The sequence below is a fragment of the Meriones unguiculatus genome, chromosome 1, assembly GCF_030254825.1.
Source record: "Meriones unguiculatus strain TT.TT164.6M chromosome 1, Bangor_MerUng_6.1, whole genome shotgun sequence".
Classification (NCBI taxonomy): domain Eukaryota; kingdom Metazoa; phylum Chordata; class Mammalia; order Rodentia; family Muridae; genus Meriones; species Meriones unguiculatus.
This window is the reverse complement of record NC_083349.1, coordinates 8877285-9021463: the sequence shown is the minus strand read 5'-3', so window position 1 is coordinate 9021463 and position 144179 is coordinate 8877285. Positions and strand designations below refer to the sequence as shown.

Sequence of the window (144179 nt, the reverse complement as noted above, 5' to 3'; positions counted from 1 at the left end):
GACAAGAGATGGATGAGTGGGGCTGTCTACGGAGGGCTGTGAAGAGCCCTCCTGCCCGCTCATCCTGCCTTAGCTGCTGATGCTGTTTCCATGCCCTTGGCCCTGTCCTCATATCTCCAACTCTGCTTCTCAGAAACAGCTGCTGGCCAGTGAGCTGAAGGAGACAAAATTGTTACAGTGCAAACTGGCTACTTCTGGGGTCCCTGCTGTGGCTCTGCCCCACACCGGCCTCTATTACTCATGGGGCTGCAGGTGACAGGAGCCAAGAACAATGCTTGCATTCACACATCGCGATCCTCAGTTTCTGTGATGTGTAGGAGGCTGCTTCAGGCCTCCTCAACTTTCTTTTAATTTGTCCTCTACCAAACCTTCAGCCCAGTGCTTTGGGGGTAAAGTGTTGTAGCCTCTTTTCTTCTGTTCATGAGTTTTAAGATCCGGGTGTCCAATATATGGGAGGTATCCAAGATGAGAAAGCTTTCCCTAGCAGGACAGTGTGGATCTGACTGCCTGGTCCCACCCGAACGAAACCTGGGAATGGATTCCTCTCTCTCTCTCTCTCTCTCTGTGTGTGTGTGTGTGTGTGTGTATGTGTGTGTTTGTGTTCTGTTCACACTGTCTAGACGAATGGGCCTCTGTAGCATCTTCTATGAGAACATGTACATTGTCTCCCTAGGACCTTAGGGTACCCTAGATCCTTATCATCTTAGAAAGTTATTGCTGGGACTATCCCACTTTATGCAGATATGCTTAATCAGGGACTCTTTCCTAGTAAGTGTGAGAACATTAGAGGACCGACAGAGAATTCATCTCAAAACTTAGATTTCTCCTCGGTGGAAAACAGGTTTATCTCATTGTTGAGTAAAGGCTCCAGGTGTATCTAATGTTATAGGCTAAGCTAAGAACGAGGCAAATGTGGCTTGAGTGTACCGAATTTTCAGCACCAAATTGCAAGACAGCTTCCTCCGTAGGTCGGTCTTCACAGCGATTTTCACAGCATGGTCTTAGAAAGTGTCATTTTGATAAAATTATCCGGGCATCTCATCTCGCTCATTGTCACAAAGGCACAACTGAGTCCACAGCACTCAGATCACCCCAGCTTTGAGTGTCTTCTGTGTTACGCCCTTCCCGTTCTTGCCTCCTTTAGGCTGAAGAATGAGCATTTTCTCATCTGCTGAGGGCTTTCACAAAATTCATGTCATCTTCCCACATTATGATTATGACTGTATGAATCCTGCAGGAGTAGCACAGTTTGGAAACACATTTTATATTCAGATTGCATGGGCTTTGCAATTGCATCTGACAATTAGTGAGACAGAAAGTAACGGTGTGATATGAGATGAACTGAGCAAAAAGAGGCCAACAGAGTCTGGCGGGAGGAAAGGTTTGTGTGGATGAGACTTTAATGGGTTTTAATGGGTTTAGCATTGTGATAACTTTCACTGCTCTAAGGATGTGACCTGAAGGACACACTTAATGAGTTTTGTGATAGGAGGAAGAGCCCTGTGGAACTTCTTTTTCAGTATTTGTTCCTCTTCCTTCTGTTAGGAAGCAGGGGTAGGGGATTAAAGGGGTGGGAGGGTGGGGGGTAGGATAGTAGGAGGGGAGTAGGGTGGTGGGAGGAAGTGGGGGGTGGTGAGAGGAAGCTGCTTTCTTCTCCATGGTTGCTGCTGGGTCTTTCTGGGCTAGGTCCTAGAGACAACCTAAGACATGAGCCCAGAAAGAGAAGCAACCGCATGCCGCAAAGTGAACACTGCTGAGAAAATCTCTAGGCCCTCCAGACCTCCTCAAGTTGAGTTCCAGCTAATCTCTCTCCTTCTGGATAGAGGTAGGGAGAGAACATTGCCCCAGGCCCTGTCCCTAGGAATCAAGATGGTGATGAGCGTTACTTTGAAAATCCCCCCTCATTCAACATCAGCCATTTCCCCGGGCGTTAAGTACAAATTGGGGTAAGTTCTCACCTTGTGCCAGGCACCATGCACATTTCACAAATCTTATTTTTTTATTTTGTCTTTAGTACCTTGTTAATTTTATTCTTATTTTAAAGTTGAAGAAATAAGACATAAGAGGATTATTTATCCCAGGGCACACAGTTGTGATTGGAGATGTGGTCCCTGGCCATCTACCTCTAAACCTCCTGCTTACGACAAGTATTGTTAGACAGCGTCTTAGCTTTGTGTTAGTACAATGAATACTTGAGGGAAACATCTTAAAAGCAGGCAGGCTTCATTTTAGTGCATTGATTGGGAGAGTTTAGTCTGTAGTCACTTGGCTCCATGTTTCTGGGCCCAAGGTCAGGCAAGACGTCATCATGGTAGGAGGACACAGTGAAGGAGAGCCGCTTACAGGAAGCTAATCTGGCCTGCAAGCAGAGACACAGACAAAGAGGCCAGGGATAAAATGCCCTTGAAAGGCACACCCTCAGCAATCCACTTTCTCCAACCAGTGTTCTGCCCAGTTCGTGAACCCCGAAAGACCAGGAATAAACAGACTCCACTGTAAATATATGAGGTCCTTTTTATTGTAAATTACAAGCTGCAGCTTGGGCCCAACCCCCCACCGCTGAAGTGGTGGGAGCCAAGTGCCCAGTGCCCAGGTTAGTTGGGTGATTTAAAGATTCTGGTCCATCCCAGCATGCCCAAGGCAGGGGCGATTCCTGCTTGGCAAGCATCTATTGGTCAAAACGCTACATTTTGAATTGATTGGCTATAGGAAGGTCCCCAGACCATAATGACCTGGTGTCCCTCCCTAGGAGGATGGGCCAGTTTCCTAGCAACTGTATCTCTAGTGGGTGGGGAAAGAATGCAGTAAGGTGGTCCTTCCCCTCAGGGCATTACTGGACTTCTCCACCCACCTAGTTCAGGCCTTAATTAATAATAGCTGCTAATTTTTAATCTTTTGGTCTCTCACCAGCTCCCACATCCCTTGAATAACATCTGTCGCCTTGGTCAGAGCACTCAAGGTCCAGTTAGCACTCAGTGACTGGAGTCCCCATCTGGGGGCCACACCTTGACACTAGCCTTCTGAGGAAGACATTTCTTTTTTTTTCCATTTTTTTCTTTTATTATTATTATTATTATTATTATTTTACACTTTATTCACTTTGTATCCCCCATAAACCCCTCCCTCCTTCCCTCCTGATCCCACCCTCCCTCCGGCCTTCTTCATGCATGCCCCTCCCCAAGTCCACTGATAGGGGAGGTCCTCCTCTCCTTCCTTCTGATCTTAGTCTATCAGATCACATCAGGAGTGGCTGCATTGTCATCTTCCGAGGCCTGGTAGGACTGCTCTCCCCTCAGGGGGAGGTGATCAAAGAGCAGGCCTATCAGATTGTGTCAGAGGCAGTCCCTCTTCCCATTACTATGTAACCCACTTAGACACTAAACTGCCATGGATTACATCTGCGCAGGGGTTCTAGGTTATCCCTATACCTGGTACTTGGTTGGAGTATGGGTCTCTGGGAAGACCCCTGTGTTCAAATCTTCTAGTTCTATTGCTCTCCTTGTGGGGTTCCTGTCCTCTCCAGATCTCACTATTTCTCACTTCTTACATAAGATTCCATGCACTCTGCCTAACAGTTGGCCATAAAGTCTCAGCGTCTGCTTTGATAGTCTACAAGGCAGAGCCTTTCAGAGGCCCTCTGTGGCAGGTTCCTAGGTTGTTTCCTGCTTTCTTCTTCTTGTGATGAGGAAGACATTTCTTACCCAAGCCTAAACAGACACTGACTTTGCTCTTTCTCCTCCCATTCTCACAACCCATAAGGGTAGAAAAGAGGCCTGGAAGAACTTGTCCAATCTGCCCCATTGCTCACCCAGTGTTTAACGAAATTGTAAAGAGTCTCCCAAAACCTTAAGCATACTTTTGATTTAATCATCAGTCTATTTTTTTTCCCCTTTAAATTGTGTTCATGAGTCAAGAAGCTGTCTTTTATCAAAAGCTGCCTTGCAAAAGCTGCCATCACTCTGTCTCACCAGACACGGTGTATTTTTGTAAAGGTGTTTCATTTCTTAAAACTAATAAAATAATTGGGTTGAATATGTTCGATGTAGACCTTCCCCTACCAGTGAGCTCTTTTATGGCCACTGAAAAAGTCACTTTTGGGTGAGGGGGGGCTCATTATCCCTCAAGAGCTTGTGCTGTCATTTGCATATGAAAGAGGAAGTTCATAAAAGCCCTTTCTTATTTTCTAATGTGGGTTCAAATCTGGGGCCATTATCATCCTATAGAAAGACCCAAATGGCATATGGATCATTCTGGAGAGAGGGGGGTGAGCGCCTTTTAAGAGAATTGTTTTAGTTTTTGCAGGAAATTAATCAGAGGGATGGGCTTTGTGGAGCAGGGAGCAAATCTAATCTGTCCTTTGTTCAAATTCGCCTTGCTCCAATTCCTAGCAATTGTACACAACATGCTCTTTTGTTCAGGAGACACTTGTTACATGCATAATTAGAGACTGCAGTAGCTGTGTTTAAAGAAAAACTGTTTTCCAATGTAATGTGTGATCTTGATAATAGTATTTTCATCAAAGGTAGCAATTACATTCATTAAGCTGGGACTGGCGTGGAGGCGAGGAAATTAAGTGGGAAGTGAAGAAAGAGCTCCCCTCCCCCCCTTTTTATCTCCTTCCCTTTATAAGTTGAAATGCACCATGGTGAGCTGTAACTGGGAAATACATAGTGAATATAAAAAAATAAAGTCCCTCCTTAACCTTTCTGAATAATGACCCTGCAGATATCCTAGGGACAGCCAGTATGGATGCACTTTTCAAATTAAAGGGCTTTATTCCGCCTTAATTTCCAATGCAAGTTTTAAACGAGCCCAACATATGATTCGGATCTTTAAAGGCTGCTGGGATCTTCAGGATTAATTCCATGTCCTTTTCACACATAAATTAGTAGTTTTGTGTCCTTAAAAAAAAAAAAAATCACAACAAGACATAAATCAACCAGTTTAGGAGAGAAACAAGGCCAGGCACCTATTCTAATTACACCTTTAAGTATTCATTAGGCTTCCTTGTACCTTTATTGTGAAGGTGCTGTAAATGAGGTGAGTACATCTGAGATGGAGAAATAGTATTGGGGGAGGGGAGGAAACCCTGCAGATCATTGGATTGTTTGCTGAGAGACAGGCCTGAATCGCTGAGAGAAAAGACAAAAGTCTGTGTTTGCATGGGTGCACATGTCTGTCTGTCTGTCCGACTCCTCCACTCAGATGTTCCATGTCCTCACACCCCTAACAACATGATTAAAAGTCCTGCTTAGAACAGATCTTTCAAAGTCTCAGAGGGCACGGAGATTAGATTTTATTCCACGGAACAGAAACAGAGGGAGACACACTTGGGGAAGGAGACAGCCCACCCCCTAGCCCCATGTCCAACCCGAGAAGCTTTCTGAGAACACGAAAGCAGTCCCAGGAAATCAACTGGGGACTCCTCTTCTTTCCGCTGGGGTGTGCATGACTCTGTGGCAAGGATTGTCCTGCCTGGGTTGACTGACCCTCGTGTCATGCCTGTCACCTCAGCGTGGAAACAAACTGCTTAAACATCATCAACACTTTCCCTGTTGCCTGCACGGAGAAGACTTAACGGCCAACCTAGACTAGAGTTGAGGGAATTTTACTCCCAAAGGGAGTTCTATAGTTCAAAGAAAAGTGGGATTTTAAAAACGATTCAGATTTACTTTCTAACCCACTTACTAGCAGTTGGTTTAACTTTAGGAGACAAAAATATTGGATGAGTGCTGGGAGACCCACCTGGTGGTCCCAGCTGTTATTTACTGATGGCTAGGTGTGGGCCTGGTAACCTCTTACAGTGATCCTTTGAGGTGCCTGAGCATCAACATTATCATTACACCCACTTTGCATTTCAGGAAATCAAGCCTTACAGAGGTCAAGCAAGTAGCCGCTGCTGTGGTCACAATATTTTCATCCTTCAAAAATCCATAGGCTGAAGCCTAGATCCCACAGCATAATGAGACAGGATCTTTGGGAAGTGATAAATCATGAGGGTTCTACCTTAAGGAATGGAATTACCCTCAACCACACAGGTTTTCTCAGGTTCTGTTCATAGCTATTTGGGATGCTAGGATGGGCAGGGATTGGAGAAAGGGAGAATTCTTTCTTTTATACCCCAGAGCTTTCAGGATTCTAACTTTTTCTTTCACTTCTTGTTCCTAATTCTAATTTTTTTTTCAAGCAGGGGAGGAAAAGTGTAATCCTAACTTCAAAAGGCTCACAACCCTTTGGGCTGGGCAGTAGTGGCACACATCCTTAATCCCAGCACTCAGGAGGCAGAAGCAGGCAGATCTCTGTGAGTTCAAGGCCAGCCTTAGCTACAAGGTGAGTTTCAGGACAGCCCAGGCTATACAGAGAAACCCTGTCTCGAAAAACAAAACAAAAACAACATACAAACAAACAAAAGTCTCACAGCCCATCTGACCTTTCTTTTCCCAAGTGCGTTACATTGCATCTTTCTCCTCCTGAGCAACTCTGCCCTTCCTCCCAGCACCCAGTGAACCATGCTCGGCAGAGACAAAGTTCTCCATCACTATCAGGTGTGTCTTGTATTCTGTAGCCGCCATTCCCACATCCGCCATGCTTCTTCCGTGAGAGCAGCTATGGGATCTTGTCTTTGAATGTCTCTTTTGTTTTCCAAAGGTAGCTTGTTTTTTTGAGGTTATGTCTTTGATTTGTCTTAAGATTTTTGGGCTCCCTTTTATCCACACTTAGAAGCTCCTGGACTTACTTCATATACCCTTTGTAAGAAAAAAGAAGTTGGGGCTGGAGAGATGGCTCAGTGGTTAAGAGCAGCTGTTTGCTCTTCCTAAAGGACCTGGGTTCAATTCCCAGCAACCACATGGCAGCTCACAATTGTCTGTAATGCCAATTCCAAGGGATCTGACACCTTCATACTAATGCACATAAAATAAAATTTAAAAAGGAAAAAAAAAAAGAAAAAAGAAGTTGAATTATTTTTCTATGCTTACTTTCCTCCCACTCCAGAGACCATCAGATGCCTTTAAGAACAAGCTGGTAGGGAAGGACTAATGCCTCCACATCCTCTCTGGTCTTGAACCTAAACACTAGTCTTAGAGGCTGGAGTGCACTTCTGCCACACATATATATGTCTTGTTCAGACACCAGGACTCACCAAGGTGGGTGGTACCCAGTTCTGCAGCTTTCCTTATGTCAGGACCTTTCTCCTGCTCTTCTCCTGCAACCCTGGCTGGCCCAGAGCTCACTCACTAGATAGACAAGGAAGGCCTCCGTCTGCCTCCCGAGCATTGAGAGTAAAGGTGTGTACTACCTTGGCTGGCAGAAGCCAATTCTTAAGTCAGGAAATAGCAATGTATATGAAAATGCAGCAACAAAGACATTTGAGGAATATAGCTTTTAAGTTAATTAACTAGAAGCTTCGCGCATACTGACTAACATTTATGGTACTGAAACACTCATGGTAGCATCGTATGCTACTAGAAAAGAAAATAACCATCAGTTTCACCCAACTACAGATCCTACAACGTATAAGACAGACCCACCTGTATATACTGGTGTAATAAGAGCACAAATGTTATTGACGTAATCAACCACTATCTCTTTTTTTTTTTTTTTTTAATTTAAAGCACACACAATGATATGGAACCCCTGTCTTATGCTGCTAATATGGCCAAGACTGGAAAAAACCTACTATTATCAGTCTGCTAAAGGAACATAGTAACAAAGCGGCTCCTAACAACATTCTGCTGTACCCAAGATAGATCAGTACCTGCAGGGCTCAGCCGTCATCCGAGAAGCTTCCTCTTGCAGTACATGGGAACTAACACAGAGACCCAATGAGGCAAGAGAGAGGCTTTGCAGCATTCGGCCCGAAAAGGGATGCCTTTATCAAATCTTTCTCCTTGAGGCCAGGGATCTTTGGGGGAAAGAATTCTGAAAGACAGTAAGAGCTAGAGGCAGTGGGTGACTCCATGGAAACAGCATCTTTCAGACACAGCAGGGCTGATACGTATATGAACTTACAAAGATTATGACAACATGAACAAGGCCTGCATGGCTTCATGCCTGACAAATTTCCAGCTCTCAGGAGGCAAAGTGGTCCCACTACTAACCAAGACAAAGTCCCACCCCTAACCAAGAAGCTATTTGCAACTGATACCTGGTGGGAAAGAGAAAATTAGTTTTCCTCAGTGGAGAGCCACTGAGTATATCAACCACTCTCAGGGCAGGCTCCACAGGTCCAGGAGCCGTTGGCTAATGCAAAACAGGCTCATTTATTTTTGTGTGTGAGTTTGTTGATTTTTTTGTTGTTTTCTTTTTTTTTCTCTTTTTTGATAGAGAAAGAACATGAAGTTGGGAGGATCTGGGAAAAGCTGGGTGAGGGGAGAGAATATGATCAAAATATACTGTACGAAAAATATTTTTAGAAGCTAGAGAAATGGCTCAGTGGTTAGAGCACTTGCCTGCTGCTCTTCCAGAGGACCCAGGTTCGATTCCCAGCACCCACACGGTGTCTCACAACCTTCTGTAACTCCTGTCCCAGGGGAGTCTTATGCACTCTTCTGGCTTCTATGGGAATTGCACGCACATATTGCATAAATTCAGGCAGACACTCATACACATAAAATAAAACATACAGATAAGATAAAAAATACATATAATCTCAAAAATGCTATGATTTAATTATTTCATTACTAATAATAATTTCATTATTTACTAAGGAGGCACAGCATATGACCATACCAGACTCTGTGCCTAAATGGATTAAAAAAAAAAAAATACGTGTTAAATAAAAAATTTAAAACAGCAGCAACAAAGACACTTAAGAAATATAGCTTCTAAATAAGTGAGTTCATTTTTAATAGATTTAGTTATTTTATGATTATTTTGCTCGTATATATGTCTATGCATAGTGTGTACTTGGTACCTGAGGAGGTCAGAGGAGGGCATTGGCTTCACTGGAATTGGAGTCATAGAAAATTTTAAGCTGCCATTTGGGTGCTGGGAAAACTGAATCTAGGCCTTCTGCAAAAGCAATAAGGGCTTTTATACACTGAGCCATATCTCCAGCCCCTAATTAATAAATAAGTAAATTATTTAACTCTTTGGAAAAGCAAAAAGACTGTTCCCTGTAGTGGAAGTTTTGGTTTCTTAAAATACCTAGTGATGTTATGTTTTTGTTTTAATCCCAAGTGTTGGGTATGGGACCGATTTTAGTTTGTCCACAGCTGATAATTGCATTGTGTGGCTTGGAGAGAGATGGTCTTTGCCAGCTACAGATAGTTTAGTTCTGAGGACTTTGAGAAGGTATAAATACCAGAGCCCAGAGAGAGAAAGAGAATGCTCTGAGAAGGAAGAAGGCTGCTGCTGGTTCTTCCTGCTGTTGTGTTTGCTGGTTTGCTGGTTTGCTGGTTTGCTGGTTTGGTTTGCTGGTTTGCTGAACCACTAGATACCCTGGTGACTGAGATTGGTATTGCCGTAAAGAATCTGACGACCCCCACTAACCTTTCTCTCCTACCTAGCATTGGCGTGTTGGAAGGTATTCGGAAGGATAAGGGATTGGGGTAAAGGGAGAAAGAGATTTAATAAACCCCAATAAAGTAGATAAAAAGTAGCGCCAACAATCCCCAAAACAGCAGGAGGTGTATCAGTATTGGAAGAACCACCAGTCATTATTTAAACAAAAACAAAGAAACAAACAAACAAAACAAAGTTATAGGTTTACAGCGAACTTGAGAGGTAGGTATAAAAATCACCCCCCCACACCCACACACAAACCAAATGTGCAGGGTTTCCCATTGCAACTCCATCACCCATCAGGCTGGTGAGCCTCTGTGGCTACATCTATACTTCTGAAGTCCATAGGTCACATTACTGTCAACACTTGGTGGTCAATGTCCTGTGGGCTTGGACAACTAAATTATTCATTATTACAGCATTTCACTCTGACTAGGTTATCGCTTATTTACCGATAGACTTGCTGACGGGTTTCTTGGTTGCTCCTTCCAAATTGTGGCAATTATGAATAAAGCCACTGGAAACATCCACATGCAGGTGTTTGTGTGACCAGACTCATAGGTTTTTCCGTTCCTTTGGGTAAATACTAGAAAGTATGACTGCTGGATTGCTTGGTAATAGCATGTTTTATTTTTTTAAGAAATGACCAACCTGTCTTCCAATGTGTTTGAGCTTTACGTTTTGTTCTTTACGTTTCCACCAGCGAAGAACAAAAACTCCAGTTGCTCCCGACTACTCAGGCATGTTAGTGTTAGATTTTTGCCACGGTTGCAAGTGTATAGTAGTGTTTTGCATGTCCCTGTCAGCATCCAATGTACAGCCAATTTCCATATACTTATTTGCCACCTGTAATTCTCCTTTGGTGAGGTTCCTGTTATGGTTCAGGCCTACATTTTATTTTTGTTATTTAGGAATGTGTACATGTATGTGTATGTGAGTGTCCAGAGGCCAGAAGAGAATGTTAGAGCCTCTAGAGCTGAGGGTTGTGAGCTGCTCAGCTCAGTGGTGGGTGCTGGGACCTGAATCCAGCTCCTACATAAGAACAACAACCATTCTTAACCATCTAGGCCCACCTTTTAATTTGCTTCTTTTTCTATTGTTGGGTATTACTTTGTATATTATGGATAAAAATTCTTGGAAAATATCTTTTCCTAGCTTGTGGTTTGCCTGTTTATGCTTTCAAAAATGTCTTCTGCAGAGTAGAGGCTTAACTTCAGTGTATCAAGTCTTTTCATGGGTCACATGCTACTCAGCTTTCTATCGCTACGACAATACTCAAGATGGTCAGCTTTTAGAGACAGTTAATTCTGACTGTTTGTCTCAGAGATTTCAGCCCACTTTTGTTTACCCTGCTGCTTTTGGATTTGGAGAGAGGCAGCACATTATGATGGGATGGGTGGACAGCTGTTCACCTGATTCCTCGTGATGAGCCAGAGTCTAGGGAGGAAGAAAAAGGAACTAGAGTTTTCCTTTAAGGGGACATTGCCCTAGAATCCATCTTCATGGGTGGGTATTACAGGAACAAGATTTTAACACATGGACATTAGGGACTTTTAAGACTTAAAGCATAGCAGGTCATATCTTAAATGTATCACGTTGAGCAGGCTAGTGAGATGGCTTACTCAGTAACTTGCTTATTTACTTACTAACTTACTAACTAACTTACTCGGTGCTTGGCTTCAAGCCAAACAGCCTGGGTTCAAGCTTTGGGACCCACATGGCTGAAGGAGAGAACTGGCTCTTGAAAATTGTCGTTTGACCTTCATATGCATGGCACGGCATGTGTGCATGAGTCTGTGTGCATATGCATGCACACACACATACTTGGATAAATAATAAATACATGAAAAAGTCATTGGCAAACCCAAGGTCATCTAGATTTTCCTCTGGGCACTTCATTTTTGTGTCTTACATTTAGTTGTATAATTTATGTTTTGTGACAGGAATAGTTTCTCTTTTGCATGTGAACATTTGGTTGTTTTAGTCAGTTGTTGTTGGAAAGGCTATCATTGATCTATTTTATTGGTTTTGCTCCTTTGCTATTGATCAGTTTGAAACAGTTATTTGGGTCTATTTTGGGGCTCCGAATTTTTCTTTATTTGCCTGTTCTTTGACTAATACTGTACCATCCTGATCATTGTAGGTTTATGGTTGAGTCTTGAGGTTGAGCGATTCTTCAGCACTGTTCTATCTGTCAAGACTGTTTTGCTTAGTCTAATTATTTTACCTCTCTCACCTTAGCTGTAGAATTCACTTGTTAGTATCTTGAAATAGCTTTCTGTGGAATTGGATATGGCTTCTATTGAATTTATAGCTACAGTAATTTGGGAAGAACTAATATCTTGAAAATACCAACTCTTCTCATCCATGAACATACAATGTATCTGTTTAACTGGCTTCTTTTATTCATCAATGTTTTGTAGATTTTTTTTCTCATATAGATCTAGTACATGTTTTGTTAGATTTGCACCTATTTCATGTTGAGGAAGATTGTGTAAACAGTGTTACTTTTTCAAAATTTCTAAACCTACTTGTTCCTTGGTATAAGAGACTGACCCTTCAGATATTAACTGTTTGTCTTGCAACCTCATTAGCTTCATATATCTTCCCGGTTTGTTTTGTTGATTCCCTTAATCTACACAGATTGTATTATGTGAGGTTTCCTGGGAAGGCATGAAGTCTAGCTTGATGAACCAGTGAGTTTATTAGGGCTACTTAAAGGAACATGGCTGACTCTTGGGGTAGCTGCATACTCCACCAACTTCACCCACAGCATAGGTGATGACTCTTGGAAGCTGCATCTCTACAGTTCCCTGGACAACAGCTCCAACAAAGAATCTTATTTCTCTTTCATTGTTTCCAGCTTATAAAGCATTTGGAGAGGGTCCTTGTGAATCTTAAGACTTAAGACATTTTGGTCCTCCTGAATCTTAACCTCCTTCCTCCCAAGGAGCAAATGTTTCAATTAGGAAGAAATAGCTACACAGTTATATCATCAGTGAACAAAAGGGTCTGTTTCTTTTCAAGTATACCTTTCCTTTTTCTTATCTTAATGCATTAGCTAGGATTTCTAGCACAAGGTATAACAAAATCACTTAAAATTATTATTATGTATATGAATGTTCTGTTTGTACATCATATGGATAGTCAGTACCAGCCAAAATGGGAAGAGGGTGTCAGATCCTCTGGAACTGGAGTTACAGATGGCTGTGAGCCCCCATGTGGATACTGGGAACTGAGGCCCACTGGAAGAACAGCTAGTGCTCTTAACCTCCAAGCCATCTCTCTATCCCCATGTTTTCCTTTTTGAGATTGTAATTTAATTACTACATTTTCCTTTCCCTTTCCTCCCTCCAAACTCTCCCATATGCCCTTTCCCACCCCCCTTCAAATTCATGGCCTTTTTAAAAAAACGTTATTGCATGCATATATGTAGGCTTATATTCATATATATTCTTAAGTATAACCTGTTCATGGGCCATAGAATGCTGTGCGTTTTCAGGGCTGACTGGTACTGGACAACTAATTGGTGTGCTCTTCCTTAGGGAAGGCCACTTTCCCCATTCCTACCTTTTCTTAGTTGCCTACAGTTTTGTGAAGGATTGAGGCCTGTTCTCTGTCAGTTTGGAACCTTCATTGCTGTTATCCTTGTTTAGCTCACATTTGGGCAGTCATGTTGATGAGACTGTATAGCTGTAGCTTTTGGTATTACTAAGAGACAGCAAACTCCCTGATCATCTGGTTCTTAAAATCTTTCCAGCCCTTCTTCTGCCATGTTCCCTGGGCCTTAGGAGTAGAAGTATCTTGTAGATATATCAACGGGGACTATACTCCACAACTTTGCATTTTATTTCAACATAATATTTTTTATCAAACTTTTGAAATCTTCACATTTCACATTCGTTTTCCAGTACTTCATGTCTGACTCCTACCTTTGTGACCTCCTCCCCCAAAGAAAATAAAAAAAATAAATTAAAAATTTTGAAGTCCAATATTTGTTATCTATTTACCCACTAGAGCATTGTCAAACTCTTAGTGACCTGTTCCTTAAACAGAACTGAGTCCTTCCCCTCCCCCACCCACTCCAGAAGCCATCAATTTTGAATAGCTAACTGTAGCATCCTTATCACAGTTTTAAGAGTTCTCTGCAATGGTTTCCTGTTTAGGCTACTTTGGGGGAGTTGGGGTAGGGGTAGGGGTTGTTCTAGAAGACTTCCATGTCCCTCTTTCTCAATTATACATCTGCAATCATCAATATCACTGCAAAAAAAAAAAAAGAGTTTCCATACTCTTTAGTCAGCAGAAGCAGGGATCATGGGCTGCCACAGGATTCCTGATGACAGCACAGACTACAAACATGGCCACCAGCCCCACGGATTCAAACAAGGCCCACTGGAGGCAGTCCAGACCGCAGACATCACCAAGGCCTTGGGCAGCCCAGACCGCAGAGATCATCATGGCAGATAAATATGGCTTCTCAGATAAATATGGCTTCCAGCAGCAGCACCACCCATGGGCTGCTGGATATCAATCAACATGGCTTCAGGTTGTAACAAGAACAATAAACACTGTGTGGTCTTTTAGTGGTAACACAGGATACAGACATGAACACAGACCCTGGCTGTGGTGGCACCATGGACCCAGGCATAGCCATTGGCGGAAGCATGGATACAGACATCACCATGGCCTCAGGTAGCAGTACAGGCCACTCACATTAGCCTAGTCCTTATCGCCATTGTATCCTGTCCCATCTTCACATCTGCCTGTCTCCATAGTGCACATACTGTTTTGGTTTTCTATCTTTCCCATCTCTCCATCACATATTCGTTCATCGTAGTGGTGCCTGCAGCCCATGCCATAAAGGCTGGGGAGCCTAGATGGCTTCTGGTCTGCCCACAGCTCTGCATTTTGACAAGTTGTGGTTTTCTGCAGGTGTCTTCATCTGTTGCAAAGAGAAGTTTTACTGATGAGGGGTGAAGACTACTCTTATCTGCGGTATAAGGGCAAATGTTTATTGATTGTTCTTAGGGATAATTTAATAAATTAGTGGTTATAGATTATCCTCCAATAACCATGATTTCACTAGCACTGAGCAGTTAGCTAGGTTCCAGTACCAGGAATGGTAGGTATCCTTCTTGAGCGGATCTTAAGTCCAACTGGAGAGTTGTTGGTTACCTCCAAGGCATGTGTGCCACGAATGCACCCTTACTGTCATCATACCATGCTAGTTGATGTGATTCTTAGGTGCCTTTGGAAACTTTCATGATGCCTTCTTGTTCCATGAAAGTTAGTACTCAGGTGTTCTTTTTAAATAAAATCCCAAACATTCAATTTTACCAATCAAGACTCAGGAGCCAGATGCTAGGGTGAAAGCTTACTAGCTCAGAGAGGCAGAGAATGCACCCAGCGGATGCCAATGTCCCAGAAGGATGAAGCACCTTCTCCTCTTTCTCCATGCCGTCTTAAACTTCAAACTGAATGTCTCTCCTTTCTATTTCCTGTGCATCTCTCTGTCCATCCTCTGGACTTCCTCTCACTCTTTTTACCCCCTATGTTTAGTCTCTGTCAAATGGTTACTTGCTTTGTCTCTTGACCCATGGTTGACTTTTTAAAATCCTTTCTACAGAAAGCTCTTGGATTAAAGGTATGTGCTAGGGCTGAGCCCATCACAACTAGAAACAGTTTTTTCCAGTACACAATCTCAGGGTTCACAGTGTGGTCAAATATCCTACAACACTCAGGGGATGGAACATTGAGATCAGCTCCATCTCATGGGTCTCTGGGTTCTGTTTCTAAAGTATATGATGTCTTCAGCAATCGGGACTTTCTTTCCACCTCTAGGGGTTAGGTAACCAAGGGCCACAGCAATAGGCTATATGTTTTGGCAGTCTCTTGGACAGCCCTGGTCAACTACCAAATGAGGGCTTCTCATATTTATATTGGTGTCATTGTTAGGTGGCCTTTGGCTCTTGGAGGGACCATCACCAGCCCAGATGAGAAATGTTCATTAAAACTCTATGTATATTTATACAAAAAGTTACATGTATAATAGGTTTTTATTTTGTAAATGGTTAACAGTGTGATTACTTGTGGCTTTTCAGATATTCTTGTTACTTTATCCACTTCCCTCCTTCATGTACTTCCTCACCCTTTCCTAAAGAACGACTCTTTTCCCATTTGCCTCTTTCACATCTTGTATCCCGCTCTTCCCTTCTACCCTCCTCCCCCTTCTTCTATATTTATTTCTCTCCTCCTCCCTAAGGTGTCCCCTGTGTTTCTGTTTCCTTCTCAGATTTGTTGTTCCTTGCTATTCTGCTCGCTATTACTCCCCAAGCCCCCTATCCTGACAATAGTCCCATTTTACTTTTCTGATTTCTTAGTTACTACGGGCTATGTATTCACATCTGAAGATTTGGAACCAGGAGCCTTCAATAAGGGAGATGTAAAGTTTGTCTTTCTGGGTTACCTGTCTAGCCTCACTTAAAAAGAAAAAAATAATAATAATAAGACAAAATTTTAGCTTATTACTCCCAAGAATCTGACAATTAGTCAGAATAAATTCTACACATTTTCCTAGGTTTAACTCGAATATTCTCAATGTTAGACCTACAGAAGAGTTCAGTTCTTAGGCTGCCTCTGGCCTGCATTCCATAAACAAACACACAATAACTGTATTCACTGGGATTCATTGCTTCATGCCAGCATATCATGACCTAGAATCCAAGTATCATTCTGCAACTAACACCTTTCAAGTCACTAGAGCTCCCCCATCTGCCTTGTCCCCAAATAGTGACACAAAAGGAGGCCGCATCTAAACAAAACATCAGGAAAAGTCAGTATCAGAGAAAGAGGCTACTCTAGCAGGAAGGAAGATTTTTCTTAGCTGGAATACAAATTACAAGCCTGTCAAGCCCTTCCTCTCAGATGACAAGAGAGTAACTGATTCTTCTGTAACCACAGATTGTTCCCGTGTCACAGAGCTGATCTTACCTGGCTTCTCTTTGTGTTTTGATGGGCAGCTCCAGAGGCTTCCAGGAATAGGCATGGCTTTGGAGCAATTTCATATGGGGGCTGAGCAATAGCTTGAAGTATTAATAATTTCTTCCTCTTTCTTTTAAACCCGAATAGCTATAGAGTCCCAGTGGGAACACATAGGGAATATTGTGGTTCTCTTCCTTCCTGGGGGTGGGGGAGGCTGTTGGCCACCAGACCACCAAGGCAGGAAAAGCAAAAGGCAAGGCACAGAACTTGGAAGGCTGAGAGCACAATGGAGATCAAACACTCTGGGAACCACTTCAGGGAGCTAGTTCAACTTTAATTTGGGAGAACAGAGGCTTTATACTCCTTGGGGAGTGGGTAGGGGTCTCTCAGGATAGGTGTACATAATTGGTTGGAACTAGGCACTTCAAGGATGCTTGATTTGCATTAAACAGCATACTCCTATCATATGAACAGGAACACAGCACCTCATTATCCTATAGGCACAGGAAGGGGAGAGCTAGCAGGGAGCTGTGTCAAAGGCCATATATCAAATGTGGGTAGGGGCATCTCACACTCTCCAGATGAAGTCAGGCAGAGAGCAGGAGGCCCTGCCAGGGAGAGGGAGTCCTTCTCCTTAATGCCCAGCTGAGAATGGCTATCCAGACTGGGAGGATCGCAACTTCAAACAGCAGGGTCCTTCCAACAGACTATGACTTGAATTTTCTACATTCGCTTATGGATATTGGATCCCAAGTCTGTGAATGTTTTTTTTTTAATTTTTAATAAAAACTCATAACATTTAGTTAAAATTTCAAAAGTGACATCTAAATAGTGTTTCGTGTGAATGGTTTATAACTTTAAATGCTTTAGAAGAAAAATGCTTTTTTATTATTTATGTTTTACGTGTATCTATGTGTGTGAGTGTGCATAGAGTGCAGTGTGTAGGCAGGTGCCTACAGAGGCCAGAAGAGGGCATCCGATTTTCTGCAGCTGCAGTTAGAGAAGTTGAGCTGCCCAGATTCGTGTTAGAAACCAGACCCTGGTCTTCTGCAAGAGCAGCAGATGTTCTTACCTTAAATTATATCTCAAAATAACCCCTGGACCATGGGTACACAGAATGATTAGAAATAAGAAATGTGGTAGGAGAACTCTGAGCACAAAAGCTAGAAAGAATAAGCCCCTTGACGGAGCTGATAGTCATTTGCTAGCTCTGGATCAGGAATGCAAATCCTTGGAGGCTAACTGCAGAGAAAGTGGAGGCCTGTGTTGTCCTCTGCTGAAACGACCAGGTGGCCCTGGAGGGGAAACCACAAACTGAGGTCCTCAGATGGTACAGGAATTGGACACCAAAAATTTTAGAAGTCAAGTGAAGAGGATAATAGCTGAAAAATAAGAGGTGGATCTTGAGAGAAATGACATAAAAGCCTCAAACCAAGGAACCAATTAACCCCAAACACGAGTGTGCTGCCTGCTCTTGCTGAACCCCGCTGGACATGAACAAGGATGTATGAGGGCTGCCTTTCAAGAGCTATTCTAAATGCCAGCAGGATGTTCTTCCCTTTGCCCAGAATGGGCAGTGCTTTCCTGGAAGGGAGCAGCAGGCTGCTGCAGGGTTTTACTCAGACTGAGCTTCTTCATCCCCTATACCAGTAGCCAGAGATGCTGGGAGCAGCTTGTTCTGAAATGCTTGTTCTTCTGGAGACTGTCCTGGTTGCTGAGCTCCAGCAGAAACTTCAGAATAAAAAGAAAAAAAAGTCAACTGGAACAAGGTAAACATGTGTGAACTCAGAGTCACCTGAGTGAAGAAGAGAGCTAGCTCAGACAGCACCATGCCCACACTAGAGTGACTTCAGAGAACATAGACACTGCCAGTCCAAGTCCTTTAAAACATAATGTTCAAAATAAAACATAAAGCCCATGTCCTTTTAAAAACTTTTCCTTCTCCCACCAAACCCTTTCTTTCTTCTTTTTCTACGGGATCTATGAACCCAGACTGCCTTGGAACTTGCTTTGGTCCAGGCTGGCCCAAAACCTCCAATCTTCCCTCTTCTGCTTTCCCAACAGGATTTTGGCTGTGCAGCTATATACTCGGCTACATCTGGCAACCTTTCATACTAACACATTTCAAGCCAGGACTTAATACCCACTGGGTAAGTGAAGGCATTATAAAAGACACTTGAAAATGAACATAGCCTTCATCAATAATCACATTTTTAGACTCTGTGCAGTTAGGGAAAGCCAGAGTATGGAAAGGAATTGTACATCTATTGTACTTGGTCTGACCACTAGGCTGGATGAACATTCTGATTTCTAGCCCTGCTCCTCCCAACTCTTCTGTGCAACACCATACCATCTGGTGTTATTTTATTGTTAGTTTGCATCTCCAAATGGGAAAGTCTATAAGAGAAATGGCTGGATTTTAAAACATGAAGCTTCAGAGACACATCCTAGCAGCAGCTTTCTCACAGGCTCTCCTGTGAGGGGAAAGTCCACTGAAGCAAGTGCAATGGAGGCTCCCATTTTGGGGTGGGAGTCTGGTGAGTAGGTTGCCCCTGACAGCTTTGGTTGCAGACCTGTGAAAGCAGTAGGTATATGGCTTCCCAGAAATCCCTTGGGGCAGAAATGGGGCAGCTGTGACAAACCTTGAGAACATGCAGAGAGAGTACTGCCTGCTCCCCTTTCTCTTAGACAGGCAGGGTCTCAGGGAGCCCTGGAGTGCACTGAGTGAGTCTTGCTGGATAACACTGGGATAGAAACAGAGAAGGGGTCTTTGGGATTAGAGTTGTTCTGAGAACCCTTCTCAAGCTTTAGTGTGATAAAGTTCCCAGGGAGGCTTCTGACAGATTCTCAGGCCCTAGGCCCAACTAGAGAACTCATGGTTCTAGTAAAGAGTCTTTTGAGAAGAAGCATTCTAGCTCATCCCGCCTTTACTAAAGGCTTCATGTGAGTCTACACTGTAACCCTGACAGACAGCCATGTCTCCCACCTCAACTCCTCTGATGCTTAAACTCAAATTTCCAAAGCCTGCTGGCCTTCTTCAGGGTGTCTAGGAGAGACTGGAAGTGCTGTCGCCCAGCCTGGGCTTCTAAGACACTTGTCACTGCTCCAAAGCATAGTGCAGGCTGTTGTAGAGAAAAGTGCAGCGTAAGGATAGCATCAGGATAAAAGTGGTCACTTAAGTGAGGAGAAGCCAGTCGCTGGGAGGAGGTCTCAGGCACAGAGCAAGGAAGGCCATCTGAAATTACATTAGTCGGGACAGATAGAACAAATAACCAACTGAGGGTAAAATGAGGACTTCTGAGTTTAAATCCACGTATAAAAGTGAAAACAGACAAACAGGGATTAAGAAATAGGCTATAAGGATGAGGAGCTACTGGGGATAAGGCAGCCGTGGTCCACTTCCAGGACTGCAGAGCAGTGACTCATGGGAATTTATTTAGTGAGTTGGTTGGGGTTAGAATGGATTCAAATTCATGATGCTCCTGTCTCAGCCTCCCGAGTACTAGGATTACGGCCATGTGTCACCACACCAAGATGAGAAATTCAGTTTTTAAAAATGGGGATGAGAACGTATGTGTAAAGGGAGGGAGGAAGGGAGCCAGTACAATTACAAATAAAATCAAGAGTGAATATACCCAGCTTCCAAGGGGAGGTTTGTTTTGGCATACCCTACCAGTTTCACTGACTAACCTCTTCAGAGAAATCTGACATCAAGGTAGTAGTCATTCACTAAAACAGTTGTACAACTCTTCCCTAAATGGCCAAAAGGTAAATAGTTTAGGCTTTCTAGCAAGAGTCAATGTTAAGGACATTGTGTATATTTACATATTGTTTAGAACACAGAAAACCATTCTTCTTCGAGGATATGTCATATATCCAAATACCCATTCACAATGCAAAAACCTATTAACTTTTAGGCTGTGACAAAAACGCTCAGTATGACTAGAAGGTGCATGAGATGTGGTCCAAGCCGTATCTCAACTTAAGCCAGGCACCTGGGTTCTTGGGCTAAAGACTTGTGAGACATTTCTTTTCCTCTGTCCCTTCCCTTTCCTCTCCTATGTAGCCTTGGCAGGCCTCAATCCTGCTTTCAGCCTTTCCAGTGCATGCCAGCCCCTGGCCTTGACTTGCTCATTTCTAACTCTTCATGTTCATGATTACAGCTTTGTCAATTATTCTCATTTATTTCTATTTGCTTTGCTCTACGTAGCTCCCAGTTATGTTTTTAAGGATAATAAAGTTCATGGTTGTTGGATCTTGGTGAATTCTTCCTTTTTATGAGATATTCTTTAAAATTAGTTTTGTCATTAATTCAGTTTTGTTAGATATTAACAGTTGTTCCTATTTTTTGTTTTTATAGCATTTGCACAATCTTTCCCATATATTCCAACTTTCTTTTCTTGTTTTAGCTATTTCTAACTTCATGTAACTAGGATTTAAATTTTTCTTTCAATTCATTTGAATGCTGGCAGATGAGAAACTGGATCTCTTGGAGCTGGAGTGACCAAATGGTTGAGCCACCACGAAGGTGCTGGAAACCAATCTTGGGTCCTCTTTGAAAGCAACAGTGGTCTTAACTGCTGACCCATCTCTCTGGCCTTCTCATCCGAATCCACCCACCCACTCAAGACAGGGTCTTACTGTGTAGCTTTGATGTCTTGGAACTTACTCTATAGACCAGGATGGCCTGCCTCTACCTCCCAAGTGCTGGGATTAAAGGCTTGTGCAGAGGAGTATCTGAATATCTTTTAATAAGGAGGTTCAACCCTTATTAAAGGGTTGAAGCTATAAATTATTATTCCCATCTTACTATTTTTTCCCATTTATAAATTTTCCCTCCTCCTTCCTTTCTGCACAGTGCTGGAAACTGAATACAGAGCCTTGCACATAGCAAATGCCCTACCACTGAGCTACTTCTTAAGCCCTACCATGATTTTGTTTTTTAAAAAGTTGTAATATTAGAATTTTTTATTGTAAGCTATCTATACAAATAACCGCAATTCAAATACCCTGTTGTGAGCACTTGGATTTTTATCATGCCTCTGCACAGCCTAGGATAGCTCTTGGTGACTGCCTCCTTAAAAATGTCTTGAAGTTCAAGAGTCAAATGTTGCATACAGTCTATTTGTGCAAACCCCTAGGAGGGACACTGACATTTCCTCAGTGTCCTTTTTAGAACTTTGCTTTTCTAACTGCTGTCTTCCTGTCACCCCATTTATCATTCATTTTTTTTTGAGACCAAACCCAATGTCTTCTATATGCTAAGCAAGCGCTACCAATTAGCCATATATTCCCAGGTCTTTCTCATCATCTCCCAAAGCCCATGCTCCTAACCACACTTATTTACCTATCTTTGCAGACCTTGTTCTTAGCTTGAAAAGATTTGAACCTCTTCTCCGAAGAGTGATTAGGTGAGAAAGGGCCAGTTAGTGGTGGCTATTTTCTTGGGAAACCTCTGAAGGAACAACCTTAATGACTCCAAGGAATGAAAGGAAGAGAGCCTTCAGCAGCCAGGTTTCAAGGGTGTAGAATGGAGCTAGGCTTGGTAATGCACACCAGCTCTTGGGAGGCAGAGGCAAATGGAATCCGTGAGTTCTTGAGGCTAGCCTGGTACACATGGTGAGTTCTAGGATATGCAGGGCTACTTAGAGAGACCCTGTGTCAAAAAAGAAGAAGAAGGAAAAAAAAAAAAAAGCTCTAGAATGACAGGTGGGATGGAGTAAAGGCATTAAGTGTTTGCTATCATTTCAGTAGATCTAAAGATCTCCTCCAGCAGAGCACCGACACTGGCACTTTTCTGCTTTATATTTTCATGAATATACATTAATGAAAACAGAGAAGGGGCACAGAGATGGCCACACCTTTAGATTAGGGGCTATTTACCTTTGTCATGGTAGCTCAGAAACCACAATACTCTGAATGTAGCAACCACACAAAAACAAATTTCTGAGTGAAAAAAATTAGCAATGTCTAGATTTTTAAACTGATGTAGGAATAAGGTAAACACAAGCTGAAATCTCCTACAGCTCTGTACTGTAGACTATCCCTGTGTAAAAGGTGCAGTAATACAGGTTTACAAAGAGTAATTCTTAAACACACAGGCATACACATCTGCTAGATAATATCTATGCTAGGAGGGTGTATTCCAAGGCAGTGGCCTCTCTCCTTGAGAGCTGCTTACACTGCCATGAACAAACAGAGTCCTCCAGGGGGGAATATTTTTAGCATCATGAATTTAAACTTGGTCTGTACTATAAGACCTCTTCTCTGAAAACAAAGGAAACGGGCTTACCTGAGAAGAGAGCTATTGGAATGATGGACAAAGGCGTTGTGTCTGCCGTTCCAGAAGACTACATTTGTTTTTCATGTGTGTATGTGACAATTATATTTTATCCTAGCAGCAAGACTCTCTAGTTAATTTAGTGCTTTATCTTTTCATTCCCCATAGAATACTGATTTTGTATCAATGAACATAATCTCATACACACCATTAAAATGAAACTTTCACTTTATGACAGATCAGCACAAATACCCTTCAGAGTATTTCTTGAAAAACAGTCTAACAGTGATGCCAAATGATCTCATACAGCCATCTTCAGACCTGACTTCCTTTGATAGCCTAAGAGTCTTGGCAAGTGACTGATCAATTACAACACTACTGAAATGTTCGTTCTTTATCAGTTAAACTTGAAATAAATCAACAACAAAATAAAATAAGGGCAAAGACCAATATCTGTTGAACAACTGTTTGGTAACAGAAAAAATGCTGAATTGGAGCCAGCCCTACATTCTTGTCTTTGACCTTAGGTGGATGATCTGAAAAAGCAAACTTGGTTAAGAGTATTTCACCTTTAAATTGACAGAGTTGTCTTTTATGGTTTCCTATGTTCTTTCTAGGTTTAAATTTCCATGATCGTCAAGTCCATGGCATTGATTCCATAATTGATTTTCATGTGATAAATGAAATCTCTAAGAATACAAACTCAGCAAACAGTTCCATCTGTATATAACAGGTCAGTTCTTTATCTCCTGTGCCCTGTGTCATCTTAATCCCCAAATTAACAAACAGCTTTAGGCTTCTTACCGAACACAAACTAAGATACGTAGTTTCATGATGGATTACAAAGTCATGGAAATCAGAACCCATAACAGAAGAAATATGAGTAGACCCCAAACATCCTCTCTGGTTAAACGATATAAGATCTCAATGACAGAAGCAGGCAAGTTCATATGTTAATTATACTAAGAGCTAATACATATTCACTATTCTTTGTGAATAGGTGCAAAACATATACACAGAATCAGAACTCCACAGACACACTTAAAGTGCAAATACGTAAAGGACAGTCTCTGCTCGTGCTGTGAGTTAGAGCATGGCATTTGTCACACTTCCGTGTTTCTCACTCTAGAAGAGGAACGGTGAAGTCTGTTTACTCACACTGACTCCGACAGCATTGTCTGCAAGCCCACATCTTTCAGTCACAGAAGGGGAAGATGTCCGAGCCCCGTTGGGGCACCGCATCCATCCCTTACATTCTTATCACACCTATCTGTCCGTTCTGAAAGACTGGGACTTTCATCATTTCCCCATTTGAAAGTCAAGTAGATTTTGTCTCTTTGGATTTAAAGTCAAAATTTGTCCTATTTCTTCCTACTGTTTTAATGTAATTTCTATCTCAACCGTATTTACACAACCTTGCATATTTAACTATGATTTGCATTGTGGAAATTAATTTAGCTCAATAAACATGACTGTGCAAAGCAAAATTACCTAGAAAATGTCAGGTTTTCTTAATAAACATTATCATTTTGCAAAACTACTAAAATACTTTCTGTATAGAAGTAATGGTTATTTTCAGCAACTGCATGTACCTTAGGGCATTTTTCACAGCTAACGTGTGGTGTTTCCTCAGGAAATGTGAAACTCACTTGTCTGCTGTCTACTTCTCTTTCCAGAGGACTCAGGATCTGTAACTAGAGGGTCTTCTCCTCCCTGTTAAGTTCCCACCACTGATCAATGGCTTTGCCAGCTGTAGATCTGATTAGGCTTTGCCTGTTTTTCATTTTCATTGTAAAATATAGATCTTTGTCTTCATAAATATAAAATTACTTAATATACTCTATAAATGACTACATCTATTTATATTGAATGCGCCTTTTAAGACTATCTAATCTCCTGTTCCCCATTCCTTATGAGATTGTGAGAGTATTTCCTTATATGGGTTAGAAATTTCTTTTGAGAATCAATTTTAAAAACCAAAATTGAATTTCTCAATTAATTACTATTAGGATAAAGTCCAATAATCAAGAATGAGAGAAAAATATTCAATTAAAATACAGAAATAAATCATACTACTGAAAAATAGTTCATGATATAATGAATCATTTTCAGATGATTTAGGCCAAATTATTTAAACTGTATAGTTGAAGACTAATACAGGAACATGTTTTCTTTTCTTAATGACCTGCTAAAAGCCACCACATAATATATCTTTCATACAGGTCAATTATAGCAGCCAAACATACTGCTTTTGTTGGGTGAAATAATATTTTGGGCTTTTGGTTGTTGTCAGTTATATGGCCTACAAGTTATATCTTTATTTTCTACTATTTCTTTGACACTTAGAACTAGGAGTTCTAGATTTTTCCAAATAAATTTTATCAGTTTCTACCTTGTTTGGCAACTTCCCACTGAATCTATAAAATACTGAATAAAAATTGCCAACGGTAACCAATGTTCCCCAGCTCACACTGCAGTACAAAGATTGAGTAAACAGAAAGTGACCATCTCTGTCAGCAATACCAATACTTCACGTTTTCATCCTCCCAAATGCTAGGACAGTGAAACTTCTGTGTACTCTCAAACTAGGATGAGAAATATAAATGTGTACAAAAGCTTATAAGAAGCTTTAGGGTGAACTGGAAAGAGAAAGGAATAAAATCCAGGCCTGAGGGTGAGTACAAGGGGCTTCAAACAGAACGCTGCAATGCTCTGCAGCCTCTGCTCAATAAGGCACAGTAGCTGGACACAGTTTGCCAGTGACACCAGAGAGGACCCAGTCCCCCAGGCATCAGTATTCCGCATCGATGCTCTTTGCAATGGTGCTCAGCTGGATGTTGGATGTTCCTTCATATATTGTACCTTAAACAAAAGTGAGAGAAAGGACAATTAGGAGCACACCCACAGCTAAAGAGAGCCACACAAGAGATGAGTGCTAACGATATCACCCCAAGTTTGCTCTAAGTCACAGAGTTCACGGTTCACAGTGATTCTGACTAAGGTAACAATTTTCCACTTGATGTGTAGATCACTAAAATCAGCTTTGAGCAGTTGAGGATTTGGCTCTTAGAGCATTGGTGTATAAGCCCAGCTGCTTCTAAGGACCTGGCAACTTTTAGAACTCCTATTTACTCTCCTTACTGCTGGTGGAGCACTGGAGCAGTCAGGCATGATGAGGCAACTGCCTTCTGAAATTAGGACCATACTTCAAGAAATAGTATTATACTATAGGAATGGTAAATACTAACAATTTAGTAACAGAAAAATGAAGATAGTGGATTTTGTCGCAGTTCTCTTAAAATGTCTACTGGGGCATTTTAAGAGTCAATTTGGTGTTTTTTAGAAATATAAATTCATTTTTCTGATAGGAAGAAGAAAAAGCAAGAAATCCAGTCATGAAGAAAGTCAATAAACATACTGTTGAGATTAAAATGTTTTTACCTAAGTACTAGTGATATAAAATCAACAAATACAATAGCCCAAATACCCACAGTGGCAAATAAAATAAAGCAAAATAAACCATCAAAAGTCTGCTTACCAATCTTTGCATCTCGGAAGAATTTTTCCACAGGGTAATCTTTGGTGTAGCCGACTCCTCCCATCCATTCAATGCACTTACTTGTTGTTAGCCCAGCAATCTACCAAAGGCAAGTAGCAAGTTACAGAAAGGAAGCTCAAAAACTTGGGCATGTTGAGCCTGTCAGCGACAGCTTTAGGAGCACAGACTCACTGCTAGCTAGTGGAAGGGCTGCAGTTCTTTTGTAAGTCTATACACCATTTCTCTAAAATACCCCGTTAATTTACAGATTAAAAAAAATAGAAATCAGACTTGTTCATATGCACATGCTTCTCAACAGGCATCATTTATTAGCAAATATTTACTGAGAGTGGGACAAGACAGACACTGCCCCTCCTGTCCTTGGGGTCTTTTAGAGACAAACATTAAATCAATTGGTACAGATTTTATAAGCGGCAGAGAGCAGAGCTTGTCAGGGAAACTGTTGTGAGGAAACAGCTTGGATGAGTCCTATAATGCCAGTTAGGGGTACTACACACTGAGGAACAACATGTACAAGAGCTCCAAGGAGAATAGAGGCCCATTGCCTTAGGGTCCAGAGAGACTGGGGTCAGGATGAGAGGGAGAAACAGACTAAATGGGTAGGCTGGCCTTGGAGGAGGGCAAGCAGTTTGACTATTGTAATGGTTCTTCAAGGATGTCCAGGGAGCCTAATACCCAGAAATTAACTGTGCTATCTTACTCGGCAACACAAGGGGTTTGCAGCTGGGACTAAGGTAAGGACTTAACATAAGTTATCCTTGGGATGGAGCATGTAATCCCCACAGTGCTTATAAAGCAGGAAGGATGCTGGAGAGATAGTCAGTGAAGGCAAGCTGACTACAGCAACAAGGAGAGGGAGGAGGAGGGAGGAAGGGAGAGACAGAAAGAGAGAGCGCACTTTGGATGTACTACATTGCCGGCCATGAATATGGACAAAAGACCTGTGAGTCAAGGACGCAAGCAGCCCTTGGGAGCTGGAAGATTCTTCCCTAGAGCCTCCAGAAAGCCTGTTCTGCTAACATCTTCATTTGATATCTGTAAAGCCCCATTTCACACTTCTGACCTCTCAAAGTGGAGATGATAAAACTGCCTATTTCTGTTCACTACCTTTTGGGAAATTTGCTTGCTATACTATTGGGAGAAACTAACATGAATATTGTTTCATGTACCGTGAGACTTCAAGTTCAAAGTGACATCATGGACACTAAAAAGACAGCAAGATTGGACTGGACACAGCAATAGAAACCACGGGAGCAGCTGGGTGCTCCAGGAGTTTGGCTAAGAAATGATGCAGCCTGGACATAGGTGGCAGAGAAAGCGAGTGAGTAAGTGAGAGATACAGACAGAGGGTGTAGAAGTGAAGGAGCGGAGGGAAGGAAGGGGAGAAAGATGGAAGAAAAGAGAGAGAGGAAAGAGGAGAGAGAGTCTCTGGAGGTTAGGCTCTCTCTGGATATCCTTGAGACACCATTAAAATAGTTAAATTGCTCGTCCTCCTCCAAGGCAGCTTGCCCTTTCTGTTTCTTCTCTTTTACATTGATGCCAGCTCATGGCAGTCTCTCATTTTAGGAGTTGTTAGGATTAAATGAACATTTATTGGTGTATCCAACTTGTATCCCATGGGCTATATGTACCACAGAAAAGCTATGAAAGCAGCTCATCACATCTGGATATGAGAATGTCAGAAGTTTGGATACTCCTAAATAAAAATATCAGACAGTGTCAAGACTGGGAGACACCTGCTTCATGATGTGGGTCAACTCTCTTGCCATAGTTCCACGTGCACAGAGAGAATGGATATGTCTGAGTAAAATGTATTGCACAAAAATATCATCTTTTCTTGGTGCTTTAAATCTCATATGGTCCTGGCGTGAACATGTCTTCCTTGACACTCACTATACCCCAATTGAAACCATGGGCTTGAAGCCATAGCTCAGAGGAGGCCTCTATGTACTTGGGGTGGTGTATTGCAACCTGAGCGGGCCATTCTTGAAAACACGGAGACACCACAGAAACAACACATCTTCCCATGGCAGCTTTACCCTTACTCTTTACTTTTCTACTTCAGGAAATAGAAAGTGCGCCTTCTCTTCCTTGGAAGATAACCTAAGTTTATGCAGTATTCCTAAGTGAGAAGCTAATAATCTCGTGTATGAAAGAGGAGGCTGATCAACTCCTTCTATTTTACCTCTGACGCGTAATATTTGGCCATGGACGCTTCTTTTATGAATGGCCTTCCGGCTTCTACAAGCCTAGCAGCGTTGTACGTTAATAATCGTGCAGCTTCCAGCTGGGTGGCCACCTGAGCCACTTGGTGTTGGAGCCCCTGTATAACATTGAGACCCATGTTAGAAAATGACAGTTTGCAAAACTTAGCTTACCTCTAACTGCAAGCACAATATACAGTACCCAGACTCAAAATATTCCCCCAAAGAAATCCAAATTAACTCCTTCTAAATACCTTAAAACTGCAATCTAAAATTAATAACTAGAGGGATTATGGAATCTTTCAAAAAAAGTTTTAAAAAAAATTTTTCAAACTCATGGAATCTTTCACAGTTTGTTAATACTTTAAATAATGTCATCATAAAGTTCAGCTTTAAAACCTTGACTCTCTGCCATTTGATATTCTTCTATTGAGAATCTCTGTTTAGCTCTGAACCCCATTTTTCAATTGAGTTACTTAGTTTGTTGGTGTTTAACTTCTTGAGTTCTTTATATATTCTGTACATTAGCCCTCTGTCAGATAGAGGGTTGGTGAAGATCCTTTCCCAGTCTGTAGGCTATTGTTTTATTCCGATGACAGTGTCCTTTGCTTTACAGAAGCTTTTCAGTTTCATGAGGTTCCATTTATTGATTGTTGATCTTAGAGCCTGTGCTGTTGGTGTTCTGTTCAGAAAGTTGTCTCCTGTGCCAATGAGTTTAAGGCTCTTCACACTTTTTCTTCTAACAGGCTTAGTGCATCTGGTTTTATGTTGAGGTCTTTGATCCGCTTGGACTTTAGTTTTGTGCAGGGCGATAAATACGGATCTATTTTTATTTATACATGTAGATATCCAGTTAGACCAGAACTATTTCTTGAAGATGCTATCTTTTTTTTCCATTGTATGGTCTTGGCTTCTTTGTCAAAAATCAAGTATCTGTAGGTGTGTGGGCTTATTTCTATGTCTTCAATTAGATTCCATTGACCCACCAGTCTGTTTCTAGGCCAGTTCCATGACATTTGTATTACTGTTGCTCTATAGTACAGCTTGAGATCAGGGATGGAGACACCTCCAGAAGCTCTGTTATTATACAGGATTGTTTTAGCAATTCTGGGTTTTTGTTTTCCATATGAAATTGAGAATTGTTCTTTCAAGTTCTGTAAAGAATTGTGTTGGTATTTTGATGGGGATTGCACTGAATCTGTAGGTTGCTTTTGGTAGGAAGGCATTTTCACTGTATTAATCCTACCGATCCATGAGCATGGGAGATCTTTCCATCTTCTGATATCTTCTTAAACTTCTTTTTTCAAAGACTCGAAGTTCTTATCACACAAGTGTTTCACTTGCTTGGTTAGAGTTAGACCTACTAAGCTTTCATTTTGATATTGAGGGACAGACAAGTAATCCTAGTATTTGAGATTCAGAAACAAGATTTATTGCTGCAAGTTCATGTTCAGCCTGGGCTACACACTGAGACCCTGTATTAAAACAAAACAAAACAAAACAAAACAAAACAAAACAAAACAGAACAGAACAGAACAAAACAAAACAAAAATAAACCCAGAAAACCCAATTTGCTAAAAATACAGTCTCAATGTTTACTACAGACTAGAATGTTTCTCATGGCTAATCTATTCACCATTCGAGCATTTACTATATGCTAGCTCTGTGTTGAGCAATGGGAGGTACAACATTGAACATTATAGCCAGAATCCCTTGTTTTCATTATTCGAGTCTAACAAGAGTAATCAATTAAATAATTTCAGTAATATGTGATGAAGATTAAGACACTCAGAGCAATTACTTAATAATCCCATTAATAAAAAGCCTTTCCTAAATGAAAGAAGTAAATGGATATTTGTAAATATCTGGTAGATTATTTTCTTTCTGTGATATTTGATATTTACATTATTTTGATATGCACAAAGCCTATCATAGATATGTAAGTTATGAAGCATCATAATAAATGGAATGTCTGCAAGCCTATGCAAAGAGTAAATATCTCCCTGCTGTGACATGTCTTTTCACTTAAGCCATCTCTTTTTGTGTTACGGGCTTGAACTCTGAGTCATACTACATTCTAGGTCAGTTAAACTAGTCACCATGGTGTTGTTTATTCAATGACCACATGAAGTACAATGGGAAGCAAAAAGTTAACAGTGGTAGGCCTCCTGCCTTGAAAAAAAATTTCCCCCCTCAAAACAAAACAAAAAAAAAAAAGAATAACTGATGATAGCTAGATATAGGTTCCCTGAGAGCACTGTAAACACATGGAGGACATGCTCAAATCTATGCTGAATTATCAACCAAGAAATGTAAGGATGAACTGCCTAGACCTGTCCTTAAAGCTCTGAAGTCTAGAGTTACAAGGATGCCACTGACACACTCAGGTGAAAAACAAGTCATTTTGGTGAGAGGACAGTGAGCTATAACCCTACTGACTCTCACCAAAGGGGTTAAAGATCAAATTTCCTTTTCTCTCCACACCCCCTTTGTTGGTTTGTTTTAAGATAAGCTCTCTATATACCCCTGGCTGTCCTGGACACAGAGACCCCCTTGTCTCTGCCTCCTAAGGGCTGGGATTAAAAACATGTACCATTATGCCTGGCATGACCAAATTTCTTAATATTAAATTTCTGCCTTAAAAAAAATGGTACACCTCAAAAGTGTCTAAAAATGCCACCATCATTATACTCAGTAATTTACCTGACTCTGAGTACATATAAAGAAACACTGATTCCTAGCTTACAGGGAAAATCAAAAGCTCCCTTTAACTTGTCTCACTGTTTGCCTTTCTTGCTGCCATCTATCTAGAAACTACCTTTGAGAGAACACCCTAGTATACTGAAATTAGATAGAAGCTAAAAACAAAACCAAAAAAACTACATACCAGTTACAAGACTTTGGGAACCCACCTTCTGCGTGCCTGTTTCTCTTGTGTAGGGATGGAGATGATGGAAGAAGCTATGGCTAGTACAGGGTAAGCATTCCTAATCTGAAATCCAAAGTCTAAAACTTTTTGAGTATCAAGATGGTGCCACAAGTAGAAAGTTCAACCCATGACATTTTGCTTCATACTACAAATAGGGTGTATATGGAATATAAATGAATTTTGTTACATTTACTTCACATACCCAGGATATCTTACCACATCGACAAACATGTCCTAAACTCCAAAAACATCTAAAGCCTGAAACATTTCTTGTGCCAGGCATTTCAGATAAAGTCCTATGAACCTGCACCTGGAAGATCTAGAGTGTAAACCCAGGAGACACTGGACTTCTGAGGTGGTGAGAAGACCGCTCTCCAGTGCCCACCAAAGCATCCAGGCATACAACAGCTGGCCGCAAGGACTATAGTTGTGCCATTGTAAAAGATTAAGGTGGCCACAAGTGTATCCCATGAGACCTATTTATCCTCCCAGTAAAACATCGTTAGGTGACTTTTCCCATGGCTTTCAGCACAGGAAGAGGGAAAGCCCAGGACAACGGAGTTTAATTTATATATATACCTGAAAATCAAATATTCGTTTGCCAAACTGTATCCTTTCCTTAATGTACGGAATAGTGTAGTCAAAACAGCCTTGGGCTAGTCCTAGCATCTGTTTAAAAGAGAGAGAGAAAAACCAAAAGATCAAAATGTATTTTGTTACACGTTTATGCCTTTAGTTACACAAGTTGCAAATTCCTTTCACAGGGAGACTGAACCATGGGGAAAGGAGGGGGAATGCAGAGCTGAGAGGTGAGAAAGGGAGGGAGGAGGTGGGAGGTGCACTGGAGATTCACTACATACCTTTATCCACTGTATCTGCTCATCTGGGGACAACGTGGACTTATTTCATATACGGAGGGGTGAGTGTATTTAATTCTAACACAGGAGCAAATTCTGGCTACAGCTATCTTCACACAACCAGGACACTGCTCAGATAACCCCTTCATCAGGCTCTGATTCTCCAGGCCTGAAGTGAGCTGTGGGAGCTTCACCCAGAACTGACTCAAAACTGCAAACTGTTTCTATAGTCCTCAAAGTCAAATATGGAAAGTCACCACTTTGTTTTGCTTTGTTTGTTTTGCTCCTTGAAGAGGGGAAAATCCATGGTGTCAATCATGCTAGGCAAGCACTCTACCACAGAGTGGGATGAAAGGGGATGAGGCCTAAGCATCAGTGTTTTAAAAACTTCTTTGGATGACTTAACTGGGATTCAGACAAGTGAGAAGAGAATCTGGTGAAAACACTAATTTACACACTTGAAGGACAAGTCAAGATGTGGTAACAATTTTAGCTAAATTGTCTCATTGCTAACCAATTTCCATATCTATTGAACTATCTGAGCCTAAAAGTGGTTTCTAAACTTCAACATTAGGTAGCTGGTAAATCACTATCTAATTATGTCAAACTATGTAGGTTTTAAAAAAGAAAAAAAATCAATAGTTAAAGCTTTGGTGGGGGGAATGTTCACAAACATCACTATTTCATTAGTGTTCATTCACATTTTCTTTTAGCCATTGTTTAGTATTCTCTGGAGAACAGAAGATTGTATCCAAAATTAAGGGGACAATGCCCCACAAAGCACAAATTAGAATGAGGCAGCATGTTTTTGTGATTATAGATAATGTCATCCATAATGACATTAACAAAAGCATGTAAGCTTCTATTGACGTGAAGGTTGATTTTGGTTTTAAAATTTTTTATTTTCATTATTTTTTTAATGTGTTCGGGTGTTTTACTTGCAAGTATATCTGTGCAACATGTGCATGCAAGACCCTCAGAGGCCAGAAGAGGGTACTGGATGCCCTGGGACTGGAGTTACAGCTGGTTGTGGGCTGCCATGTGTGCTGGGAACCAATGCTGGGTTCTCCAGAAGAGCAGCCACTGCTCTTGACCACTGGTTTTCCCTCCAGCCCATTTATTTGTTTGTTTGTTTGTTTTCTGTAGGTTTTGTTATGTAGGCACATTGGGCCTGAACTTGCTATGTCTATCCTTAAACTCTCAACCCTTTTACTTCAAGCTTCTGGGATCACCAGGCTTAAACACTGAGATGATCAACTGTGAGTGAAAAAACATGCATTTCTATTTTGGTAAAAATGTTTCTATTTTATTTATTTATTTGTTTATTGTTTTTCAATACAGGGTTTCTCTGTGTAGCCTTGGCTGTCCTGGACTATGTTTCCATTTTAAATAGTAAAGAAATAAATTTTCTTTGCAACTGCAGAGTTTTAAGGAACAGTGACTCCACTTCACTGTTACATTTACCTTTTCCTCTGCAAGCACCCACCGAGACACAGTACATACCTGCTCTTAACATTTCACTGGGTTACAGGATAATATGGACTAACTGGAGTAAAGCCCATGTCATGGACTTCATGGCCAGAATATTTATATTGTGTATATGTCTAGGAACCTCAAGCCATCACATTGGAGCTTTAATGCTGTGAATTTACACAACAAGAAAACCTTTAAAAGCAATGGTAGGCTAGTACTCTTTCTAGCTTTGTTAGAAACTGAAGGCAAATTTTGGTCAAAGACTACTTTGCTAGGTTGAGGGTATAGCTCAGATGTAAAGCAGATGTTTAGCATGTTTGGGGTCCTGGATTAAATCCTCAGCAACCATTCCCCCAACCCCACATCAGAAAAAAAAAAAAACATCTTGTTAATGTCCTGAAGAACAGGGGGCTGGAGAGATGGCTCAGAGTTTAAGAGCACTGGCTGCTCTCCTAGAGGTCATGAGTTTAATTTCCAGCAACCACATGATGGCTCACAACCATCTATAATGAGATCTGGTGCCCTCTTCTGGCATGCAGCTCTACATGCAGACAGAACATTGTATACATAATAAATAAATAAATCTTTAAAAAATATATATTAAATAACAGCAGAAAAAAAAACACGGAGTAATAATTAAATATTTATCTCAACAGCTAGCAGATGTAATTTATATCAAAACTAAAAACTTTGAGTTAGTAAATCTTAGTAAATCTTGGATACTGATTAAAGACAAATATATATCTGACTATTGATAGGTCCAGGTAGGGCTTAGGGGTTCACTGCTGAACTAAGTGCTACTGACAATTTTAGGTGTGGGGTAAGTCATTGCCTTTAGTTGTGTACCCACTGATGACTCCACCAAGTTCCAATGCATAGTCCCAACCCAGTGCTCACATAGATGGCCCTGGAAATGATCACTAAACAAAACCAATAGTCATCAATCTGAATCAGGTGGGACGAAGGGGTTGTGGGGTTGTGTGCTAAGGATGGGAAGAAGATGAAAGATGCTGGGGAGAGAGTTATCAGAATAATACATACATACATATATAAAGAGGTATGATATATATCAAGGTAGGGATTAGGGTTATACATATATATATATGTGGATCCTTACATAATAGAACACAGTATATATACATGTATATACATACATATATATGTACATACATATATGTACATACACATATATATGTATGTATGTATACGTACATAATAGAATATATATCCTTATATAGTAGAGTGACTGTTCATAATTTTAAAATTTTCTAAGAGGATGTCAAGTTTTGAAAAATTAACTGAAAAACAGAAGCCATATTCAATATATACTATACTTAGAAGTTATTGGTCTAGGTACTAGATAATATTTAATGTTCTCAAAGCAGAAAACAGCTATTACTAAGCCACTGTTTGGCACTTACATAATTGACCAAAGTAGAACTTGAAAGAAAAAAATCTGATGCCATTCTTTTCCCTGTATAAGGAGAGGGTGCCACCTTGTGTTGAAAAGCTTCTGGATGCTCATCTTATTGCAACTTTTTTTTTTAATTGGCTCAAAGTGTGAAAGAGTTAAAACGTGACTTACCTGAGCAGCAATTCCTATTCTCCCTTCATTAAGACTTCCTATGGCATACTTATAGCCATGTCCAACATCTCCCAAAATACTGGTTTCTGGAACCTGAAAATACAAATGTTTACTTATCTCTAAATTTAGATTTATACAATTTATTTTGATTCTAAATACACACAGCATGTAATTACACATACATACTTGAACACACACACACACACACACACACACACACACACACATATATATCCCCAACTTGTGTGATATTAATGTATCATAGTATTGACTAAACTTCAATGAGGGAAGCTGCATAGATGGTTGAGTGGTTAAAAGCACTCATTTTTCCAAAGGTCCCAAGTTCAACTCCTAGCACTCAACATGATGTCTCACAGCCATCTGTATCTTCAATTTCAGGGAATCTGACATCTTCTTACTTCTTCAGGCACCATGCAGGTATGTGGTACACATACATGCAGTCAGGCAAAACACTCATACTCAGAAAATAAAATAAATCTAAAACAATTAAGGAAAAAAAAAACACCAAAACTCCAGTTTGTTTGCCTGCTGACATCCGTGTGCCTCCCTCCAAGTCCGTGTTTCTCACTCTGAGCCTAAGCATAATCTACTTAATAAATGAATGATTTTATAAAAAGGGAGTCTTATATAATTTGTCAGTAACGTAAGTGAATAATAATTTATCTCCAATTCTTATTTGTATGTTAATAGTGTTGATATAATTCATTAGAAACTACAGAAGCATGAAATATTTTCAAAAGCAAGAGTAATGAGCAGTTTTTCTGTTGAGATGCTTCATTTTCAGAAGCGTCTACTGAGGTGTGTGTACATGTGTGTTGTACACACGTGTGAGTGGGCACACTCTTCTGCCCGGCAGGAGTTAACACTAGAAGTGGCAGGTGGCTCAGTGGCTAAGAGCAATGGCTGCTCTCCCAGAGGATCCAGGTTCTCTTCCCAGATCCCACGTGGCGGCTCATAAATGTTTGTGATTCCAGTTCAAGGAGATTCTACACTCTTTTCTACCGTAGGCACACATGTGGTTCAAACACACACACACACACACACACACACAACAACAACAACAACAACAACCTTCATGTACATAAAAATAAATATCCCTAACAATCAATAGTAGGAACAATAGAAAATACTTCGCTTTAGTTGGGAGTGAGAGCAGGGAAGAATGGAAAGGATAAGGCAAAGCAGGAAGAAGGAGGGAGGGAGGGAGGCCCAGAGATGTGTATAAAGACATCTCAGTACCTCCAGACACATATGCCCACAAAGATCCAGGAGCAGTGGAACATGTGTGATGACCCAGCCTACCCACACCAGGCTCCTGCTCAGCCTCAGCAACCTGGAGGAAGATGCTGTCTTATGGAGTGCTGCCTGGCTGCTCTCCATGCTTTACTTTCCGTACTGTCTACTCACTGAGCAACATCCCCATCTTGTGGCCATTGGTGTACAGATCTCGGAATTCCTTCTCAAGCCTCAAGTTCACAATTTGGTTCACAAGTGCCAAATTTATAAAGTATATGTGTTTCAGACGTATGTAAGTTGTAGAAGTAAGAATAAAAATTAAGATTTTTAACATATAGCATTTGCTTCCCAGATCAGAGGCTGGACAGAAATGTTTCAACTGTGGGCCTCAACTCTTATGAAAAATGTCTTTGGTCAGGGCTTAATTGCTGACCAGTTCCACCAAGGACTTTTTTATGTACACTTACACCATTTGCTGTTTTTCATTTCTCTTGTATATTTCCTGTGGTCCTATGTAAGGTTCATTTCTCATCAGTCTACTAAGTATTCTAGAATACCTACCTTGACATTTTCAAATGTTAACTGACAGGTGGAAGAAGCTCTGATCCCCAATTTTTTTTCTGTTTTCCCAATATGAAAACCTTCTGTATCTCGGTCTACTATAAAGCAGGTGATGCCTTTGTATCCCTAAAGAAAAAAAAAAAAGGGTAAATGTGATGTTCATTTAGGCTTTAAAATCCCTATTTATACCTCTTTTTCAAAGTAAGAAAAGGGTTACAGAGATGGCAAAGCAGTTAAGAGTACTTGCTGCCCTTCCAGAGGACCCGAGTTTGGTTTCCAATACCTACATTGTGGTTCACACTTGTCTGTAACTCTAATTTTGTGGAATTTAGTTCCCTCTTCTGGCTTCAATGAGCATCAGACATGCATGTAGTTCTCAAATGCACATGCAGGCAAAACACTCACACGCATAAAAAATACAAAAATAAAAAACATAAAGAGTTCAAAGTAAAAAGAAAGTTACAGGGCTAGAGAGATGGCGCAGCTGGTAGGTGAAGTGCCACTATGCACATGAAGATGTGTGTTTGATTTGGAGTACCCAGGTGAAAAGCCGAGTGTCGTGGCATGTGCTTGTCATACCAGGGAGACAGACACAGGCAAGTCCCTGGAGCTTGCTGGCCAGTGAGCCAAGCTTTATCACTGAGGCCCAGGTCTCAAAGAGCTGGATGCTGGAGGGAGGATTCAGCAGTCAACAGCACACACTGCTTTTGTAGAGGACTCAAGTTTGGCTCCCCATACCAGAGCGGGTAGCTCACAACCACAAGCAACTCCAGCTGCAGCCAATGTGACCTCTTCTGGACATCATGGGCACCTGTACCCATGTGCATACATCCCTAACACACAGAAAAATACATATACACATAGATACAAATTCTTAAAAAAAAAATCAAACTTTAAAACAAAGGTGGCCAGCTCCCTAGAAACATTGCCTGGGGTTGACTTCTGGTTTCCTCATAGATACACCCACAACCACACAAACACACACATATGCACACATGTACAAAAATAAAAGAAAGCTAAAATGGACTTCAGTAATAAATACTGAAGGACTCTGAATCGCAACACGTACATTACAAAACCAGAACAATTGGGAAATATTAGGTACTAAACAAGAACCTCCTGCCAGGCATGGTGGTGCACCATTTAAGTGCACACCAGTTTTTGGGAAACTGAGGAAAGCAGATCTCAGTGAGACTGAGGCCAGCCTGTCTACATAGAACCTTCTAGCACAGCCAATGTTACCTAAAGAGGAACCTTACTACTCCTTGGACTTTTCCACAAACCACAATGGGTGTTAAAATTATTTTTATAATAAGTATGTGATCATGAGACCCTCATGCTTTAAATTCAATATTCTAAACAAATTAGAAAACAAAATAAAACATTCTTACCATTTTGCTATATGGTTTCTTTCCATCTGAATAAAATGCTCTTAAAGTAACATTCTTCAAATTCTTAAAAGAAATGTATTTTTCAAATACTTAAATCCTTCACTATTATACAGAAAAATTCTACCCAATTAAAGATTAGGATATTAGGAAAGAAGTAATAAATGGTTCTCTGTATAATTAATAATTATGTTAACAACAGTTATTTTAGATGAATAAGAATGAAAAAAGTAATCATTCAACTCTCACAGAACAAGGAGCTTAAGACTAATCCTAAAAAGGAAATGAAGGAAGAAAAAGAAAAAAGAGAAAAAGGTAGAGAGAGGAAAGAAGTTTTTTCTTTAAACTTACAGAGGTGGGGTCTACATTTGCGAAAACCAGGAAGAGCTCTGCATGTTCAGCATTGCTAATCCACATCTTCGACCCATTGATGATGTAGTAATTTCCTTTTTTTTCAGCTCTTGTTTTCAAAGCAAAACAGTCGCTACCAGCTCCAGCTTCAGAAAGGCAGAAGCTCCCTAACTATACATATGAGGGAAAAAATTAATTGTACTTATCTTTTGCATAACAAGTCATAAGGAAAAATTGACATTTGTGGGGTTTTGTTTGTTTGTCTTTTGACAGAGTTTCTCTGTGTAGAGCTGGCTGTCCTGGGAACTCAGAAATCCACTTGGCTCTGCCTCCCAAATGCTGGGACGAAAGGCGTGTGTTGCCACTGACCAGCTTTAAAACTGGACATTGGTAAATCAAACCTTTAGTTACTTTAAAAATATATCTATATTTTGGCTGGGCATGGTGGCTTATGCCTTTTAATCCAGCTTTCAGCTGTGAGTTGGAGGCCAGCCTATATAGCTGGCCAGGCAAGTGAGACCCGTTATTTAAAAAGTGCTTATATTTATCAAAACAGAATTGTGATTATTATTTTCTCAAAAGCACCCTTACTATTCACAATAAGCATTTAGGAACACATGCTTGCTGTATAGCATCTCCTAGACTACCTTCATTAAGAGCACAGTTAGATCCACCAGCCCTCTCAGAACTCAAGTAGACGACGAAGAAAGATTATTATAAGTTTGAAGCCAGAAAAAACAAAAAACACATGCTAAAATGTATTTAATTCTAGTAGAAAGTGATCTCAACAAAGATACTAGAAAAATGATTCATGGACGGGTCTGATGCTCTTTGGGTGGATGACACCTAAATGAACATCAGTACAAAGTCCCAATTTATTTCTAATATCAGAGATCAGACCTCTACTCTTGCCTGATGCGTCTAAAACAAAAAGGGGGAACTGTAGAGAGCTGCGGAATGCTATGTCTTAAAGATGGAGCTAGTTTCTGCCTTCCACCTTCCCGATGGTGAGTGCTCTCTGTCACGAACAATTCCACATTTGGCTAAGGTTGAGGATCTGGCTTGCTTCCATGTATGTGGACCTATCTGCATTGCCCACGTGGCACGCCTGGGTTGGCTACCCAGAGGCTATTTAAGCTGTGGGCTGGCTTTCCCCAGGGTCCGAGGATTGTTCAAGGTTCCTGAATAAACTGCATTGAAAAAAAAAAAAAAAAGACATCTCAAAAAAAAAAAAAAAGATACTAGAAAAAGAATTGAGATGAAAGTACTGTTATTTTGCCTAACGATGAGGGTGCATGCCTTTGATCCCAGCACTCATGAGGCAGAGGCAGGCAGGTAAGAGTTCCAGGACAGCCAGTGCTGGAAAAACCCTGTTTAAAAAACAAACAAACAAACAAACAAACAAACCAAAAAAAAACCCCTGCATATTCAATCCATAGTTAACTTGCTTTCAGTTACTTAGCTTAAGGTTAGACATGAAGTGTTGTTTTTAAATAACACATATCTAGACATTACACACAGAAACGATTCCACGTTGTTACTAACTATTGTTATTCTAAAAGCCACATGATGAATGATTCAAATAACAACACACCTCAAAATAAGGGGGGGAGCCTAGCCAAGAGGAAAAGACAATGCAATCAGAACATTAAACAGCTCTGCTTATATTTAACTGATATGCTAACTTTTCACCTGGCATGAACCTTCCTTCTACCATCTCGCTTTTCAGAAGAGGCAGTTCTAGCATGGAATAGAAATGGAATAGAAATCGGTACTCCATCCTTTCAACAACTGATGTTTAAAAAGATGGCATCTTTCTCTTCTGGTGTTTTATGGAGAATTCATGGACATCCATGAATGTTGTGCACTGGAGCATTGCTTGTTGTGTAGCATTAAAGAATTATTGTATGAAATGTAAAATTACTTTTCAACAAGGAAATAAAAGCATGATGCTTTTCAAAAGACAAAAAACAAAAAATAAAACAAAATGGACAAAACAAAAACCAAAAGATGCTGAGTTTGTTTTTTTTTCAAGACAGGGTCTCTCTATACATTCTAGGCTGGCCTAGAAGTTACTATACCCCTGCCTTAGCCCCTGAGTACTAGGATTACAAGCATACACTGCCAAGCCTGGCTAAAAATAATTGTCTCACAATTACTTCCTAAATTTCCACATGACAAATGAGAAGTAGAAGGTGTTTTTCTGGTAGCAGTAATTTATTGAGCACTGCTTAGTTGAGCTTAGTTGATTGATGGTGTGGCATTGTGGTCTTGGATAATTAAAGTCAATACTACAGTTTCCTTTCTCCCAAAAATATTGTAAACTTAGACACAATATATTTCAACAAGCCATTTCAACTCACCTTTTCTGTAACCAGCTTAGGAAAATAGGTGGCCTTCTGTTCTTCTGTCCCGTGCTTTTTAAACAGGTTGTTAACTATTGTGTTCTGGATGTCACACAGGAGAGCCACAGATGCATCCACCTTGGCCAGCTCCTCTACCACTAGCATAGAGCAGAAAAAGGAAGCTCCTGTTCCTCCATATTTTGTGTCAACTTCAATGCCCATCAGCTAAAGCAAAGATAGATAAGGAAAGAGGAGACAAGTGAGGAAAGCTATTTATATATACCAGGAGACTTCTTGCAAATAAAAGTTCAAAGATAAATTGTAAACACTATATGACCTGGGGCCCCATATGCACGGCAAGCACTTTACCGCCACCCACGCTATGGCCACAGCCCACTGTATATATTCTGAATTTTAAAATTTTATGTATATTTTAATTTGATACAGCTATTTTGCTATAAACAATAAATACTAGGGTTTGTTTATTTTTCCTTTTTTTTTCTTTTTTTGAGAAGAATGAACTTATGTTAGATGTATTTTTTTTTCCACCTCGGGCCTCAGATAACAAAGGCACAAAATGCTCTGAAATATAAGTGAATGGAATAAGGAAATCTAAGCATGGCCTTTCTTATTATGAACTGCATGAGATGTTTTGGTATTTCAATACAGGCCCCTCTATACTGATTTGATGTAAGAAGTGAATGCATGAGAACAATCAACCCCCAAGATACATGTCTATAGCTCTAGTTGGCATAGTGTCTTCTAATCAGGTCTTTCTACTTGACCTTTACAGCAGAGATCATGGCTGCATGACCATCCATTTTGGGACACTTTAGTCCAAGATGATTAGTACACAACATCTGGTAGTGCTTGAACAACATGCCCAACAAGTCACAGGTGCTGACACACAACATTAAATGTTGGCCAACATCTTTAGGTAGCCATCTGAGCTCAATGCCCACGTCTGAGGCATGAAATGTCCTTCGTGCTGCTCTAGGTTTAATTGTCGTTATTTTAGGAAAGGAACATGCCATATACAAGTGGCTCAAGACCCACATGAGGTAGCCAAAAAGATAATGCTTCTTTTCTTCCTAAGCTCTCCTAGAACAACACTGCTGCGTTAGGGCTATGACTATATGCTCCAGGCTGATAATGTAAGTGACATAAAGGTAGAATCACAAAGGATGAAATTGCACTGAGAGAGAACTGACAGTGACATCCCCTTGTGAGCGATTGTTGCAATACTGCTTCTCCATCCAGGTCACTAGTACTACTGCGCTCCTGGAAATGTGCAGCAGGTGATTAACACTGGGACTAAAGAGTTAGGAGGCAGCTGAGCAAGAGAAGTTTATATGGGTAGTGAGTGCTGATGGCCCTGAATGCAAGCATTACTTGCAACTGTAAGCAAGAGAAGTTTATATGGGTAGTGAGTGCTGATGGCCCTGAATGCAAGCATTACTTGCAACTGTAAGCAAGAGAAGTTTATATGGGTAGTGAGTGCTGATGGCCCTGAATGCAAGCATTACTTCCTCAGGAGAGCAATTTTCAAGCTGTGAGACCACCAAAGGACTCCCCCAGAAGCCTGGGGGGTGGGGACTGTCAGTGATGGCATCAATCAATGATAATAACAAAATTGGGCGGGAGATGAACCATCGGGTCTTTGTCTTACATACTAAGCTTCTGTATGGCCCAAATGTCTCCACATAGGATTGCATTTTCCTAAGTGTTTCATTGATAACAAAAAGTTAGAAAAACCATCAAAAGATGATCACATTAAAACCAGAAGAAATGACATTTATATGGCTAAGTGCCAAATGCAATAAGGTGACAAACAATATTTAGGAAAGTGGTGCTAACTAGAAGTAACTAGTTTTGGAACATCCTTAGCATTAAAGAAAACAAAAATCCTTTGCACCTAAAGAGAAGGGAGACACCAGGAATGAGTATGGTGATTTTTAAAAAAAGACATTCTCCTTGCAGTTCCTACAATGATAACATCCTACTCACAGCCAGATTAATTCTACTTTAATCTATTCTACAAGTCATACTTACACCAAAGGGCTATGTGAATTACAAAGCTGAAAATCTGGTTAATGTGGAAATCAGATATCAGCTCCGCTTTAACACTGCCACACACCCAAGAATCCACACACAGTGTCCATGATGTGTAATGTTTGATGGCGCTGGCCAGTTCTTTGTTGAGCGGTCCTGTGCACCGTAGGATGTTTAGATAGTAGTGTCCCACGTTTCTACCCACCAAATCCTAGTGGAGTTCTCCTTTAAAAACATTTCCAATTTAAAATGTCAATTCAGTTAAAAACCTTTAACTGTATAAAGTCAACTAAGACCCTAACTGAAAAGAAACAGATACTATTGACTAGGAATGAGAAATTCCCTATGATCCTTATAAACTCTCAATTGAAAAGTTTACATATATTTTAATAAACAAATATGCAAAGATGTATTTAAAAATAGTTGGCCAATACAAAATGGACTCCATGATTTTTTTTGGGGGGGGGGCTTTTTGTTTTGTTTGGGTATTTTTGTCTTATTTGTTTTGATTTTCTTTTTGAAAGACAGAAAGTACAAGAACTTGGGTGGGTAGGAATATAGGGGAAGACAGAGGAGTAGGGGAGAAAAAAGAATAGGATAAAATATATTGTATAACATTTTAAATAATAAAAAATTTGAAATGAGAATTATGAAGCATATACCCCTTGTTGAAATAATCCTTGTATCACAGATTTCTCCATTTTTGAATTTTCATCCATAATTGAAACCAAAGGAGCAATTTGTTCCTGTGCGAATTTTTTGACTGTGGGAAAAAGAATCGCTGGTAAGTCCATGTTTAAGTAGATAAAGTGAGTCTCTTTTTTGTTTTGTTTTATTGATTATAGTTTATTCACTTTGTATCCCAACTGTAGTCCCCTCTCTCTTCCCCTTCCAATCCCACCCTCCCTCTTCTCCTCCCATGCCCCTCCCCCAGTCCACTGATAGGGAAGGTCCTCCTCCTCTTCCATCTGACCCTAGTCTATCAGTTCTTATCAGGACTGGCTGCATTATCTTCCTCTGTGGCCTGGTAAGGCTGCACCCCCCTCAAGGGGAGGTGATCCAAAAGCAGGCCACTAAGTTCATGTCAGAGACAGTCCCTGTTCCCATTACTAGGGAACCTAAAGTGGATATCTTAAAGTTTAGAAAGAAACAGTTCATTAACAATTTGTTGATAAACTTCAACTTTTTAACCAATAAATTAAAATATACATGACTATATTCAGTCTTTCAAAATAGAAATTATAACTTCCTTCTCTAAATACAAAAAAAGCAACTCCCTAATCCCTTTAGAGGAAAAAAATATAATGTGAAAGGCATAAAATAAAAACTGAAAACTTTATTATCCTGGATTTTTAGTTTATCTCCCAAAGGAAACTAATTTTAAGCTTAGATACTCTTTCTGAAAGCTTCCCTTTCAAGTCTTCTGTATGTCTGCCCAGATGCTCTACCTGCCAGCTTACTTCTATTACACAAAGCAACCATAAGACACATATTCAACCTTTTCCCTACTTCCTCCTCCTCTTATTCTTTTTTGTTATTGACCTATCTACCTACCTATCTATCTATCTATCTATCTATCTATCTATCTATCTATCTATCTATCTGAGAGAGAACTTCACTGTATAGCCCTGGTTAGCTTGAAACTTACTATGAGACCACACTGGTCTTGAACTCTTAAACTCACCAAAGGTCTGCCTGCTTCTGGCTTTGGAGTATTGGAATTAAAGGCATATACCACCATGCCAGATACCTATTCTCTCCCTGCTTACACCTTGATTATTTTTAGACACCAGCACATCCCATCTAACATAGACCTTTTAATAGCTGCATAGCCACACACAGAAAGATTTCTCTACCTCAGTACTAAGAATGTTCTAGGGCAGGCAAGTCTTTGTTATGGAGATGCTTTTCCTGTGCATTGTAGGATTGTTAGCATCATGTCCTCACTCCTGAGCTAGATATGTGATGGGGTAATGAAGCAGCTTCTGGGAAGAACGGGAGAATCAGGGAACAGAGAGGGGAAGCCTTAACTTGGAACCTATCCTTTTATTCTGCTGTTGTTTTTATATTACTTTTTTTTCCAAAAAATTATATGAAAATTCCACTCACATGACTCTAAATCCCAGCTACTTTGGAGGTGGAGACAAAAAGGTTACTTGGGTCCAGGAGGTTGAGACCATTGTGAGAAACACAGCAAGATCCTCTCTCAGAAATAAACAAACTCCCTTCAAGCCCACAAACAGAACAACAATAACATAGATGAACATTTCTTCTAGCTGTTTTGTGTCCTTTCACATTAGAGGCTTAACTCACGCCCACAGAATGACGTTGGTAAGTTTACTGACCTACTTTCTTCATCATCGTTTCCTCATCAGTAAATGTTTGTAGAGGTGGAAAAGGTAGTGTGTTATTGAGCAGAGCTTCTGGTTGCGAGGATTTTAGGACTTGAGGAGGATTCTTCCAAGAAGACAAGCAAGTTAGGAACTTTCTTCTTAGCTTTAGGAACAGTCCCAGTTGAAGAAGAGAATACACACAGAAGGAAACAATTTGAACATTAGTTTCTTCGGGAATAACTTTATCACCCATTCTTAAGATTTGTTAGTATGTTTGTGTATGTCTGTGTAAGTTTATTTACACCACGTGTGTGCCAGTGGAACAGGGCGTCAGTGCCGGAAACCAAACCTGTTCTACAAGAACAGTCCCTATAACTTATTCTTATACCCCATACCCATATTTAAAATAAGAGAGCTTAATTTACTACATTTTAAAATTCACTATCTTTTAAGCACAGTGAAAATTCATTGAATATTATATAGTATCTTCTTTATCCAGCAATGAGCTACTCTAAATAAACAAACTCTCTAATTAATGGTTTATTTTTATTTTTTTAAAATTCCGTGTATGTGTGTGGTCTCTGTGTAGGTATGTGCACATGAGGGTCAATGTCTACATAGGCCAGAGGTGCCAGATCCCCCTGGAGTTGGAATTCCAGGCAGTTGTGAGCCAGCTGATGTGGCTGCTGACAACTGAATTTGGATCCTCTGATAAAGGATAATGGATGTCTCTCTCTCCTCTGTCTATATTCCCCCCTCTCTCCTTTTCTTCCTCCTTCATTTTCTTCCTTCCTCCCTCTCTCCCTCCCTCCAGTATTTCTATATATAGCTCAAGCTGTGCTAGAACTCTCTATGCAGAATAGGCTGGCTTCAAAACTCACAGAGACGCCCCTGCCTCTGCCTCCTGGGATTAAAGTTCTATACCACTACCCAACTTCTAGAGCATGCCCTAACATTGAGCTACCTCTCCAGTCATCTCCAGATAACTTTTAAACATCCACGAAACAAGTGTCTACACAGAACTCATTCTCTAGAGACATTTCTCATTTCACTAACTCCTTGATAGAAATACAATACTCCTGTTATTTATGACAATGCCTGTAATCATGGCAGGGAACATGGTGGCAGGCAGCCACACAAGCAAGCAGGCAGGCTGGTGTGATGCTAGAGAAGCAGCTGGGAGCTACGTCCTGATCTGCAAGAAAGAGAGAGGCTGTGCCTGACATGGGCTTTTGAAACTTCATCTCCAGTGGCACACTTCCTCTCACAAGGCCTCCTAATCCTTCCAATCACTTCCACTACCTGGTGACTAAGCATTCAAATATATGAGCCTATGGGGGAGATTCTTATTCAAACCACCACATCCTCCAAAAACAATTAAATCACTTGCCAAAATTTCATAGCTATTGTGCGTTCAATATTAGGATTTAAGCCTAGTTCCTTTAGACTCCAAAGCTTGTTTCTTTAACCCTTATACAGAATTGTCTCCCCATCTTGACAGTGGTTAGTCATAAATAACAAGAGTATTGTATTTCTATTAAAGAACTTAATGAAATGAGAAATGTCTTTAGAGACAACCCCTTAACAAATCACTATAATGACACATGTTCTCTCAATGTTTTGTTCATACATTGACTAGCCCAGGAAAAAGACACAGACCCACCATGTTTGAAACCATCTTCAGTCTTTGCTACATGTCACCAAATCTTTGCAATTGTGTGCTGAAGTGCAAACATATCTGCTTTGGTGTCACCTAGGCAACAGAACCATTGGCCAGGGAAGAAAAACATGTGTCACCATTTTTTTTTCTAGTTCATTATTTTTTTGTTTTCAGAATTAGAAGACAGAGAGTTTAGGGCAAAGTTGCCCAAATAGCCCCCTTTGTCATAAAATCAGAACTGTGACAAGAACTTTAGACTAGGAAGAAGGATTGGGGGGCACATTATTTCCTCTTGATGAGAGAGACAAGAAGTGAAAGAGAGAGAGAGAGGAAAGGAGAAGTGCAAAGGGACTACAGATGGAAGGAATGCCGCTAGTAGCTGATGAGAGGCAAGTGGTAGCTGCTGCTTCAAGGAATGAAGGAAGGATGGGGAGAAGTGGAAATTTGGAGCTGGAAGAGAAATGAATACAGGGGCAATTTTGTTCAGTGCTGGTGATGGAGTCTTGGATTGTGCTCTCAATATATAATCCAAAGAATGAAAGAATGAGCCAACTACCTCCATAAACTGCCCATGAAACTTGCCTATCCATTTCAAAACCTGCAATACACTAGCCTACATTTCTCATTTCTAGGAGAGCTTATTTACTTCACTAAGCCCACTACAGAATTCTTTCTGTCTCTTAGTCAATATATCACCGTTGTACCTAAGCTGATCTTTAAAAGAAAGCCCACTGCTGAGAAACTTAAGAAGCCAGTGGGTCTTACGATAATACCTATTTTTCCTGCTGACACAAGTATGAGCCCCTTAGTCTCAATATTGCTACTACAAAACACATGCCAGTTCAACCCACAACACTTAATTCAGATTCAGAAGAGGTAAGAGGCAAATGAACTTTTAGAAAGTTCAAAAATGGGACACAATCCTGAGGTAGATTATTGAAGATGCCCATCATAAAATAAGAAGACCAAATGCTGTAAATGAAAATGAAATCCATTTCTAGCCAAAGCATCAAGAGAGATTTCTTATGCCTCTTGGTATATGATAATAGAGGAAAGAAATTTGTCCTTCCCTTGATTTTAACTGCATAACCAGGATCTCACTGTTGATTTTTCTAATGCCCCTGTGCTTTGGCATTGACCACGGTCATAGCACTTTTGGTGTCCACTCCATCAAAATGATTTTCTGCAGTTATAAACCACTGTACCACATCATCACATTTTTTTGTACAGAGCAGCAATTGTTACTTGAATGGAATAATGGTTATTTATGCCTTGCCAAATCCTTTCCTTAGTTCCAGTATGATCTTTTCCTACAAGCTGATGCACTATGGCTAGGATGATCAAGTCCATGAACTTGAGTAGGGTTGAGGAATTACATATTTATTTCATTAACCTCTAGGAAAAAGGTACCATTAAAAAGTATGAATGTGGGCAACAGGTTTTGGTAATACCAGCAAGAAATGTGACTCTGCCAAAAGAAATCACAGCCATTTTTTTATATCACACTGATTTAGTGCCAATATCTTTAAATGTATTTTTGTTCATCACTATGGCAAAATTACAGTGGCTATTAGGATGACTGCCAAACTGTATTTAAAAAGCACACACTGCTCAATCACATTACGACTTTTTATAACTGTATCATTATAATTGATTTCCTTTATAATGCTGTATCTTTTATTTTATGCATTTAAAACATTTTGAGGAAAGGTCTATAAACTTTTACTACACTGCCACATATGCTGCACTCAAGGTGCTGAAAAGTTAAGAATGCTTGACTGCAAAATGTTCTGACAAGTCTGTTGCTATTCTCATTACATTTAGCCATTGCGTTATTTAGGACCCCCTTTCTACCATGCTGTAGCATAACGAAGTATTATTTTAAATGTTTCTAGAGTGTTTCATATCTAACTGCATTTATAGCCCAGGAAAGGCAAAGAACACATTACAGAAGTAATGCTGACCTGGAAAGACTCAGTCAGACTTGAAAAAGGAGAAATTTCAGTATACATAGTTACATTTCATCCTAAAGCCTTACAGCCACTGTTTTTCTGCCCTGCATGCCATCTTGGTTCCTTCTTCTCTGAGACAGATCCAGAAGTGTGGCTGTGTATACTACCTGCTGACACAGGGCAGGAGGAAAATCTGCTTTTCCTGCTGCTACGGAGAACACTCTTTTTCCCTTTCCTAGATTAAGGGTAGCTTTGCTTCCCTCCTGAAACTGTTCTCTCAGAGTCTCCCTTCTTAGGGTAAGGAGGAAGGGTCCCTGATCTTTATAATAAAACTTGAGAATGCTCCAGAGCCATCTTCTTGGGGAGGGGAAAGGGAGGACAAAGATAGGAGAAACTTTTTCTTAAGACTCAGGAAAGTTATCTGTCAAAGTCACCTTTTTCTACCCTTGATCCTTGTTATGCCATATTGGACAACTATCCTTATTCATTTGGTCCACCTTACAAATATTTTTTCTACCCAACACCTACAAGGACCTTAGGAGATTTCAGTCCAGAGGCCAGCTCAAGCGACATTTTGTTCATGATCTCTTCTCATCTCCAGGGAATCCCCCCACTTCTAATGCTTCCACAGTGCTATTGCGCATCTGCTGAGATACCAACTCAGTACTGCTGTCCCTTAAGGTTTCTGTAGCTAATCACACTCTCAGTTTCTGTCCCCCAGATTTTCTCATAAAATCTGGTGCTAAACTTGTTCTAGGATGTCACCAGATGTTCAAGCCTATCAACAATTCTATTTATATCTCAGATCTCTCCTGATATCACATCCCTCATTAACTACCTGAGATCCCATTGTTGATTTTTTCAAACATTTATTTCACGATACTGGACACATTCTTGCCCACACCTTCTTCTTCTTCTTCTTAAAAAACAAACAAACAAAACAAAACAAAAAACCAAAAACATTTTAGGCTGTTAAGAATATATCTTTCCTTTTCCTAAGATCAAGGGCAACTTTCCTTTCTTCACAAAGCTTTGTCTGGAATGCCTTATAAAAGAGTTGTGAAAGTTATTTCTTACTACCTCTCACCCAGTTTACTTGAGTGACCACTTTCCAAATACAAGGTACTGAAACTTATATGCTGATATCATGATGTGCAGCCAAAAGGCTCCCCTCTTTGAATGGAATTAAATCCATTTGATTTAGTTTCTCTTCCCATCATTGTTATCAAATATCTGTCAAGAAGCAACAGAAAAGATTAGTTTTTCTTGGCTCACTGTTTGAAGATACCTTCCATAATGCTGGCAAAGATGTGTGAGTGGGAGTGGATTGTGGTTTGGTGACAGAAACATGAAGCTGTTTGCTTATATTTTGATGGATCAGGAAGCAGAGATGGGACGGGATGCAGGCAACACGATACACTTCAAGATCACCACCAGAGACACTTCTTCCAGTCAGCCTCCAACTCACAAAGGATGGACAACCTCCCAAAACAGCTCACTGGGTGGAGACCAAGTGTCCAAACAAATGAACCTATGAGGCATTTTAAAAATAAACCATACTACCCTTATAAAAGAGGTTTTATACAGCATTCCACTCACTTCTTTTTTTAATTAGTCAGTCATGTGAGGTCAAAAGTGGTTCTCAGCAAGGAAGCCCATACAAGGCAATCTAATCTGTTAGTGTGTTGCTTTTGGACTAACCAGACCTCAGAACTATAAGAGAATAAATGTCTAATCTTTATAAATTGTCCACTCTCTGGTATTACGTTATAGCATTATGAAACAGAGTAAGATGTCATATTTGTCCCTGCCCACACAAAGCCCAGCAGCCGTGGGCTCCACCCTGTCCCTTATGTGCTCCATTTCCCAGCCCACAGCTCTGCCTACATTACCACAGGCCTGATGCCATCAGAAACTACCAGTTGAGATGCCCCTTCTGTAAGGCAAATGACACCATCAAAAAGACAAAACTTTAGAAAAAGATCTTTACCAACCTTGCATCTGACAGAGGGCTGATATCCAAAACATATAAAAACACAAGAAATTAGACAGCAACAAACCAAACAACCCCATTTAAAAAATTGGGTACAGAGCTAAGCAGAGAATTCTCATCAGAGGCATCTCTAATGACTGAGAAGCACTTAAAGAAATGTTCAAAATCATTAGTCGTCAGGGAAATGCAAATCAAAATGACTCTGAGATTCCATCTTACACCAGATAGAATGGCTAAGATAAAAAACTCAAGTGACAGCTCATGCTGGAGAGGATGTGGAGCAAGGGGAACCCTTCTCCATTGCTGGTGAGAATGCAAACATGTACTACCACTTGGAAATCAATTTGGTAGTTTCTTACAAAATTGGGAATAGTCCTACCTCAAGACTCAGGTATACCACTTCTGGGTATATAGCCAAAAGATACTCCACTATACCACAAGGACACTTGCTCAACTATGTTCATAGCAGCTTTATTTAGAATAGCCAAAAACTGGAAACAACCTATATATCCTCAACCAAAGAATGGATAAAGAAAATGTGGTACATTTACACAACGAGATATTACTCAGCTATTAAAAACAATGACATAATGAAATTTGCAGGCAAATGGATGGAACTAGAAAAGATCATCCTGAGTGAGGTAACCCAGATCCAGAAAGACAAACATGGCATGTACTCACTTATAAGTGGATATTAGCTATAAAGTACTGGATAACCATAGTACAATCCACAGACTCAAAGAAGCTAAGTAAGAAGTAGGGCCCAAGGGAGGATGCTTGAATCTCCTGAGAAAGGTAAATAGAATAGACAACAGGAGTGGATGAATGGATGGAAGTGGGTGTGAGAAGGGGTGGAGAGGGGAAGAGGAGGGATCAAGGTTGAGAAGGATGGTGGGCGAGACAACTGGGAGACAACTGGAATCACTGTGTGTTGGGGGGTGTTGTGGGGAAGGCATCTCTGAGACAAGCTAGAAATTTAGGACAATGGAAACTCCCAGGAATCTATGAGAGTGAGACTCCTAACACCTCTATAAACAGGCAAGACTTCCAAAGGAGAAATGGGGACACCAGCCCAGACACAAAACCTTTGACCCACAATTTTTCTTGCTTATAAGATGTGCAGGAATAAAGAGGGAACAGAAAATAAGGGAAAGGCCAACCAATGACTGGGCCGACTTGAGTCTCGTGCTATGAGAGACAGCCCATCCCTGACACTATCAGTAAGATAGACAGGAGGCTGCCAGAACTGTCATCCATCCGAGAGGCTTCACCTAGCAGCCGATGAAAACAGATGCAGAGACCCACAGATTAGGTGGAGCTCAGGGAAATCTTGTGGAAGATGAGGAGGAAGGATTAAAAGAGCCAGAAAGGTCAAGGACACCACAAGAAAATTTAAACAATCAATTAACCTGGGCTCATAGAAACTGAACCATCAACCAGAGAGCATGCATGCCTAGGCCCCCTACACAAATGTAACATATGTACAGCTTGGTTCTCATGTGGGACTCCTAATAGCAGGAGCTGTTAGGGGCTGTCTCTGACTTTGGATCCCTTTCCCCTAACTGGGTCTAGCCTCAATAGAAGATGCACCCAAGGCTTCTGCTTTTCTGAGCAGAAGAGAAGGGGAGATGAGAGGCAGTGACTGGGAGGAAAAGAGGAAGGGGGAGCTTTGATCGGGATGTAAAGTAAATAAATAATGAATGAAAAAATAAAGAAAACAATGCCGGTTGAGGTGGTGCACACCTGGCACATGGGGAGGCAGAGGCAGGCAGATCTCTGTGAGTTTGAGGCCAGCCTGGTCTACAAAGTGAGTCCAGGACAGCCAAGGCTACACAGAGAAACTATGTCTCGATTACAAAAAAAAAAAAAGCAAGAAAAAGAAAACCAAACCACCACCACCACCACCACCAAGAACAACAACAACAACAACAAAAACCCAATTAAATATTAATGAAGGAGTGGTTACATTTTTTTTAGTATATTGCTTTAATACAATTATTTCATAGCCATTAAGGCAAACCAGGGACCTACACATATCAAAATGGATAAAACGTAAAAATACTAAGGAAAAACAAAATTTGCAAAAGTATAAGTTCAGCATGACATCATTTACATACATATTAAAGCACAGATGTGCTAATGTTTAAAGACGTGGACTGAAGAACACATATCTGCTCTGGAGTTACTGTCGCTGAAGACGGGATAGAAGTATGTTTTGCTGTTGTTGCTGTACTGCTTATTTCTTTGAAAAGAAGTCTTACAAAAGTGGGTTTTGTGTCAGTTACATTAGTTTCTGCTCTTTTGTTAAGATTACTTGATAAAAATTTTAATATTAAAACTTCTTTTCTAAAATTGTGTTTATGTTTATGTGTGCGAGCCTGTATATTTTCTCTGTGTGCTTGCTCATAGGATCCCATGATCAGCCAGAAGAGGGAGTCAGATCCTTGAAGTTACAGGTGGCTAGGCCCTGGGAACAGAACTTTGGCCCTTTGCCAGGGCAGTAGGGGCTGAGCCATCTCTCCAGCACCTCTTGAAACTTCTTAGTGTGCATATGAAAGTCTGGAAATAGGTTTTAGGTAACAGTTCAAGATAACAGGGTAAGGATCTTTTGGATTTCTTAAAGCTACATATTAAGCTAAATAAACCAGTCTAATCTGGAAACATTTACCAATAACTAACTTTCCTGCTCTATCTGGCTCCTTTCTCCTGAAGGTCAGAGAGATGCCTTATCTAATCTTACTTAAAATAAATTCCTCTAGAAAGCAGGCAATGTCCTCCATGTCCCTTGGACTACATCACACAAGGATGACCAACTGCAGGATAAGACTAGTGTGACTCAGAGTTTAGCTGTATTTCCCCCTAGGCCATTGTCTGTCCTTGGGGCCATTCATCTCTCCTAAAAATCATTTTTAGTAACCTATCCCTCCCCCTTTATCTGCAGTTTTGCTTTTCACACTTTTGTGACCCATGGTCTGAAAATACTAAATGGAAAAGTTGCAAACCATGTGCAAAACATGTGCAGTTTTAAATTGCAAACCATTCATCACACGTAAGGAACCCTCCAGTGATCTTATTCTGTCCAGCTGCCCCTTCGATAACTGTGTGGACAGCCAGGTTATCAAACAGACTGTTGCCAGTATGGCAATTGTTTCATGCAGCTCAGAGAATGGTCTACAGCAGCTGTGTATTTGGTTTTGAATGAGTGAGTTTATTAAGTATATAGTGAGCAAAAGGTAAAAGAATCAAAGTGAGATGTAGGTAACAAGACAGATGGCAAAGCATTAACAAACTGGGCACTCATGATATCCCATAGAGACACTGGAGTAGCCCAATTGAGAAATCAAACAAAAAGTAATATCTTCAATCAGTTGGCTTACACCTGACAGAAACAACTGGGGAATCTCTTGAAACAATCAGCTCTAATCAGATTGAGAGTCTTGGGCAAAGCAGAATATCCTTTTGGTAAGGTTTCTAAGCCAAATAACAATCAGCAAGCAGCACATAGATAATAAATCAAGTGTTTCCAAGCATCCAGCTGATATCAACTGGGGAAGCTGGAGCAGTCAACTGGAGTCCTCCATAAAGAGAATGTTCCACCTTCTTTCCATGGATGAGCTTCTGCCTGCTGAACGTTTTCCTATTTCCACTGTAAATGTTTTTATAATATAGCATAAGCAACAGTGACCTGGGTTGGAAATGTTTTATCTTCTAGCCTTTCTCAAGGGTACAATGTGTTTACTTTTCGGCCATTCTTCCCTTTCCCTGTTACAGAGGTGGTGGTAGTGAGACGGGGACAACCTTGCTTCCAGAGCCAGCCTCTCAGTGAGCACAAACACCACGGCAGTTTACCAGTATAATTTGCAGCACAACAGTGCTTCTGTTCAAATAGCTTACTTTGTTTAATAATGACCCCAAAGTTTGAAAGAAGCCATTGGAAAGTTTGGGTATGCCAAAGAAACCAGTATTTCTTTTAAATGAAAATGTTATAGTTCTTAAAATAAGGAAAGAAAAACAAAACCAAACAAATGTTGAGGTTGCTAGGATCTACAATAAAAACAAATAATCCACGCAACTGTGAAGAAGTAAAAATAAATAAATAAATAAATAAAATAAAAATTCATCCTTGTTTTACTTTAGCACCTCAAGCTACAAAGACAAGTGTGGCAGGTACTTAAGATATAGGAAGGCATTATAGGCTTCGGTACCACTCACAGTTTTAGGAGTTCATTGGGCATTTTGGAAAATACACCTTGCAGATATGGTCTTCTAAAATTTCAAGAATCTTTCACTTCCTTCTCCCCTGGAAAGAAGGGATAACTGAGGGAAATCCAAATAAGCCTTCTAGCTTCAGTTGCTTTTAGTTGACTATTAAAAATATCACTAATTCTGGAGTCCAGAGAAGCCACAAATTCAGTTATAGCTGAACTAAAGAATTACAGTATCTAGTAAACATAGGTTCGTTGTTATGATAAAGACATTCTGACATGGAAGAAGGAAAACATCCTGGGAGACGGAGATAGCTGTCAAACCTGGAAACATCTGAGCACAGTCTTTCTGCTCACTGTGGTCTTTGCAGCTCTTTTCTTTTATAATAAAAGTCTTTTCACATACGTACCTGGTCTCCCTAAGATGGGGCTCTGAGATAATAGTTTGTCTTCTCAAATTATCAGCCCTTGAAACCTGAGCTCCTGACTTCTCACTGTCCTGACTCCCTCTTGCCTGTAATAAACTTGTATGCCTCTTCTGTTGTTAGTCTCTCTCCTGTCTGTTTCAGAAGGCTCAATTACCAAGCATTCAGAGGGTGAAAAGGGAGTCGCCTTTGCCCCCCAAACTACTTGAGTATACATCTGTATCACTTGGGGAAGCTAAAAGACAAAAGAAACACCTGAACCCTATAATGAGGTTTGGGCTTCCTTATACCCAAAAGTTCTTACAGATAATATGAATCCTGGTCTAAAACTTGTGGGGTTTTGTCTGTCTGACCAAATCTTACGTTAGGCTTTCACATTTTGTCTTAAAGTCACTTGTGTGATTCCTTGTTAAATCTAGTTTTAGCAAAAGCACTCTGCTAAGCAAGTTCAGTCAGAACCCCATTTGATATTTGATCACCGTTGATATCTGAACAAGATCTTCCTCCACTCTTTATCAGGGGATGCCAGATCATTCTGGCTTGTCATTAGCAAAAATCACGCTATATCAAATGAGCCATTATCCTTCCTTTGGCTACTGTTTCCTCTTTCATTTTCTACCCACAGACCACATTATCAGAATGTCTGAAATAAAATATTAGTGACATCAAATAGCCAAGGTAATGAGAAAATGAAGTGGGAATATAAACTTGTATATAGCAGCTGCCCTGAAAAACAGCTTAGCAATTCTTAGACGTGTGCTCATAACATATGAGCCAGCAACTGCACCTTTGAACACACATACACATGTGTGTGAGAGAGAGGGGTGCATATCAGGTATTCAATGCAAGTCTGAAAATCAATCCTTCTCCCTAGGATAAGGTGTGTGTGTCAGGGTTGGGGGTGGGGTCTGTGTGGGATAGACTCACAACAGTATTCATAACCAAAGTAAAAAGAAGGAAGTTGATATGATTTCCATAGAAAACACAAATATTGAGGAGAGATTTGCTAAAGGCATACAACACTAAGCCTGATGACCTGAGTTTGATCACTGGGACCCACACCATAGAAGGAGAAAACTGACTTCTAAAAACACAAATACAAATGGATTTTTAGGGAAATTCAAATGGATTTTTAGCGAAGAAATGACCACTTATAAAAAGGGTTTGGGCAGGGCAGGTCATGGTGGCACACGCCTCTAATCCCAGCATTTGGGGAGGCAGAGGCAGCTCTGTAAACTCAAGGCCAGCCTGGTCTACAAAGCTAGTCCAGGCCAGCCAAGGCTACACAGAGAAACCCTATCTCAAAAAATCAAAAACCAACCAACCAAACAAACAAGCAAACCCAGAAACAAAAAACCCCCAAAAAGGTTTTGAGCTGGCAAGATGGCTAAGTGGGTAAAGGTGCTTGCTGCACAAGTCCAGCAACCTGAGTTTGATTCCCAGAACGTACAAAAAGATGGAAGGACAGACTTCCACATGTATACTCAAACAAGCATCACACGTTCATACACAATAATTAATTTTAATAATAAAAAGCTAATTTTTAAAATTTTGAGACAGGATCTCACTATTTTGGGCTGGCCTGAAACTTACTGTGTAGACCAGACTACATTGTCTTGAACTTAAAGCAGCAATCCTCCTGCCTCTGTCTCTCAAGTACTGGAATTACAGCTATGTAACATCATGTCTGGCTATAAGTTTTTGATGATGTTTGCCTAAATATATGTCAGTTATCTTTCTGTGACCCGCGCGACCGTCTCGCCAGCAAGAGCGCACACGGACACCAGGATACTTCTGCAGCAAGCTTTATTGCAGTCAAGCGATGAGAGGAGGAAGACCCCAAGCCCTCAGAATGGTGCTGCTTAAATACACCCTATGGCGGCGTGTACTCCGCTGGTTGGCTGCTTGCCCATTGCCCTGTATGACACCGGGCTGGGCAGTGAGGACCCGGCTGGGCAGTGACTTGGCGCGCTTTCGCAACTTGCACATGCGCTCTATTACTTGTTCACTAGGGCCGAGGCCGGATGTCGGCGCCATCTCGTTATGCATTCTCTCGGCTCTCCACATCTTTCCATTTTCTTCAGGGCCATTAAATTCCCATAAGAGAGGGGATTAATGGCAGTCACATTTCTAAGAAGTTGCTAGTTTTTGCTGGGCATGGGTATCTCCTAGAAACCCTTGGTTTGCTGAATTTTAGATGTCTTCAACTTAAAATTAAAAAAAAAAAAAAAAAAAAAAAAGGCCAGATTAGTGGTACATTCACTTAATACCAGCACTTGAAAACAGAGGCAGGTGAGTTCAAGATAGCCTGGTCTACATGGCAAGCCTCAGGCCAGCCAGGGGTCTACAGTGAGCCTGTCTCAAAGAGGAGGCAAAATCATTCTATAAATGCTAGGGATCCAGACAGATCCTAACCACAGTGGGAGTGTACCGCAGGTGACTAACCCTTCACAACTAAGGGCATATGAATTGTTTCCACTTCTGGATGCTGTGAATATTTGTGGGCAGGTTTGGAATTCACATTTTTTTCATATTGTACACATGATATTTTTCTATATGCTCAGTAGTACTGTCCTACAGCACCAAGATCAATCTGTATTTTCATATTTTATGCCTACTTCTTTCTTCATATGACTACTCTTGTGCTTTAGGACTACTATTAAGTAAAACATGGGTTTATCCAAATGTAGGCACTATAGTGCAAAAGTCAGATCTAAACGATGGCTAACATTATACTCATGCATACAGCTAGCTGGACAAAGGAATATCTCATGTTCTGGATTTTCAGATTATTATGTTACTCAGAGTAACATGAAATTAAAACTGATGAGTAGTTTACTTCTGTAATTTTCTATTTATATTAACAGAACATAGTTAACATTATGGAAAGTAAAACTATAAAATTCTGGTTGGGAAAGCTATTATTTAAGCCTTTAAATTTATTCACTTAACCAGCCACCTACTTGCTATTCATACAAAATAAACTTCTCACTACTATTAATCATCAATCTGTCGTTTCTGTTTTGATTCTCAGGGCTGGCCAGTGAATCTAAAGGGTAGAAGAAAAATATTTTACCTTACCCATCTCTTACAATAGAAAACTATTTTGCCCCAAACTGACTCTGTTACTGATTTCAATCATCCCACATTGTTGAAATAAAATATAGTACAGCTAGAAAACAGATTAGTTGTTGGTAGGGATTAAGGACCATGAAAGGGAGTTAGAGTTATGTGCGATTAGACGAGAGCAACAAAGACCTTTGTGTTGCTGAATTATGTTTATCTTGACGGTAGCATTGCAAACACAAATACGGATGTGATGAAACTGCACAGAACTATACACACATACATAGTCAAACTGACCATCTAAATCAGATTGGTGGATCACATTAAGGTCAATTTCCTGACTGTGATATACTGTTCTAAAGTTAGTAAGTAATGTGGGGGAAGACTGGATAAAGAGTATGTAGGACTCTATGTTTCTCTCTTTTTTTTTAATTAAAAGTGTTATGTGTGTGTGCACATGTATATGTGTATCTGTGTTTGTGTATATACACATGCCACCTGTGTGCCAGTACCTGCGGAGGCCAAAAGATCCCTTGAAACTAGAGTTGTAGACAGTTGCAAATTGCCCAGTGCGAGAATGGAGAACCAAACTCAAAAGAGCAGCACACGCTTCTAACCACTGAGCCATCTCTCTAAGCCCACCTATATTTACCCTCCCCCCCTCTATCTCTTCCTCTTTATCAGGGAATCTCTATGTTGGCTGTCTTAGAACTGACTTTATAGACCAGGCTAGCTTTAAACTCGGAGATCTGACTGCTTCTGCCTCTTAAGTGTTGGGATTAAAGATGCGTGAAGCTGATGTGCATCCTCTTTGCCTTTTGGGATGGGGATTGAGCATTTTAGTCAGGGTCCTCCCTCTTGATTAGTTTCTTTAGATGTGCAGATTTTAGTAGGTGTATCCTATATTATATGTCTATATGAGTGAAGAAAACAGGAAACAAGTTATGAACCTGCCACAGAGGGCCTTGGAAAGGCTCTGCCCTGCAGACTATCAAAGCAGATGCTGAGACTTATGGCCAACTTTTGGGCAGAGTGCATGGAATCTTATGTAAGAAGTGGGAAATAGTAAGATCTGGAGAGGACAGGAACTCCACAAGGAGAGCAACAGAACCAGAAAATTTGAACACAGGGGTCTTTCCAGAGACTCATACTCTAACCAAGTACCATGCATAGAGTTAACCTAGAACCCCTGCACAGATGTAGCCCATGGCAGTTCAGTGTCCAAGTGGGTTACATAGTAATGGGAAGAGGGACTGCCTCTGACATAAACTGATTGGCCTGCTCTTTGATCACCTACCCCTGAGGGAGGAGCAGCTTTACCAGGCCACAGAAGATGACAATGCATCCACTCCTGAAGAGATCTGATAGACTAAGATCAGAAGGAAGGAAAAGGGGACCTCCCCTATCAGTGGACTTGGGGAGGGGCATGCGTGAAGAAGGGGGAGGGAAGGTGGGATTAGGAGGGTAGGAGAGAGAGGTTTATGGGGGGGATACAAAGTGAATAAAGTGTAATTAATAAAAGTTAAAAAAGAAAGATGTGTGAAGCTATGCCTGGCTCTGCTTCTTCTTAAAACTGCATGGAGATCTACACTTATCTGAAAAGCTACATATATATATATATATATATATATATATATATATATATATATATATAGTCTTCAAAAGAAATTAAACAAATTATGGCTCTAAAAATTACAGAAATTGATGTGCCTTATGAGAAGTCAACAATACAGAAGAACTCAATGGCAATTTACAATTGTATTTATGTCAAACAATTGGTGCCTGTTACATAAACAGGTATAAAAAGTATTCCAGGATGAAGTAGAAGTAGAGGGCGCTATGGTTTAGACGTTCAAGGCTTTATCCCCAGCACAGTGTTATTGAAAGGTGGTGGAATCTTTATGAGATGGGGACTGTGGGTCTCCAGCCCCTTCCTCCTCTCTCTTCCTCTTTCTGGTATGAGATTAACCCATCATGCCATTGTCACCTGGCACTCCCACATGACATTTAAAATCCATCATGCTATTGCAAATTGGCACTTTCACAAGACACCTAAAAGAAACAGGTCTGTCTGCTCATAGGCCTCTAAAACTCTGAGTCTCACTAAAACTCCCTTTAAAAAGATAAGTTGATTATCTGAGCATTTGTTAGAGTGACAAGAAGCTACTAATACAAAGGGGAGGTCCTTCAGGCTAATATTTTTATGCAACAAATATAAGGTTAAAGGCCAAATATAATGCACAATTATGCTCATTGTTGGCTACTGCCAAATGAGACCACTGATTTTATGACCTTTTCATGCTACTTAAGAATAAGGGTATGATAGCGAAGGCCTATAATCCAGGCACTCGGGAAGGCAGAGGTAGGCAAAGCGAGTCCAGGACATGTGGCTTCTACTCTTTCTGTTCTTCAAAGCTACTGAAACTGAACTTTCCTAGTCCACAGGTCTCTGGCTTGTGTTTTAGCCTCTAGGAGTTCTTAACAATGCCTTAATTTTCTAAGAGAATAACAGTGACCAGTATAAAAGATGATTAAACAAGCCAAACTTTTGGAGTGCACTGTTAAACTTACTGGACCATTAGCTTTGCCAAATGTAAAGGAAAGAATGTTGTAAGGTAGTTTTTGAAACCTAGAACAAAGACTTCCCTAGTCTGCTGCAACTCACTTACCTGGTCTCCACTGATGTGATGGGTAAATGCACTTATTTAAGACTTTCTTTTGTGACGGTAAGAGTTCATGCAACCTCTTCCACAGTGCAACAGAACATTCAGAACAACTTGAATCCATCTTCCAAAGGTATAGTCACTCATATTTGGGTCAGACAAAACTATCATCTTATTTTCTTTGGAGCAAGAGCTTGATTTTGTTTTAATACCTACAAGGTTGTTATTAGGAAAAAGATACCTTGTCCCAACTTTATAGCATTATACAGTTCTAAACCAGTGGTTCTCCAATGCATGAATTTGTTTCCAAGGGACACTGGCAATCTCTGGAGATACTCATAACTTTGGTAACTTATGATGGCACAGGCGACGCTAAGTATTTTATAACACAGAGGACAGTTCCCTACAATAGAGAATGAACTGGCCCTAAATGCCATCAGTGAGAAGCCTTGGTCTAGCCCTTAGGAAAGAAATGCAGGCAATGTAGGTCCAAGACAGCTAGTGTGCAAGGATGCTGAGAGAAGGTTTTTCTTGACAGAGATGATTTTTATGATTAATGGTTTTGGAATCAGAGAAAAAGAAAAGAGTAGAAAACAGAGGTACTTGCATCGGCAAAACAAACAAACAAAACCCTGTCATTTCTGCACTGAAGAAGATAATATTTTTTAAAACAAAAAGAATGTTAGTTGGGATTATGGGTAATCCTTTTGGCAACAGACACATAGAAAAGGGCCAAATAGATCTGTGAGTAATCTCTATAGTGGAGAAGTTGCCTAGATTTGAGAATCCAAAAGACTTTTACATGATACAGATATGCCATTAAAAAACATTCTATCTCTCTGTAGAATTACCACACTAGTTATCCTTATTCTATTTATTTACTTATTAATATATTTATTTATTTTTACATCCCTACCACAGTTTCCCTTCTCTCCTCCCAGTTCCTCTTCTAAATATTATTTCTAATCAAGCCGAGTATTTCTCTACCTATAGACTTTTATTGTCCTTTATTCTACCCCCATCTGCTGCTTTACTTAAACCTAAGCCATCCCTTCTTTGGATGGTCAGTTCAAGATCCATCTCCTATAAGCATATCTGCCCATACTATTTCTTCAACAGTAGCAATACTATTTTCTAATGTCCTAATAAATTCACTCAAAAAAAAAAAAAACACATATGCCCCATCTCCCCAATTAAAAACAATTCCACTGGTGTCAATGACCCTGTTGTAAACTTACACATCTCCAAGACTTGCCCACATGTTTTATAAAAAGACACCCTATCCTCTCAGTTTTACTGGTAAATGAGTTTTGCCTCTATCAATAGCTAGTATGTACTAAGTCTTTTTCACATGCAAGAATTCATTCTAAGTATATAATATACAATAGCTAACTTAAACTACTGTTCTCCCCCTTTGCAGAAAAGGAAATGGAAGGAGAGTGTGTAATTCATTTTTTAAAGTTATCGGGCTAAAAGATAATAGAGTTCAAACTCATCTTGATCTCAGGGCCTACAATATGCCAAGCAGTTCTAATCCACCTGCAAGAATGTAAAAGACCCAAGGTATAGGTGGGCAGCGCAGCCTCCTGGAACCTGAATGTTGTGAGAGTTGGAAGCATTGGGTATTGCTTTTGAATTCATTTGCGATTGAAACCGCTTACACTGACTTCAGAGGGTTCATAGAAAGAATGAAAATCACAGGCATAAAATACTGTCCCAGTCTATAATAAGCTCTTAACAGACTGTCTGCTTATATTTGAATAGGAACTACATTTAGCCATGGCTTATATTTCCCTACCTTGTTTTTCAACTTTTGTGGGTTTTTTTGTTCTTTGTCAACTTTTTATTGATTCTTTCTGAGTTTCACATCATGCACTCCAGCCCCACTCATCTCCCATCCTCTTGTATCTGCCCTCTGCAGTTGCACCCTCTCCCCAAAATTAAAAAAAAGAAAGAAAACAGACTAGAAAAAATCTTGTCCATGAAAGCTATAGTGTGTCACAGTGTGTACCTCCCACAGTGTACCTCTCTGTCCACACATCTTCACTTGCAAATGTTTATTGCAGTGAGTCATTGTTCTGGTTCTAGGCCTCTGTCTTCTGTTATACCATCAATCCTGGATCTTTACCATTGTTGCCCCGTGCCATGGATATCCTGCAGCTTTAGATCAGTAGGATAGGCCCTTTCACACACTGCAACAGTTCGCATATGATGCAGATGTTGGGGTGGAGCAACTCAAAGCCTTGGATTTGGGTCTGTGGTAGTTGAGCTAGTCAGCTTGGCTGCTTTCCTGTATCAGCACCATGAGGGTGAGCTCTCCAGCACTGCCTAGGCTAGCTTACCCAATGTTGCCATTGGCAGAGGCAGTGTCAGCTCATGCCCTTAGGCCAGCTCACCTGTACCCATACATCCAGAGTCAGCTTTGCTGCCCAGATGAGGAGCAGGGCTTACTTTTCTAAGTGTCACAGCCAGTGAGAGGCTGGGCCAGCTCTACCACCCTCAGACCCTCAGGGATGGCTCACCTGTGCCTTTACCAACAGGGTCAGGCCACATGGTATTGCCCAGGTGAGGTGCAGCCGGTGAGGGGCAGGGATAGTCCTCCCACCCTCATGATCTTGGGGCCAGCTTTACAGACTACAACAGTTGGCAAGGCACAAGGGGGTTAGGGCATTCCCTATCCCCACTGTACCTCATAGAAGGTGAGTGGTGGGACCAGCTCATGCCCTTAGGGCTAGCTCACCTCCTGCCCCCCCCACCCCCCGCTTCCACACCAGGGCCAGCTCTACTGTGCTGCCCATAGTGCAGGGCTTGCTCTCCTGAGTGCTGCAGCTGATGAGGGGCAGGCCAGCTCACCCATTCTCATGACCCCAGGACCACCTCTGGGGAGGTGCGGGATGAACCTTGCTGCTTCTTTCCGTAGAGTGAGGGATTACAGGTATATGTCACTTTCCTGGCTCATTTCTCTACTCTGTATGTCACTTTCATAGCAATCTATGTATTTTCACTGTGATTAAGTGCCTCTGAGGCTCTCAGCCTTCATAATCCTAAGGGCTAAGCTCCCAAATTCTTTAAAATAATATCCTTCACCAATTCCAACAGAATCAATAATTAAACCTAATTGTTATCAAACATCAAAAAAATTATCATTCCCTATTTGTTACAGCGCCCTTCTTTTCCTCCTAGATTCTAAAACTTGTATCCAAAGAGCCTCTCTGCCCTGTAATGATACCTGTCATTGCTCTCTCCTTTGTGCTCAGGGGAGTACTTTGAACCTGTTAGGATTTGTTCTACTGCTAAATAAATGACATGTGATTAGGCATATGTAGTTCTAAAATGGACTTATTGAACATACGTGTTTTAAAAGTATCTGTTATAGCACAGAGTGCCTCATGAACTGCAGTAAGGACATTTACTGAAAGCTGATGAGATGTTGGGCTCTTCTCAGTGTCTTACATGAACATTTAGTCCTCACAGCAACTCCATAGATAGGTATTGTTAGTTTTTCTTCCCATTTTACAAATCAGAAAACTGAGACTCAAAGAACTTAAACAGCTAGCTAAGTTTACGTCATAGAGCCTGGACTCTATATCTAAGCAGCTTGGCACCAGAACCCACTCTATTAACCATCACGCTACAACTGAAATTCAGTAAAATATACTAATTTGTGTAAAAGAGATCCAAAACCTCTGCAGGACTATAATGCGCAAATCCAAACAAAATACCTCTGTATTGTCTCCAGTGAAGGAGATGCAGCAGCAGTTTTGGTTAAAGTCACCTAATCCTTGTATAAAGTCTCTACACCTCAAGATTAAACTGCTACTTGTGAAGATGTTTATGAAAATTAAGTGAGATCAGAAGCTGGAAGGACACCAAGAACATATAAGCTACATAAACAGTGGATCAAACAGAAAAACCCGGACAACTTTCTTTCTTACATTATTATTAAGCAACGATTATAAAACAGTTATTATTATTAGATAATAATCATAAGAATCTTTCTCTAAACCTTTGTGACAATACACTACCATAACTTTACTAATTTTCTGAGCACCCCAGACTTGTAAAAACAAATAACCTTAATTATCTATAATGAAAGACAAAGAGGTGCAGAATACTGTCACCTCCAGGCATGAGAATAAAGAAACAGGAGAAGGGCCTTTGATTCATCGCAGTAAATGCAAAGGAAATATAAAAAGCAAACAATAAAGTCCCAATGAACTACGCATACTGACAACTTCAAGTGTGTCCAAATGTATTAAAGTTCTGGGGTGTGTGCTCTAAGAGGCCATTGATTATACAGAACAGAAAGATTTAATGTGGCAATGTTGATCCTGGCACAAGAACTTCGAATGAGCCAACAGCTTGTTCAATACACAGACAGTAAATCAACACAAATGTTACATAATTAGTTAGGTGTTGGTAAGCTTTAAGGTCTTTGAGATGGACCCTTCTCTTCTTCATCAGTGGCTTGTAAAACCAGAAAGGAATACTGCAGAATTTCGATTTCTGGGCAAAATAATAGGATATGAGTCTTATCTGGCTTGAGACTTGACATCTGCACAAGAAAATTTCAAGATTATTATCTAGCTGGAAGTTTTCCAGCTAACCAACACCACAACAAAGACACCTGGTTGTTCTTAATCCGAATGAACCTGTCAGTCACCTGAGCAGGAAAACGCCCTTCAGGAACACTGTCTATTTCAGGCACCTGAAGAAATAGCATAAAATCCAGCTAAAAATGTAAGTTGGCACAATGGTTCCTTTGGCCATTGCCCACTCCTTACTGGTGAGAATGTCTTCCGATATTCTGTCATACATTTTGTCTTCTGCACTGGGCTGTGTCTAATTCCAAGATCAGGGGGTCCAAGGGGGCAAAAGGAGGACAGAGAGATCCTAGTGACACAAAGGCTGGCCTGAGATCAAGTTTGAGGAAGGGTGCCAGAATGGGCTCTTGAGCCTCCCAGAGCCTAAGGTAGGTTCCCTCCAAGGGAGCCGCTCAGGTCCCAGTAGTGAGAGAAAGCCTAAGAAATGCTCTCCTAGAATGCTAAGTCCCAGGAATATGAAGTCCCTTCCAGCTGGACTGCTGAAGGGAAGAGGGTGACATTAGGCTCGACGACTAGGTTTAGATTTTAGCCATTAAAAAAAAAGTGTAACAATCATCAAAAAAAAATGTGGCATGAGCTGGGACCGATCCTCAAGGCTAGTCGGCGGTGTCCCGCCGGCCAAAGGTCTGAGGAGACCAGCTCCAGGCCCAAGGCTCGCTCCCCTAGCCCGTTAGGGGAAGATGACATCTCCAGGAATCAGGGTCGCTCTGGACCTCCCGAGACGGTCGCTTCGAACCCACTCACCTGCCCGCCAGCACGCCACAGCCGGAGCGCAGAGACCGCCATCCTTGCCTCAGGCAGGGTCGCTCCCTCAGCTTTCCACAAAACCCTGGTGCAAGACACCCTGGGCGGGGCGAGCCCGCGCCCTGCCCCTCCGCGCACCCACCCCTCACACACCCCCTCGAGTCCCCGCCCTCTTCCACCTACGGAACCCCAGGAGAGACATAAGGCCTCTCCACTTGCTCCCTACAGTTCGCTCACGCGAGACTTGGGCAAGGCGGGGGGGCGGGAGGGAACGGAGACACAACAAATATGGCGGCCGCGGCTGCGACGCTAATAAACGCCGAGGCGGTGGCAGCGGCCAACGAGGCTGCGGGGATTCTCCGGTGCAGCTGTCAGGAGGTGAGTAACGGGAAGCCAGCTCGTACGGCGGCGCCGCCGTTAAGCCGGGCGCGTTGACGGAACGGCGGGAGGTAGAAGTGCCGGGTTCCTCGCGGGCCGGCTGGCACAGCCGTAGCCTTTTCCACAGCCGAGGGTCGTGCGCGTCCCGTGGGCTGGCAGCGTGGTGACCCCGGACCTTCTTGGGTCGAGCGTGTAAGGGGTTGGGTCTGCCGCCCAGATGCTCGCGAGTGGGCGCCGTCGGGTGGGAGCTCGGAGGCGCAGGGTGGGGAGCTGCCTCCCGCTTTTGACAGGTGGCGAGCGGGGGAAAGCGCTCCCTCTGTGGCGAGTTCTGGGGGTGCCGGAGTCCGGGGTCCATCCCGGCCACCCCAGAGGGTGTTCCTCCGACGCCCGTCCTGGGCTGCTGTTGGGAAAGAGTTCCCAAGCCCTCGAGTTTTCCCTGGTGAACGCTCCAGGACTGGTTTCCACTGCCTGTACTTTTCCTGGGTTGGGAGCAGGTGAGGTCGGGGAGGATGTTGCGGCTCGGAGCTCTTCGGATTCATTCAGGATTTACGTCCCCGAGCGACTGTTGGGAGTGCTGTTGGATGCTCGGCGCAGCTCCTCAGCGGAGCATCGAAGGGCTCCATGTCTAACCGTGGATCCAAAGTATAGTGTGTTGCAGCTGCCAGTGACCACGTAGCCCATTTAGTGACTGACCCCTTTACGTGCTGGTCGGAACCCAACAGAGGAGTGACAAAGTGACAAGTGAGAGAGGCTATGTAGACTTCTTAAATTGCGAGATGCAGGGAAATTACATTAGAAGACACAAAATAAAAACAGCGGTTTAAAATAGCTGGACTACTTTAAAATGTTGTCTTGAGTTTATGTTGCCTTCAGCTCAGCTGAGGATGAGTGTTTTCTTGGAAGTTCTCTGCAGTGAATTGAGATGTTTGATGTTCTTTTCCTGTAATGGTCCCGTGTTTCCCAGGAAACCGTAACTATTGTACAATAAGATAATAACGATGGGAATCAGATATGCCCTTGTTGAGCTCTGGTGGCTGTTACAAGTTATTTCCCTAATATAGGGCTAGTGTACTTTTTAATGCAGCTGTACTTATTCAACAGTACTAAGCCTGACATTTCTGGATGTCTACTGCTAATCACTGAAATTAATATATTAAATGCGGAAAAGTAAAATCACCTTGGCAACATGATAGTAACACAAGTGCCTAGGATTTAATTGTGGGCCAACACCATACTTCACTATTGCGTTTTTTGTTTTGTTGGCTTAGGTTTTTTTTTTTTTTTTCCAGTTAATGCTAATGATACTCAAGGTATCTTATTAGTTTATTAAACCTGTAGTTGCTAGTAAAGTTTTGACTTGTGTGCCTTTCTTTGCAGACTTCTTTTGAATTTTAGTTGAAATTCCCTCCATGGTCTTTTGGAGTCCTTTGGTATGTCTCCAGAGTAAATTTCAATTATTCGACATTTCAGCAGTGTTGCAGTGGAAAGAAAAAGGTGAACTAATTTGGGGTAAAAAGGTTAGATTGTATGATTCATTTTTGGATTTCTTTTGATGTGGTTTCATTTCTGTTTACTTTTTAATATTATGTTTTCTGATTTCTCAGAAGATCCTAATCACAGTGTTTATACATTTAGAGTCTAGCTGAGCGACTCTGGAATGGTGTGCGAATTCTTTCTGAAGATCCATGTTATTTGTCTCAATTGTCAGGCTTCTTTACTAATAAATATTCTCTTGGAGAGTAAATATTTCAATGACCATAATCAATAGGTTATAGAAGTAAACACAGCTATTGAACTGTAAGCAACTTTATAGACCTGCCTAACCTCTGCGTTAAATTATCACATAAAAAGTTAGGCCTAAGTATTCTTCCTTACGATCAGTAACCCTTCAGTTTAAACATTTGTTTTTAAAAAATGCTAGATAAGTGAAGTATGCCGTACTGTTCCCTAATCAAGCTCTTTCAAATTTTCCATTAGTCTATGCAGAAGGCATATAAAAGAGCTTTGTGATTTAAATTTATTTTATTTCATTCATATGGATGTTTTGTCTACATAGATGTCTGTGCATCATGTGTATGCATGGTGCCCATGGAGGCCTGAAGAGGGCATTGGATTCCCTGGAAATCATGTTAGAGGTGGTGATAAGCCTCTGTGTGGGTGCTGGGAATCTAACCCAGGTCCTTTGCAGGAGCAGGCAGTGCTCTTAACTGGAGTCATCTCTCTAGAACCTTTGATATTTTTTTTGAAAGGTTCTACATATTTTATTTATCTACATATTTTTAGCTCATGTGGAACAGAAAAAAACAAACAAACAAATCAAATCCCCATTTAAATGCTGTACCAGGTTTTATTATCAGTTTTCATCCGAATCCCTTGTGGAATAGAACAATTCCTTTGTTTCTTGGCCTAGAATTGCTTGATTTTGGAATTGTCGTGAGAAAACATGATGAGAAGCATAGTTGCAGATGGCAGAGGAAAGAAGACCCTTTGATTTTTATATTACCTGTTTCATAGTTGTACTTATCTTCCAGCTTGAATCTTAACACCTCTTTTAAATAATTAATTCCTGATTAAAAGGTGTTTTATTGTATATGTGTGTACACACACATATATGGGACATATGGAATATTAATTCTTGGATTTTCCCCGCTATCTTGGGCAGTTTGTGTCTTATAAGTATTAGAAGTTGCTCTCCTCTTTTGTTGATGCAGTAGACATATGTCTTCATTCACACTATTATAACTAATTGCATGGACTGTGTCTTACAGGGTTTGTACTGCTGTGACAAAACAACAGGACTAGACGAGTTATGGTGATGCACACCTGTAATCCCAGCACTAGGGAGACAAGCAGGAGGCTCTCTGTGAGTTTGAGGCCAGCCTGCTCTGCAGAGTTCAGGACAGCCAGGGCTACGCAGAAAGACCCTAACTCAAACAAACAAACCAACAAACCATCACAACTAAAAGTAATTCAGGGAGAGTTCATTTTACCCTGTGTTTCTTTGTAACATTCCATCACTGAAGAATGTCAGGGCAGGAACTCAAGCAGGGCAGGAATTGTGGCACAGAAGCCATGGCTCTCCCTTAATGCTTACTGGCTTGCTTCTGATGGCTTGTTCAGCCTGCTTTTATACAACCCAGGACCACCTGCCAGGGATGGCACCTCCCACAGTGATGTGGCTCTGCCACATCAGTCAATAATCAAGACAGCCCACAGGCTTGTCTACTGGCTAATCTTACAGAAGCATTTTCTCAAACGATTCCTCTTCCTCCAGACATTGTGAATCTCAAGCTTTTAATTCTAGCACTCCTAGGGATCTCTGAGTTCAAGGTCAGCCTGGTCTACATAGTGAGTTCCAAACCAGCAAAAGCTACCCTAATGACACCCTGTTTGAAAACAAAGGTTCTTCTGGATTTGCCTGAATTTGTACCAGGCTGATAAAAGCCAACAGCAGGGACTAGGTGATTTAAACAAGCATTTGTTAAGCTTGGGAACTGGGAAGTTGAATTCGAGGTGCTAGCATATACGGGATATGGTTTCTGGTTGTATACATAGTGCAGAAAACAGAGAGCGAACTATTATTCTTAAGATCCTATTCTGATGCGGAAAACAGAGCAAACTATTATTCTGACGACTCTGCCTTCATAACGGATGTCATATTGTAGGTTAAAATCTCAACATAGAAATTTTCATTTGGAGCAGTATCAGTTAGCAAAGATATTAGGTTGGAATATAGCATCAGAATCTATAATAATATTAGGAATGCTTAAATATGTTTTTCTGATGACATTTTGCATTGAAAATTTGAGTAATTTCTTGGCTAACAAGTCCGAGGTTTTGAGTGCACAGACAGTTAAGAAGATAATGAAAAAAGAAATAAAAAGGAAAGGACGTGACTGCTTCTAGGTATGGTGGAGGGGAAAGTGTATTGTAGACATGTGGAAGAGCATAGCCAGAGTCAGACACATCTGAGAGTGGTCACTGCCCTAAGCCACAAGGAGAGAGGGGAGCGACGGGAGAAGGAAGAGAAGGAACCAGGTACAGCAGCCAGGAAGCCAAAGGTGCAAAAAGAGCAGGTGGCCAAAACTATTGGATTATATAGGGAAGGGCAGTCCAGCTGTCTAGGCTGGAGAGTTCAGGGTGTGTATGTTTTTGCTTTTTGGGGGATGGGGTAGGGGGGAGTATGCAAGCTAGGTAGACCTGTAACAGACAGGGACTGAGGGACACTGGGAGAACCTGGTGGCCAGATTCTTTTTGCTATATTAAGTTGTTACCTCAGCCATTTGTCCATGGTTTGAAACTTAGCAGATGCCATTCTGAAAGATGGTACATCCTGATTTTCTAACCTATATACAATAGATTGTCTCTCTGTATTCCCAGGGGATTTACTACAGGACCCCTTGTAGATACTAAAATCTGAGGATGTTCAATCTCTTAATAAAATGCAATAGTATTTGTATGTAATCTGTTACACATCCTTTTGTATACATTGTTTTGTTTTGTTTTTATGCATTGCTCAGATTCCTTGAATTCTCTTGCCTTAGCTACTGAGTGCTAGGTTTAAAGGCACAAACTGGCATTCCCTTTAAGTATTCTCCAGATTGCCTATACTTTATATTGCATAAGTCATTCCGATTCTGTATTCTTTAGGGGATGCCAAGTAAAGTGAGTCTAAATTGTTCAGGGTGCATTTTTAAAAATTTTAAATGTTTTTCCATTCACATTTGGTTGAATCCATGTGTATATATCATTTATATTATGTTTGTAGAGGTTTTAAAACTTGTCAGTTCTGAACAACATCCTCAGGTATCAGGTTATATATGGAGTTCTTTTTATTAACAGGATGGTTTAGACATGGATTTTTTTTTTTGAAAATCCATATTTTCTTTTTTATAGCAGGAAGTCATTTTTAGCTTCAGAGTTATTGTTTTTCCATATATTGTGCTTAGGGGTATTGACCTGAGATGTAGGAAGCTGGGGTTTGAGCCAAAGACTCCACTTGGTTTTAGGCATATATCATTTACATGAGTCTGTTTCATTGCCTACTACTGTGTAAATAGCTAGCTTGTCATGCCAGTTGCCCACAGATATATGTAATGTACATGATACAGGTCTAATGGATACAAAGATGCTTAGGGATGAAAGGTCACTTCGTTTTTAAATCACGGATGGATGTGCAGATTAAGCCATGTAAGTATGTTTGAATCCCGAATTCAGAAGCTGGTCTTCATGTTTGCAACATTTTCAGTTATTTCATTTGCATTCTTTTTTCTTTAATTCATCATGCATAATTGATAGCACCATATAATTTGTGGCAGAGAACACAGTGAAATTTGTAATGTGACAATGTGAATAGCTAAGACTGTCAAAATATGTCAGCCAAGCTCTGTAATTGGGCTCATTTCTGTCCTTAAACTTTAGTTGGATGTATAAAAATACCATTTTCTTCTGCTTGCCTATGGCAAGTCTAGTGTTTTTGTTGCATTGTCACATGTATCGCAGCATTGCTAAGCTTTCTAATCAAAATTAGGTAAGATTTGTCTTTCTTATTGAAGCACATTAAAGTACATTCTTTTTTGAGGGGCATGTATCATTTTGCAAATAAATTGATTGGCAAGAAGAAATTCTGAAGTGCAATGTAAAGAGTGAGATTTTTAATTATAGCTTTTGTGTATCTGTATATACATATGTATATGTATGTGTGTATTATGTATGCATGCACATGTACATGAATATGGAGACTAGAATTTGACATCAGGTGTCTTCTTGAATATCTTTCCACTTTATTTTTTGAGATAGGGTCTCTTATTTAACCTGCAAGGTCTAGGAATCCTCCTGTTTCCATCTCCCCAATGCTGAAGTTACAGGTGCCTTCTGACATGTCTGTCCTTTTTTGTGGATGCTAGGAATCTGAACAGATCCTAATACTTACAAGCTTCATTACTGACTGAGCCATCTCTTCAGCTCTATTTATAGCTCTTATAATCAGAACAGAGACCATTGATAGAGCCTCTTTGCTTTAACTATAGTTAAAAAAAAAAACAATCCTGGACATGAGTCATTTTAAAATTAGTATATCTTACTTGTACAAAGGGGTCTTAAATATGACATTTCTGTACATACTTATAATATGCTTTGATCATTTTTCTCTTCTATTATTACCCTTTTTTGGACCATCTAGCCTCTCTTTTCTACTTCTGTATTCCTAATAGTAAATAGCCCCCATTTACTCTCATGTTCTGTCTTATTTTTTTTAACTAAAAATATATTTATCTTTTTTTACTACCTTCTAAGTCCCCCCCCTTTAAATTTTAGAGACAGGGTCATCAAACTCACTGTGTAGTGTAGGCTGGCCTTGCAGTAATTCTACTGCCTCAAACCTTCTGAGTGCTAAATCACAAGTAAGCAAGACCTGGATGTTATTCATGATTATTTTGTTCATTGGCTGACTTGCTCATGTTTTGTAACTAAAAACAAATTTGAGAGAACAAATAATTAATATTAACTGCAGTTAAACAAATATGACACAACTAGTCAACATGGTAAGGTTGAGAAAGGTGAATAAGAAAAGGCAAGTGATTTAAAGAAATGATCTAATGGGATAAGAAAAGATAAACTTAGGAAATTGCAGGTAGACTTAGAAAGTTGCAAATGGGGATTTATGAGTTAGTTAATGGAGCCTGTTGGAAAAGCATGTTAAATGTATATAACTGGGACAATTTGACATTGTCTTTGGAAAAATTATTCTTTTGATTTTGTCTTAGACCACTCAAAAACAAAGGTCTGGATAAAATATGAAACATGAAAAATGTTTTTCAAGGAAATATTAAATACTGTATTCAAAGAAGATGGAAGCAAGGATATTCTAAATAGAACACAAACAGCAATAAAGTGTAAGAAGAAGAAAAAAATGAGTGTATTGGATTACATTAAAGACTTCTGTTCAGGAGGCTAGAGAGATGGCTCAGCAGTTAAGAGCACTTACTGCTTTTGTAAAGGACCCAGGCTCAGTTCCTAGCCCCTACATGGAGGCTTACAACCATCTACAAATCCATTCCATGTTCACCTGAACTTGTGAGCACCAGACATGTATGGTGTACATGCATCCATGCAGCAAATCTCTTCCATACATAAAGTAAAAACGAATCTAAATTTTGTAAAGCCACAAGAATCATGTTATTTTATATGTAAGTGTGTATGTGTGGTTTCAGGGAAGTTTTGCCACTTAGGATGATAACGCTACCTGCAGGAACCATAGACTAACACAAATTCCAGGACTAGGTATAAGAAACCTGCTTTTGGGTTGTTGGCCAGCTGAGTCCAAGAGGCTTTTCAAACAATATGGGCTGTTGCTGCTGCATTTGGTTACCTCTCAGAGGGTAGAAAAAAGTCCCAATTGCTGAAGACACCATGCACTTCAGATACAGGACTCAGAAGATTCAAACTGGATCTGACCTGAACACTTCCTCCCTGAAGACGAGCTTTGATAGTACCTGATGGTGCTGTGGAATCTGCCAAGGGAGGGATACAATCAGTAAACCTACCTAGCTGTGATGCCTTTGAACCGCAACAATGGCCAACATGTCATGCTATCCCAAAATGTTCAATAGTGGCAGTTATTGCTTGCCAGGAACCAACAGCTGTGTAATTGGACTCTAGGTCCACTCAACAGGAAGGAAATCATGCCTAGTAGTGAGTGAGGCCATGGCTATAGAAGAGTACCTCCTACTACTTAGTCCACTTCGGTAAACCATCATAACTTCCCCATAGCATTCTAAATACTCATCCTTATATCCATAGACAAATGTAGCTCTCAGTCCTCCTCAAAGAAGTTCCTCTTTTCAGCTGATGGAGACCATTGCAGAAAACCACAAGTGGTCAAAATGCAGAAAACAAGCAATCATGGGGTGCCCAGCCGTAGTGGATATGATATCTACAACACAGTTCCTGTACCCAAGGCTCAGGGAACATCTTAAAAGAGAAGGCAGAGAGATCATAAAAGCCAGTACCAGGAGATGTTCTGTGAAATTGTGTTTCCTAGAAACGAAAGGGAAGCTATACCCGTGATAACTCAAAAACATGGCTGTCTAAACAAGACCTGAACATTGGCAGCACCAATGTTAATGTGGAAGGGGGAATTCTCATGGGACCCATCCCTAGACAAAGGACTGCAGAAAACTAATGACTGCTGAGAGAGGGAGAATTAATATTCCTTAGGGCTAAGCCCCCTAATTGGTTATCCAATACCAAGTTGTGAACCCTGAAATTATATAAATACAAGCAATACTAAACAGACTTGAGAACATGAGAGGAGTTAGAGAGAGAAGGAGTTGGGGAGATGATGTGGTTATATTTTAATTAGAAAAAAAAAAGTTTTATCTACTTTTGCATGGCAGCATGCAGAGGGCATGCACAGGTCTAAGCCAGAAAAGTCCCAGCACTGAGAGAGGAAGTAGACACAAGCCCCATCCCTAACCCAGAAGCTGTATCCAATCAATAACCACTCACAAAAGAAAAGTTAGTTTTCCCCAACAGAGTTTTACTGGGTATACAAACAACTCTTAAGGACAGACCACATGCCCAGTAGTAGATGGCCAATACAAGTGAACTCAATGGCATTTTTGGAGTTTCCTTGTCTCATAATGTTTTGTCTGGACATTATTTATTTTTTAATTAATTTTATTTTTCGTTACAAGTCTTTTGCATATATGTTATGGTTTCCAGCCTCATGTTTTTATGGGATTTCAGTGTGTGTGTGTGTATGCATCTGTATGTATTTCTTGTGCTTTTTTGGGGGGAGGAGCTCTTTTTCTTGTGTATTATTTATTTTATTTTATTATTATTGTTTAGATGCCTGTTTGTATTCTAAAAAGAGAGAAAGAAAGGATGTGGATTTGGGTGGATGGATGGGGAGTTGAGGTATTGGGGGAGGGAAAACACTAATCAGAATATATCTTATAAAATTTATTTTTAATTAAAAAATACTTTTAAGTGCTCAACAGGAGACTTAGAGACAAAGCCTAAAGCATATAGTTCTTGTATTCCAATATTCCAATGATTATACTTTATAAATGAATTTTTAATTTAATTTGTGGGTGAAAAGCTTATCCAACTGGATTCTGTTTCAGTCCATGCTCATTTTCTTTTGATTAGTATTTAGTGCTGGTACTCTTATGATTGTATGTTAGTTGTACTGCCACTTGCTTTCAGAAAAGAATCTTACCTCTGCAATGTCATAGTTCTCATGTTTAAGAATAAATTCTATGCAGCCAGTCCTGAAGATACCTGATAAAACAGGATCAGATGAATGGGGAGGAGGTCCCCCCTATCAGTGGACTTGGAAAGGGGCACGGTGGAGATGAGGGAGGGAGGGAGGGACTGGGAGGGAATGAGGGATCGGGACACGGCTGGGATACAGAGTTAATAAAATGTAACTGATAAAAAAAAAAGAAAAGAAAAGAAAAAAGAATAAATTCTAAGGTATGTATTGTCCCAAACCCTATTTAAAAAATAAACATTCCCCTCAAAAAAAGAAATTATGAAGATATTTAAAATGCATATAATGAAGGATTTATATTGAAAATATTATGAAGAATTCTGATCTATTAGAAAAGACAGATGATCTATGGGAAAACTGATAGTCATTACTCAAAAGAATATGAGTTGTGACTCACAGACGTCATTAATCATCAATGAATATAAATCAAAACTGGTGTGATACTACAACATACCCTCCAGAATAGCCACAATCCTGTATGCTGGTGAGAGTATGAATACAGTAGCCTTACTCATGTACTAGTAGGAGAATAAATCAAAGACTGAAAAATTATTCGACATTGTTTAAAGCTGAATCTGAATATACTTTAATTCCAGTTCTCATATAGCCATCCCAAATGTGTAGATAGGTTTCTGGAATTTTTTTCCCTAACCTCAAATTATTTAATAATTATTGAATTATTTAATGTAAATTTATCTCTAATGGCTAGCAAAGATTATTCACTTCTCTATTGCTTAGATTTTTCTTGAAATCTAGCATGTCTGTAGAAAAGCTTAGAAGTCTTTAAGCTTTGTTTATTGGATTGTCAGAGTGCACAGGTCATGAACTCAACATTGATATGAAGAAATGGAAGGCTGTCAGTATCCCGGAAGTTCTTTTTATGTTCCTTCCAGTACTAGGCCCTATCTGCCATCGCAAGCGAGGGCTACACTCTCCTCATTTTTGGCACTGGATGTTAGTTTTATGTAGTCTTCAATAGGATCATATGCTAATAACCTTTGTCTACTTCTGCTGCCCAATATTATGATTGTGAGATGCATGTGTGTTGCCACATGCAGCTGAAGTTTGCTTGTTTTTACTGCTCTAACCCTGTGATTATGCTTCAACCAGTTCATGGTACTATTTGGCGGCCATTTGCGTAACTGGCAATATTTGACTGTTAATTCGTAAACTTTTCTTTTTTTCTGCCTTGTTAATTTTTTTCTCACTTTCTACAGCTCAGTTTAATTATTAAATCTGTTTCTCACTGTTTTGTATCTGTCTTGTTTAATTTTCTAGACAGCTTTTATTTTTCTGTTGCTGTGTACAATGTCTTATATAAAATCTTTTTGTTTATATAATTTTATTTTACATGTATTCTTCTTAAATAGTGTAAAATTATTTCTGGGTTTTTTATTTCCTTGTTTCTTAGATATAACAAACTTTCAACTTAAAAAAAAAAGAAAGAGAAAAGCACCAAGATGGGTGAAAAGAAACCAGAACCTTTGGACTTTGTAAAAGATTTCCAGGAATACCTGACACAGCAGACGCATCATGTGAACATGATTTCGGGATCAGTTAGTGGAGACAAAGAAGCAGAGACTCTTCAGGGAGGTAGATTTATTTTAATACTATTGAAACATTCACATTTGTAAGTGTATTAATGTTCATGTATATCTTTTCATTCTGTGAACATCAGTATCCACTAATGTAGATAATTTTTTTTTCTCTTTCTAGAAAGATGCAAGGCATTTTCTCCCTTCTTTTAACATGCACATTTTGCTGATTTAATGCAGTCTAGAGAACTGTTACAGTCTTGTTGAAAGGTTAGCGCTTCTAAATCCCTTGTCTGCCCTTCATATTGTTATTTGACAGTCAATTCAAAAAAACCCAGAGAATTTGTCCGTTAATCAACATGAGTTAGACCTGAGCCTCAACCAGGGATTTCTTCTCTTTAAGCGAAAGAAAGTTGGCTACATTCACCCATTCAAGAACAGAAACTACATTAGATGAAGCAAAGATTTGGTGAGACTGCTAGGGATGAAGTTTCTGTAGTTTATGGATCACATAAACCATTCTTAACCTAGCTCAGAGTCACCTGAGTACCACCCATGGGCCTCATCTAACTGCTTTCCAATAGCTTTGCAGTCCAAAAATTGCTTTTTACATTTAAAAAACTATTCAAAGAATACAAAAAGAATGTGTGTGTGTGTGTGTGTGTGTGTATAATGTGAAAATTATATGAAATTGAAATTTTATTGTTCATAAATAAACACATGCTTACTTACTTCTTTATACTTTCTAGCTTGTTTGTACTGCTGGGGACCGACATCTATTGCACACATTAGTGCTGTACAGTGAACTACATTCATCCCCAGCTTGCTTCTTTTTTATAGCTGCTTTTATGGTACAGAAGAGTTGGGTGTCGTGGTAGAGACAAAATCAACCTGGATTTAAGTGTTTACTATCTCAGCTCTATAGAGAACATTTGCTGGCCTCTGACCTAGATCTTATAAGCCATAAAAATACAGGGACTGGCAGCAGTGATCAGGTGTTATCCCCCAGAGTTGTGTTGGAAACATAAGTACCAGGTCCTGCTTGGATCTAGTGATTCAGTTTATTTTATTAAGATCTCCCAGTGAGTGATGCACACATCAAAATGTGTGTGTGCATCGGGGTCTTAGGAAAACAGTGGGAGAAAGCTTGGTCTCTCCAACTGGTTTCTTTTGGACCAATTTGCTGGACCAACTTGCCTGTGCCAGCAAAATGATTTTTGGTGAAGGGCAAAAGAAAAGTAATAGGGTTTGAACTGGGCATGTGAGAACTACACCTCCTGGCATCGAGTTGAAGTCCTGTTCCCGTGAAGAAGGAGGAATACAAATTTTGCCTCTTACTACTAATAGGAACAGATTCCAGGACTGGGATTCAAGAGGCCAGCATATATACATGTGTGGTTCTTAATTATGAGTACCTGCTCCTTCAGGTATACAAAGTTTGTCTGTTGAGATGAAAAGCAAACACCCAAACATTTTAATTCTGAAATTCTTAGAGTCCTTACATCAGCGCTCTCAGATGCCTTGTTTTTCTTGTTGTGCTTAATTAGAATTTTAAGGTTCTAAATGTAACTTGGATTCTAGAACACAAGTAACTGACTAATATCCCATAATTGTTTTTAGAGCAAAAGAAATTGAGTCAGTGTCTTAGAGCTGCTAATTAAAAATGTAGTCATGACCAGTATCATAGACACTACACCTGTGTGTGGCTTGTGATCTCATACTTGAAGGATCTCTTTATTCCTTTACATCTTACATGTTTTCTTCAAAAGCATGTGCGAGTTGATAAGATGTAAATTTAAATAATTTGAAGGGCTGAAGAGATCTCTGCTCTTCCAGAGGTCCTGAGTTCAATTCCCAGAAACCACATAGTGGTTCACAACCATTTATAATGAAATCTGGTGCCCTCTTCTGTCATGCAGGGGTATATTCAGATAGAACAGTGTATACATAATAAATAAATCTTTTTAAAAAAGGACTGGCAAACATTAAAAAAAATAATTTGAGGTCCTCTTTAAAGGTTCTTAGAATATAATTCTATTTTGTATAAACTTTGTTGCAGTTCAAGAAGTCTGAATTGTTTTATGAATTAAACTCTTGGGAAGGAAGCTATCATTGTGTAGACGATCTTCAACCACCATGTCTAAACTGCTGAACTAAGTTGATTCTGAGGTGCATGATTTCTTTGCTTTTGTTTACAGCTGGAACAGATGGTGATCAAAATGGACTTGATCACCCATCTGTTGAAGTTTCCCTGGATGAAAACTCAGGAATGTTAGTAGACGGGTTTGAAAGGACCTTCGATGGAAAGCTCAAGTGTCGGTACTGCAACTATGCCAGCAAAGGGACAGCCCGGCTCATCGAGCACATCAGGATCCACACAGGTGATAGAGAGAGGCCCTGCAGTGCAGGTCCACATAGTTCTCATGGTTCCAAACAAGGCTCAGCAAAGCTTGTTGTTGGCCAGTAACTCCTTTTTTTTTTTTTTTTTTTAAACAAAGTGGTAGCTTAAAGGCCTACAAATACTGGAAAAGAGAGCTTTATCCTCCTCTGCATTCTCCTGCTTGATCTACATACTCTTTTACTGTCATTCTGCTGTGGGTTAGAGAGTTTACTGCTTTGCTTTTCTGTTCACAATAATGTTTGAACTGTAGAGAAGAGAAAGGCTCTTATACAGTTGCAGAGTGTACTTGCTACACCCATATGTCTTAGCCACCCCGTTGAGAAACCTTCCTAAGGATGCCTTGCCCTCACCCAAGCCCAGGTATCTTTCCTGTGTGCTCTATACCAGTCTGTGCCTCTTCATTACATCATGGCAACCTGAAAGCTTCCTGAGGACATCCAAAGGCCATTTTTGTACCCCACAGAGCTAGCAGGTATCTGGAATGTGCTAGGTGCTCTGTCCTTGTCAGATGAATGACTCTGGTCTCTCTGAACTAGAATAGGAAAGTGAAGGAGAAGCCCTACCAGTTTCAAAGGGTATGTCCCATAACTCATATTTGGACCAGGAGTTCATTTTGATTTTGAATTTTCTGGTTTATATAAAGACTGCATTTTTTTTGCAGGGTGGTTCTTCTCCTTGAAAAAAAAAAAGTATTTATGCATAGATAGATCTGTGAACATATATTTGAAAGATACTGTTGACAAAAAAAAAAAAAAGAAAAACTTTTTGAGGGGGGTGGTTCGAGACCGGGTTTCTCTGTGTAGCCCTCACTGTCCTGTAACTCACTCTGTAGACCAGGCTGTCTTGAACTCACAAACATCTGCCTGCCTCTGCCTCCTTAAAGGCATATGCCATAGCTACCTGGCTGATAAATCTTTATTGTGTGGGGAATATTTTTTTTTTCTCCCAGTTCAGTTGAAGCTGTAATGGTTTTCATAGCAAATAGAATCACAATATATATCACAAGTTGTTGCTAATGAATTCTTAAGATTTACCTTAGTTTTTAGTTTTCTTTGCAGATTTTACAAGCCTAATACACAATTATGCACTTCTGCAAAGCATTTTATTTTTTGCATCAATTCCTACATCCAGTGGACAAATATCAAAAGTCCTATAAATGAGCCATCCTGCAGTTTCTCCCATTTCTCTCCCCTACACAGGTGAGAAACCTCACAGGTGTCACTTATGTCCATTTGCATCTGCTTATGAGCGCCATCTGGAAGCCCACATGCGTTCTCATACTGGGGAGAAACCATACAAATGTGAATTATGTTCCTTCCGCTGCAGTGACCGAAGTAACCTGTCCCATCATCGAAGGCGCAAACACAAAATGGTACCAATTAAAGGTACCAGGTCTTCCTTAAGCAGCAAGAAAATGTGGGGAGTTTTACAAAAGAAAACAAGCAATCTGGGGTATAGCAGAAGAGCACTAATCAACTTAAGTCCACCTTCCATGGTGGTCCAGAAACCAGACTACCTTAATGACTTCACTCACGAAATCCCAAATATTCAGACTGATTCCTACGAAACCATGGCTAAAACTACACCAACTGGTGGCCTGCCACGGGATCCCCAAGAACTCATGGTTGACAACCCTTTGAATCAGCTTTCTACTTTAGCAGGACAGCTGTCCAGCTTACCACCAGAAAACCAAAACCCTGCTTCCCCTGATGTAGTTCCCTGCCCTGATGAAAAGCCTTTCATGATTCAGCAGCCCTCTGCCCAGGCAGTAGTCTCTGCTGTGTCAGCAAGTATTCCTCAGAGCTCCTCCCCCACCAGTCCAGAACCTCGGCCATCACATAGTCAGAGGAACTACAGTCCAGTGGCAGGGCCAAGCAGTGAACCAAGTGCCCACACCAGTACCCCCAGCATAGGAAACAGCCAGCCAAGCACTCCAGCTCCAACCCTGCCGGTCCAGGATCCTCAGCTTCTACACCACTGCCAGCACTGTGATATGTACTTTGCAGACAATATCCTTTACACTATTCACATGGGATGCCATGGGTATGAAAATCCTTTTCAGTGTAATATATGTGGATGCAAATGTAAAAACAAGTATGATTTTGCTTGTCATTTTGCAAGAGGGCAACATAACCAGCACTGAATATCATCAACATTGTTCTCACTTGGTTTGGCCTTTTGGGGGTTTGTAGTTTGCTCTTTAGTTTTGATCATCCCTAATAAGGTATCTGCTCACTTAAAATTTATACATTCTATTCATAAAATAGAAGTTTGATAGTGAAAAGGGGTTTTGTTAACTTTTCATAAAAGTCTGGTCAGGATTATTTATGCATTAGATAGTCAGATGCATTGATATATATATATAATTTTTTTTTTTCATTTAGACCTGTAAGAGTTGAAGTACAGTTGTAATCTTACCAGGTGTTCAGTTTTCTACACTTGTTCTTAAGGACTCCCAGGGTTATCTGTACTCTTGATGCTTCAGTATATATATTACAGCTAAATATTCTTTCTGCCATATTTCAGAATGGCACAATAAACTTCTCATAAAATCTTTTACAACATTTCAGTGTTTATAGAAAAACTGCCTTCAAGTTTGCTCTTAATTAAAACTATTTTTGTTCACATAACTTAAGTTGAACTAGTTTCATTATAACCAAAACCAGTAGTTATTTCAGTATAATAAGTCTTTTTAAGGGGAAATATAAAACAGTTGTTTTCAAATTTGAATTATAAAAATGAAAGTTTTGGAAGTAGAAATTTGGGGCTAAATTGAAAATTGTGTTTGGTATTTGAGATATCTGTTCATTTAATTGTCTAGTTTAAACATGTTTTTCATATATATAATATATATATATATTTGAGTATTATTTTAAAGCCACAGGTAAATATACTAGAGTGCTAGATGCCTTTTTCAATCTGAATCTTTCACTTAAATTCTCCATTCATTTATTACTGGTGTGAGGTAAGATTGACCACCATACAGATTTGTTCTTCCTAGTCTTTGATGACCAAAGAGGAAGTGGAACTCATCCTTCTTATTAAGATGCTTCAAAACAATCTCCAAAGTTTCCTTTTTTGCCTTTTGTACATTTATATTGCCCATAATGTCCAAGAAGGGTGGGAATAGAAACCCAGAAAAATATGATGAGGAAATAGCTATAAAACAGAGATCATTCCCGAACAGATCCTGATTTCCTCTGTAGAGTAGGCAATGTAAAGTACTTTCTGTGAGTCTTCATGGACAGTGACAGTGGGATAGTCACCATAGTGGGAAAGGATAAGGAGTGAAAGTTATTATAAAGCACATTTAAATGTGACATTTAATTTGTTTATAATTAGAGTGGTTCATTTTACACAGGAAGCTGTTATTTTTGTATTGTGTAATAAGTAGTTTACTCTAAAGAGAGCCTGACAAAACAATAAAACATTGTCACTTACATTGGTTTCTGTGTACTTTGCAAATTTTTCATTTGGTTAATATCTTGAAAATATTCCTAATTGGCTTCTTAAAGACTATCCTGTCAAGCATTTATTAACCAAAAATGGCCTCTTAAGTAAGTAAGAGGGAAATATTGATGGTGTCTACCCATTAAGCCCCAAGTGCCCTGTTAGTGTATCTGTGCCCTCCAGTGCTAGAAAGCCATTCAGAGGGTGCCTGTGCTCACATAACCAGTCTTGGCTCACCCCAACTGCACTGTTAAAGCACAGCACCAAAGACACTTTCTCTGTGACCCTAACGTTCCAGTGATTTTGATCTGTAGTTTAAATCCCTCACTAGATTAGTTTTAGTGCAACACTTTGCAAATACATAACTTGACTGTCATGATTATCAGCATCCCAAAAGAAACAGGTTGTTTGAAAACTTTGCTCTTTTTTATGTTTGATTCAGCTTAAAGCAATACCCCCAAATAGACAAGGAAAACTTCCCTGAAAGAGGAAGAAGCCCGGTGTAGTGCTGCAGACCTGTAGTCCCAGCTCTTGGGAAGCTGAGGCAGGAAGTTTGCTAGTGCCCAAAAGTTCCCTGCCAGGCTGGGCAGTACTGCAAGACACATCTCAAAGGCCAAACCACCTGAAAGAGCTCTCCGTAAGCTAGCTTTATCACCTCTCTATTCGGGGCCAAACAGTGACATGTGCATTTTGTCTTTCCTAACAACTAAAGATGAATGTTTTGAAGTACATTTCACTCTAAATATGAAAAAGACTTTTCATAATTAGAAACTAGAAGGAAAAAATCCGAATTTTCCAATAACATGAAGAGCACAGTTGGTCTTCCAAAGGTGTTAATGTATAAAGCTACAAATACTTTGAAATGCACTAAAAGTTTGAAGCAAATCTACTTTAGAAACATTTTTGAAATTGTACTTTTAAAAGAGTTATGATTTTGCTTAAATATTCTGAGTTAAATTCTGTACTAGGAAAGATGTTAGGTTCTTTCCTTAAATACTAAATATGTTCCTCATTTTATTTTTAACCAAATGTTTTATAGAACTGAGTTGAGAAAAGTTTAACATGCACTATTTATAGTACTTTGCCATTAACAGGCAATGTTCTGAAACTAAATTTATTTTTGTTCAGTGAACATGAGTTTAGATTTTTAAAGTTGGTAATTTATCTCCACTAATATTTTTTTAAGAAACTGTGAAGAGATTAATGGGATAATTTTATTTCAGATTTTACTAATGTAGTGTGTAGCTAAAACTTCTTGACATTCAAGTGAAGACTAGACTTTCATTTTGAAATTTTTTTCCATTGGGTAGTTCCAGTGCTGTTTCATTTTAGAAATGTGTTTGCCGTTCACCTGCAGAATTGTTTGACAAAGGGAATATTGCTAAAATAAAAATAAAAAACCCAGGTAATTCTCTTTTTTAAGTTCTGCAAAAATACTTGTCAAATGAAGAATTGTTACAAAAAAAATTTAATTCCCTGCTAAAGACATTTTCATTAGTCTTAGGGAGTAGGTATATGCTTTATAGAACTTGTTTTTGTTGAAACCTGGATGTATAGAACATGTTTTCTATGCGAGGTGTAAATCCTGCATTACACTTGTAAGATACATTATATTGTTTAGGGATCAAGAAAGCAGTTTAATGCTGAAGTAACTATAGTATGTAGTTTCTATTGTGAATAATGCTTTGCTTTTGTAATGTATGAATAAAAATAACACTTTCTAATAACTTTTGTTTTTTGATTTTTAAAACTAGAACCAAATTGATTTTTTTTAGTAATTTATGATACATAAAAATGTTAGTAAAGGATTTTATGGCTGTTTAGTTTAAATTTCTAGAATCCCTTATAGAAACTTACCATGAGTTTACAACAAAAGAGCTCAATAGATCTAAAACTCATTTTTAATTGTTATAGTTTGAATGAGAAATGTGCCCCACAGGCTATTCTGTTTAAACAGTTGGTGCCATTGTTCCAGAAGGATGTGGAACCTGGGGGATGTGGTATTTCTTTGGTGGAAGTCTTCACTAGGGCAGACCTTGAAGATTTTAATCTGCCTCTGATTCTGGTCTAGAGCTCTTTGCTTCTTTGTCCACAGTGTGAGAAACAACAGACTCAATCTTCTGCACCTATGCACAAAGCAAATCAGTGGCTATGCCTTCCCCACCTGACGTACACCTGAAACTGTGAGCCCAAATAAATCTCTCCTCCTTTAAGAGGGTGTCCATCAGGTATTTTGTCAGGGTTATATAGCAGTAACTAATACATTCCTCTTTACTCAGATCTTTATTTATTCCTGCTGTACATCAAGTGCTGATTATTGTGCCACATCAGGAAGGAAGGCTGCCTCTTATACTCACTTATCTATGTCACATTTGACAAGTAGCTCACTGAGGTAATTTCTGGCATGCAAAATGGAATTTTTAGAATAGGCATTTTGGGTTTTGTGTGTGTGTGTGTGTGTGTGTGTGTGTGTGTGTGTGTTCAGAGTGGTCTATAACAGTTCATAATATTGGTCAAGAAAACATCCAGTCATACAAAATTGTTTGTTTGCAAAGGTTTACCCAAATGAGACATTTGACTAGAAATTCAGAAAGTTTAATGATGCTTTGAAAAGAACTTCTGCACAATAGTATCTCTCTCCTTACAAAAAGAAGAAAGAACATCTGATAAGTCTGGGCTTCCCTGAATGCACAGGTATTTTCTGTTTCCTTGTCTTAGATCTTCCAAGAAGTCTGCTTTGAGCTTGTTAAGTTCTCCTGCTAGATGCTTCAGGTTATTAAGAGGCATCTGCTCATCTAAAAGAAAACATGTTCTCAGATTATTCCTTAAGTCAGTCTGGGCTGCCTACTACCATCAGTCATTTGATTACATCAAACAAGCCAGATTCTCCAGTAAGTAATTAGAATGTATTATAATGATTTGTATACAAGAAATCATATTAATGTGGCCTAGAAAAGTCATCTAAACAACAGCTACAGGGTTAGGGTTAGTATTTGCTCTGAAGTGTGTGAGTAGAAAAAGATAAACCTGAAAGGATATATATTTTAAAGATTTTATTTAATATTATGTATTTGAATGTTTCTCCTGTATGTATGTGTGTATGTATGCATGTATGTATGTATGTATGTATAAGCACCATTGGCATTCCTAGTGCTCACAGAGGCCAGAAGAGGGCACAAGATTCCCCACTGCTGGAGTTACAGATGGTTGTGAGCCAACCTTATTGGTACTGGGAATTGAGTATGGGTCTCCTGCAAGAATGACAAGTGCTCTTAACTACTGACTGACTCATCTCTCTAGCCCCTTAAAAGGATGTTTTTACAGATTCTCATTATGTAGACCAAGCTGACACTAAACTAGATAGATGGCACACCTCTACTTCTTAAGAGCTTAGATTAAAGGCTTACAATACCACAGTAGGTTGTTTTTGAGCCAAGATATTTAATTTACTATCTTTTTCTTTAAAAAATAAACTGACAATTTGGTTTTTTTGAAGCTGATAAATAATACATTTGAACAGTTGCCCATGCAACTTTTTATGATGATGGAAATGTTCTTCTAGGCATGGCCATATGGGTAGTGTTACTGAGCATCTGAAATTAGCTTTAGTGAGATATAACTCACCACAAATGTACCCCATTGAAACTGTAATGGTTTAGTTTGCATAATGACATTTGCTTTTAACCCCCTTCACTGGGGAAGCAGAGGCACTGGGTCTGAGAATTTAGGCTAGCCTGGTCTACAAAGAGTTCTAAGACAGCCACAGCTACTTAGAGAGCCCCTGTATCCAAACAAACAAAAAGTAATGGCTTTTAGATTACTCACATACATGTGATCATCACCAAAGTCAAATTTAGAACATTTTCATAACTTAGAAGCAAAGCCTGGGTCCTCTGACAATCACCTTTCTCAACCCCACTTCCCTATTCCGACCCACAACTCTTGGCTATCCTGTCTTGATTTCCTGGATCTGGGTGTTCATATGCTCTTTCAGTTCAGATGTTTTCAAGGTTCCCCACATTCTATCCTGTTTCACTATTCTAGTCTTATTCATAGCTAAATAACATTCCATTGTATGGGCAACCACATTGTATTTACCCATTTATCAGGTAATGGACAGTTGCGTCGTTTTCACCTTTTGGCTGTTATGAGTAGTTCTGTTATAAATGGCTTGTGTTAACATACTTTTCCCTCGAACCTATCACCGTGGAGCAGAATAGCCGGGCCACATGGCAGCATTGGAAGAACTGCTCGGGTGTTTCCAAAGCAGCTGCATCATTTTATATTTCCACCAGTAGGATATGAGGGTCTCAGCAAGTCTCAGACCTCCTCCTCCTGGCCATTCTAATGGCTGTGAAGAGTTATCTCCCAAGATTTTGGTCTGTGTTTTGCTGTTATTTAATTTTAAATGTTTTCCTTTGAATATTGGCCAACTCTGTATCACCCTTGAAAAAAATGTCTGTTTAGATATTTATCCATTTTAAAATGGGGTTACCTGTGTGTTACTGAGTGGTAAAGATTTTTCTATATTTATATTTATATATTCAATTTTCTCATGAGACATTTGCAAGTGTTTTATCCCATCTGTGGGCTGTCACCTCATCTTCTTGATGGCAAAGAAATGGAATTTTAGTTTTATTCAAGCACACATTTAGAAACTAGTATCTACTCCCCTTTCCTCCAGAAAAGTCTCAATTTTTCCAGTAGGTGGGAATGGTGAGTGATTTGGGTATAATACATAATAACAAGAGGCAAACGGCTGAGAACTAGAATGGTTTCTGCCTTGTTTCTGTTCCAATTCTCTGTTAAAATTTTTGGATTGTAATTCATTAATGAGAGGCAATGGGTGTTTTTCTAAACTGAGAAAATAAATAAAACATTCCATTAAATATGGGGATGTGTTTCTGAACCTTGTTTCCACATGTCTATACACTATTACACATGGTTTACACTGTAACACCTATGTATGCTCATAGAGTTTGAGAAGCATGGTATGGTTAATATGTGTCCTTTCCAGTATCCTCAGGTTTTATGAAGGTAACAATAAAGGCGGGGTTGTATAACAACAGACTGGAATGAAAATTCACTTCATCCCAGGTTGCCCTCAAGTTTAGCAGCTGTTCAGACTTGGGAAAGTTACATGATTCACGGTGAACCTCCATTTCCCATTTATAAAATTATACCCACCTTACATGATTATAAAGAGTAGAGTATAAACATTTAGCACATCAAAGAAGTAAAATGTTAGCTGCTGTTCTCTTTTTAAAACAAATTTCAAACATAGCAAGAAGTTAAATATTCAAAACCAAAAGCAACTACTGAAAAGAGCTTTAATTACCACATATCTGAAGTGGTTAAAATATTATTCATATTTATAATACCTTGTTCAAATCCCATTCTAGTCTGACTCCTGACCCTGAACTACCCTTAACCTCTAAGCCACCTCTCCAACATTCTAATTACTTTAAAAAATAAGTCTATCACTCTACTTCAGGGGACTGACACACACATAATTAATTTACCATTCTGTCTGTATCCTCACTAGAAAGTTCTGCTTCCTATTGATTTCCTGGTATCTAAGAAAAGGTCTAGTGAAAAATAAAGAGGCCACTCAGTAAAAATGAGTGAAATGGATACATACCCAGTCTTAGGGGATGATCTAGCTATATAACCAAACAGCAGATGAGAAACTGAAATACTGACATAAACTCTGGTATAATAAATCTTTCTGGTAGCAAGGAAATGGCAGCAGCAAGAGAGATCACCCCAGCAGCTAAACAGCACAGAACTAGTCAACATACCTTTGGCTTCCTTCATTGTCTGAGAAATGGTTTTTCGGAGTATCTCGTCAGCTTTATGGAGGATGTTAGTAGAACAAATAATTCTATCTGCTTCCTGTGTAATATATACAATGTTATTGGGAATACTTTATAAGTGAGCAAGGTATAGACTCATTTGAAGGGACCAAAAGACATTCTATGGTGGTTTTGTGTTTGTTTTCTCTCACAGAAGATCCAAAGGAATCATGTCCAGTTGTAAAGGGGTTTGCTGGTTAGTGTGCAATAACTGGCTTTCTAGAAATAGAAACTTCCTGCAACCTATAGGCAGTGTTTCTGTATGCTTGATATAAACACTTCCATCTTTGTCCATTTTAAGTCACCAGCATAAGCTTCCAGCATTTCTGAACATTTACCATGGGGCTTTGACCAGCTGGCACCAGGCTCACTGACTGGATGTCAGAAGCAAAAGGCTAGTGCGGTGCTATTCTGCTAACAGACCATTTTTCACTTTTCTCTTGATATCATCAGCTCAAAAAGTTTCTCTATAAAAAAGTTATTCCTTCTCATATGTACCAAGTCTAACTGGAATATTTACCTTTTGTTCCGTATTGTCCTCAACACATTTTATGGGATTTTCCAAAGCAGTAAGCAACAAATCAGTCACCTCTGGGCTACAGAGAAAGTGAAATAAAGTATAACAAATCTTTCCATAAGATATTTGTTTTTTAAAGAACCTGAATTAAAAGTATTAGGTTGAACTCAGGAGAGCAAAACTTCTATCATCCAAGGGCCTTACTGAGAAGAAATAAACTAAGTAATTTGGAAGCCATCTTCCATTTGTAAAACACTGAGTGAAGCTCTAAACAAATTACAAGCCATTCCTACCTCATACGAGGTTAATTTTCTAAGCTTACCAGTAAGCAATCTCTTGCCCATTACTTCCTGAACTGTAGGTTTTTAAAACTATTTTAGGCCGAGGAAGATGGTGTTTTCTTCTGGCTTCTCCTTATTTACTAGATACGGATTAACAAATCTGCTCACTAGCCAAGGGTCCCTAGGAACTCAAGTAGAATTCGTTCATTCGGTAAATATGTAATTGAGCATTTTGTATGTAAATGTTGTAAAGCTACATATGTGAAACTGCTAATCTGGGGTTATAACAAGGTGCCTGCCACTTCTCCCCAGCATTCCATTTCCACTTGCAATTTTTCCAGCTGCTCAGCCATCCTTCCAACCTTTTTTGAAACAATATAGGATGGGTAAAAGAAAAACAAAACAAAAAATCTTCTCTGTGAGCAAAGCAAGGGATATCCCAGCAGAAGCAGCTGCAATAATTTTTCTGCTGGTGCCCTGAAAACATCCACCCTCTGTCCACTGCTGTTTCCTCTACAGCATCTGAAGTCAGATTCCCCATTCTGCCTAGCCATACTTCTGGGTGCTGCTTACTAACTGGTGTTTGCTACTTTGTGGGTTCTTCTTTCTTCCACCCTTTAAACCTCCTAATACTAGATAGGAGAGGAAAAGAAGGGTAGAGAGGAACGGGGACATGCTATCATTAAGACTACTTCCTATAGTTTTTTAGGGGGCAAGTTTGGGCTTCACCATCAGGATATTTAATTTCTTTTCCTTTCTTTGCTTATGACTACGACCAACAGCAAACAGTAGCATCCAACCACCAACCAGCCAGCCTACCCATGGGAGCTCTAGCATTTACATATCTTCTGAAAAGTTCCCAGAATTCCAGACATCACACACTTGGAGAAACTATCTGCAGCTTGCAAAATCATGCCCCTGCTAGAGCACAACGCAAATCGTAGCTGCACCTGGGATTAAAACAAAAACATAGTCTTATAATATTGCTTTGTGTGTGTGTATGTGTGATTAAAGAAACCAAAATTCAAAATTCTCACTACAACAACCTAGTTAGGCAACTTTAACAAGAGTACCAAAAGACTGGACTCTCACTAGACTGGCTGGTCAGTGAGCACCACCCTACTCAGTGCTGGGATTTCAGATGTGAGTAGCTCTGCCCGACTTCACATATCTGAGCTCAGGTCCAATGCAACAAGAACTTCACCCCATTATCTCCCCATTACATTACAGTTTGTTGGAGACATTAAAATTCGAGCAGTAGGGAAGGTGAGATTGGGAGGGAATGAGGGTGCGGGATATAGCTGGGATACAGAATTAATGAAATGTAACTAATAATAAAAATAAAAAAAAATCGAGCAGTTAAAAGCAGGCATTTACTAAGAAGCTTAGATTCAAATCTCAGCTGTTACAAGTTTGGTGACCCCAGACAAAATAAACTTTCTCGGGTTAGTTTGCTCCTCCACACAATGCCTGTGGAAGAATGGTCAATCCCATACAGTTAGGCACACGTTTTATAGGAGAGCACCAAAGTGGCTTAGAGTAAGATACCTGGCCTCCAAAACACATGCTGAACTCTGAATTATGAGGCTGTTGTGTTCCCAGGCATTTTTCTCAGGGTTGGGTCTCTCCATCTTTCTCTCCATGAGGCAGATGACCTCCTTAGGCAGTGGTTGTGGCCTCTCGCCATTCCTCTTCAAACACGTTTCCAGGGAACAATCTAAAAAGAGCTGGCAAAAGCCCAGTGAATCTGAAAACAGTTTTACAAAATTACCAAATTACTGGCCTGTCTCTCCAGAAATGTGAAATAAATAGATACTAGTCCCAAATGAAATAGGAATACTAAACACCCACTTTAAAAATTAAACCCATATAGGCCCAATCCAATTTAACTCTCACTAAAGGCAGCTGTGATTTTGCTACCTGTGAATCTATGTTGCCATGTGTAAAAAAAAAAGTTTAATTACATTTCCGAGCCAGTTGGTAGACCTCATATCTCATACTTTGGTAATAAAAGTTGTCGTCCAACACCAAAAACAAAGGTTTAGAAAGAGCAGGTTTTGCCAAGAGGTGGCAATGCTGGGCCTCAAGTGATGTAGGAAAGATCAAATCCTGTTTTCTTAAGCAGGTGATAAAATCCTCCCACACGGCTTCAGTCCTGTTGGGTGGGGCAGACATCTGAGTCCCACTAACGACTGCCGTGAGGAAGCATTCCAGGTGCTTTAGCAGCTCTTGTCGAAACATTTTCCATCGGGATGGCTACAACAACAAATTGAAACTCATGTTAGGCTTCGGCCAGTAGTCTGCTCATCTTGTCTTATTGCCATTCCGTCGCCATTTAAGATTTCAGCTCACAATACTGAACCATTTGCCATTCTCAACAGACACCTTGTTTCTCATACTTTCCGTCTTCATCGGTCCTGCCCCCTCTCTCCCTGGACTATTCCCAATGCTCCCAGAGCTGTGTGAAGCTGTCTCAGACTCAATCGTGTGGAAGGCAATCCAGCCCTAATCTGTACATTGACCCTACTCTAGCAGGACTCACATCAGTTAGGTACCTACGTGCGCCTTCCTGTCTCTCCCTGCTAGATCACCCCACCTCCAGCAGAGAGGCTGACACCATGCAGGTGTTCCAGAAATGTATTTTCAGTGAATGAATGAGTGAATGAATACATGAGAATGAAAACCATTTGCCATATAGGAGCACAAAGGAGCCATAATCAATATCCTGCTAAATGATAACAGCCTAAAAATAATAATGTTGGTTTGTCCTTGAAATGAGAAGGGATACTGACCCCAAGATAAGACAGTTGGAAGGTCTTCTGGTCTAGATTCGAATACCTCAGGCTAACAACTGGATTGTGAGATTGGGAAGGATGGCAGAAAAAGATAGGAGGAAGAAAACAAGGAGCTTGAGTGTAAGTTCTGACATCAAGGCTGGAGGAGAGAGAAAAGAACAAGAGTCCTCCAGCTTGTCCACACAAAGGCACAGCAGATAAACCCACTGAGAAGGAAATTTGTACTGTTTCCTAAACGGTAGAGATTTCCTAATCACAGTACCAAATAAGAGCTACAGGGGAAGAGGAAAGAAATATACAGTAATAAAGGTGAAGGAAAAATCTTTATCAATAACTTTTACCTTTTTCCACAGTGGCGAGAATGCTACCATACAACTAACTCCCAATTACAATACTGTTTTGACCCCCTCACAATCAAAGTTGAAGCAAGCAGATATATTATGATGGAGAAATAAATTTTTTTTTCATTTGACAAATACATTGTATCTTTGTATTACTTATCTTTGTGTGTGTGTGTGTATCTTTGTATATATTTACAGAATGGAGTCATCCTATCTGCTTTGAACATGTCTACACTCAGACACTAACCATCAAATGTTAACAATTTAAGATTTCGGAAGACATTTGCTTTCGAGTAAGTATGCCACTGGAGGCTGGGCTCTATTCTGCCACGCGCCCTGCTTCCACAAGGTGTGCATATCACTGGAGTGACCGTACATGGATTGAGAAGTATATTCTTGGCACATACAATTCAAGCTTTATTACTCCATCTGGCTGTCAACCAAGACAGCACCACCTTTTTCTAACTGGTAGCAAGACCAGGCCCTTCATTTTGTCAGTTTTTCCTGGAGGGACCTGGCAATTTTGTTATCTATCACTTGTAGTCTTTATTCTCATGGGGAGTTCCAAAATGGTGCAGCGCTGCAGTTCTACAAAATCTGGCTTTAACCGGCTATAAGTAGAAATTTTAAAAAAAGAGATCCCTTCCTTTGTCTAGGCCCTAGACTCTAGTAGGAAGAAAATACCCAAGGGATGATTATCAGGAGGTATGTGACCAGGACGTTCACCTCTTTGAGTAAACTCAAAACTTGATTGTGCCATAGGACTCTTGGAGATGGCACCTGTATGTAGTCCCAATAAATAATAGGCGGGGTCAGGATGATCCTTGAGCCCGGAGTTTGAGAATAACCCAGGGAATATAGCCAGGCCTTATCTTAAAGCGCCACTCCATAGAATGTGCAACATGTGAACCTACCAAGCTTGCATAAACACCGCTATAAAGCATGGCCCTTAGCCCGGTACAGTGCTATTCCGAAACGCAGTTCTACAGAGAGGATCTAAACAGCTCCCCAAGTCTTCAGCTCCTGTCAGTTTTCCCATCCTACACAGACACTGCCGGATCCAAGACGGCTCGCCGTCAACCACCCACGGCCACACCGCCTGGGCCAAGCCTGCACACCCGTCCGTCCCACCCGGTGCTGACCCGAGGCTGTGCGCCAGCGCCGTCCGGAAGTGCTTGGGGCAGCACATCGTCGTAGGAGAGGACGCCGATAGCCCAGCCCCGCTCCCGCCGCAGCTGCAGGGCCAGCGCACGCGCGAAGGTCGACTTTCCGGCCGCCGGCAAGCCACAGAGGACGCACAGTCCCAGCTTCGGCCATCCGTCGCTGCTAGTGGCCCCAGACCGCGCCACAGTCTTCATGCCCTAGCTGCCGCCTCCAGAAACCTCTGCGCACGGTGCGCATGCGCACTGCCCCAGCACACAGCCGCGACCTCTGAAGACACCTTAAAGGAACAGCACAGGATGCAAGTCCGGAGAAGATGCTTTGGTCCTGGCTGTTACCCAAGCCGCCTTCTGGACCTTGTGAACGACGGGCGTCAGCTGTCCCTGACGCTAGTGCCCTAGTCGGGGAGCCCTCGTCTGTTCTTTTCATAACTTCTGGACACTCTCTAAGGGTTCCAGAGCTGGGTTTACTCCAGATAGACTCATTCCCCCTACTCCACCATCGAGCCATTAGGGCTTCCTTTTGGGTTTGGTTACGATGAGGTTTCTCTGTCCAAAAGAGAGACTGGAAACTTCTTAAGGAAGGCTTTGAAAGGTAAAGTGTGGGAAATCAAACAGCAGGCGGCGAAGCGAAGACGGCATGTTTCTGCTCTTCCTCGACTTGATAGGTGCAAGGCTTGAGTGTTCGTTACTGAGTCCTGGTGCCGCCAGGCGGCAGCAAGTGAGAAGAAATAAGAACAAGGAAACACACATCCTTAGCCCATTGCATGCAGGCAGAAGACATAGGGATTATCAGTAGATTTTGTGGTTGTTTTGTTTTTAAAGTGGTAGGGAGCTTGGGAGTTGGGATATAATCCCAGAATTAGGAAGGCAGACGTAGGAAGAGCAAGAGTCTGAGGCCAGCCTCTGCTACTTGGGACCCTGTCTCAAACGCCTTACCCCTCCTAAAAAGCAAACAAACAGTGGAGAACTACCAAACAGGAAAATTTTCGTGGTTTGGGTGTGGTGTAAGAAAAATAAACTTGAATTCTACTTTGACTACCTTTATGGTTCTTTTTACTAATAAGAGATGTGTTCGAACTGTGGTCAATACTCAAGGATCGAATCAGTGTGCCCTGAAGTGAAATACAACTGATATATTCAGCCTGTTCTGCTACACGCCTCTGGAGGTGGTGTTAGGGGAGCCACAGCAAGTTCAAGGCCAGCTTGGTCTACAAATAGAATACCACACCAGCCAGAGCTAGTGTGAGACCTTTTCTCAAAAGACCAAGCCAAAACAACAACAACAACAACAAAACAAACAAGAAGCAAAACCCAAATGATAATCTGGTGCTAGGTCTGATGTAATTTGTGATGATAAAGGTCACACGTATTCTCTGTCTCTCTTTTGGATGAAGATGAAAAGAATGTGGTCACATTCATTTCCTTTCACGTGTTGCCACTGGCCCAATACAAGGTCATATCCTCAACCATTTGCTTTTACCCTTCATCCTCCGTACCCACACAAGTTTCCTTGTTTTCTCAGGCAATAAAATCATGGCTATTTGGGAGAGATTATATGCACAGAATCAGCTATTTTTTTAAACCTTTTTATTGAGACTTCCATACAGGTATGCAATGTAATATGAATTTATCCCCACCATTGTCTTCCTCTAACACCCCCTCATCCCTGTCAACATGTCTCCTTTCCAATTTCGTGCCTTTTTATTTATTTATTTATTTATTTTTTGTTACTCATTGATTCCAGGTTAGTATAGTGTTTCAGTTTGGGGGAAAAAGAAAGATGGCTAAACTGATAAGAACACTTGACCTGAAAACATGAGTTTGAAGCCCCAGCATCCACGTCAGTAGGTGTGAATGGCAGAGCTGCTTGTGCCTGTAAACCAACATTTCAGGTTAGAGACAGGTGACCCTGAGAGCTGGTGCTGTGCAAAACCCTATCTCAAGGCAATAAGGTAGATAGCCATAGAGGAAGACGCTTTCCTCTGTCCTCTGCATGCATGTACACAACTGTGCACACTCAGTCACATGCTTGTACCATGAATATAAGCCATACCAGCCCACACAGTTTCAAAGTTTACATTGAGGGCCACTTTTGAATTGTATATTCTGTAGTTGTATTTTGAAGTGACAGCTATAAAACCCAAGGCTTCACATATTCTCAATAACTCTATCAACTGAACAATAATGTCTAAAATTATTTAGGATCTGTCTTGAAACTGTTACAGATTTAAACAATTACTGACCCCAGATCAATTTCATTACTTAAAAAAAATCTATATAGTTTACTGTCCTTGTTCCCATTAAAGTAATAAAAGCACCGTTGTCTACCCAGCTAACCTTAGTTTCCTTTGGTTCTTTCCTTTCCTTTACCCCCAAATCGAGTTCATTTACCAGTCTCCATCATTTTCTGTTCAAAATACATTTCCAGTTTCACTGCCACCTTATTAGTTACTTTTCTCATTACTTGGAAAAAACACCAAGCAATTTAAGCATTTGTTTTGCCTTGGTTCCAAAGGAACAGGGAAATTACAGCAGCAGCAACATGAGGCAAATTGCCATACTGTACCCTCAGAGAGCAGAGAGACATGAATGCTGGTGTTCTATTTGCTGGCTGCTTTCAATTTAGTCCAGGACCCCAGTCCATAAGATGCCCACATTTGGGGTCTTGTCACTTTAGCCCAATTTAGAAAGTTCCTCACACAAAGAGAAACTTCCTTATATCCATCCCCAGAAGTATGTTCCATCAGTGCTACTAGCTCATGTCAGGTTGCACCTTTCACTCCTGGCTCTACAGGTGCATAACACCTTAAATGGAACCACTGCTCCCAGATATGCGCTAAAGTTTGTAATGTTTCCAAGTGTGGATAAAGCCAGTGGGTGTCCAAGATAACACCACACATCAAATGCATTAACACTGACATGGGTATCCCGCCAGAGCTGGGAGCCATCATCTGGACCCCCACACTCTTTCCATTTTTGGATCTATATCCTCAAAGTTCCTCACATTTTAAAAAGTCAAGAAACATTATGCTATCTGTAAGCTTTAGGAACATAACTTTGTATTAGCTTGCCAAGAGCCAGACACCCATTGTGCTGTGTAGTCATCTGAGAGGAGGGAACTTCAAGGTTTTGTTTTGTTTGTTTGTTTTTTATCTGTGTTTTTAAATGCCTCTGTAGTGTATCTTCCTAATTAGTGATTGATGGGGCCACCCATTGTGGATGGTGCCATCCCTGGGCTGGTGGTCCTGGTTCTATAAGAATGCCAGCTGTGCAAGCCAGAAAGCAGCACTCCTCCACAGCCTCTGCATCAGCTCCTGCCTCCAGGTTCCTGCCCCGTTTGAGTTCCTGTCCTGACTTAAGTGATTTGGAGGTGTAAGCCAAATAAATCCTTTCCTCTTCAAGTTGCTTTGGTCATTGTGTTTCATCACAGCGGTGATAATCCTAACTAGGGCTCCCATACAGTGGTAGGCCGATGAGATTCACTCAGTTTGACTGTTGTTTTATCATGTAAACTACTTATCCACTCTCTTGGGGGTTGGGATGAGGGATGCTGTCATGAACGGTGCTGCAGTGAACACATGCTCCTGTGTGTGTGTGTGCAGCAGTCACTATCAAGTGCATCTCAAGATATACGTTAAACTTCTGAAGAAGAGTTTTCAAAGTGATTATATGAATCTTAATTACTGTTATTCTTTTACAGAAATGAAAAAATACATTGTCTTGATATATTATCTGTATGATACCACAAAACAGTATTCCCCTGTGGTCTTTCTTTGCATTTCTCTAATCACTAGTGAGGCTGCATACTGCTTTTTTTTCTTCCAGGTTTTTCTTGGTGACAAGAACTCTTCTGTGAAATGCCTGCTGCATTTTGTCTGTTTTCTTTTGCCTTGTGCTTTTCTTACCATACTCACCTTTCTCACACCAATCTCCTGAAGCTGCAGTTACAGGCTGTTGTAAGCTGCCCAACTCTGGTCGTTGGCACATTTCCAAGAGCAGTAAGTGCTCTAAACAGCGAAGCCATCCCTGTAGCACTTGAAGGATTATCCTGATGGGTCACATTTTCGTATTTATTTAAATGGCAGGCAACTAAGCTATATTTTTAACATTGTGGGTGGTATATCTAGAGAGTCCCATTTATTACTCCAAAGATTGAAGTAGTGATTTTTTTTTTTTTTTTTTTTTTTTAGGTAAACATGATAGATTAACATGCATTGCCTGCAGGAAGCTTCAGTTTGGATCTTTTAGTTTATCTGTCTCTCCTATACATGGTCAAAACACCAAATTCAGAAATTATTTGAGTTGCTTCTCCATCTTTGCTGATTTTTATAAGGGTATTAACAAAACATCATCTTGATTTCTCATCCTTTCCACTCCATTTACATCCCACTATACCAGTCCCTGTAGACAAGCAACTGAATTTGTGACCAGTGAAGGAAGGAGGGAAGGTACAGCTATGTGGTCCTAACCAAGAGAGAGATTAATTTCCTGTCATCACCTTGCTGGGCCATATACTCCTGAATAAAAGGCAGTAGATTCACTGAGAACACACTACTTAAATCAAGATGGTCTTAATGGTTGCATTATCAAATGAAGGGGGCTCAAGAAAATTACTAAGTCCTCTTCTAAAATGTACTTCTCAAATGTGTTCAAATACTAAAAACAGATTTTTAGTTACAGGTTCTTGCTATTGCCCAGTTTAGTCTCAAACTGTGAGTTTAAGTGATCCTTCCACCTGTCTTCCAAGTAGCTGGAGTAACAGGCATATAGCACTATGTCCTCACTGAAAACATTTGCAGTATTCTCGTAGAGGGCGTATTGAGTTCTTATGTATCAATAAATTATAACTATTTAAAACAGGTAAACAAAGCTCTGACTTATTTAAGTCAATATTGCTTGTGGTGGGAGGTTTCTAACAAATAATCTTTTTTTTTTTTTTTTTTTTTGTGATTGGGCCTCACCATGTGGCTCTGGCTTTACTGAAAGTATGCAGACCAGGATGGCCTCAAACCCACAGGGATCCACCTACTTCTGCCTCCCAACTGCTGGGACTAAAGTCACCCACTACCTCGGTAACTAACAAATACTCATAATTGTTTCAAAAATAAAATTTACAATTCTTTACACATTGAGATTTGAACCATAACAATGCAAGCTTTGAAAAGAACCCTAAATGTTCACTATTTTTGCTTTGCTGGGCTTTTTTGTGATAAAGCTACTATCTCCCACCAACTTGCCAATTCCACACAGTAGAACTGTTCTTTACAAGTGCAGACTGATACCCTTTGCCGGTTTTGAAAGCATATTTGGAAGCTGGTTAAGCCTGGGACTGCAAGAGAACTAGAGTACTTCAAAGTACAGTGTAGCAGAGGAAATCAATTTCATTCTATAACAGGAATTTAAGCTTGGTAATGAATGATGGGTTTTTTTTTTAATTTGTTTTGTTTTTCAAAACTATTAGAAATGAAGTGTTCTAGGGAGAGGAGACTGGGAAGAAGGTGGGATCAGAGTACACTGGGCTTTGGAATGCTAAGGTATAAAGGTCATGCTGGTTCAGTGAGCAACATCAGTCATTAGAAGGGACAGAGGGCAGAGCAGAGGATGATATGGTGGTGATGAAAATAGGCTCATAACCTTGGTAAAAAAAATCCCAGAATGGTTCAGATGAAGCTAATGCCTTAACTGTGACAAGCAGAGATGAAAATAAGATTTTGAGAAAAATGAAGAAATAGTGACTTGTTGGCGGGAGTCTTTTATGACAGGTGTCTTTAGTTTTCTGATTCATGAGCCTTATTTAAGGAAATGAAAATACAAATGGTATTATTAATCTTGAGCACAAAACTGCAAGTTGGTGTTTCTAGAGTGTACTTCCCTTTGGACTGTCTAGATGTATTAACCTAAATACAGAATCAAGGGAAGCAGGCAATACAGCGTGATAGGGCAAGACAGGGCAGATGAATGTCATCTCATAATCCTGTTGAGGCCAGTTCCAGGTTTACTTAGAATCTGATCTCCTTGATGGACAATCCCGTGGAACACTACCAAACTCTATTCTAGGTCAGGATGTCGTGGCTAACGTATCTAGGCCTTTGCTAAAATTGCTTGTTTGTTTGGAAGCTCCTCAACTGCTCATTTTAGCTGCCTGTTTGTGCGGAAACCCCCATGGCTGCCTAACGTCTCAGCTTCTGTTAAAACTGCTTACTCTGTGAAGCCCTGCTGAAGCAGCCCAGTGAGATTCCTTAACTTTAAGGTCTCTGTCCTTCAAAACCTGTGTTCTGGACACTCAGGGGCTACACCTAGGTTTCAGCCGGCTAGAATAATGACTTTTGTGTTAGTTATGCACTCTTGAGTGTTTATCTCCAGTGACTGCCCATAACATACACAAGAATGATGACAACTTAGAACAAATGGATTAAAAAAATACTCACAAACTGAGTCTTTTAAAATTAAAGGTTACTGTTTCTGGATTTTGTTCATATTAAGTCTTTCTCTTTCAAATTTGATGAACTCACTCTACATACACTTTGGTGACTGTCTATAGAAAAAAATATTAAGCCATCTTTTTTCTTGCCAGATGACATAAACACATTTTTGGACTGTTGTGCCCGATTCGCCAGACCCCAAAAGACCACCACCAGGAGTTGAGTCCGTTGCAAAACATATAAGGATCTTTTTATTACAAGCTACAGCTTGTGCTCACACACCCTCACCACCAAAGCAATGAGAGCTGAGAGCCTCGTGCTCAGGTAAGATGGGCGATTTAAAGAATCCAGTCCCTCCCAGCATGCCCAAAGCAGGGGAATTCCTACCTGGCAAGCGTCTATTGGTCGAAAAACAAAAGGGGATGCTGCATTTTGAACTGATTGCTTATAGGAAGGCCCCCAAACCATTAATTGTCTAGCTTCCCTTGTTTGGCTACCTTAGGGGAAAGGGGCTGGTTTCCTAGCAACTGTATCTCTAGAGGGCAGGAAAAGAATGCAGTAAGGCTAGTTCTTCCCAGCAGATGGTTGGACATCTCTCCACCTGGCTGGCTCCACCTTTTTTCAGGCTGGTGCTTTAAACTTTAAAACAACAGCCACTGATTTTTAATTCTTTGGTCTCTCAGGACAGGAGTACATATACAGACTAAAATAAAAATTAAAGCAAAACTTTTTCCTGAGTGATGAACTCTAAGTTCTGGGACAAAACTAGGTTTTAGGTGAACAAATCTATTCTCCAGAGAATATACGGCCTCAAGCATAACTTTGAAATTCAGGTATTCCCCATTTCTATAAAAAATTTCTTCCCCCACCTCAAAAGATGTTTAAATTATCTACACAAGCCACTACAGGAAGATAACTGAGGCCAGACAACACCTAGCTTTCTTTGCTGTATCTATAAAGTTTCAAGTTCCACTTGATCTCACTTGTCACCACAGAAAGCTTGAAGGTACAATCTACTTCCACAGAGACGAGGTCCACTGCCAGTTCTTGTCCTGGCTAAGGGTGAAGAACCTTTAGTCTCAGTTTTAGGCCCCGACGACGTTCCTTAACCTTGAGAACTCTGCTATTTAGGTGGTGCAAGCACATCCCACCTGGTCCTGAGGCCCAGGAGCCGGTCTCAGCGCCACCATTGACTGGGCTGTTTAATGCCTTCTGCCGCTCAACTGTATTCTGCGGTGGTAAACGCCGCACTCCACTCCACTCCACGGAGGTGACGTGAGGAGTGGAATAATACGATCAGCCGTGGTCGCATTGCTTCAAAGGCGGCCGGTGCGTCTAGATACCCCACCGGCCTGCACAGGAAGGCCCCCTCCCCGCGTCCTCTCCCGAGGTTCTCAGATTAAGAGCTGGTTTTACGGGTTGCTTGAACCAAGAAGACCACACCTATCTGCTTTGGGAATACCCTCGCGGTCCCTAAAGCATCCTGTCCTCCCAGAAACCACCGTAGGTCCGCTGGCTGGGTCGCCATAGCCAATTTGGAAATAAATCTCTCCGTTTCCGCGCGCAGACTACCGCGCATGCGCACGGCGCCGGCTCCAGAAGCGAGGAATTCAGGTAACTAGCGAAGTACTGGATTATCTCCCGGGAAGATTTTGAACAAACTTCTGCAAGTCACGACATGCGCATGGATGTCTGTGATGGTTGGTTTCCCGGAATTTGAAGAGAAGGGGGTGAAAAAAAAAAAAAAAGAACCGGAAGTCGTACTGAACCTTCACTTCCACTTGGCACAGAAGGAAACTCAAGCTCCGCGAGAGGAGTTCCGGCGCGGCTTGGGCTCGAGGAGACAGAATGGAGACCGCGATCGAAGATCCGGGGCTGGACCGCGGTCCGACGCTGACCTCGTCCTGGGATGCGGCGTGCGGGGCGCTGACCCAGAGCCTCCTTCTTACCCGGACTGGGCCAGGTGCCCAAGACTTGGACTTCGAGCAGCTGCTGGTGCCGCCAGCTCCGGGGTGCGCCGGGTCGGGGCCGGGTGACAGTCACGCTGCTGAGAAGCCGGGAGGAGGAGCGGAGCCGAGACGGGGGAAGGGAGCGGGTCCGGCCGCGGTGGGCTGAGGACGACGGTGTCGGGAGACGGGCGAGAGGCTACGGCCAAGGGCTGCGCGCTGAGCCGGAGAGGCCTGGATTCAGGATCCTGGAGTCAGCCGGGACACCTCCACAGGCTCCCATTAGAATCCCATCCCCGAGACCAGCCAACCTTCTACTCTGGGGAACAGAAACGGAGCAAGTCCAACCATAAAGCACCACGGCATTTTAGAAAAAGACACATTGTTGTCTTTTCTTTGCACTCAGTAAATGCTTTTTAATTGATTGCGAATGAATTAGAGATTTGAGTAGAATGTCCACGGTCTAGGAAAGGTGGAAGGGAATGCCCTGATGCCTTAAGCCTCTGTTCCTTATGAATTCTGTGTGGAGTATCTGTGGGTGTTGGGGAAGGTTCTTGGTCCTCAGGAAGAGTAGAAGTGAGTTTGAAGAGATCTATGGGTTATGGTTCTACTCAGAAAAGTTCTCTGTGTGATGGTTTATCAATTTTCTTCTCAGCTTGGATCTGGTGAGTCTGAAAAGCAGCCTGAGTCCCCGAGATGAAAATCCTTGCTTCCTTTACCTGAAGTGTGGGCCTAATGAAGGTGAAGAAATCCTTTCAGTTGGCATTCTGAGCTCAGCAAGAAACATGGAAGTATACGTAGGAGAGGAGTATTGCGGAACCAGTCGGGGCAAAAATGTCTACACTGTCCCGGATGACAGGTTTGTGAGTTGTTCAGGTGAAAGTGTCTTTCTTCTCAACTCTTTCAATGTTTGTGGATTTTCTAACCTTGACACTGAGTCAAGGGGAGAAAAATTATAAACATACCAAAAGGCACATGCTAGACCACTAAGTTTTCAGAGGACAGGGTAATTGAGCAAGCTTATAAATACGGAAATTTAGGGCTAATTAAATGGAAGTGAATTGGTAGGGCACTGGTAATTAGTGGAAGAGCTTTATTAGAATGAAGAATTAGAATGAAGTCTTGGAAGGTATTCTTATTTCTCTCATTTAACTCAGCAGGGTCTGTTTTACAACAATTAGACATTCTGAAACTCTGAATATATTCCCTTCTAGAAAGCTCCTTATACATGGTATATCAGCTTAAGACTGTCACATCAGCATATTTATTAAGCTATTATAAGATGGACAATTTGTGATGTTTCTTTTCCCGGTCTCTTACAAGTTTCTGCCCAGATCTATCCTTAATGTAATCCAGAATCTATGTCCTACACGTGTTGGAAATAATAGTGATGTTTACAGACTTTAAAATATGCCTTGTTCAATTTTCCATAATGGCTGGTAAGTGTTAGATCCTGTTCCTTTAAGCAGGTGCAGCACAATCAGGAACCTCCTATTCCATGTGCCTGACAAGGAAAAGGGAATCTCAGAGATGAAGTATTGTCCCCAAAGCATTTGTTCTTAAGTATATTGTTAATATTTACAATTAATGGCTGTTAAAAATGAATTCTTTTATTTTAGTGAACATGAAAAGATTCTATTGTACAAAAAATACCTAAAGCTGGAGTCTCCCACACATGCTTGTAAAATAAAGGTAAGCCATCACTAAATTTCAAGATTTAAAGTTAATCAAATTGTTATTGTTCTGTATATATTTATTTCCATGTAAAGCATGTAAAGGTGTATTACCTTCTAAAAAATTTCCAATCTTTTAAGCACTGAAATCTCTTTAAAGTGTGGTAACTTATTAGTTAAAAAATGTTTTGTTAGTATAGTTGCACTATATTATGAAGCCCAGCCAAGAACACTTTAAAAGTCTTTTTATAAAACTATAGTACTACAAAAGGCAGAAGCAAAACTGGCACTGGGTAAAGAATGGAGGGAAGGTTCAAACGAGAGCCAGAGAGTTTAAGGAATTCAGCCAGAAGAATATTCTTGAGATAGGTATTAGTGATGTTGTCAGTTTAGGAGCAGGCACTGAGTGGGAAAACTCAAGTCCAGATGGAAGTACTAATCCAGCTCTGTTGCCAACCAGTGCTTTCCAGTGCCACCTTACTTAACTGTTTGGACTTACTACATGAGGAAAATTATTGGATCTTGGAAACCGAATTCTTGGGTTCTTTTTATCTCTGAAATTATGTGCTTGTTATCACAGAAGATAGTAAGACTTAGTTTCAAGATAAGAAAAAAATAAATTATTTTCATCAAAGAGCACAGGTCACAGAATTGTTTATTCCACTGTCATTTTAAATGGAAAAAACCAATAGCTTGTAAAGGCATTTAAGTAAAATAATTTAATTCATCTAGTGAAAATGTTAGTACCTGTTGATAACAGATACTATACAAGGCATTTAGGAATAGCAATTGGAAGGGCCAGTCTTCATGTTGCCTCTATATTAGTGGTATAAGACAGATGATAATTAGATTTACTGACTTTTGTATATATAACATATATAATGTAAAAAATATATATATTGTAGTCTCTGGTCACAGTGGTACAGATCTTTAAACCCAGTACTCCAGAGGTAGAGGCAGGTGGGTCTCCATGAGTTCAAAGCCAGCCTAATCTACATAGCAAGTTCTAGGACAGGTAGGGCTACATAGAGAGAGCCTGTCACAAAAGACAAACAAAAATATGCTGTAGTCAATGATGAAAAACGGTCTTGGGATTATAAACATAAAGGAGACAGAAGGGCCCAGTATGTTGACACATACGTATAATCCCAGGAGCATCACAAGTTTGAGGCCAGCCTGGTTATATAGTTAGTCCAGACTATCTAGAGCTACCTTCCAAGATTTTATCTGAAAACAAAAATAAAAATACATAGATAAAAGAAAGAAGTCAATAATGAGGTCGAATATAAATTTAACAAGTGTTTCCTTAACTGACGAGAACTGTCCTATATTTGGTACCACACTCAGAGTTTATAGAGCCTGGGTTTTTATTGACCTGTGTCTGTGAGAGGAGTCTGTCAGTCTTTCAAAGTGGATAATTTTTGTAATTGTTTTGTGGAAGCATGTGTTAGTCTGAAGGTAGTTTTTAGTGAGGGCATCCCTCTGTCATGTATGAAAGTGTCTGCAAATGTCCCTAAGACAGAATTCTGAACACTCGGTGATGTACACCGTGGCTATTTTGGTACACAAATCTCTAGGCAAAGCCATCTTACCATCCTCTGGTTCAGTCTTAGCATTTGCCCAGGATCGCACAGGTTATGCAGTAGCAGAACTCACAATTTAAACTCAGCCATGCCTGATTTAAAGCCCATCCCTTATACCACGTATGAAACATCTTTTGGTTCAGAAACATGTACAACTAAGTCATCAGGGTGATGGGAGTAACAGCTCAGCGGTGAGCGCTGACCTAGCATGTGTGAGTTGCTGCTGTCTCAATACCCCGAAGTGATTCGGAAGACACAAAAAACAAAAATGGAAAATCTGTGGTAATAAAAGCCAGGAGAGCCGGGTTTCAAGCTTGACTTAGAACCACTGAGTATCTTTCACCCAGTTAGAAAGTCACCTGAACTTTTATGCAAACCACAGCTATTTAAGATATTAAGTAGTTCTGGCATTGCATCTCTGAACTACAGAAAACTGAATTCTGTTTAGGAGTTAGAAAAATCCTGTATGAGTATCTGGACAGTTTTGTTTTATATCAAATAATATCAAAGCCAATGGGCTACACTAAGATGGAGGGTTCTTGGATTTCTTCTCCTCCTCTGGTCATGTGCTAGTCAGGTGCTGTACCACTGAGCTATACCCCAACAAGGTGTGGTTTGTTTTAATTTCTTAAACTAAGTAAACAAAACTTTCATATTCTTTATGTATATCTATGGCTTGGAAAGGATTTCTTTCCTTAAATAATTGGTGTTTGCCTCATGATACACTGGAATTTATTTTCTAACTTTGACTATTATAAAGAAAACTTGAAATGCTCTTGAAGTTCATTTATAGACTCTTGAGTACACTGTCTTGCTTTGGTAATACTAAGCAGTCTCTTTAAGTGATGGTTGTTTTTAATACCACTGTCATTTTGTGGAATGTTTCTGTTTCATGATAGTTGCTGTCTTTCGGTGAAAAGCAGTGTGTGCTCATCAGTAAAGTTGTGGTGCACGTGAGACCAAGGTCAGCAAACCCTTCACCAAGCTCTCCTGCTCTAGGGTCACGGATAGACCTCGACAGTGTCCAAACCATAATGGAGTCCATGGGGTCAAAGCTATCTCCTGGAGCTCAGCAGCTGATGAATATGATTAGGCTTCAGCAACAGGCAAGTAAAGATGGGCTTTATTCAGTTTTAAAATACTGGTTTGGGGAGATGGTTCATTGGTCAAAAGGCTTGCTATACAAGCAGGATGAACTGAAGTCAGATTCCCAGAGCCTATGTCAAAGCAGGACACATTATGAAATGTGTCTGTAACACCTGTGTTCATACAAAAAGATGAAAAAGATGGGAGGTTAAGCATGAGAATCCCAGTTGGTCTGGTATATACTGAGGGGGTTAGACTCTGTTCCAAAGAAGAAGAAGGTAGCAACTTGAAGTAATCCTTTGAGTTTGGAGCTCTCCTGCTCCCAAACACACACATGACCCTCTTCCAACAACAACAACAAAAACAACATTTTTTCTTAATGCTGGCCTTTAATATGGTAATATAGTATATTGACTTTTTATTAATTTCTACACTGATGATTTAACTGTCATCTATTTCTAATTTTTATAAAAGTCACATTTTATAGACTTGTCCTTCTGCAAAATGTTCTGACTGCATATCTTTAGTTTTTCCTGAATTTGACGCATTTATTCATCAGTGAACAAGACTCTGGCTTGCTCCCTTTTGAGGGTGTAAAGATGATCAGTTGGTGTGTAGCCTGTCTTTAAGCATTATATGTGGTGAGAAAGATAAGAAAGGTATACTGGCTAGGCGGTGGTGGCAGCCCCCACCTTTAATCCTTGAACTTGGGAGGCAAAAGCAGAGGCAGTCAGAGTTTGAGTCTAGTCTGAGCTACAGAGTGAGTTCCAGGACAGCTGGGGCTATACACAGAGAAATCCTGTCTGGAAAAACCAAAAAAAAGAAAAAAGAAAAAGAAAGGCATACTTAAATAAGTGGCATTTCATTTGGGCTGTAAAAGAGGAAAGTGGGCTTAGTCAGGTTCATCTAGAGGTTGGTTATTTTAGAAAAATGCTGGTAATTGATAAGCTCTCCTGTGTTGGAAGGAGTAGGATCTAGCTAAGAGATGAAATGAAGGGAATTGACAGGAGAGATTGAAAGCTTTGTGCTAGATCATAGAGAGCTGTGATATTGTTAGAAATTTGTGTTTTAGCCTATTTTTAAAGAGATTTTAAACCACTGTTATGTGGAAGGTAAGACTACAATAGAGGGATTTCCCTCACCCACATGAGAGGTGAGATAATAAATCAGGAAGCACAGAGTCACTGGGATCAGACAGTTAACTTAATACTGCTGTTTGGAGGAGAAAATAAAGTCACATGAAAAATTGAAGTTTTGAGGATGGCATTATCAGAAATATAAATGGAACCAACAGGATGAGGACACTTGGCAAAAGGAGTCTAATTTGGGGAATGTAAAACTTAGCTGTGAACAAAGAATTGCCTGGAAGGATCTTATAGCATTTTCAGATAGGCTCAGGAGAGGAGGAGGTGGCTGGGTGGAAGTGAAGTTTGAGAGATGTGCCCACAGTAGGAGCACTGTGGACAGAGAGCCTGAAGCTAGAAAGAACGACCCTTGCAGAGTAGCTGCATCTGGCAAACTGTGGGGAGAGGAAGGAGGCAGTAGAAAAACAGCAGGTGCCAGTGTAGCCGGTGCCATCAAGGAGGCTTTAATGCCAGAGAAGCTGAGGCTAAGCTCTTGTCCTGTCGCTCTGTAGCTCTGCCTCCTGCAGCAGGGCCAGTCAGATAGTCATTCTATAATGAAATTCTACAAAAAATGTAAAGATCATAATGTTGATGTGGAAACTTCAGGTAAATACGGTAAAAACTTATAAATACTGCATGCAGGGTTTCATTGCTGGAGTCAAAGCAGCCCTAGAGCTTGGGCAGTGGTAAGAGAACCAGGAGAACTGAAGATCTGGGAAGCCGCAAAAGCATTTTAAAACCAGTATCAGTCTCTGGTTTGCTTCCTGTCCATCTTTATCTCACTTGGGTTCCTTAGGGTCCTGCCTGGTCCTGCTCAGCCACAGCGCCTTACCACCTCCTGAAACACCCAAGCAGAATAAACTCAGATGGAAGCTAAGGTCCCTTTAATGTGTAAAGCCCCTGACTACCTGTGTTTGCATTTAGTGTGCGTCCAGATGTTATCTTGGCCAGCCTTCCTCACATTGACTACAGATCGTGGGGTCCCTTATTGACATTCCTTTCTGGTGTTCATATTCATCATATATACAAACATGTTGCTACCCCAAGGGCCTTTGTATCCAGTTGTTTTCTTTGGCTAGAACCTCCCTTCTATGATATCATTGTATCTATTTTTTATTCTAATTACACCTTAGGCATTATATCCTTAAGGAGAACTCTGTCGCCAGTTTAGAGTAGCACATCCCTCCTAATCTTTATCACAGTTTTGTTTGTGCCTTCTAACCATGTTTTTATGTATCATGTAGGTTCCATGAGATCAGGGATTTTAATTTGGTTTTCTCAGTGATGTATTTCTTATGCTTAAAATGGAACGTAGCACAGAGGAGATTTCTGGTGAAAGTTTGTTGGATAAATGCTTGCAGCTCTGTCTTGGCCTCATGATAATATTTTTAAGTGTTTAGATGAACATACAAACCTAGTTTCTTCAGCTAATCTTGATGATTATTTTTTGAACCTGTCTCAGCTGTTGACCAGCCATATTAGAAGATAATAGTCCCTGGTTAAAAAAAAAAAAAAAAAAAAATCCATGGTTAGCATCTAGGTTTTAAAGTTAAAATCAAACCATTTGTCTTGACAGTGGTTGTTAGGCCAGAGGTCATTTTACTTTTCTCTACTGGAAAAACCGAAAGGCATAACAGGGAGGTGGCACAGTCTTCTCTTTAAGATAAGCCAGGATCTTTTAGTAAGTTTAGTTGTGGCTCTAGAATAGAACTCTTCTTATCCTAGAAACTATTAAAGCAAGCACAGCGGAGGGTAGTCCATTTTAGCCATGCAGAGTGTTACAGATGTATGCACAGAACGTCCACAGTGTACTGTCCACCATGTGACCTCCTTAAAATTATACTGCAGAAGATATGGCCAGGTAAAGTGAATAGTTTATTATATATCAAAAAGGGGACATTATAGGTTGACTTTTGAGAAGATGTTTAACTGGGGACAGAGAGGTGGGTTAGCAGGTAAGAGTGCCTGCTACTCTTGCAGAGGCCCTGGGTCCTGTTTCCAGCATCAACATCAGGCTCACAAGTGCTTGTAATTCCAGTTCCAGAGGCTGACACCCTCTCCTTACCCCTGTGGGCACCGGCATATACTGGGTGCATATGCGTATGCTCAGGCATCACACATATACCAAATAATAATAATAATAATAATCAACTATTGTGACTAATTAATATTATATATTACTGCCATAAGGAAGCCTTTATTAGTGAAAACATTACAGTCTGTATTTTGCCCACATAATAGTACACATTTTAATATGTTCCTAGGAGAAGATACAGTGAAATATTAAAAGGAGTTTAGGTTGGGACTGGAGAGATGGCTCAGCTGTTAAGAGCACTGGCTACTCTTCCAGAGGACCTGAGTTCAATTTCCAGAACCCACATGGCAGCTCACAGCCGTCTATAATGGGGTCTGATGCCCTCTTCTGGTTTGTAGGTGTACATGCAAAGAGAACACTCATAAAATACATATATAATTTTTTTTTTTTTTGAAGTTTAGGTTTATGTCCCAACCCTGCCACTTACTGGCTGGTTTCCTTGAGCAGGAATCTTTCACATTGGTGTCCTCTTCTTATCATTGAACGGTAACAGCTATCTTCATAGAAACGCATGATTAAGGAAGAATGCACAGTGCCTGGCTTGTAACAGCCACTCCAGAGGTTAGTCTTCATTCTTTAATAGTTACTTATTTTCCTTGTTCAGAATTGTCTTCCCATCGGAGATCAGCTTCAGTCAGTGTTGGGAACCACAGGACACAAGCATCTGATTGCACTTCAGTCTTCACCTTCTTCAGGAGTCCTAGACAAGGCATCCTCTACACCCTTTCCTTTCAGAACTGGGTTGACACCCTCAGGCCTCACTGGAAATTTAAAGGCTCTTACTGATAAAAGCGCACAGCCTCTCGGAGAAGGAACTGCCACCAACCACAATGAGTGTCACCTTGTGCCACAAAACCACTCCCTCGAAAGTGATCTTAAAAGCGCAGTGTCTTCTTTCTTACCAAAGAAGGCAAGTGGCAACTCAAATGTGCCCAACTCTGAGTTGCTGCCGTTTCTACAGAACTTATGTAGTCAGGTCAACCACCTCCGCGTGGGACATAATGCCAGGTGGCAAGAAAACATCTCCAAGCCCCGAGAGGGCATTGTCGGTGTTTCGTAAGTATTTAATTTTAAAGCAAATATAGTTGAAATTTGGCAGGTGGGAGAGTCAGATGAAGGGAAACAGATTTGCCTCAGGTGCACTGCCTGATGAGCTGTTCCCAGCATTTATAGTTCATCATTGACACACGTAATAGGAATAGAATAGAGTGGACTACATTGAAAAACATGTCTGGAATTGGTATTGCACAATTCAAGCATTTGTGGAAGAGTTACACCATCAGCCAAGGGTTGCAGTGGAAAGCTAGGTGCATGAATTTGGAGGAACTGTGGGGATTTAGAATTTTTGACTAGGTGTGTTATGTAGATTAGTGTAACAAATTACCTTTGTGGCTTGTATTTGTTCCAGTCTACTTTTATAGCTAAAAACTATAGTGGAATGGGAATTATTTATAGTGCAGAAGCTCTTATCCTTTGGCCGCAATCCATTAACTTTGCAGCATCTATTTGATTAGGATGTTGCCAAGTAATAATATTTTTAATATATAGTTTGTCAAAACAGTGTTCTAGTCTGAAATGCAGGACTCTGGTCATAGTTTGGATTAATCATTTTACTCTATTGTTTAATCTGCCTTAGTTTAAAGTTTACATCTAAAAATGGTACTTGTCTTAGTTTGGAAGAAAACATCACCACCCACCAACATAAGTACATCAGCACTTATATTAGGTTCCACCAACAAAAGCAGAATGGCTTTTTTCATATCTGGGAAATTCACAGAAAGATTGTATCTCAAGTCATAAAGTAGCCTCACCAAATTTAGGAGGACTTGAAATTATAGAAAGTATTTTCTCCAATCATAAAGGTAGATAAATCATTTAACAGTAATGGAAAGACAATAAGAAAACTTCCAAACACTTGATTAAGCAACACAGTTTATCTGTTTCAAGACGTCTAGGTGTTGGAGAAGTGGCTCAGTTGGTAAAATACGTGCTCTGCAAGCATAAGGGCTAAGTTTCAAACCATTTTTTTTGTTTGTTTGTTTGTTTTGTTTTGTTTTTTAAATGCAACCTGAGTGTGGTGGTGTACACCTCTAATTCTAGTCCTAGGAGGCACGAACAGGAGCACCCCTGTCTGTACCCCTGATTGCTGGCCAGCTAGTCTTACTAAATCACTGAGCTCCCGGTTCTGTGACAGACCCTTTCTCGGCAAGTGTTATAGAGTGCCAGAGGGAAATGCTGGATGCCAGCCTCCTGCTCTCATGTATAAATACACATGTGCATCCACATGAACATGTGAACATGCATACAACATGCACATCACACACAGAAGTCGTCTCAACAGGAATATTTTTTAAAATACACAAAGCTGGGCTGGAGAGATGGCTTAGCAGTTAAGAGTACTTCCAAAGGACCCAGGTTCAAATCCCATCACCCACATGGCAGTTCACCGCTGTCTATAATTCCAGTTCCAGGGGATCTGACACATTCACACAGGCATACATGTAGGCAGAACACCAATATAAATAATAATAATAATAATAATAATAATAATAAATAAAATACACAGAGCTGAGTTTTAAAAAATACAGAGATGAAAGTTTGTGGGCTGTAGCTAAAAAAGTGATGAAAGTGTCTGATCATGTGCTGTTTTAATGAAGATGGCTCTGAGGACAGTGGTACAAAATTACCCCCAAAAATGAAAGAGGGGTTAGGGTGATGGCTCAGCAATTAAGAACATTTGTTGGTTTAACTTCCAGCACCCACATAACTTATAACCACCTGTAACTCTAGTCCCAGTAGTTCCAGTGTCCTCGCCTGACCTCTGTGGGCACCAGGCACGCACATGGTACATATGTATACATGCAAGCAAAATACTCATACATATACAATAATAAAAAATTTTAAAACTTAAAGTTGATAAGCTTCTATCAAAATTAGAAAATAAAGATACAGATCACCAGTATGAGATGCAGTGAGGAATGTCACTCAGAGCCTTGTGTATTTCAAAGGTAGTAAGGGGTTGTGGAAATAACTTCATGCTCATAAATTTAATAACTCAGAGGAAATGGATTAACTTTTCAGAAACCACAAAAACACAACACTAAGTAGATAATGGAGTGACCCTATAGCCACCAAAAATGTTGAATTTGTAATGAGAGGGTTAACAGTTGGAATGTGGTTTCCCTCGTGTTGAAGGCTTGATTTCTCATTAGTGCCATGGTCCTCAGCCTTCCTAATGCTGTGACCTCATGTTAATACAGTTCCTCCTGTTGTGGTGACTCATAAAATTATTTTGTTGCTACTTCATAACTGCAATTTTGCTACTGTTATGAATCGTAATGTAAATATCTGATGTGCAGGGTATCTGATATGAGCCCCCAGAGGGTTCAAGACCTCCAGGTTAGTGGATCCAGACATTGAGTGGTAGTTGGATCACGAGGGCACTGCAGACTGTTGGAGTTGTAGTTTAGTAGCATTGTTTAGAGGTGATAAGAATAGAGCTTAGTTGGAAGAAATAGGTCACAAAGGAATGACTTCGGAGGACGGCTTATCTTAGGCCCCTCCCTGTTTCTTCTTTGTTACCTGGCTGCCACAAAGTGAACCACTTGGCTCTGGCATACATTCATTTCCCGTATGTCTGCCTTACCCCAGGTCCACAGCAATGGAGAAAGCAGACTGTGGACTGAAAACTCTGAAACTAGGAGTGAAGTAAACCAAAAGTTAAGTCTCAGATATTATCACAGTGATGGAAAGCCAACTAACATAGAATATTCATGGGGGGAAAAAAATCCTGGCTCAGATAGTTGCACTGGAGAATGCTGCCAAACATTTAGAAAACACCCTTTTTACATAATGCAGAAAATCAAAGGGGAACAAGACTTCTCATTTTATGAAGACACTGTTACCCTGGCACCCCAACTAGAATCTAAATAACTTGAAATAATATATGTAAATACATATTTAAAATAGCCATAAATTATACATATCTGACACAATACGGATCTGTGAACTGAAAATGATAAAATATTTATAGAGAAATTTTGAAATGGCCTAAAATGACGGTGAAATATGCCGTGTTGATAGAGTTGATAGATTTCTTGAGCACATAAGAGCAACAGTCTTCGCCTAATTGGTATGTGTGCTTGGTGGAGTTTTATTGAGGGCTATCAATATTTTATTTTCTAAGTATGGAGGAGATGATTATAAATCTTGGAATTAGAATGCTCTATAAAGTAGAAAAATAGCTAGACAAAAAAGTTTAAAAATAATAAAGCAAGGGAAATGTTTTCTCCATTTCAGGACATGGTAGCGCAGTAGCATCAGGCCTGGCACTAGCAGGGACTGTGACTCACAAGTGCATGGACAGAGGACACGTAGCAGCATTGCAGTACAGTTGAGGAAGAGCAATCTTGAAGGTGCTGCTAGGCCAGTGTGCTATTCATAGGCAAAATAAACCATGACCTAAACCTCACACTTTGTATGAAATGAACACATGTGGCCATACTCCAAAAAGTAAGCTAAAACTTTCTAATATATGGGATAAACTTGTAGGGACTTAGGAAAAACATGCTTCTATACACCATAAAAAACACTGTGAACAAAACAAAACAAAAAATCCATAGACCCCAGCAAAATGTCACACTTATGCCTGTGGAAGAACCTGTTGAGATGATTTAAATATAAACAGGAAGAAAATACTTATAAATCATGAATCCAATAAATGACTTCTTAAAATACAAAGAAATCACACAGCTCAGCATGTAAAACAATACCAAATAAAACACAGAAGACAAGGACTCTTTTCACTAGGGGGACTACATAGGAGGCAGATGAGCACAGAGAACAGCTAGCCCTGGCCTCACTGTTGCCAGGGAAATGCATATGAAAGCCACAGAATAACACTGTTTCCTGGAACGACTAAAACTGAAGAATCTCACAGCTTGATGCTGCGATGATAGAACGATACAGTCACTGAAAAATAGTAAATAGCAATTTAACTACTAGATGCATATTATCATAAAGACCTGGCAAACAGATTTCTAAGCATTTATCCTAGAGAAATGAAATTTAATGACCATATAAAATTCAGTACACAGTTGTTTATTGAAGCTTTTTTGTAATAGTTCTAAAATGGAAACACCAAAATATTGTGTAACATGATTCAAGAACTGGTGTCTCAATACTGTGGAGTGGTAATCAGTGATTTTCTATATATCAACCTAAGTGGTTTCCAGGTGAATTATGATGAGGGACAATGGAGACTCATGTGACCATATAGCATATGGTAGATAATAGGAAAGGGAAGGTGACAAAGGAATGACAGGACAGGTATCTTGAAGCTCTGCATTTTGGCTAGTAGTTTGGGGATGAATATTGTATACGTGATAAAATAGCACATTTTGTATAAATATGAGCATGCTGGTTTTGATGGTTTTTTTTTATATAGTTAGGAAATAATAAAACCATCATTAACATAAATATGAGAAATAAATTTTAAACCTTCAGGGAAAATTATGTTTTAATATGTGTAAATCTATCTTAGCTTTTGGCTACAATCTTCTTATAGCATATAATTATTAAAAACACCAAGAGCAAAGCCAGTTAATGTCTGAAATGCACCTATTTATACACTAAATCTGCTGCCTTAGGGCATTCTAGGCATGAGAAGAATTCTCTGCTACCAGTGCCACTAGAACAGCGGCACTACACCTCAAGTACATTTGGAAAATGCCACTGTGTGTTCACAAAAGCTTAAGGATGAAAGAGTCAGATACCACCATTTTCTTAGTATAAAAATACTGTGGACCTCATTGAGTCCCTGTAGGACCCACTATGAGATCTACTGTTCTGGTGTTCACTGAATATAACAGCCTTTTTCTAAAGGCTTGTTATTTTTTAGGATGGATTTTCTTGTTATTTTTTAGGATGGCCCACTGTCTTAGTTACTTTTTATTGCCATTATAAAACATAATGGTCCAGTCAACTTAGAAAACATTTAATTTGGGAGCTCATGGTTCCAAAGGGTTGTAGCCATGACCGTCATGATGGGGAGCATGGCAGTAAGCAGGCTGGCATATCAGTGAAGCAGTACCTGAGAGCTTACAGCTGAGGCACAAGTGCTAGGCGTAGAGAGCTAGCTGGGAATAGCGTGGAATTTAGAAACCGTGAAGTCCACCCCTAGTGGCTCACCACCCCCAACAAGGCCACACCTTCTAATTCTTCCCAAACAGGTCCACCAACTGGGAACCAAACATTCAAATATCTGATCCTCTGGAGGCCATTCTCACTCAGACTGCCACACCCAGCAAAGCCTTCATTCATTATGCTATTGACCAAGAACTTTTGATCTTCTTGGCCCTTTCCCAAGTGCTGCATTGAGAGGTGTCTGCCACACTTTGTGTTGTGTGCGCTTGCAGGTGAAGCATGTTCAGCATGTGGAAGCCGGAGGACAGCCTCAGGTGTTGTTTCTCAGAAGGCGTTTACATTGTCTTTTGAGATAGGCTATCTCTCTGTCCCAGAGCCCTCTGATCAAACTAGGCTGGTTGGCTAGTAAGCCCCTGGGAGCCTCTTGTCTTTTGTCCTTACCTACCCAGTGGATTTTAAGTTTACACGACCACATCTGGATGTCTATGTGAATTTAGGTAGTATGTGTTCATGTATGAGGGTGTACATGCACTTGTGTGTACATGTGGGTGGAGGGGAGAGGTTAACTTTGGGTGTTTCCTTCAGTCATGTCTACCTTGGTTTTTTTATTGCGGGGGGCTCTCTGTGGTTTCACTTGGGGTTTAACAATAAAGACATGGAGACATCTGTATAGTGTAAGGCTGTTGGCTGTTTTGCTGGAACAGTCTCTCAGCTAGCCCTTTAACTTAACCTGGTTTCCCTGCCACTGCGTCCCCACCAAATGGTTCTGTGTTTTACCTCCCTGCTCAGTCGCCATCCATCATTTTTCTGTCACCTGTCTTTATTCATCTTCTTGGTCAACCTGTCCCAGCCCCTGTCCCAGCCAGCTCTTTATTCTGCAAAAACCACATTCCTTACTCATCTAATCTGAACCAAAATTAGCAGCAGGAAAATGCCAGGTTCATCTCTCTCTGTTGCTTTTTGGCATTGAGGGCTATGTGGCCTTCGTTATGGGCAGCTTGCTTTTTAACATGACAGTCTCAGAGAGTCCTCTTTTCGGACAGGTGAAGAAGTGACAAACATTTACATATCCTGGTAGCCTGGTGTTGCGAGCACAGCAATTATCAATTGAGAATACAGGGGTGCACCTTCATACACGTCTGTACTGACCAGCCAATGCCAGGCATCATCTCTCTGCCTCCCCAGCACAGGGATTATAGGTCCAAGCCATGTCATTAGTTTTTTTATGGAGTACTGAGAATATGAACTTAAGTCTCCATATTTATATGGCAGTGGCTTCCCAACTAAGCCATCTCCCTAGCCCTAGCTTTTAATTTTTAATGTGGATTTTGAGAATCTAACTTGAGTCTTGATGCTTGCAAGGCAGATCTTTTAGTGACTGAGCTGGCTTCCCTGATTATACCTGGTCTTATGCAGTGTTAGGGACCAAACTGAAGGCTTCTTGCATGCTAGCAAAACTAGCTACAGAGCCACACCCTCAGCTTCTTTCTGAGGGATTGTCTTTGCTTTATATTTTTGTCAAGTCTAACTAAACAGTTAGTAGGAGAGTTGTGCATTCAGGACTGTGGCCACTGTTGTAGGTTTTAGAACTGTAGAGAGCAACGTCAGTGTGTATCTGGTCTGCCATTGGGCTGGCTCAGTTGTTTTTGTCATCACGTAAAAGAAAATTGACATACTTTAAATTTTATTTTTAGGATGGAAGAGCAGCCTATTTGCTCCTACTTGGAAAAAATTCTTTCTAAAAATATGGAACTGATGGAAAAGAAGCTTATGGACCACATCGATGAGAGGATCTATCAGCTCCAGGAGCACATAGATGCTAAAATGGCTTTGTTAGTGGACTTTCTGCGAAGTCCCAACTCCCCAACGCCAGAGGTGCCTCTAAGACACTATGACTCCAGAGAAAGACTTTCCAATGGAGAAAGATAAGCTATGGACATACACAATTATTACAGATATTTATTACATATTTATTTCAAAATCCAAATCCAAAAAGGTTATGAAAATCAAGTCTTTAATATCCTTTGAAGGATGGTTGTCTTACATGAAGTGACCTCAGTGCTCATTTGCATTTTGCTTGTTACTGTAGATCCAGGTGTGTGCACCAACAGCTCTCCTGATACAGTCGTAAGTTATTTTGCTTGCTGTATTTTTCACTCTTACAGAAATGTATACCTGTGTTGCTCAACTGTTTTGGATGTTTAAGGACTTCTAACGCAGTTCGTTAGTTTGCATTGTATATTATATATGTTTGAAGTGAATTTTTTATTTATACAGATCTCTGTAAAATACAGTCTCAGGAGTGTGAAAAGCAATGCTAACATATTTGATTTTTTTCTAATTATTTTTGGAAAGCTGGATACTTGGATTCTTTCATTCAGATTGTCAGTTTAACACTTCCTATCATTTACCTGAGATGAATCTGTGCCGTGCTTGGGCTGTTTAAGATAGTTGTTGGGGCATACTGTGTAAAGGTGTGTCTCTGTTCTTCACCTACCTAAGGCATTCTCTGATTGGCTTTAATAAAAATGTGATGGCCAGTAGCTGGACAGGAAGTGTAAGGTGGGACTTTCTGGTAGAGAGAAAGGGATGATGGGAAAGATGAAAATAGGGATTCAGAGAGGATAAGGAGGTAGATGGGCGTGAACATGAGCAGAAAGGTGGACCAGGTTGTGGCAGGACATAGGTAGATTAGTGGGGTTGGAGGAGCTGGGAGCTAGCCCAAGTTAAAGGCCTAAGCTTTTAAAGTATGCGAGAGTCTTCGTGTTCTTATTTATACAGCTGGAGGGTCTGTAAAGTCCAGCTACAGTGGTTTACGTAGTGAGGGGTAGTTCTGCTTGCTCATATCAGAACAGCTGTATATTACTCATTTACAGTCCTACTATTTCAGACTTGGTGCTGCAGATAAAATGGAAGGAAATTCTTTTCTGGAACTGACGGGTTCTTCTCACAGATGCCTTTTCAAGCATGTATAATGTGTGACATTCTGAGAATCTAAAGTGAGGGATAAGGTATATGAATCCAGGGGATTGCAGTCTCCAGCAGACTGAATTTTCAGAACTGTTATGTCTGTGTTTGTGATATAGCTCTGCCTAACGGTGTTGCTCTGCAGACCACCTGTAAGCGAAAAGAACTCAAGTTGATTTTTTTTTTTTAAGAGGATGTTTTGTAGTTATCCATCATTTTGGCAAACTAGTGATTTTGATCATATGGCAAAGGTGACATAGCATATAGGACACACCACACTTTTACTTTGGTGAGCCATGGTTGGGGTAGTCATACTACATGCAGGTGTGAGATGTTTTTTCCTGATCAGTGAGGAGGAGTCCACTCACTCACAGCTACAGTCCATGGTTTTGCAGCTTTTGGTAGTTGTGGTTCCTCCCCAACTTAAGGAGTACCATCCTTGACTTAGCAGTGTAGTACCCTTTGTCCCATAAATCGTCAGCTGGGCCTGCCCAGGGCTCCAGGATGGAACCATACCCCTAAGTGAAGCCCTTGAAACCATCTTCATCTCAGCCTGACACACTTTCCAGCCTCACCTCCACTGCCAATCCCTGCATTCTCCATCTCTGATCCTTGTAACATAGGGATCAGGGAGCAGGAAGAGGCCAACTGGAGGAACTTACAGAAAAGCAAGAAAAGATGGAAACACATTCACAAACCGTGCACTGTCCTAGAATAATGTGGGCCTTGAAGAATCACCACCTTTCCAGGGTTTCTGTGTTAGGGTGAAAATAGCCTGAAGCCCACAACTAGAACAGCCTCCTACCAGGAGAGGTGGCTCACACTTCTGATAAGCTATTTCACAGTTAAGTCTATATGCATACCTATATATACGTGTGTGTGTATGTATATGTATATACATACATACATACATATATATATACACACACATATACATGTATATATATAAACAGAAGCCAGGAAACAAGCATGCATATATATATATATATATATATATATATATATATATATATGCTTTTAAGTAGATTGTATCCCTTCTATAGGAAAAGTGGGGAGAAAGGAACACCTCCCCACCATCCATGCTTCTCCAGTTCTGTCTAAAACTGTAAACAAATCCATCTCCTTTTACTGTATCCTGATTTTTTTTTTTTAATAAGAAATAACTGGTAACAGAACCTCCAGATTCTGATAACAGCTTGATATGGGATCCACAAACATCAAATTGGGCTTTGTGTTGAAAAAGAAAAACTTTTAATTGTGGACATCATGCCTGAAATGACAAAGAAATAAAATATTCCTTATCAAGTGGCCCTAGTCAAAAATAATGTAAAATAGGGCCACCAAGAAGAGCCTGTGCACAGGGCTTAGAAGTCTTCACTCCCTGTTGTATGTACTGCTCTGTAATAAAACCTTCCTCTCTTTCCTTTTCTATCTCTGAATCCTTTCTCTGACGGTGATAAGAGTCTGCTAACACTGAGTAAAGTATCAGGTCTTCTCAGACCTTTCTGGACTTGGCCACCAGCAGCTCTTAACTGCCTCTGGACTCCCCATCAATCTCTGATGATCTTGGGAAGCATTTAAATGTCTTCACACCAAGACTGCTTTCCTGGTCCCCTACTCATATGAGCTACCCTCTGCTCAGACTAAGGACCTTTTACCTCTGTGTCTTGTTTGTGCATCTTTGAAGTCTGAATCTCATTTAGCTTGGTGTTTTCCAGCCTTGACTTTCCTTCCTGAACTAACATTCTGGATTCTTCATCCAAATCTTCTCTTGTAGAGCATGAGTATTGTAAAACAGGAGGTGTTCAAGGAAGTACACTGAGATGAAGTGGAATTTATCAACATTTCTCTCTCTCTCTTTCTCTCTCTCTCTCTCTCTCTCTCTGTGTGTGTGTGTGTGTCTGTGTGTCTGTGTGTTATATTTATGTCCCATGGGTGAGTGAGCACATGTGTGCATGTGGAGGTCAGAGGTCGACCCTAGGTGTCTTCCTTGTCACCCTCTACTTGCATTTCACTTCACTTTAGTGTATGGGTGTTTCTCTAATCCTGCCCCTGCTAGACTAGTTCTAAGATGCATGTCTAGATCCCTCGATTCTCTGTATGACTGGAGATGAGCTAGGATACAGAGATGATGCACAGAGAACGGAGCCCTCACTCGTAAAGTATGGTTGTAGTCACTTACCACCTGAAAATCATTAATTCCAGTACAGTTAACACTAGCATTTGATCTAAAGGTTGCCTACATACAGACAGTATTTCTTTTATAGAGAAATAGTTCCAAAAAAGAATGTCAAAAAGCTGGGCATTGAGGTGCACACTTTTAATCCCAGCACTCATAGGCCAAGACAGGCTGATCTCTGAGTTGGAGGCCAGCCTCCACATAGCAAGTTCTAGGCCAGCCAAGCCTACATAAATGGCACCATTTATCACCACCCTCCCTCCAAAAGAATTAGATAGCAATAAACCAATTTATGGCCTGAGTGTATGTGACCTTGAGTATGTACTTAACGTTCTTCTGACTATTATCTGGGAATCCCACTAAGAAAACTATTAACATATGTTCACAGTGAAGATACCCAACTTTCTGCATCCCTGTGGTCTAGCATATTATATTATTCTGTCCAGCATACTGGAGGATTCTTCCTGTGACTGCTTTCACACTGAACAACTCTGTCAAGCCTTGGAAATCAACAACATCCTAAATATGACTGTTATAAAGACATGAAGGATGCTTCTCCCTTAAGAATCCCATATCCACATTTTTGGGTGTGGTTTGCTTTTTCTTGTACCTCTCTATTAACCCCTGTCCCCAAACTGTTTTTAAATGAACCACAACTCTGCTTTATACTGGCTTGTCCTGAAATTCTCTGCAACGAAGCCCAAGATTCCGCTTTACCAGAATGGCTTTACACTAAGAGGGGAGGGAACTCCTCAAGCTGCTGCAGGTGTCAGAGCTGTCTCTCCTCCAACACTGGTATTGCTGGCAGGGATTGTTTGATGTAGCCACGGCTGGCCTTGAACTTGCCTCTGCTGCCTTCTGGGTGCTGGGATTACAGACCTATATCATCATGCCTGGCCAAGGCTTTATTCTTTTGTTGTCATTTCAGGACAGTAACTGTGACTTACCTCTGGAGTGATAGCAGAAAGCCTAATCTCTAGTTATAAAACAAAATCATAGCAAATTTACTTTCAAGGTGGAATTGTTTTTATTAACAGTTAGTATATTCCCGTAGAGAACCCTGAGAGTTGGTACCAGGAGAGGCTCTAGAGCACGAAAAGTATAAGAATAGGTTTCTTTGTTAGTTTTTGTTTTGTTTTGTTTTTTTAGCCAGGCTCAATGGCACACACTTATAATGCCAGCACTCGGGGAGGCAGAGGCAGGAGGATCTCTGTGAGTTCAAGGCCAGCCTAGTCTAGAAAGCAAGTATAGGACAGTCAAGGCTACACAGAGAAATCCTGTCTTTAAAAAACAACACAAAAACAATTTTTTTAAAGTATTTGGAATAGACTTTCCAGTTTGCCAACACCTTTAGTTAGTGAAGCCTCTCCTGGAAGCTTGGAAGTACTGAAAGCCTGTGCTGTGAGCTAATTTACAAAATTCAAAAGACAAATGCATTTGATTAAACTGAATCACCAATTGTGGGAGGCAGTGGATTTCATGACTTTGTATATAAAACTTCTGACAATTTGTAGGAAAATAAGAAAAATGCTGCTGCTGGTTGCATGCTCCTGGTTCTTTGGATAAACTGACAAAGAATGAACTCTAGCTTCTCGGAACATGGTGAAGGACAACAGTGAACTCAGTGATAAATTGCCAATTCCAGATGTGCAAGAACACTCTAAACGTTTCTAAGTGTACCATGGAAGAGAATCTTCTCTCTAGCAGGCACAGAGCTCAAATTGCAAAAAATCAAACTGAAGCTCTCATTATAAGGTCGGCTGAATTACAGAAAAAAAAAATCAATTCCCAATCTCAGAGAGTATTAGCAGTTAAAGTAAGGGTATTAATTGGTAAAAAATGGGATCTTGTAACTTGTGGAGGAGACGTGTGGGAGAACTCTACTGAAGCTGAGAGCTTTGAGCCCTCAGATTCTCATGGATTATCTCACCCTCAGCAGAAGATGTGCTTACAACCCCCCCCCGCCCCCAAATACGGCCTTTTCCATCTTTGACTGAGGAAATTCATCCTCCATTGTCTGCTAAACCAGCAGTGACTTTCTCTGAAGGAGATGCCAGGCGAGAATACTAACGTCCCTTAGGGCCCACCAGTAGTTGTCCTTAGACCCATAACCAGACTTAAGGCTAAGCAGCCTTAGAGAGGAGGAAGAAGGTGTAGTCCGTAAGGTGGTACACTGTGCTACTAAAGAGCTTACTGAATGTGCTAATAATTCAAGCAAAAGTCTTGGGAATGTGTGTGAGAATGCATTTTAAGGGTGTGGGATAGTGGTGGCAGGAACATAAAACTGGATCAGGCTGAGTTTATTGATACAGAATCACTGGCTCGAGATTCTAGGTTTAAAATGGGAGCTTGAACCGTTTTAAAAAGGTGTCAGAAGTATGAGTGGTTGGCTGAAGCATTTGTCAAAAGGTGGCCTACTGAAAAGGAGTTTGAGATGTTTGATATACTTTAGCTTAGTGTCATGAAAGTATTTTAAGGCTCAGGAAAATTCCAGTGCTAGAGTGGGTAGGTACTCAGTGTAAAACCTAATCCTCCACAATGGAAGGCCCAGAAGACAGGCCTTTCACTAATCCTATAAGATACGAAATGGTAGGAGGGTTACCAGTACATTTGAAGAGCTTTGTTGTCTTTGTGTGTGTGTGTGTGTGTGTGTATGTGTGTGTGTGCCAGACCTTAAGGATGGAGATGCTGCTGCTCAGCAGGATACATTAAATGCAGCAGGTTTAATTGGGCATGACGTAGTGGAGGGCATGTGGCACCTTGTCAAAGTCAAGGTGATCGCAGTTACTATAATAAGCACAGACAAAGCAATATCTATCCATAATGGCTTGACCCGTATTGGGTGGCACAGGCACAGTGAATTTTAGGTGGCATGGACCTTTGGTACTGGATAGCCATCAATCATAGTATTTTGGGGCATGAAATAGATAAGAAGCCTATTGAATTGTTTGATCTGTGTAAGTGGAAAAATTCTTAAAAAAGTAAAAGAAAATCTCCATTGGATTGTGACAAAAAGGGAATCTTGGCCTGTGAACCAACTTCCGGACTTGCATCAGTTTACAGTCCCAGAATCCCTGAATGGACAGCCAGGTTCTCCTGAAGGACCTTGATGAAATACCTACGAGTTTTACATCCTTTGCCAGAGGGACCTATGGCCTTCTACATGGGCATACACTGGGGGAAAGGAAACAGACTTTCTGGGGTCTGTTGGATACTGATTTGGAATTGACACTGATTCCTGGAGACCCCTAGAAACATTATGGCCCTTCAGTTAAAGTGCTAGCTTATCAAAGTCAGTTGCTCAATGAAGTTTTAAGTAAAGTCCGACTCACAGTAGGTCCCCGAACTCTTCCCGTAGTTATTTCCCCAATCCTAGAATGTATAATTGGGATAGATATACTTGGGAGTTGGCAAAATTCTCATATTTGTTTCTTGGCCTGTGGAATAAAGGCATCGTGGTTGGAAAGGTTAAATGAAAGCCTTTTGAGTTGCCTCTTCGAGAGAAAATAGTGAATAAAAAAAACAGTATCATATTCCTGGAGGAAATATAGAAATTAGTGTCACCATCAAGGACTTGAAAGATGTTAAGGGTGGTGGTTCCTACCACATCTCCCTTTAACTGTCCTGTCTGGACAGTCCAGATGACAGATGGATTGTTGAGAGTGATAGTAGCCATTGAAAACTTAATCAAGTAATGACTCCAGTTGTAGTTCCTGTACCAGATGTGATGTCTTTGAGCAGATTAATACATCTCCTGGTATATAATAGGCAACTATTGATCTGCCAAATGCCTTTTTCTGGTGGTACATAAGAAGCAAGTTGCTTTTAGCTGATACCTTTACAGCTTTACCCAAAGAATATGTATAACGTTCCAGCCCTGTGTCATAACTTAGTTCAGAGAGATCTTGATCATGTCTCTTCCACAAAGAGACATTACGTTGATGACATTCTGCTGATTGGACCAAGTGAGCAGGAGGTAGCAACCAGTTCAGATTTGTTGATAACGTGTGCATCAGGTGACAGGAAATAAATCCAGCCAAAATTCAGGAGCCCTCTATCTTAGTGAACTTCTTAGGAGTCCAGGGATATGCAAAGAGATTCCTTCTAAGGTCAAGCGTAAGTTGTTGTACCTGGCTCCTCCCAACACCGAGAAGCACAGTGTTTACTGGGCCTATTTGGAGTTAGGAGACAGCACATTCCTCACTTGGATGTGCTACTCCAGCCAGTGTGCTAACTGACTGCGAAATCTACTAGCTTTGAGAGTAGTCTGGAACAAGAGAAGACTCCTCAACAGGTCCAGGCTTCTCTACCATTTAGACCTTATGATCCAGCAGACTCAATGGCACTTGAGGTGTACATTATCAGGGAATGCTGTTTGGAGCCTTTGCTTAGGCCCCTTATAGGTGAATAATAGACAAGACCTTTGGGATTTTGGAGCAGACTTTACCATCATCTACAACTATTCTCCCTTTGAAAGACAGCTCTTGGCCTGCTGTCAGGGCTTTTTTCCTCCCTCTTTATCCTGACTATAGCCCCCTCCCTTAACTCCTTCTGATCCCATCCTCCCTACCTCTTCCCCCCCATTCCCTTCCCCTAGTCCACTGAAAAGGAGCGTTCTTCTCCCCTGACATCTGACCCTAGCTTATCAAGTCTCATCAGGACTGCCTGGATCCTCTTCCTCTGTGGCCTGACAAGGATACTTCACCAGGGGGGAACTGATCAAAGAGCAGGCAACTGAGTTCATGACAGAGGCAGCCCATGCTCCCCTTACTTGGGAATCCACATGAAGACTGAGCTGCCCATTGGTAAATCTTATTCAGAATGGTAAACAGAATAGACATCAGAAGCAGTAGAAGAGAACAGGTTGGGAGTGAAAGGCTCCACCCAACAGGGGATTAAAGCAGATGCTGAGACATACAGCCAAACTTTGGGCAAGAGTGCAGGGAATCTTATGGAAGAGGAGGGATGGAAGGACATGGAGTGGGGACAGGAGCCCCACAAGGAGACCAACAAAGCTAAAAAATCTGACCTCAGGGGGTCTTGCAGAGACTGACACACCAACCAAGGACCATGCATGGAAAGGACCTACTATTGGGTCTTAATAGAAACTGAGTGTTTGACATTGGGTCTCTAAGTTACTATGTGGCCTAACCTATCATAAGCTGGGTGGTATCTGGCCCACTAAACCATAAAGAAGGACATTCACAACAGAAATCAATTATCAAATGAAAGTGCTATATATGTGACCAGGCTTGAGCAGGTCCTGCAGGCACAAGCAAGTTTCATTAAGGTGTTGCCCAAGTGCCTGTGGTTTCTACACCCAGTATATTGCCGTGGGCTGCCTACCATGCACCTATAGCCTCATGGGATGTGCCCTATGATCAGTTGACTGAGGAAGAGAAGATTAAGGTCTGGTTTACTAACGGTCCTGCATGTTATGCAGGCACCACTCAGAAGTGAACAACTCCTTTGTGGACCAGCCCTGAAAGACCAGCCAAGGGGAATCTTCACAGTGAGCAGAACTTGGGGCAGTACACGTGCCAATACATTTTCTTGGAAAGGAGAAATGGCCAGATGTGTGATGGTTCACCAATTCATGGGCTGTAGCCAATGGATTGACTGGATGGCTGGGGACTTGGAAAGCACATGACTGGAAAATTTGTAAGACATCTGGGGAAGAAGCTTATGGATAGATTCTTCAAATGGATGAAGGATGCAAAGATACTCGTGTCCCATGTAAATGTTAATCAAAAGGTGACTTCAGCAGAGTAGTTCAGTATTCAAATATGACCCATTCTGTGGACAGTCAGCCTCTTTCCCCAGCCATGTCATTGCTCACTGGGCACATGAACAGTGACTAAGGTGGCAGAGATGGAGGTTATGCATGGGGCTTGACAACATGGATTTCCACTCACTAAGGCTAACCTGGCTACAGCTGCTGCCGGATGCCAGATCTACCAAGAGCAGAGACCAACACTGAGTCCCAGTGGGCACCCTTCTCTGGGATGACCAACCACCTGTCTGATGGCAGGTTGACTACATTACACTTCCTCCATGGAAAGGACAACAGTTTGTCCTTACTGGAGTAGATACTTATTCTAGTTATGGATTTGCCTTTTCTGTAAGTGCTTCTGCCCAAACCCACAATCCCTGGACTTAACAGAATGCTTTATCCACCATCATGTTATTTGCACAGTATTGCTTCTGACCGAGGAAATCACCTCACACCCAGAGAAGTGTGATAGTGGGCCCACAGTCATGGAATCCACTGGTCTTACCATGTTCTCCACTATCCTGAAGTAGCTGCCCTGACAGAGAGCAGGACTAGCCTTTTGAAGACCATGTTCTCCACCATCCTGAAGTAGCCACCCTGACAGAAAGCCGGACCGGCCTTTTGAAGACACAGCTACAGTGCTCATTAGTTGGCAGCAGCCTGGAGTGCTGGGGCAGGGCTCTCCAGAAAGCAGTATATGCTTTGAATCAGCGTTCAATAGATGGTACAGTTTCTCCCATAGCCAGGATCCACAGGTCCAGGAAGCAAGGGGTGGAAAAGGCAATAGTTCCACTCATTGTAACCCCTAGTAACTCACTAGGAAAATTTTTGCCTCCTTTTCCTATTACCATAAGTTCTACTGGATTAGAAGTTTTGGTTCCAGACTGGGGAGCAACAAACGTTCCACTGAACTGGAACCACGTACTGACCCTTAGCCACTTTGGCTTCTAACGCTGTTAAGCCAACAGGCCAAGAAATGAGTAACAGTGTTAGGAGGGCCTAATGATCAAGATTACCATGGGGAAGCTGGATTGCTTCTCCACAACTGAAGTGAAAAAGATTGTCTGGAGTGCAGGGGATCCTTTAAGATGTCTCTTGGTGCCGTCATGTCCTGTGACTCAAGTCACTGGGAAAGTACAACAACCTAATCCAGGCAGGATGGCCATGGGCATGGACCCTTCAGGAATGAAGGTATGGGTCACTTTGAGAAAAGAGCCAAGATCCACTGAGGTGCCTGCTGAAGGTGGAGGAAACACAGAATGGATAGTAGAGGAAGATCCTTATAAACTCCAGCTGAAGCCACATGACCAGTTGCACAAATGGATTATAATTGACATGAGTGTTTGTCCTATTTTTAAAATGTTTATATAAATATTTTTCTTTCCTTAATTTCTTTATCATATGAAACATAAATTAAGAGAGTATCAGTGGTTATAATATTTAAGTTTTAGATATTGAGAGAATGTCTCTCAACAGACATTGTCACTTATTCTAAAATTCATGTTTATAGTTGTATAAGGGATAGTTATATCATGTTACGTGTAATTATGACCTGGTTGGGTAGTAATATCAGGTTGAGTATATTATGACCTGATTATTGTTTTCATTTGGGAATTAAGGATGACATAAGGAAATATGATTGTGTGTCAGGTTGAGAAAGGTTTGGCTTGTGATGACTATTCTTGGTTGTTAACCTCATCTGGAATTAACTAAAACCTAGGCAACTGGGTATACCTGTGAGGAATTTTTTCTTAAGTCATCTGCAGTGGGAAGACCCACTTCTAATCTGGGCCACGCTATCTGGCAGCAGCCTATATAAAGGGCATAGAGGAAGGAAGCTTGCTCTTTGCCTGCTTGCTCATACTCTCACTGGTATGTCCATTCCATTACTGGCATTACAGCCTACTTATTTGGGATTCCATTGTCTACTGAAGACAGGCTGAGACATCCACCCTCATGGACTGAACACTCCTGGATTCTTGAACCTTCCATTGCTAGAGAGCCAATCATCTAAGAGACAAACCTCTGGGTGTGTCTGTGAGGGAGTTACCAAACGGGGTTAAGGTGGGAAGACCGGCCCTACATGTGGGTGGCTGGGGTGGGTCCCAGCCTGAATAAAAAGGAAAAAGCAAGCTCACACCAGCATCCATCTCCCTCTGCTTTCTGCCTGATGGCACTGTGTCACCAACTGCCTCAGGCTCCTCCTACCGTATCATCCCAGCACACTGTCCCCTGAAAATGTGAAGGCAGAACAAACCTTTCCTTCTCTTTTTTTAGTGTCAGGAGTTGGTCTCAACACTGAGAAAAGTAATTTGCGAACTTGGTAACAGATCTGCCAGCCTGGTCCTCGGGAATTCTGACTCATTAAACCCTAAAGTGCTTTATTTTTTTTGTTAGTATACATTTACTGGTAAGAATGTTTTTTTTTTTTTTTTAAATGGTATTACTTTTACTACTTAATAAATGGAATTTAGAAATAATTCCTGTTTTTAGTAATAAAGTTTGGGTCAAGTAAATTATGATACATCCTCATAGAATTCTCAGATTGCTGATAAATATGTTTATCTGAGGGACGAGACATAGCTCGGTAGTGAAGAGTGCTTGCTGTACTTCTAAAATGACCTGAGTTTGGTTCCCAGCATCTGTGGCAGGTAACCTCCAACTGTAACTCCAGGCGTAGGAGATCCACTGCCCTCTTCTGGCCTCTGTGGGCATTTCATAGGGTTAGAGAAGATAGAGACAAGCAAGCACATATGTATACACATAAATAAAAAGAAAACTTAAAAAAAAAAAAACAACAACAGAGCTCTAGAGTCCCACATGGACAATGTGCAGAGTGTGAGAGACCTTGAAATGCTTTGTCCTAAGTGGGATATCTCTGTCAGTTTCCTCCCCTTACATGTGGCTCAGGGAAGCCTGCAGGAGAGGGGGCAGAAATATTGCAAGAGCCAGAGGAGACGGAGGGCACCAAGTAAGCAATATCTTCTAAACAGCAGAATCCACACACAAAGGAGCTCACAGAGATTGGCAGCGTACACAGGTTTGGGGTCTCTGCATTGAGAGTGGAAGTAGACACAAGCCCACACCCCTAACCCAGAAGCTGTCTCCAACTGACAACCACTTGCAAATGAAAAATTAGATTTCTCTAGCGGAGTCTCACTGTGTGAACAAGCCACTCTTACAGCCAGGCCCCATGCCCAAAGGTAGGTGGACAACACAAAATGAACTCAATGGTAGTTTTGGAGGTTGTTTGTTTGGTCTCATAATGCTTTGTCTGGTAAGTTGTATTTTTTATCCTTTTTTTTCCTTACCATGCAGGTATTTGCTTATACATTATGGTTTCCGATTTTATGATATTTAGAGTGTTTCTGTGTGTGCTAATGTGTATGTCTCTACATCCGTATGTGTTTCTTGTGCATTTTCTTTGGCTCTTTTTTCTGTTCGTTTTTGTTTGTCCCATTCCGGTTTATTTGTTCTTGTTTTATTATTTTTTTTCCTTTTCTCTTTTTAGATGTCTGCTTTTTTTTTTTTTTTTTCCTAATGAAGGAGAGCAAGAAAGGATGTGGACTTGAATGGGTGGAGGGGTGGGGAGGATCTGGGAGGAGTTAGGGGAGTTGGAACTATAATCAGACTATAGTGTATAAAAATTCCATTTTCAATTTAAAAAAGTAAAGTTTCAAGTACAATACAGTAAAAGAGAGAGAGAGAGAGAGAGAGACAGAGAGAGAGAGAAGAAAAAGAAGTACCATGTAACAAAATTCAAGCAGAACGTAGCACTGAAAAAGCCTTCTTACTTCAGAGGGATCATTTTTCTCTTTGGGCATGGGAAGTTTCAGTCTTAAACCTAATTTTAAAGTACTTTTAAAAATTATTTTAGGCATTTAGCAAAATTATATCCTATCTTTAAAAACTGTTTACATGCTCCCCTTTTATTTTCTACTCTAATTCTGCTTACATTGCAACATAGTAATATTATCCTCAAGTCTCAAAATGAGTAAGAAAAGTTAGAATAAAGGACATTCATAACCATCACCACCAGCAAGTGAAGGTCCAGGAGAATTTTGATTATTGTGTGCTTATACAAAGTACATAAATACCATATTAGAGAGTAAACAAGAATATAAACATTACAGAAATTGACTTGAAAAATAAAATATTCTACTAAGAAAGAAACACTGATTGTGAAGATTTTTGCCTCCACTACTGCCATGTCAGAGTCCCTCATTTGTGCCACAAAAGCAAGGTGGCAGGGAGCTAACTTCTGCATAGATGTTGTAGTCATCAAAGCACTGGAGGTCACGACAGGACTCAGCCAGAATGGGTTTGATCGGGATGTTCTTGTGTCTGGAGACCTTGCCTGACTCATAGTAGTCTTCAGCAGCATGTGCCTCCTTTGCGATTCTTAGAAAAGACACAAAGAAAATGAGCTTAGAATTTTCCCTCCCAACCAGCTTCTTACAAGCATGAGGGCTACATGAGAAAGCCCAGGGCTGGAGCCCATCATACATGTGACTCCAGCCTTGGTTAAAGCTCTTCCTCCTTTCCCGTCTTTCCCTCTCCTACAGTTGTTGTGCATGGAAAGCCAGGATGCCATTACAAGGACAGGAGAGTGAACTGCATCCCAGTGGCTGCTGCAGGCCCAGGAGGAGTGGGGATGATGGAGGAGGCACTGCAGTTGGCTGTGCTCGGCTCTGGCCCCCACCATCTAAGTGTCCAGAAAGGGACCCCATCACTGCTGACAGCCGGTTTCTCTCATGCTTAGAGCTTCTCTCCCAAACTTCAAACATCTTGTCTGACTTCCAGGCCCGGCAGCTGGCCTCCATGCAGTCTCTAATCCCTTGGCCCACTTCACTTTCCCAAGACCATGGCAATGAGTGGGGGAACACAGGAGCTTCCCAGTGAGTGGAGAACAGGTCACCATGGCCAAACTGTGTGAGTAGGAGACAGCTCACCCCCAAGGCCTCTGTGGCTTCTCCAGTCTACAGGGCTGAGGAGAGGAAGCACCTGAAGGTCCACTCCCTGAGGCTAAGTGATAGAAAAGCAATGCTGGCACCCATGGTGTCCAGGCTGACAGCAGTTGGCTTGGGAGCTCACAGCCTCAAGGTAGAAGGGGAACCCTCAAACTTCTGAACCCATCTGCCCTCAAACTTGTCAGTGCCTCTTAACTTTCCCCCACAAGTGGCCACTGCAGTAAGAAGTGACCCTGCTCCAGCAGAGGGCCCCAGTGTCCCATTGGATGGGGGTGTTGTTCATTCCTACTCAGGTGACTCACTTCAGTGCCTTGGATATTTTCAAGTAAAGGCAGAAGACAACAGTTATCAGCATAACTGCAGCAATCAGCAAACTGCTCGCGATGCCGATCATAACCTTCGTCCTCTCGTCGAACATTTTTCACACCTGGCAGAGAAGTTCAGGCAGTGCAGGCGGCTTCACTCCCAAACAGCCAGTTGGCCACTGCTGACTCCCCCTCCCCACCATTTCCTTCAGTGAAAAAGAAAGGGCTTAAACACACATTCCTATCCGTGTAAGGGTGTAAGGAGGAGGAACTCTGCAGGGAAGTCCAAGATGACCTCAGCTGAGCAAGAGGGTTTATATGTGGTTGAAAAGGGGCTTGGATATAAAATCCAAACATCAGGAAATAACGTCAGCAGAGAGAGTATTTACTTTTCAAAGGCAGTGAGAGGCCATTGTAGAACAAACCAGCCTGCACTGGTGCCTCCGACACACCCTCTCAACTGTGCCCACAGAGAGGACAGAAAACAATCTTTGACTACAAAACATACTTACCAAAGTCAAGCTGTCCAGCACTGAATGAAGGACAATTATTTAAAAACAAATACATACACACACAAACACAGCACTCACTCACACACACACACACACACACACACACCACTCACACACACCACACCACACCACCTCAAAATAAAAAAGAAAAAATAATTTGGAGATGTTTCAGAAACCTGCAGTTTCTCAAACCTGTGATCTGAGAAAGAAGGATCCAAACACCCCTCTTAGATCAGTTAAGATACAGGCTAAGGTGTTCCACTGTTGGAGGCCTCAGGTCTGCCATGGCTGCTAGAACACACAGGGCCAAACCAGCCTGTGTGACATCAACTTTGAGCCCTGCTTCTCAGAATTCCGAATTCTGTTCCATGTCTAAGCACATATTTGTTCCAAGAACTGTAAATACTATTTTGGATCACTCAAGGTCTAACATTTGAGAGTCTGCTAACCAAAAGCTGGTTAACTTTCAATTATTTAAAGAGGCAAGGGTGGATCAAGGTTTTAAACATCCTCACCTTTAAAAACAGGTGACTGGCTGTGTTTCCACTGTACAGTGAAAAATGGGAAGCACTTCGCTATTAAGATTCAAGCACACATTCAGCGACACATGGCAGCGTCTTGCCCTTCACGGTTGAACAGCTGCAGAAAAATGAAAGTTAAAGAGAATACCTATTTTAGGTTTGTGTTATATTTTAATTGTCATTTTCTTCAGACTCCATTTTTATCTATCTATCTATCTATCTATCTATCTATCTATCTATCTATCATCTATCTATCTATCCATTCATCTATCTATCTATCTATCCATTCATCCATCTATCTGTGTATCTATCTATATCTACCTATCTATCTATATCTATCTATCTGTCTGTCTGTCTGTCTATCTATCCATCCATCTATTTATTTTATTCAAAGGTGACCTAAGAGAAAGCTTCACACCTATTGGGATTAACTTTTGTTTGAGGCTTTGTTCCGATGCCAGATTTCTTTCCAGGAACAGAAGTGTTTCTCTGATGAGAAAGTTCAGTTTCCAGCTGGATCAAGTTACCTGAGTCACTCTCTTTTGAGCCTAATATGACACATGTCACCTAGGAACATGGATGTCCAAGCATGCTGAAAGGAAGAATTATATGCAATTTAGGAAAAATTATATATATAAAATTTTAAATTGATATTGTATATAATACAAAAAATCTAAAACCATATCTGAGATGCAAGGCAATCTTTTAACTGTCAATCCTGTAAAATTTATATGTGTGTGTGTGTGAGAGAATTTCAACATACAACAGCAAAGAATGTACATATTCCCTTCTTTTAGACAAGACATCCAGGAGTTCAAAACTAGCCCTCTTCTAGACCCAGGAAATATGATAACGGCAATTTTGGGGGGCTCTTCTATGTTGCTGGCTCTCGGAAGGTTTCTGCTACTGATAAGCTGTGGTTCTCTTTATTCAACTGTGTGTGCAGTTAGGGACTGGCTCTCTGTCCTGACTTCAGATCTCTAGCTGCTGTTGTCGATTTTCAGTTTGTTCAGCATCTTATGAGCATGAGAATGACCCAAACTCTTTATGCAATTGAAGAAAAACTAGGAGCCCTGGATTCATTTTTCCCCTTTATCTGGATAAACTCAGCCCATCTTCCAGTTCATGGGTTCTGTCTTCTGCCTGATCAAATTCACCTTTAAGGTCTGCTAGTGACATCTTTTTGTTTTTTTATTATAGTTTCCAACTTCGTGATTTCTATGTGGCTCTTCATAATGTTTTTTTTTTATTAATGTTCTTTATGATAACACTACACTTTCTTGTAGGTCTTTAGACATGGCTTTTTTAAAAACATATTTTGAAATGGCCCAAATTAAGTCTTTTTCTAAGTAGGGCCAAAGTCTTGCTTGGCCTTTTCAAATAACATTTTAACTGGTTGTTCTATCTTTTGTGGACCCTACTTTTCTATGCTTTATAGTCATTTTTGAAAACTAAATTATTTATTTTTTAATTTTTTGTTTATTTTTATTTTTTGATTTTTCAAGACAGGGTTTCTCTGGCCCTTGCTGTCCTAGAACTCACTCTGTAGACCAGGCTGGCCTCAAAGTCATAGAGATCCATCCGCCTGCCTCTGCCTCCCTGAGTGCTGGAATCAAAGGCATGTGCTACCACTGCCCAGCCTGAAAATTAAATTTTAAATTAGTACAACATGGTGTCTTTGAAAATCAGTTTCTCTGACTGCCAAAGCTCTTGTCATCTGTTTCTTTAGTGAATTTTCCCAACTGATTCCCTGACATCTCTGTCCTTTGTTGTATGTGGACACTGATTTGCCCAGATGCAGTTAATAATTAGCCAAAGATTTCTTTAAATTCCTGAACAAGAACAACAAAATCTCCCAGTCTTTGCTGAGGGTCTCAGTGTACCTGTGGGCCATGCCTGAAACACCGAGCCAGGCAGCTGAGAACTATGTCTCAGTCCCTTCTTCCTTCTTGGGAAGTGACTCCAACATCCTCCAGATGCAGTAGCTTAGGACTATCTATTACTTTTCTAGGTGTGTTTATATTCCTAGTCTTTAGTCTCTCAGGAATATGTCAGAGCTTTCCAAAATCTGTATTTTAGTTTGGGGATCGAGGTTCAAAGGAAATTCCATTTCCCCAAATTTCAAAAAGCAGAAGGGGCAAATGATTATCTGTGATACCCATTAGCATACCAAAGCACATGCTGGCCTCCAGGATCCCTCAGTATCACCAGAACCTGCTACATATTTCAAAGTTCATGCTGGAATCCGAGCTCTTCTCATCTTCTACGCTCTCCTAAACTCTCCCAGCTCCTGGGCTTCCCTCCCCTCAGCTACTCATTCTCCATAGAAGCCTGCTGTTTCATCTATACTCACTCTCTTTGTCTTCTGTTCTCTGTCTCCCTTGCTGCTCTCCCATGTTCTCCCTCTGTATTCCCCTTTCTTTCTCTCTGATCTGCTCCTGCTCCTCACACGGCCAAGTCTAGTCTGCTGGCCATGTTCAGTCTACTTTCTCTCTCTGCTCTAGACTCTTCCAGATGCCTATATCTGTTCTCTTATCTACAATAAAAGCATTCCCCTCAAACATAAATCATTTCATAGAGTGATCATGTCATTCATTAGTTTATACACTAGGAACAATTATTGCTCAGCATTTTCTATAGTTTTATTTTTGTCAATATGCTAAAGTCATTTGTGAAGAGGGAACATCCAGTTGAGAAAATGCCACTATCAAATTGGCCTGTAGGCAATTCGATATTGATTTGATTTATGGGGACATATTCTTGATTAATGATTGATATGGGAGGGCCCCTCCCACTATGGACTGTGTCACCCATGGGAAGGTGGTCTTGGGTTTTATAAAAGAGCAACCTGAGTGAGCCACAGGAAGCAAGCCAGTAAGCAGCGTTCTTCCATGGTGTCTGCTTCAGTTCCTGCCTCCATGTTCCTGCCTTGAGTTCCTTCCTTGGCTTCATTTGCTGATGGATTATAAACTATGAGCTAAGTAAATGCCTGTCTCTGTTAAGTTGCTTTTAGTGAATGCTTTGTCACAGCAAAAGAAAAGCAAACTGAGATAGTAGCCAAAGTTTTTATTTGTTTTTATCAGGTTTACAGGCATAAATTTCCTCTTGTGTAGCATACTTCAAATCCAATCAGAAAGCAGTTGATTACCTCCCTCCCTCCCCATAACAGTCATGCCACTATTGCTGTAGTGGACATATCTTGCCTGGCAGATTAGTATTATAGTATTCAGAGTTCATTGATCTATTTTCTACTCCAAAGGCCTACAAAGAACCTTCTGGCACTTGCAAGCTAGCCACCAGTCCCAACTGGGTTTCTCTATGTCCTGCAGAGAGAGCGTGTGGTGTCTTTGGTTGTAGAGTCTTACCAAGCAGGTACGGTAGCCATCCAAGAGTATGTCTCTTTGACTGAACATTCCATGCATTGCAAAGATATTTTTTATCTAATAAGCTATGTTTTCTGGGGGCAGCATTATCTACCCACACTGCATATCTAACTTTTTTAACTTTTTAAAATTTTATGTGTCTAACATTTTAGATTTCTTTATTTAATTATGCATTAGTGTTTTGCCTGCATATATGTCTGTGTGGCACGTGCATTCCTGATGCTTATGGAGGTTGGAAGAGGGCATAGGCTTCCTTGGGACTGGATTGTTGTGAGCTGCCACGTGGGTGCTGGGAGTAGAACCTGGGCCCTCTAAAAACAAACAAACAAACAAAATCAACAAGTGCTCTTAACTGCTAAGCCAACTCTCTATCCCCTTTAAAATTAAAATTATATATATATATAATTTTGAATATATATATATATATTCAAAATAGCTGAGTTGTGGGTTTCCACGAGACCTTTTTATTAACCTACCCCTCATGCTTTTCTTTCTCTCATTCACCTGCCCCCAGCCCTGCCTTTACCCTCAATATCCTTTCCCCTATTTTAATGTCATGTGTTCTCCAATTGCCACCCTCCATTAGGCTGTTTCTCTCCTCTCTCATGGGCCCTTTCTGGATTCCTGAACATACACTTAAAATTAAGCACACAAATCTAAACATTTTAAGCTATGATCCAGATATAAGAGATAATGTGCAGTGTTTATCTTTCTGAACCTAGGTTATATCACCTAGCACAATATTTACCAGTTCTATTTTCTTTTACATTTTGTTATATTTTTTAATAGCTGAGTACTATTGTACATGTACTTCATTTTCGTTATTCATTCATCAGTTGATGAACATCCAAGCTGATCCCATTTACTAGCTATTGTGAACTAGTTTCTGATGCCTGCAAATGTTGACATTGCCATTGATATTCTTGGCCTCACTCAGGTTTTTCCCAGAGCAGCAAAAAAATAACCTGTTGGCCTTTCTCAGTTGGAATACCTTGAAGACAAAGAAATATGATTAAAGCAGGTGTCTTTTAGGAGTCAGCATTTTTGGATTTTTTTTTATCTCAGTCATAAAGTATGATATGATGCCAATGGGTCTATGATTGAATTCTCTTACATGGCTCCATATTTGTGTAGATAAAATATGAAGTCTAACCGGTGTTCTACAATTGACATTTTAGACAAATGAACATTCTAAGGCATTGGCTTCCTCATGTTATGTCATGTTATGTCATTAATTTTGGTTTTTTTCTTTTCTTTTTAAAAATCAATTAATTTGTCGAAGCCCTCTTCTTTTCCTAGTCCCACCCTCCCTCCCCATCCCCTTGCCCTATTTATTCCTCAGAAAAGAGGAGCTCCCCTGCCTGCCCACTTCAGCTTATCAAGTTTCATGAGGACTGAGTTTGTCCTCTTCCCCTGTGGCCTGGTAAGGCAGTCCCATCAGGAGGAAGTGATCAAAAAGCAGGCAACAGAGCCCATATCAGAGCTCTTACTAGTGGACTCCTCTTACTAGTGGACTCATATGAAACCTGAGCTGCCCATCAGCTACATATAGAGAGAGGATCTGGGTCCAGTCCATGCATGGTCCTTGGTTGGTGCTTCAGACTCCACAGGACACTCTGGGCCCTGGTTAATTGGCTCTGTTGGTCTTCTTGTGGAGCTTTTGTCACCTCTAGGTTCTTTTATCCTTCTCCTCACTTTTCCACTAACTCCCTATGCTTCACCTAATGTTTGGCAGTGAGTTTAAGCATCTGTTTCGAGCTGTTGCTGGTTAGAAATCTCAGAGGGCAAGTCTGATAGGCTTGTCTTAGCATCATTAATAGCATAACCCAGTATCATTAATAGTATCAGGAGTTGCCTCTCTTTCACGGGCTGGGTATTGGGTTGGACCAGGCATTCGTTGGACAGTCCCTTAGTCCCTGCTCTATCTGTTCACTCTTTGTCCCGCAGGTCTTGTAGGCAGGGTGAGTTTTGGATCGAGGTTTTTGTGGGTGGGTTGGTGTTCTCCTCCCTCCACTGGGAGTCTTGTCTAGTTAGAGGGTGTCCTCTTTAGTCTCCATGGCCCCTGCTACTAGGAGTCTCACCTAGAGTCCCTTATATCCTTCCAGAGGCCTATTCTGACATGGGTCTCCAACTTGTCACAAAGAAACCCAGAGTTTCTCTTTTCTCTGCAGGCCTTCTGTCCTCCCAACTCCACTCTCCCCAGGTCTGATCTCCACCTGGTAACTTCGGCAAAAAGACGGTTCTGTCAACCCACAACCAGCCACTTATGTAACCCAAATTTATTTTTGATTAAGAGTCAAATTCTAAGTTTCTCTGGGAAAAATAAAATCTAAGAAGGAAAATTAAGAGTTAAGCATATGCAGATATATTTGGGCAATTTGTGCTGAGGTTTACTCCGACATGTAATGGAATTCAGAACTCTGTGATAGAAAGCTGGTATCTAGAGAGTTGATGTCACACAGCGTGTGTCCCAGACTGGGGAGATGAAAGAGCTAACAATGGCTGTCCATTCCAGCAGGCTGCAATTCTGAAAGTAAGCCCTTCAAACTTAGACCTCAGTGAATATAATTTTCTTTGTCTGAAATAACATTTTTATTCTTTGAAAATTTCACATATGTCAGTTATGTATCTTGATCATATTTATCCCTCTGCCTTTCATTCCCCCCTACCCAGAAAACTTCCTGACATCTCTTTTCTTCTCTCATGTCATCTTTCTTTTTTTTTTTTTTAATTTTTATAGCCTACTGAGTCTAATAAGTGCTGCCTATCTGCACATACGGTGGTGCCATCCACCATGGCATGGGCAAGGTCCTAGTGGCCATATCATATGCCAAAGAAAATTAAGTCTTCCTTTCCCAACAACCTCCAATAGCTGTTGTCCAGGGGTGGGACCCCAGGAAACCCTTCACTATATATGTTGAAATTTTAACTGGCTTGATCTTGTGTAGGTAATCACAACTGCTCTGAAGCCATGGCCACAAGACAGTATATATAGCAGTCCTCACGCCACATCTTTCGGCTCTTCTATTCTTTCTGCCCCCTCTTCCACAGTGTTTCCTGAGCCTTAGTGTTGGGGATCTAAGGTTGATCATACATGTTCCATCTATGCCCTAGCATTTACAGTCACTTATTCGTAGCACTTTAACCAGGTGTGAGTGTGGGCATTAACTACTGCTCACTGCAGAAAGAAGCTTCTCTGACCAAAGTTAAGACCAACATTGACCTATGAGTATAAACGTAAATGTTCAAAGGCAGTTTGGCAACATGACCATTTATCAAAACAAGTGTATGGGTTCCCTCCCGAAGCTTAGACCTGCTCAGCCAAAGTGTTTGATGAGGATTATATTAGCAGACATGAATTCCCTCTTGTGGAGCAGGCCTCGAATCTAATCACAAAGTAAGTGGTCGCTCCCGCCCCATGCACCAAACCGTAATGCCACTATTGCTGCATACTTACCCACCAGGGTCCACACTGCCTGATAGGGTACCGTTGTAGTGCACAGGGTCCGACACTGAGTGAGATCTCTGCGCTCTTTTTTTCTTAGCAGCCTGTACAAGACCGTTGGCACTATGAAAGCCAGTCATCCACAGAGTTTCTTGGTCATTTTGTGGATGATTTTTCTGTCCTGTGACCAAAGTGTGGTGTCTTCAGTAATAAGGTGTAACTGTCTAAATATGGTGTGCAACAAAGAGCATTGACATTACCTTGTGGTTTCTTTGGGTGCTTCTTGGGCCTCCCTGACCAGTAACTCCTAGGGAATTAACCCATGCTTGGCATCATTTCCTAAGGTTTATTTTGCTCATCTAATTGTTGTCATAATTGTATTTGTTAAAGTGTTGGCTGTCACCCAGCAATAAAGAATCAGAAAGCAGCAAGTGGGCGTTGGTGGCCAGAAAGTCTTTCTATTTCCCTAGCCCACTTTTCCTCTGAAAGTGTCAGAGAATTAAGTTTAAGGAACTTGATTATTCCAAAGGAGACATGTTGAGGATTCAGGTCCTAGAAGAAAAAAACGAGTTTTCAGAACTTGCATCTCCCACCCTACCCCACCCCTACCTCCCTTAACACACAGTATTTACAAAATGAATTTTCAGGTTCTCAGATTGTTGGAGCTTGTAGAAGTGGTCATTCTTATACAAGACCTCTGAAGCTCACGCTCATGGTGGGGGTGGTTGTGACTCTGAATATGAGCACAATTCAGTAGGTCCAGGCTTGCGTGAAGGAGGCAACCACTAATTCCCGGGTAGGTAGCTCCAGGATAGGCCCATGCATTATTGAGAGCCTATTAATTTCTGCCTGTCTGCCCTTCCTCTGCCTGTCTTTCAGTTTTGGTCTGTCTTTTGGCTTTCCTGCCTTTGGATTTTACATTTGAATCCTCCTTTTACATGGAAAATTTCCCTCCTAAACCTATCTTGGGCCAGGTAAGACCTCTCTGGGAAGAGTCCCTCTAGTTTACATGTATAGTGTGTGTTTGAGGTCATTTCCCCCTCACTGAAGGAAGTGCATGTAGGCTGATTTGGCTGTGTGGGAGGGAGCCCACATTCACTGCTTGTCTGTCCTTCTCTGCCTAGGTATGACTAACCAATTTGACCCCCGAACAATAATCATGGTCATCATCGGTGCTGGGATCCTGGCAGCCATGTTTATACTGATAGGAGTTGTCCTCTGCCTTTACTCCAAAATAGCCAAAGCACTGAATTCATCTAGGTAAGAATGAACAACACCCCCATCCAATGGGACACTGGGGCCCTCTGCTGGAGCAGGGTCACTTCTTACTGCAGTGACCACTTGTGGGGGAAAGTTAAGAGGCACTGACAAGTTTGAGGGCAGATGGGTTCAGAAGTTTGAGGGTTCCTCTTCTACCTTGAGGCTGTGAGCTCCCAAGCCAACTGCTGTCAGCCTGGACACCATGGGTGCCAGCATTGCTTTTCTGTCACTTAGCCCCAGGGAGTGAACCTTCAGGTGCTTCCTCTCCTCAGCCCTGTAGACTGGAGAAGCCACAGAGGCCTTGGGGGTGAGCTGTCTCCTACTCACACAGTTTGGCCATGGTGACCTGTTCTCCACTCACTGGGAAGCTCCTGTGTTCCCCCACTCATTGCCATGGTCTTGGGAAAGTGAAGTGGGCCAAGGGATTAGAGACTGCATGGAGGCCAGCTGCCAGGCCTGGAAGTCAGACAAGATGTTTGAAGTTTGGGAGAGAAGCTCTAAGCATGAGAGAAACCGGCTGTCAGCAGTGATGGGGTCCCTTTCTGGACACTTAGATGGTGGGGGCCAGAGCCGAGCACAGCCAACTGCAGTGCCTCCTCCATCATCCCCACTCCTCCTGGGCCTGCAGCAGCCACTGGGATGCAGTTCACTCTCCTGTCCTTGTAATGGCATCCTGGCTTCCCATGCACAACAACTGTAGGAGAGGGAAAGACGGGAAAGGAGGAAGAGCTTTAACCAAGGCTGGAGTCACATGTATGATGGGCTCCAGCCCTGGGCTTTCTCATGTAGCCCTCATGCTTGTAAGAAGCTGGTTGGGAGGGAAAATTCTAAGCTCATTTTTTGTGTCTTTTAAGAACTGCAAGAAGAGGAGATGCTGCTGTTAGCTTTGTTGAGCCACACAAGAAACTCATCCTGCCCAAACCCATGGCTGCTGAGTCCTTTCGGACCTTCCAGTGCTGTGATGCATGCAGTGTCTATGCAGATGTTGGCTCCCTGCCACCTTGCTTTTGCAGCACAAGTGAGGGACTCTGACATGGCATTGGTGGATAGAAAGAAATCCTCATAATCAGTATTTCAACTTCTAAGTAGAATATTTTCTTATCCAAGACAATTTCTATAGCATTTATATTGTTGTGTGACATGATATTTATATACTTTTGTATAAATGCATGATAATGAAAACAATCTCTGCCTCAATTATGTTTCTTGGCTATATTTCTTTTTTAATTTTAATTTTTATTAATTACAGTTTATTCACTTTGTATCCCACCTGTAGCTCCCTCCCTTCTCCCCTCCCAATTCTATCCTCCCTCCCTCTTCTCCAGCCATGCCCCTCCCCCAGTCCACTGATAGGGAAGGTCCTCCTCCCCTTCCTTCTGATCCTAGTCTATCAGGTCTCATCAGGACTGGCTGCACTGTCTTCCTCTGTGGCCTGGTAAACCTACACCTTCCCTGAGGGAAAGGTGATCAAAGAGCCAGCCACTGAGTTCATGTCAGAGACAGTCCTTGTTCCCATTACTATGGAACCCACTTGGACACTGAGCTGCTATCAGCCACATCTGTGCAGGGGTTCTAGGTTATCTCCATGCATGGTCCCTGTTTGAAGCATCAGTCCCAGAAAAGACCCCTGTGCCCAGACCTTTTGGCTGTGTTGCTCTCCTTGTGGAGCTCCTGTCCTCTCCAGGTCTTACTATTTCCCGCCTTTTTCATAAGATTCCCTGCACTCCGCCCAAAGTTCGGCCATAAGTCTCAGCATCTGCCTCGATACCCTGCAGGGTAGAGTCTTTCAGAGGCCCCCTGTAGTAGGCTCCTGTTAGTTATTTTTCT

At 40.9% G+C, this 144179-nt stretch overlaps 6 protein-coding genes across 9 annotated transcripts; 3 read left to right on the top strand and 3 right to left on the bottom strand.

The window, feature by feature from the left end:
• Nucleotides 1–22975: 22975 nt before the first annotated feature.
• Nucleotides 22976–67093, bottom strand: Acadsb (acyl-CoA dehydrogenase short/branched chain). The gene is made up of 11 exons (XM_060381234.1): nucleotides 66972–67093; nucleotides 45672–45822; nucleotides 43989–44089; nucleotides 41293–41499; nucleotides 38930–39100; nucleotides 37191–37316; nucleotides 35373–35465; nucleotides 32037–32126; nucleotides 28510–28647; nucleotides 26304–26403; nucleotides 22976–25627 (listed from the first exon to the last, which is right to left on the bottom strand). The coding sequence occupies exons 1-11, from the start codon at nucleotides 67011–67013 to the stop codon at nucleotides 25557–25559; spliced, it is 1290 nt and encodes a 429-aa protein (XP_060237217.1). The 5' UTR covers nucleotides 67014–67093; the 3' UTR covers nucleotides 22976–25556.
• Nucleotides 67094–67226: 133 nt separating this feature from the next.
• Nucleotides 67227–84002, top strand: Ikzf5 (IKAROS family zinc finger 5). Of its 3 annotated transcripts, XM_021660190.2 has the most exons (4): nucleotides 67227–67349; nucleotides 78038–78219; nucleotides 80360–80542; nucleotides 81762–84002. In XM_021660190.2, the coding sequence occupies exons 2-4, from the start codon at nucleotides 78087–78089 to the stop codon at nucleotides 82703–82705; spliced, it is 1260 nt and encodes a 419-aa protein (XP_021515865.1). In that variant the 5' UTR covers nucleotides 67227–67349; nucleotides 78038–78086; the 3' UTR covers nucleotides 82706–84002. The 3 variants fall into 3 exon arrangements, with proteins under 3 accessions (XP_021515865.1, XP_060237230.1, XP_060237234.1); XM_060381247.1 differs by lacking the exon at nucleotides 78038–78219 and having other exon boundaries at nucleotides 67246–67349; XM_060381251.1 differs by lacking the exons at nucleotides 67227–67349; nucleotides 78038–78219 and adding an exon at nucleotides 78314–78431.
• Nucleotides 84003–86591: 2589 nt separating this feature from the next.
• Pstk (phosphoseryl-tRNA kinase) lies at nucleotides 86592–95207 on the bottom strand. 2 transcript variants are annotated; one of them, XM_021660197.2, is made up of 6 exons: nucleotides 94944–95207; nucleotides 92630–92921; nucleotides 92214–92412; nucleotides 90388–90463; nucleotides 89814–89907; nucleotides 86592–86807 (listed from the first exon to the last, which is right to left on the bottom strand). In XM_021660197.2, exons 1-6 carry the CDS (start codon nucleotides 95157–95159, stop codon nucleotides 86608–86610), a joined length of 1077 nt encoding a protein of 358 aa, XP_021515872.1. In that variant the 5' UTR covers nucleotides 95160–95207; the 3' UTR covers nucleotides 86592–86607. The 2 variants fall into 2 exon arrangements, with proteins under 2 accessions (XP_021515872.1, XP_021515870.2); XM_021660195.2 differs by having other exon boundaries at nucleotides 92214–92382.
• A 7804-nt stretch (nucleotides 95208–103011) lies between these two features.
• On the top strand, nucleotides 103012–122722 carry C1H10orf88 (chromosome 1 C10orf88 homolog). Its single transcript, XM_021660187.2, has 6 exons — nucleotides 103012–103398; nucleotides 103988–104191; nucleotides 104952–105024; nucleotides 107488–107694; nucleotides 111498–111949; nucleotides 118732–122722. The coding sequence occupies exons 1-6, from the start codon at nucleotides 103235–103237 to the stop codon at nucleotides 118964–118966; spliced, it is 1335 nt and encodes a 444-aa protein (XP_021515862.1). The 5' UTR covers nucleotides 103012–103234; the 3' UTR covers nucleotides 118967–122722.
• Nucleotides 119039–143480, top strand: LOC110563204 (protein FAM24A-like). Its single transcript, XM_021660192.2, has 3 exons — nucleotides 119039–119164; nucleotides 142217–142352; nucleotides 143207–143480. Exons 2-3 carry the CDS (start codon nucleotides 142219–142221, stop codon nucleotides 143382–143384), a joined length of 312 nt encoding a protein of 103 aa, XP_021515867.1. The 5' UTR covers nucleotides 119039–119164; nucleotides 142217–142218; the 3' UTR covers nucleotides 143385–143480.
• On the bottom strand, nucleotides 132168–133347 carry LOC110563200 (protein FAM24A-like). The gene is made up of 2 exons (XM_021660189.1): nucleotides 133229–133347; nucleotides 132168–132357 (listed from the first exon to the last, which is right to left on the bottom strand). Exons 1-2 carry the CDS (start codon nucleotides 133342–133344, stop codon nucleotides 132168–132170), a joined length of 306 nt encoding a protein of 101 aa, XP_021515864.1. The 5' UTR covers nucleotides 133345–133347.
• Nucleotides 143481–144179: the final 699 nt, after the last annotated feature.

Coding starts and splice junctions, on each gene's coding strand:
- Acadsb (XM_060381234.1), bottom strand. CDS start 67,013: ATGGCGGTCTCTGCGCTCCGGCTGTGGCGTGCTGGCGGGCAG. Junction 41,500..43,988: donor AAGGATTATTTCAACAAGGG/GTATATGCTTCA, acceptor TCTTTGCTTTAG/CTGATGGGCATTGAAGTTGA. Junction 37,317..38,929: donor CAAATGTAGACCCCACCTCT/GTAAGTTTAAAG, acceptor TTTTTTCTTTAG/GGATACAAAGGCATCACCTG.
- Ikzf5 (XM_021660190.2), top strand. CDS start 78,087: ATGGGTGAAAAGAAACCAGAACCTTTGGACTTTGTAAAAGATTTCCAG. Junction 78,220..80,359: donor AGCAGAGACTCTTCAGGGAG/GTAGATTTATTT, acceptor TTTTGTTTACAG/CTGGAACAGATGGTGATCAA. Junction 80,543..81,761: donor GCACATCAGGATCCACACAG/GTGATAGAGAGA, acceptor TCCCCTACACAG/GTGAGAAACCTCACAGGTGT.
- Pstk (XM_021660197.2), bottom strand. CDS start 95,159: ATGAAGACTGTGGCGCGGTCTGGGGCCACTAGCAGCGACGGATGGCCG. Junction 92,413..92,629: donor CTACCAACTGGCTCGGAAAT/GTAATTAAACTT, acceptor AACTGTTTTCAG/ATTCACTGGGCTTTTGCCAG. Junction 89,908..90,387: donor AGGACAATACGGAACAAAAG/GTAAATATTCCA, acceptor TATATTACACAG/GAAGCAGATAGAATTATTTG.
- C1H10orf88 (XM_021660187.2), top strand. CDS start 103,235: ATGGAGACCGCGATCGAAGATCCGGGGCTGGACCGCGGTCCGACGCTG. Junction 103,399..103,987: donor CTGGTGCCGCCAGCTCCGGG/GTGCGCCGGGTC, acceptor TTTTCTTCTCAG/CTTGGATCTGGTGAGTCTGA. Junction 105,025..107,487: donor CACATGCTTGTAAAATAAAG/GTAAGCCATCAC, acceptor GTTTCATGATAG/TTGCTGTCTTTCGGTGAAAA.
- LOC110563200 (XM_021660189.1), bottom strand. CDS start 133,344: ATGTTCGACGAGAGGACGAAGGTTATGATCGGCATCGCGAGCAGTTTG. Junction 132,358..133,228: donor AAAATATCCAAGGCACTGAA/GTGAGTCACCTG, acceptor GTCTTTTCTAAG/AATCGCAAAGGAGGCACATG.
- LOC110563204 (XM_021660192.2), top strand. CDS start 142,219: ATGACTAACCAATTTGACCCCCGAACAATAATCATGGTCATCATCGGT. Junction 142,353..143,206: donor AAAGCACTGAATTCATCTAG/GTAAGAATGAAC, acceptor GTGTCTTTTAAG/AACTGCAAGAAGAGGAGATG.